The sequence below is a fragment of the Oncorhynchus nerka genome, linkage group LG15 (assembly GCF_034236695.1).
Source record: "Oncorhynchus nerka isolate Pitt River linkage group LG15, Oner_Uvic_2.0, whole genome shotgun sequence".
Lineage (NCBI taxonomy): Eukaryota > Metazoa > Chordata > Actinopteri > Salmoniformes > Salmonidae > Oncorhynchus > Oncorhynchus nerka.
In genome coordinates, this window is record NC_088410.1 from 62,294,125 (window position 1) to 62,438,303 (window position 144,179).

The 144,179-nt window shown below is 42.8% G+C and overlaps 7 protein-coding genes across 8 annotated transcripts; 5 read left to right on the forward strand and 2 right to left on the reverse strand.

Moving 5' to 3' along the window:
- The first annotated feature begins 2,314 nt into the window (after positions 1–2,314).
- Positions 2,315–5,759, forward strand: LOC115143077 (tubulin alpha chain-like). The gene is made up of 4 exons (XM_029683097.2): positions 2,315–2,454; positions 3,586–3,808; positions 4,091–4,239; positions 4,342–5,759. Exons 1-4 carry the CDS (start codon positions 2,452–2,454, stop codon positions 5,320–5,322), a joined length of 1,356 nt encoding a protein of 451 aa, XP_029538957.1. The 5' UTR covers positions 2,315–2,451; the 3' UTR covers positions 5,323–5,759.
- Positions 5,760–14,403: 8,644 nt separating this feature from the next.
- On the forward strand, positions 14,404–17,734 carry LOC115143078 (tubulin alpha-1C chain-like). Its single transcript, XM_029683099.1, has 4 exons — positions 14,404–14,520; positions 16,066–16,288; positions 16,376–16,524; positions 16,627–17,734. Exons 1-4 carry the CDS (start codon positions 14,518–14,520, stop codon positions 17,599–17,601), a joined length of 1,350 nt encoding a protein of 449 aa, XP_029538959.1. The 5' UTR covers positions 14,404–14,517; the 3' UTR covers positions 17,602–17,734.
- A 7,955-nt stretch (positions 17,735–25,689) lies between these two features.
- Positions 25,690–32,459, forward strand: LOC115143687 (plasticin-like). The gene is made up of 9 exons (XM_029684160.2): positions 25,690–26,384; positions 28,859–28,919; positions 29,736–29,831; positions 29,973–30,137; positions 30,303–30,428; positions 30,765–30,985; positions 31,073–31,122; positions 31,297–31,370; positions 31,527–32,459. Exons 1-9 carry the CDS (start codon positions 25,819–25,821, stop codon positions 31,623–31,625), a joined length of 1,458 nt encoding a protein of 485 aa, XP_029540020.1. The 5' UTR covers positions 25,690–25,818; the 3' UTR covers positions 31,626–32,459.
- An 11,149-nt stretch (positions 32,460–43,608) lies between these two features.
- Positions 43,609–72,707, forward strand: timeless (timeless circadian clock). The gene is given in 32 exon segments (XM_029683100.2): positions 43,609–43,766; positions 51,757–51,832; positions 51,999–52,136; positions 52,387–52,540; positions 53,389–53,503; positions 56,061–56,123; positions 56,266–56,367; positions 56,698–56,853; positions 57,099–57,232; positions 57,577–57,664; positions 57,846–58,022; positions 60,588–60,805; positions 60,985–61,088; positions 61,215–61,384; positions 61,656–61,781; positions 62,185–62,336; positions 62,596–62,693; positions 63,159–63,276; positions 63,495–63,696; positions 64,131–64,276; positions 64,391–64,476; positions 66,077–66,200; positions 66,387–66,469; positions 66,718–66,878; positions 67,024–67,104; positions 67,106–67,259; positions 67,456–67,524; positions 67,694–67,812; positions 68,048–68,294; positions 68,659–68,698; positions 68,783–68,847; positions 69,053–72,707. Coding segments are annotated over 30 exon segments (3,792 nt in total). The 5' UTR covers positions 43,609–43,766; positions 51,757–51,832; positions 51,999–52,039; the 3' UTR covers positions 69,196–72,707.
- A 1,355-nt stretch (positions 72,708–74,062) lies between these two features.
- LOC115143080 (transmembrane protein 198-like) lies at positions 74,063–101,213 on the forward strand. Its single transcript, XM_029683101.2, has 5 exons — positions 74,063–74,624; positions 94,370–94,628; positions 96,145–96,720; positions 97,223–97,371; positions 97,808–101,213. The coding sequence occupies exons 2-5, from the start codon at positions 94,487–94,489 to the stop codon at positions 97,955–97,957; spliced, it is 1,017 nt and encodes a 338-aa protein (XP_029538961.1). The 5' UTR covers positions 74,063–74,624; positions 94,370–94,486; the 3' UTR covers positions 97,958–101,213.
- mmp19 (matrix metallopeptidase 19) lies at positions 100,001–105,040 on the reverse strand. The gene is made up of 9 exons (XM_029683102.2): positions 104,490–105,040; positions 104,113–104,201; positions 103,667–103,797; positions 103,294–103,506; positions 102,682–102,927; positions 102,414–102,533; positions 101,985–102,149; positions 101,443–101,570; positions 100,001–101,215 (listed from the first exon to the last, which is right to left on the reverse strand). The coding sequence occupies exons 1-9, from the start codon at positions 104,583–104,585 to the stop codon at positions 100,985–100,987; spliced, it is 1,419 nt and encodes a 472-aa protein (XP_029538962.1). The 5' UTR covers positions 104,586–105,040; the 3' UTR covers positions 100,001–100,984.
- Positions 105,041–122,172: 17,132 nt separating this feature from the next.
- On the reverse strand, positions 122,173–133,569 carry mcrs1 (microspherule protein 1). 2 transcript variants are annotated; one of them, XM_029683103.2, is made up of 16 exons: positions 133,390–133,569; positions 132,679–132,787; positions 132,394–132,568; positions 131,990–132,128; positions 131,510–131,560; positions 131,209–131,373; positions 130,871–130,980; positions 130,498–130,606; positions 127,705–127,843; positions 124,961–125,036; positions 124,818–124,846; positions 124,537–124,629; positions 124,370–124,452; positions 124,107–124,194; positions 123,638–123,765; positions 122,173–123,402 (listed from the first exon to the last, which is right to left on the reverse strand). In XM_029683103.2, the coding sequence occupies exons 2-16, from the start codon at positions 132,686–132,688 to the stop codon at positions 123,316–123,318; spliced, it is 1,482 nt and encodes a 493-aa protein (XP_029538963.1). In that variant the 5' UTR covers positions 132,689–132,787; positions 133,390–133,569; the 3' UTR covers positions 122,173–123,315. The 2 variants fall into 2 exon arrangements, with proteins under 2 accessions (XP_029538963.1, XP_029538964.1); XM_029683104.2 differs by lacking the exon at positions 131,510–131,560.
- Between the last annotated feature and the right edge of the window lie 10,610 nt (positions 133,570–144,179).

A 144,179-nucleotide genomic window follows, 5' to 3' on the forward strand; every position in this document is an offset into this window, starting at 1 on the left:
GGGGCTTTGGTGACAAAACGGATGGCACTGTGATAAACTGCATGCAGTTTGCTGAGTAGAGTATTGGAAGATATTTTGTAAATGACATCGCCGAAGTCGAGGATCGGTTGGATAGTCAGTTTTATGAGGGTATGTTTGGCAGCGTGAGTGAAGGAGGCTTTGTTGCGAAATAGGAAGCCGATTCTAGATTTCATTTTGGATTTGAGATGTTTAATGTGAGTCTGGAAGGAGAGTTTACAGTCTAGCCAAACACCTAGATATTTGTAGTTGTCCACATATTCTACATCAGAACCGTCCAGAGTAGTGATGCTAGTCGGGCGGGCGGGTGCGGGCAGCAAAAGGTTGAAAAGCATGCATTTGGTTTTTACTAGCGTTTAAGGGCAGTTGGAGGCCACGGAAGGAGTGGTGTATGGCATTGAAGCTCGTTTGGAGGTTAGTTAACACAGTGTCAAAAGAGGGGCGAGATGTGTACAGAATGGTGTCGTCGGCGTCGTCTGCCACACACCCTGCAGAGCCCCACACACAAATCCATGTATAACAATCACTAACACACATTCATCATCATCATCACTTGTTTTTTTTTATATAGCCATGTGGTTTGACTTCTGGTCTATTTAGGCCTAAATGCATTTTCTCTTTGTTCAGCATTCAGACACATAATGGGGATATTGATTCAATTTCAACTTTTCCTGTCTTATTCTTCCATAGATTATCATCAAAGGCTTGTAGCGGCTATAGATTCATGGCATAGGTCTACTTGTGTTTCAGGAGTAAAATAAAATACTTGTCATTTGTTTCTTCATAACAGCATTCTTCCTGCCCATAAATAAGATGCACCTGCTAACATACACTAAGAACACAGTTAGACTATTTACTCATTCATGCTCAACATCTTGATGTGTTTTACAGGATTTCATCCATGTTTCGGCCAATCCTAAAGGGAAGAAAAGTATAAGTGGTCCATCTGTCTGGGATTGTTGAGTTGGGTTGCAAGTCAGGCAGACGGGCAGGGAGGGGCAGTCAGGAGAATCTGATGCAGCTGTCTCTTTCAAACACAGCCCATCTCTTACTTTATCCCCTTGCCCTCAGTCCGATATTAGTGAAATGATGAATGTGTGTGTGTGTGTGTGTGTTTTTGTGTGTTGAGGGGTATTCACAGGGAGAGGAAGCGAGGTGACAGACAGCTGGGCCAGGGAGAGGAGAGGGCAGACAGCTGAGGGGCCATGTGTTTGATGGTAACTAACCACAGTGACACATCAGTCACATGATTCACTGCAGAGGAGTGACGTCACTGCAGCAAAATCTTGAACAAAGAGGGGCGGAGGTCTGGCCAGGCAGACTAGGGAAGCGGGGGTTAGAAGAAGGAGGTTGGTGCAGCAAAGTCATACTCTAATTTAATACATGAATTAACTCCTTGTTAGAGTCTGGCCTCTGAAAATTTCTGTCAAGCATCTTCAACTTCTCATCTTTTTTAATTTTTTTAATTTTTTAATGGAATCCTATTTTGGTAACCTTTTTTCCACTTTATGTTAAATTGGCATGAAAGTCTTTTCATGCACTTGAATGAACATGCTGTCTTTTGTGAGATTTTATACTGGTTTGCATCCTCTCCATCTCAGTACATTTCATTTGTATTCGAATGGCATCAAATGACAGAGGCGATATGTCTAATGTGGTGCTAGATATTCTGCTCCACATTTTATAACAGGGCTGTATTGTTGGCACAGAATTTAGTTCAGCACCCGAAGCTTAAAGAGATTTGGGACTAAATGATTAATTGACTTACAAAATAGAGTGCATGTGGCGCAATGTGTGCGTGTGTGTGTCTTTGTTTTGAACGGGTTAGATTTTACCATTCAGCACCTTACTGAAGCCTGTCTTCATTTCTTTATTTTTTTACATGGGATATACAGTATCTCATGTAGACCTATGTGTAATGTCATCCAGCAAAAGGCACTCGATAAACGGTGTGTCCATTACTGCTATTTAGACCTTTGTAATGGCTTAAGAGACTACAAAACATATTTTACATAACATTTTATAACCCTCATAATGTTTTTCATGAAAGCAAAAATAATAATATTCACATAAACAAATCATTTTCAGTCACCATAGACTGGTCAACGCCAATTGTCACTTAATCACTCTCATTGAGCTAAATTCCATCTACAATGTTTATTAGGCCTACATATTTCATTTCGACTTCAAAATTATAATAATATAATAATAAAACTAAAAACAACGTAATTATCTGCAAACATGCTTTGTCTTTTGTCATCGAATCTGGGCTGTGGCTGTGTGTCGCTGTCTGGTTCATTGAATGAGAAAGCACCGCCTCCGCCTCCTCCCGCAGTGGCCAGCGCACTCTGAAGCTGTCTAGAGAAGTGTGCACTGTTCGTCTTTCCGGCGCCTCTATCCCAGCATCATACCTTTCCTCATAAAGCAATCAAAATGGTGAGCCGTTCATTTCATAAAAATAAAAATAAACATTTGTATTGTATCATTATTTTTTAAATATTTTTTTTTACAATTGGGTATACAATTTCTGAGATGTTTCATTTTGAGACAGTGATTAGGGTACATTTGCAATTACATTTTGATTATGGGTGGGTGGCTAGAAAGGATGCACGGGTCTTGTAGGTCGAGAATGTTCTATTATTCTTAAACGCGCGTTTAGTAGCAGCCTACATAGTTGGTGTTGATGTTCAGTTTAGTTGAAAAATGGTTTGTAGTGTTCAAACCCACGTTTTTATAGGAACATCCTAAATGGCATCTATTTTAAAACAAGTGTAGGCTAATTTAGAAACAGACACGCAAAATGTAATAGACTGCTCTGCCACACAAAGCAAGCCACTCCCTAAGGAAATTTGGGAATGGTGTGAATTCAGTCATACAAAAGCCCAACGCATGTGTTGGCCAAATCCAAACAGTTTGATTAAGCCTATGTGCAATATAATTATAATAGTCTGTTATGTGTAATTTATCAGATAAATATTCTGTTATTGAAAAATGAAATACATGTAAGGTAAATGTTTTATAGTGTAGCCTTTACTGAAATTCAGAATGTCCACATGAATTATTCATATTGCACTCAGTGAGGTAGGCTAGCATCTGCCACAACATTTAGCACATTGTACATTTATTTTTAGTCTTTCAGCATGTTTTTGTCTGTGCAGAATGGGACCAAATCTGACTTGGTATTTCAAAAATTATTTTTTTAATGATATCAGCAGTTATGACCCTTGTAACAGGTGCTAGGCTAGCATATTGAAAGTGACTCATGCAGACATCAAGGGCAGGTTTCCCTGACTCAGTTAAACCTAGTGCTGGATTACAAAGCATGGTCAATGGAGAATCTCCATTGAAATACCTTTTTAGTCCATGACTAAAGATGAATCTGTGTCCGGGAAACCGGCGCAAAAGCACACATCCAGACTCTAAAGGTCTCATTATGACTTTTTTTTAAATGGTCTGGTTGTAATTTACTATACATTTCTTGGAATGTGATTATGAGAAGTTAGGAAACTTGCCTCAATTACATTTATTTTTTAAATGAATTATACACTTTTGAATTTTTTGAACCAGCGTGAATGTATCTCAGTACACGTGGGTCAGGCTGGAGTCCAGATGGGCAATGCATGCTGGGAACTCTACTGTCTGGAGCACGGGATCCAGCCTGATGGTCAGATGCCCAGTGACAAGACCATTGGAGGAGGAGACGACTCCTTCAACACCTTCTTCAGTGAGACTGGAGCTGGCAAGCATGTCCCCAGGGCTGTGTTTGTGGATCTGGAGCCCACTGTCATTGGTAAGATCACTTTGTCTTGAAACAATAATGATTACACTGCGCAACACACTAAAAACAAATGAGTGCCAAATACATAATAGCATAACACAACAGATTAGATAAACTGGAACAACACTCACTCACGGCTGCACAAAAATAATTCATTTTATAATCAGCCGCCACCCCTACATTTTAATTATCACATAGAACCATCACCCTTCCCAAAGAACCCTTAAGGAACCTTCATTTTTTTGTGTGTATCATTCTTGACTTCTTCAGATAAAAGCACTTTCTTTGTTCCAGATGAGGTGCGCACAGGAACTTACCGCCAACTCTTCCATCCTGAGCAGTTGATCACTGGGAAGGAGGATGCAGCCAACAACTACGCCCGTGGTCATTACACCATCGGCAAAGAGATCATAGACATGGTTCTGGACAGGACTCGCAAACTGGTGAGAATCTCCAACAACCTCTAGTGATGCCTTATTGTACATCCTTTATATTTCTTGTCGTTGTCCAACCATAATGATCTGAACATCTCTCCTTCTCTCCAGGCTGACCAGTGCACTGGCCTCCAAGGCTTCCTGGTCTTCCACAGCTTTGGAGGTGGCACCGGTTCCGGTTTCACCTCCCTGTTAATGGAACGCCTGTCTGTTGACTATGGCAAGAAGTCCAAGCTTGAGTTCTCCATCTACCCAGCTCCCCAGGTATCCACAGCTGTTGTTGAGCCCTACAACGCCATCCTGACCACCCACACCACCCTGGAACATTCAGACTGTGCTTTTATGGTAGACAATGAGGCTATCTATGACATCTGCCGTAGGAACCTTGATATTGAGCGTCCGTCCTACACTAATCTTAACAGGTTGATTGGCCAGATTGTGTCCTCCATCACTGCTTCCCTCCGATTCGATGGTGCCCTCAATGTTGATCTGACAGAGTTCCAGACTAACTTGGTGCCCTATCCCCGTATCCACTTCCCTCTGGCCACCTATGCCCCAGTGATCTCAGCAGAGAGGGCTTACCATGAGCAACTCTCTGTGTCTGAGATCACCAATGCTTGCTTTGAGCCATGTAATCAGATGGTAAAATGTGACCCACGTCACGGCAAGTACATGGCCTGCTGTCTGCTGTATCGTGGTGACGTTGTGCCCAAAGACGTTAACGCTGCCATTGCCACCATCAAAACAAAACGCTCCATCCAGTTTGTAGACTGGTGCCCAACTGGTTTTAAGGTTGGTATCAACTACCAGCCCCCAACTGTGGTACCTGGTGGAGATCTGGCCAAGGTCCAGAGGGCAGTGTGCATGCTTAGCAACACCACTGCTATTGCAGAGGCCTGGGCCCGCCTTGATCACAAGTTTGACCTGATGTATGCCAAGCGTGCTTTCGTGCATTGGTACGTAGGTGAGGGTATGGAGGAGGGAGAGTTCTCTGAGGCCAGGGAAGACATGGCTGCCCTGGAGAAAGATTATGAGGAGGTGGGTGTCGACTCCATTGAGGGAGAGGGAGAGGAGGAGGGAGAGGAGTATTAAATACCCTGCCATGTGACCCAGAGCTGAGAATGACTGAATTGTTTCCACTACACTTTTTGAAAAAGGGTTCCAAAAGGGTTCTTCGACCGTCCCCATAGGATAACCCTTTTTGCTTCCAGGTGAATCATTTTTGGTTCCAGGTTAAAAAAACGTTTGAGTTCCAAAAGGGTTCAACCGTGAACCAAAAAGAGTTCTTCAAAGGGTTCTCTAACAGGGACAGCCAAAGAACCCTTTTAGGTTCTAGATATAACCTTTTTTTTCTAAGAGTGTATGATTCTGTCTTGAACAACCAATATAATGAAGTAGCAGGATGGTAAGGTGTAGTCTACAAGTCTTAAAATATGCTCACTCACAAAGGCTGATGTCCTTGCTTAATCTGTGCTTTTGTAGCGAGATCCCAATAAAATGATCATCAATAAAGAAGTTTGTTCTCTGTCTCTGTTATGACATCATGTAACAATGTTATAAGTCACATACAGATCAGTGACCACAGAGTAAATTGATATCAGTAGGTTTATATACCCAAGTAAAATACTTATTTTGCAAACATTACTTTTATCTAGACTAAGCATGTCTGTCTCTGTCTAAGCTCAGTTTTCATACTGATGAAACATTTGTAATGTTATATTCTTCAGCAGGCAATTTGACATATTGTTATCCTCAGCAGTTTGCTAATGTAATTGGGCTGGTAGATAGAGATTGATAGATAGACCACTAATATGTTTTCCGCGACGCGGATCCGGTGTTCTGCCTTACAAACAGGACAACGGAATGGATCGCATGCAGCGACCCAAGGAAACGACTCCGAAAAAGAGGGAAACGAGGCGGTGTTCTGGTCAGACTCCGAAAAAGGGCACATCGCGCACCACTCCCCAGCATTCTTCTTGCCAATGTCCAGTCTCTTGACAACAAGGTTGACGAAATCCGAGCAAGGGTAGCATTCCAGAGGGACATCAGAGACTGCAACGTTCTCTGCTTCACAGAAACATGGCTTACTGGGAAGACGCTATCGGATGCGGTGCAGCCAACGGGTTTCTCCACGCATCGCGCCGACAGAAACAAACATCTTTCTGGTAAGAAGAGTGGCGGGGGCGTATGCCTCATGACTAACGAGACATGGTGTGATGAAGGAAACATACAGGAACTCAAATCCTTCTGTTCACCTGATTTAGAATTCCTCACAATCAAATGTAGACCGCATTATCTTCCAAGAGAATTCTCCTCGATTATAATCACAGCCGTATATATCCCCCCCAAGCAGACACATCGATGGCTCTGAACGAACTTTATTTAACTCTTTGCAAACTGGAAACCATTTATCTGGAGGCTGCATTCATTGTAGCTGGGGATTTTAACAAAGCTAATCTGAAAACAAGACTCCCTAAATTTTACCAGCATATCGATTGCGCAACCAGGGGTGGTAAAACCTTGGATCATTGTTACTCTAACTTCCGCGACGCATATAAGGCCCTGCCCCGCCCCCCTTTCGGAAAAGCTGACCACGACTCCATTTTGCTGATCCCTGCCTACAGGCAGAAACTAAAACAAGAGGCTCCCACGCTGAGATCTGTCCAACGCTGGTCAGACCAAGCTGACTCCACACTCCAAGACTGCTTCCATCACGTGGACTGGGACATGTTTCGTATTGCGTCAGATGGAAATATTGACGAATACGCTGATTCGGTGTGCGAGTTCATTAGAACGTGCGTCGAAGATGTCGTTCCCATAGCAACGATAAAAACATTCCCAAACCAGAAACCGTGGATTGATGGCAGCATTCGCGTGAAACTGAAAGCGCGAACCACTGCTTTTAATCAGGGCAAGGTGTCTGGTAACATGTCCGAATATAAACAATGCAGCTATTCCCTCCGCAAGGCTATTAAACAAGCTAAGCGTCAGTACAGAGACAAAGTGGAATCTCAATTCAATGGCTCAGACACAAGAGGCATGTGGCAGGGTCTACAGTCAATCACGGACTACAAGAAGAAACCCAGCCCAGTCACGGACCAGGATGTCTTGCTCCCAGGCAGACTAAATAACTTTTTGCCCGCTTTGAGGACAATACAGTGCCACTGACACGGCCTGCAACGAAAACATGCGGTCTCTCCTTCACTGCAGCCGAGGTGAGTAAGACATTTAAACGTGTTAACCCTCGCAAGGCTGCAGGCCCAGACGGCATCCCCAGCCGCGCCCTCAGAGCATGCGCAGACCAGCTGGCCGGTGTGTTTACGGACATATTCAATCAATCCCTATACCAGTCTGCTGTTCCCACATGCTTCAAGAGGGCCACCATTGTTCCTGTTCCCAAGAAAGCTAAGGTAACTGAGCTAAACGACTACCGCCCGTAGCACTCACTTCCGTCATCATGAAGTGCTTTGAGAGACTAGTCAAGGACCATATCACCTCCACCCTACCTGACACCCTAGACCCACTCCAATTTGCTTACCGCCCAAATAGGTCCACAGACGATGCAATCTCAACCACACTGCACACTGCCCTAACCCACCTGGACAAGAGGAATACCTATGTGAGAATGCTGTTCATCGACTACAGCTCGGCATTCAATACCATAGTACCGTCCAAGCTCGTCATCAAGCTCGAGACCCTGGGTCTCGACCCCGCCCTGTGCAACTGGGTACTGGACTTCCTGACGGGCCGCCCCCAGGTGGTGAGGGTAGGCAACAACATCTCCTCCCCGCTGATCCTCAACACGGGGGCCCCACAAGGGTGCGTTCTGAGCCCTCTCCTGTACTCCCTGTTCACCCACGACTGCGTGGCCATGCACGCCTCCAACTCAATCATCAAGTTTGCGGACGACACAACAGTGGTAGGCTTGATTACCAACAACGACGAGACGGCCTACAGGGAGGAGGTGAGGGCCCTCGGAGTGTGGTGTCAGGAAAATAACCTCACACTCAACGTCAACAAAACTAAGGAGATGATTGTGGACTTCAGGAAACAGCAGAGGGAACACCCCTATCCACATCGATGGATCAGTAGTGGAGAGGGTAGCAAGTTTTAAGTTCCTCGGCATACACATCACAGACAAACTGAATTGGTCCACTCACACTGACAGCGTCGTGAAGAAGGCGCAGCAGCGCCTCTTCAACCTCAGGAGGCTGAAGAAATTCGGCTTGTCACCAAAAGCACTCACAAACTTCTACAGATGCACAATCGAGAGCATCCTGGCGGGCTGTATCACCGCCTGGTACGGCAACTGCTCCGCCCTCAACCGTAAGGCTCTCCAGAGGGTAGTGAGGTCTGCACAACGCATCACCGGGGCAAACTACCTGCCCTCCAGGACACCTACACCACCCGATGTTACAGGAAGGCCATAAAGATCATCAAGGACATCAACCACCCGAACCACTGCCTTTTCACCCCGCTATCATCCAGAAGGCGAGGTCAGTACAGGTGCATCAAAGCTGGGACCGAGAGACTGAAAAACAGCTTCTATCTCAAGGCCATCAGACTGTTAAACAGCCACCACTAACATTGAGTGGCTGCTGCCAACACACTGTCATTGACACTGACCCAACTCCAGCCACTTTAATAATGGGAATTGATGGGAAATGATGTAAATATATCACTAGCCACTTTAAACAATGCTACCTTATATAATGTTACTTACCCTACATTATTCATCTCATATGCATATGTATATACTGTACTCTAGATCATCGACTGCATTCTTATGTCACTAGCCACTTTAACTATGCCACTTTGTTTACTTTGTCTACATACTCATCTCATATGTATATACTGTACTCGATACCATCTACTGTATGCTGCTCTGTACCATCACTCATTCATATATCCTTATGTACATATTCCTTATCCCCTTACACTGTGTACAAGACAGTCGTTTTGGAATTGTTAGTTAGATTACTTGTTGGTTATCACTGCATTGTCGGAACTAGAAGCACAAGCATTTCGCTACACTCGCATTAACATCTGCTAACCATGTGTATGTGACAAATAAAATTAGATTTGATTGATTTGATTTGACTAATATTTGTACAGTGCCTTCAGAAAGTATTCAAACTGCTTTACTTTTTCCACATTTTGTTACGTTACAGCCTTGTTCTAAAATGGATTAAATAAATAAAAAATCTCAGTAATCTACACACAATACCCCATAATGACAAATCGAAAACTGGTTTTTAGAATTGTTGCAAATTTATTACAAATGTAAAAACAGACATACCTTATTTACAGACAGTTGAAGTCGGAGGTTTACATACGCTTAGGTTGGAGTCATTAAAACTTGTTTGTCAACCACTCCACAAATTTCTTGTTAACAAACTATAGTTTGGCAAGTATGTTAGGACATCTACTTTGTGCATGACACAAGTAATTTGTCCAACAATTGTTTACAGACAGATAATTTCACTTATAATTCACTGTATCACAATTCCAGTGGATCATAAGTTTACATTAGACTAAGTTGACTGTGCCTTTAAACAGCTTGGAAAATTCCAGAAAATGATGTCATGGCTTTAGAAGCTCCTGATAGGCTAATTGACATAATTTGAGTCAATTGGAGGTGTACCTGTGGATGTATTTCAATGCCTACCTTCAAACTCAGTGCCTCTTTGCTTGACATCATGGGAAAATCAAAGAAAATCAGCCAAGACCTCAGAAAGAAAATTGTAGACCTCCACAAGTCTGGTTCATCCTTGGGAGCAATTTCCAAATGCCTGAAGGTACCACGTTCATCTGTACAAACAATAGTACGCAAGTATAGACACTATGGGATCACACAGCCGTTTTTTGGAGAAATGTCCTCTGGTCTGATGAAACCAAAATGAAACTGTTTGTCCATGATGACCATTGTTATGTTTGGAGGAAAAAGGTGGAGGCTTGCAAGCCGAAGAACACCATCCCAACCATGAAGCACGGGGATGGCAGCATCATGTTGTGGGGGTGCTTTGCTGCAGGAGGGATTGGTGCACTTCACAAAATAGATGGCATCATGAGTAGGGACAATTATGTGGCTATATTGAAGCAACATCTCAAGACATCAGTCAGGAAGTTAAAGCTTGGTCACAAATGGGTCTTCCATATGGACATTGACCCCAAGCATACTTCCAAAGTTGTGGCAAAATGGCTTAAGGGCAACAAAGTCAAGGTACAACAAAGCCCTGACCTCAATCTTGTAGAAAATTTGTGGGCAGAACTGAAAAAGCACGTGCGAGCAGGGAGGCCTACAAACCTGACTCAGTGACACCAGCTCTGTCAGGAGGAATGGGCCAACATTCACCCAATTTATTGTGGGAAGCTTGTGGAAGGCTACCCGTAACGTTTGACCCAAGTTAAACAATTTAAAGGCAATGCTACCAAATACTAATTGAGTGTATGTAAAACTTCTGACCCACTAGGAATGTGATGAAAGAAATAAAAGCTGAAATAAATCATTCTCTCTACTATTATTCTGACATTTCATATTCTTAAAATAAAGTGGTTTTCTGCAGCATTTCTGCAGCATTGAAAGTCCCCAAAAACATAGTGGCCTCCATCATTCTTAAATGGAAGAAGTTTGGAACCACCAAGACTCTTCCAGTCAAACTGAGCATTTGGGGGAGAAGGGCCTTGGTCAGGGAGGTGACCAAGAACTCGATGATCACTCTGACAGAGCTCTTGAGTTCCTCTGTGGAGATGGGAGAACATTCCAGAAAGACAACCATCTCTGCAGCACTCCACCAATCAGGCCTTTATGGTAGTGGCCAGACGGAAGCCACTCCTCAGTAAAAAGCACCTGACACCCTGCTTGGAGTTTGCCAAAAGGCACCTAAAGACTCTTATACCATGAGAAACAAGATTCTCTGGTCTGATGAAACCAAGATTGAACTATTTGTCCTGAATGCCAAGCGTCACATCTGGAGGAAACCTGGCACCATCCCTATGGTGAAGCATGGTGGTGGCAGAATTATGCTGTGGGAATATTTTTCAGTGGCAGGGACTGGGAGACTAGTCAGGATCGAGGCAAAGACGAACGGAGCAAAGTACAGAGATCCTTGATGAAAACCTGCTCCAGAGCTCTCAGGACCTCAGACTGGGGCGAAGGTTAACCTTCCAACAGGACAACAACATTTGTTTTGTCATTTAGCAGATGCTCTTACCCAGAGCGACTTACAGGAGCAATTAGGGTTAAGTGCCTTACTCAAGGGCACATCAACCTTTTGGTTACTGGGCCAACACTCTTAACCTCTTACACTCTTAAGGCGCGGAAGGTAGCCTAGTGGTTCGAGCGTTGGACTAGTAACCCGAAAGTTTGAAAGATCAAATCCCTGAGCTGACAAGGTAAAAAAGCTGTTGTTCTTCCCCTGAACAATGCAGTTAACCCACTGTCCCTAGGCTGTCATTGAAAACAGACTTGCCTTGTTAAATAAAGATAAAAAAGACTAGGCTACCTGCTGTCCCATGACTCCAACATGTCATGGTGGGATCAGCCAATGGTCACCAGGTGGGATTAGCCAATGAAGTTGGAAGTCCCACCCAGTTGACTACATTAAAATGTTGGAAGCCCTCAATGGCACTGCCCATGCTAATATTTGGCCACTAGAGGCCTCTATCATTCTCTATGGGCTGCTGCAAGACTTTATAAAACATATCTATGACGAGATTCATATTCAAAAACTCTGGCTCCATCCTGTGGTTTGGTATGTGTCTAGTGTCTGCTGTTTCCTGAGTAAGCCTGCACTGTACCAGAAATACTCCACTGACAGATCACTGTCCATGCAATAGCAAGGTTATTATAGTAAACTGAAATGAAAAAATATATTTCATAAACTGAAATACAATAATTCACAAACCCGTTTGAAAAACTAAAACTATACTGAAACTATTATCCTTGACTTTAAAACTAACTCTAATAAAATGTAAAACATCATGAATTATGTTCAGAAATCCAATGGGGTTTTCAAATTGGGGTTTTCAAGCTAATGAATCTGGTGGGTAAATGCTGCCAGGAGATGGTGATGTTTGAAATAGGCTTAGTTTGTGCATCACTATTAGTCTCTCTTGAATACGGGAGAACAACATCCCCCTCTAAGTGAGGACTTCAAGTTCAAGGCCTACCGGGGGACTGCAGGCAATGTTTTCCAAAAGCAAGATCGTGGTCAATATTAATGGGTATACAATTTTTATCTGAACACAATCATGGTATCAATACTTGCTTCTATTTCACCAGAAGTATGTCCTTGAAGTTATAAGGATCATTTGCAGCCTGCAGTACCCCGGTCGGCCTTCAACTTGAGATACTCAATGAGAGGCAGCAGCAATAAGCTAGCCTGCAACGTCACGTCCTAGAGTAGCTCAAACTGTGCATGCAATGTTTCCGAAAACGCCTCCATGAAGCAAAATGGCGACACTGATCTTCAAATGCGCTAGGTGACGTCATCGATGGCTCCGTCTATTCTTTTTACAGTCTATGCTGTCTAGACAAACGGGTTGCTTGCCTAGTTTACAATGCTCCAAGGTCTGGGATATCCGAGACTACATCACTATCAGCCATCACTAGCGAACAGTGAAAGAATCGGCTAGTAGATAACTTGATTATTCTTACATGTCCTACTGAGGTGAAAAAGCATTGGATTGGTGTAAACATGGGTGAGTTACCTTTCACCATATTTTTTTTTACCAGTTTCAGAGCTATTCCTTTTAAATCCAAGTCATATTGAGAATGACTTTATAATGTAAAGGCCCAATCAGCATTTTTGGTAAAAAGCTGAGGGATGGAGCTGGGGAAATGTAACCGCTCTAAAATTCATAGAGAGCTATGGATTCAAAGACTGACCATCCATGATATCCAAAATTATAGTTTCACCCATGTTTTGAGGCTTTACAATATTTGTTTATATTTACTTTGTTTATAAACATTGGAGTAAAAAAGCTTATATGTTGGGTTGTGATGGGTATCGACAGTTGAACTAAACTAAGCTTATATTCTTCAAGAATCAATGGGTACATATCATGAATTTATAAGTCCAAAAATGTATGAAGCAATTGCTGATTGTACCTTTAAACCTAACAAAACCTATAACCCTTCACGCTATGTATTACTACCCCCAGGCTGCAAGAAGTGACATCCCAAAAAACACACAACAAACTATATAACACAAATCGCTCCTAGCCTGGCCCATGCATGCTTTCTGTCCATAACACTAAAACTAAATAATACAAAAACGAAATATAAATATTTGTATATAACTGAAACTAAATAAAAAGTAGCAAATCAGTGTAAAGGTTTTCCTCCTCTTCCTCTGCAGAGGTGTATAGCCAAGATGCGGCATGGTAAGTGCCCATGGTTTTTAATATGAAAAACTCAACATGAACACAAATACAAAACAATAAACGTGAACAAAACCTAAACAGTACCGTGTGGCAAACAAACACAGACACGGAAACAATCACCCACAAAACAACAGTGAAACCCAGGCTACCTAAGTATGATTCTCAATCAGAGACAACTAACGACACCTGCCTCTGATTGAGAACCATACTAAGCCGAACACAGAAAACCAACCTAGAAACACAAAACATAGAATGCCCACCCAACTCACGTCCCGACCAACTAAAACAAAACAAATAACACACAAACTAGGGTCAGAATAGTTGTAAAACCTTGCTGTGGGAATTTGCTTATCTTCACGGCATTGTACTTTGGTTGTAGGATCATGGCTGGAGAATATCCAGCTTTTGTCAGAATTTACTTTTCGTAGCAGGTTAAGAAGAGCTTAAGCAGCAGGTTAGGTGAATTAACATGGCATGTTAGGACAATTAGGTTAAGTTTAGGAAAAAGGTTAGGGTTAGCTAAAATGCAAAAAAAAGCAGAAAAACTTTTGAAGTAAATTTGACAAAAGATGGATCCATTTAGGCATGATATAGTTGGTCGTAGGTAACACTTTCACGCCATTTCCTTCTTTCGTGGTCCTCAAATGGTCCTCCTTCAAATGGTCCAATAGAACGAGCAAAAACGCCTATTCTTTTCCCCAGGTGGGCGGTAAATTTCAGTCTAAAGCCCGCCCAAATGTGGCGGACCGTCATAATCAGTAGCCTATATAAAGCCCCACCCTTACACATTACTGAAACTTCTCACATTAGACTCTTAAACGTCCGTCTGTGAGAGTTGGTCTTTAATCTACTGGTCCTTATTTTATCTTTACTGCTCTTATAAAACTCCTCATCTTAGACATGGTAAGTTTGAATATGAAAATGACGAGAATTGTGATATAGACATCTTTAAATGTGGTGTCATGATCGTGTAATAAAATTAGATTATGGTTTATCAACAAAACATGACACCATAATTAATACCTGTTGCCTATATCTTCTATTGTCTAACACTTTTATATTTTGTATGATTTTTATTTTTTTCCCACAGTGACAGACATTATTCGACACAAATAGTTAGGACTGCGCCACAGATTGAGGTCTTTGATTCCTTATGTAGGGCGGCATTTAGCCCTTTCCTCCTCTCCCCGCTCATTGACCATAGTAGGCTATTCTTGCTTTGTTGCATTGCGGAAAGTGGCATGCCTTTGTAGTGAACATGTGTCGTGGTCATATTCATAACTAGTCTACAATGCAAAAGCAGTAAAATAGAAAATGATCTGACACACCATCGAGATGACTTAATCGTGATTTATTGCAGATATTTTTTTATAGTCTGTTGCGGGTGGAAGTTCGAGGGGCAGGACCTTGTATAGAATAATAATCACATGTCTGGGTAGGCAGATGTCGTTACATTCTTGTCAATACCTGAATAAACCGAGAGTCAGACCACGTAGTCCTTTCTCATCTTGTGCAAATACAGGAAACTAGACGGGCTGCTCCAGCCTATATCGATCATGATAACCCGATTATATTGTATTCCTTTATACTCCAGAGGCATAGACATGTATTCTTTTATTTTAGACGACGCCGTTTCGTTGGAAAGGGGAGTTGCCCATTCAATGTCATAGCCTATTTGGCTCAATCTGAATCAATTTAGATAAACAAAAAAATATCAAGGTCGCTTAAAAAAAACAACTCCACTCTTCAGAGTAGGCTAGTGTCAATTGTGCCATATCAGGGATTTTTCTGCCGACCCATACATAGCTAATCCTTGCCATGCTGATTTTCAGTAACGTTACATCGAGGATTACCACAGTCAACAGCTATAATCACTCCCATTGTCATGAGCACCGAATGAGTGCCATAGCCAATAACACAGATGTAGCACGTAAAACCTGTCAATTATTTCTCATGGTTTGATTAGGCCACATTGATTCAAATATAAATCTTTAAAATGAGTCATTGACATGTAGTAGCCTAAATTATACACTAATAATAACCAAAACTTATTTTAATAATGGTCTGGAAGTGTATCCTTTAATTTCTGTCTAAATCTTATTATATTTAGAAGAGGCTAAACCCCTCAATAATTTAGAGCCATGAATAGACTTACTCTACTCCAAAATCTGCTGCCTGTAGTCATGTGCTTCTCTGCAGCACCAACACAGAGCAGGTCTGTCTCCCTCATAGCTGCATATAATCACTTACATACTGAGTCAGGTGACCAGGGTGTGCTTGATTTAGATCCAAAGCTATACATAACTTGAAAACATACAGGTACACAAGCCCATACAGCCAAAATGGCTTCGTCGTGAAAATGATTTTTTAAATAACTGGAACTCCTCTTTAGGAAAGACTACTAATATCTGAGCACTCAATTTTACGTGATTGTTCATTTTCCCACAGCGTGAGTGTATCTCGGTCCATGTGGGCCAGGCTGGAGTCCAGATCGGCAATGCATGCTGGGAGCTGTACTGTCTTGAGCATGGGATCCAACCAGATGGCAAGATGCCCAGTGACAAGACCATTGGAGGAGGTGATGACTCCTTTAACACCTTCTTCAGTGAGACTGGAGCTGGCAAGCACGTCCCCAGGGCTGTGTTTGTGGATCTGGAGCCCACTGTCATTGGTAAGATCACTGTCTTGAAGCAATGAGGTTCTGCCAACATTGGTATATCTCCTTAGTCTTGAGAAAAGCTAACTGATCTTTCTCCAGATGAGGTGCGATCTGGAATTTACCGCCAGCTCTTCCACCCTGAGCAGCTGATCACTGGGAAGGAGGATGCAGCCAACAACTACGCCCGTGGGCATTACACCATCGGCAAAGAGATCATCGACTTGGTTCTGGACAGGATCCGCAAACTGGTGAGAATCTCAAAGAACCTTTAGTGATGTCTTATTGTACATGGTACAACCTGCCTACTTTACTCAAGTAACAATACATTTGAAACATCTCCTCCTCTCCAGGCTGACCAGTGCACTGGCCTCCAGGGCTTCCTGGTCTTCCACAGCTTTGGAGGTGGCACCGGTTCTGGTTTCACTTCCCTGTTGATGGAACGCCTGTCTGTTGACTATGGCAAGAAGTCCAAGCTTGAGTTCTCCATCTACCCAGCTCCCCAGGTATCCACAGCTGTTGTTGAGCCCTACAACTCAATCCTGACCACCCACACCACCCTGGAGCATTCTGACTGTGCTTTCATGGTAGACAATGAGGCCATCTATGACATCTGCCGTAGGAACCTCGATATCGAGCGTCCTTCCTACACCAACCTGAACAGGTTGATCAGCCAGATTGTGTCCTCAATCACTGCTTCCCTCCGATTCGATGGTGCCCTCAATGTTGATCTGACAGAGTTCCAGACCAACTTGGTGCCCTATCCCCGTATCCACTTCCCCCTTGCCACCTATGCCCCAGTGATCTCAGCAGAGAAGGCTTACCATGAGCAGCTGACTGTTTCAGAGATCACAAATGCCTGTTTTGAGCCATGTAATCAGATGGTGAAATGTGACCCACGTCACGGCAAGTACATGGCCTGCTGTCTGCTGTACCGTGGTGACGTTGTGCCCAAAGATGTTAACGCTGCCATTGCCACCATCAAAACAAAACGCTCCATCCAGTTTGTAGACTGGTGCCCAACTGGTTTCAAGGTTGGTATCAACTACCAGCCCCCAACTGTGGTACCTGGTGGAGATCTGGCCAAGGTCCAGAGGGCAGTGTGCATGCTTAGCAACACCACTGCAGTGGCTGAGGCTTGGGCCCGCCTTGATCACAAGTTTGACCTGATGTATGCCAAGCGTGCATTCGTGCACTGGTACGTAGGTGAGGGTATGGAGGAGGGAGAGTTCTCTGAGGCCAGGGAAGACATGGCTGCTCTGGAGAAAGATTATGAGGAGGTGGGTGCAGATAGCGTGGAAGGAGAGGATGAGGGAGAAGAGTACTAAGAAGTATCAGGAAACTTCAGCCTGTCTCAACACATTCAACCATTCCTCATGGAACAATGTTTTTCTGTCCCTTTGTAACCTTGACTTTTAAATATTGCTCTATTTTCTTGCAATAAAAGTCAATTTCAATGTTTGTAAACTTGTTTGTGGTTCATTACCCTGCATACAAAATCAAATGATAACTTGGCATCCACATAAAATGAAGTAATGTCTCATAATACAGCACTCACTATGATTGCTCTGCTGTGTTGGATATCACAGCTTGCTCTGAATGAGGCTGAACATTGGGACTGTTTCATAAAATCTATGCAAATATAGTCGGAATAGAAGAACCAATGTGGGACAACAGTCTTTTGATCCCTCTTCAGCAAAATTACTCCTTTGTTCGTTCTTGATTGAGCATTTGACACATTCTGGTTTGATATAGAGGAAGTGTGTGTATGTCATTGATAATTGTGCGCTTAGGCTGTATGTATATATATATATATTAGCTACCTTTCCTCAGTAATTTGATGTCAGTAAGGGGCACTTTGGATGGTATCCACATACCCTTCAATTACAAATAGTTGTCCTCTGAATTATTGTTAGCGGTGTTAATATTAAAGACCTCTGACCTGTACTTCAGAGCTATAAAAGAGTAGCATCTTATTACATTAATACCGGTGTCATCAACTCCCTGTGTGAGTGAAGTGAACATGTTCAAAACAAGCTACAACAGCATTTCCTATTCTCTTCCTTTACGGGCAATTGACTGCTGAGGTGAAAGGCCTGAACTTTGAATATAAGGTCTTCAGTGGAGAGTGAAGGTTGCAGTGTCTACTGTATGCAAAATTATTTTGGAAACCTCTTGAGATTTGGAATATTTTAATTGTATTTTGGGGAAGTGGTCTGGGTCTGATTAAATAATCCTCTTAAGTATCATGCATTGACATGATGTATGGGCTGATATTTTCCTGGCCTTTGTTTGGCTCTGCTATAATGCCAGAGATGAGGACAGTGTACACCTACCCCCAAAACAACTTCCTACGGCTATGAGCCCAAAGTCTGAGACCACATTATTTTAACATTCCAGACAGCAGCTCAATTATGTATAAATATTGAGTAATCTGTGTATGACAAAATAATAGAATACAATGGCGTCTCCCTAGCATGGCATTTTCTTATGGATGGTTTACGGTACTGTTATAACACAAATACTTTATGAATTATACTTGAATTTATCATTTTTGTTCTAACTTGCAGATCATTAACTTAGAGCTTGACTGAGGTTAGATAAGCAGGAGGAAAACGATAACATACAGAGCATGTTGCCTCATGCCAAATCAAATGGTATTGGTCACATACACATGGTTAGCAGATGTTATGGCGAGTGTAGCGAAATGCTTGTGCTTCTAGTTCTGACTGCAGCAATATCAACAAGTAATCTAACAATTCCACAACTACCTAAGACACACAAATCTAAGTAAAGGGATGGAATAAGAATATTACATTTAAGTATATGGATGAGCAATGACCGAGCAGCATAGGCAAGATGCAATAGATGGTATAAAATACAGTATATACATATAGGATGAGTAATGCAAGATATGTAAACATCATTATTAAAGTAGCATTAAATAAGTGACTAGTGTTCCATTTATTAAAGTGGTCAATGATTTGAGTCTATGTCGGCGGCAGCCTCTGTGTTAGTGATGGCTGTTAACAGTCTGATGGCCTTAAGATGGAAGCTATTTTTCAGTCCTCGATCCCAGCTTAGATGCACTGACACTGACCTCGCCTTCTGGATGGTAAGCAGGGTGAACAGGCAGTGGCTCAGGTGTTTGTTGTCCTTGATCTTTTTGGCCTTCTTGTGACATCGGGTGCTGTTGGTGTCCTGGAGGGAAGGTAGTTTGCCACCGGTGATGCGTTGTGCAAACTGCACCAACATCTAGAGAGAAGTGCGGTTGTGGGTGTTGCAGATGCCGTACCATGCAGTGATACAGCCAGACAGGATGCTCTCAATTGTACATCTGTAAAAGTTTGTCCCATCGATGTGGATAGGGGGGTGCTCCCTCTGCTGTTTCCTGAAGTCCACGATCATTGGCCATGCAGTCATGGGTGAACAGGGAATACAGGAGGGGGATGAGCACACAAACTTGTGGGGCCCCAGTGTTGAGGTTAAGCGAAATGGAGATGTCTCCTTCCTTCACCACCTGGAGGCGGCCCGTCAGGAAGTCCAGGACCCTATCACACAGGGTGGGGTTGAGACCAAGGGCCTCAAACTTAATGATGAGCTTGGAGGGTATTATGGTGTTGAATACTGAGCTTTAGTCAATGAACAGCATTTTTACATAGGTACATTATTCCTCTTGTCTAGGTGACAGGTAAAGTGGAGGTGATATGATTAACTAGTCTCTCAAAGCACTTCATAATGACAGAAGTGAGTGCTACGGGGCGATAGTCATTCAGTTCAGTTTTGATTTTTTTAACCTTTATTTAACTAGGCAAGTCAGTTAAGAACAAATTCTTATTTTCAATGACGGCCTAGGAACAGTGGGTTAACTGCCTGTTCAGGGGCAGAACGACAGATTTGTACCTTGCCAGCTCGGGGATTTGAACTTGCAACCTTCCGGTTACTAGTCCAACGCTCTAACCACTAGGCTACCCTGCCGCCCCATTTCGGTAGCCTTTTTCTCAAATTTGCTTTGTTAAAATCCCCTAATGATATGTGGTTACCAGTTTCCAGTTTGAAGTGCTTTGAAAGACTAGTCAAGGATCATATCACCTAGACCCACTGCATTTTGCATACTGCCCCAATAGGTCCACAGACGATGCAATCGCCATCACATCTGGACAAGAGGAATACCCATGTAAGAATGCTGTTCATTGACTACAGCTCAGTGTTCAACACCATAGTACCCTCCAAGCTCATCATTAGTTTTGAGGCCCTGGCTCTCAGCCCCGCACTGTGCGATTGGGTCCTGGACTTCCTGACGGGCCGACCCCAGGTGGTGAAGGAAGGAAACAACATCTCCACTTCGCTGATCCTCAACACTGGGACCCCACAAGGGTGCACGCTCAGCCCCCTCCTGTACTCCCTGTTCACGCATGACTGCAGGGCCATGCACGCCTCCAACTCGATCATCAAGTTTGCAGATGACACAACAGTAGTAGGCTTGATCACCAACAACGACGAGACAGTCTATAGGGAGGAGGTGAGGGCAATCGGAGTGTGGTGTCAGAAAAACAACCTCTGACTCAACGTCAACAAAACAAAGGAGATGATCGTGGACTTCAGGAAACAGCAGAGGGAGCACCCCCCTATCCACATCGATGGGACAGCAGTGGAGAAGGTGGAAAGTTTTTAGTTCCCCTGCATACACATCACAGACAAACTGAAGTAGTCCACCCACACAGACAGTGTGGTGAAGAAGGCTGAAGAAATTTGGATATAGACGACTGTGACAATAACCACCGAGAATTCTCTTGGGACATAATATGGTCGGCATTTAATTGTGAGGAATTCTAGGTCAGGTGAACAATAGGACTTGAGTTCCTGTATGTTTTTACAATTTCACCATGAGTTGTTAATTATGAAACATAGACCTCCACCCTTCTTCTTTCCTGAGAGATGTTTATTCCTGTTGGCGCGACACACAAATAATCCCGGTGGCTGTACCGACTCCAACAGCATGTCCCCAGAGAGCCATGTTTCCGTGAAACAGAGTATGTTACAATCCCTACTTTCTCTCTGGAAAGCAACACTTGCCCTAATTTCTTCTACCTTATTGTCTAGAATCTGGACATTAGTGAGTAATATACTCGGAAGAGGTGGGTGGTGTGCGCGCCTCCGAAGTCTGACTAGAAGGCTGCTCCGTCTACCTCTTCTGTGGCGACATTGTGTTGGGTCAGCCTCTGGAATCAGTTGGAATGCCTTGGGTGGTTCGAACAAAGGATCCGCTTCGGGAAAGTCGTATTCCTGGTCGTAGTGCTGGTAAGTTGACATCGCTCTGATATCCTATAGTTCTTCCCAGCTGTATGTTATAATACTTAATATTTTCTGGGCTGACAATGTAAGAAATAATGCTGCCAAAGTTTCCTTGGGACTACAAGCGAGGTGACCCTCTCTGTCGGCACGATGTGTTTCATGCACATTTCACACGGTCATTACCTACCTGGTCTGACCTGTGTAGTCGGTGTTGATAGATGGTTAACTGCAGCTTTAGCCAAGTGAACAATTAAGCATGTCATGGTTGCTTTAATTACAAGCTGCTAGACTCACTCATGTCTTTGAAATGGATGCTGCTTGGTATGTCTGCTGGGAGGAAGCACTAATACAGGAAACATGATATCTGTACATCAGAAGGTGATTGGGTCCTAGATTTTACAGTGAGATAAGATAGCTTTGAGGTGTGTGTGTGCATGTGTGTGTGTGTGAAGGGAGGGGATAGAGACTCAGGTCATGGGGAACCTGATCAGTTGCCATTTGAGAATATTGGTCTTTATCGGGGAAAAAGGAACAGTGAAGAATTGCAGTGTGTAATCTTCCATCAAGGAAAGACAGAAGCAGGGAGAAAGAGAGAGGGAGCGAAAGACTAGGTTCTTTACTATAAGGCAGGTTGATTAGATTATGGTGCAAGGCCCATCACACAGGAAATGAATTACCAAGAAAGCCAGACATGGGTAGCAGCTGACCAAGTGCTGTACTGCTGCACTCATGCAGCCATACATAGAGAGAGAGAGAGAGGCAGAGAGACTTTGATGGATGAAATGTTTTAAAGAGATTGTTGAATAATTGGGAGAAAAAATGTAGTTGTGTCTTTGGATCTCAAAATGAATAGAAGAGGAATGGGAGGGAGCAAATCACAGAGCAGGAGGGAGAAGGAGAGGGGGAGGGAGGGAGAGATATACCTGGAGGTAGGGATGTACTGTAAAGAAAGGGAAAACCTCCCACAGTAGACAAGGTGCATGCTCTGCATTGCTTCAACATTAAAATGGATTGCTAGAATGTCTTTCACTTGCCCACCTATTGTCACGCCCTGACCCTATTGTCACGCCCTGACCTTAGATTCTCAGTTTTTCTATATATTTTGGTTAGGTCAGGGTGTGACTAGGGTGGGTACTCTAGTTGTTGTATGTCTACGCATCAGGTCTCCAGTGCGCATCCACAGTCCAGTACGTCCTGTGCCTCTTCCCTGCACTCGCCTTGAGGTGCGTGTCATCAGCCCAGTGCCACCTGTACCGGTCCCACACATCAGACCTCCAGTGCGCCACCACAGTCCAGAGCTTCCGGCGACGGTTCCCAGTCCGGAACCTCCGGCGACGGTTCCCAGTCCGGAACCTCCGGCGACGGTCCCCAGTCCGGGGCCTCTAGCGACGAGCTGCAGTCCAGAGCCTCCGGCGACGATCCACGGTCCGGTTCCACAAAAGCGGAGGGATCAGTGTAAGGAGGGGGGGCTGCGTCCAGAACCGGAGCCGCCACCCAGGGCAGATGCCCCCCTATAGGGTTTGTGGCCGGGAGTCCGCACCTTTGGGGGGGGAGTACTGTCACGCCCTGACCTTAGATTCTCTGTTTTTTAAATATTTTGGTTATATATATATTTTGTTATGTCTATGGTTTTTGTCATCTAGGGTTTTTGTATGTCTATGTTGGCCTGATATGGTTCCCAATCAGAGACAGCTGTTTATCGTTGTCTCTGATTGGGGATCATATTTAGGTAGCCATTTTCCCCATTGTTAGTTGTGGGATCTTGTCTATGTTTAGTTGCCTGTCAGCACTAGTTTATATAGCTTCACGTTTCGTTTGGTTGTTTGTTGTTTTTGTTCATTCATTAAAAAGAGAATGTGCGCATACCACGCTGCACCTTGGTCCGATCCTTATGACGAACGTGACACCTATGGACTAAAGGAGACCAGGACCTTACATGTTCTGTTAAGAGGCAAATTGGCTCTGGCAGTCAAAACAGCCAAATACTCCATCTAAACTTGAATCGACTCTCAATTGCGGTACGGTTCTAGAAACATAAAGCCTTCTATTTTCATACCACATTAAAATAATTTCACAAATGAAAAATATACCCTTGCTGTACACTGTTTTAACCGGCTTTACCACAGTTGCACCTGACAGTATTCTTCAGTACACCATTTGTGGCATCCGTGTTCCCTTTACACACAGGTGTTCAGAGACACAAATCGCTAATTAGTACAGGTCTTCCGTGTACATGCACACTAACCCACACAACCCAACATACAGAGCTGGCAACTAATTTGCCTCTGCAGTAGAATGCATTTAGGCTTCCTGGAACTTCACAGTGTACTTTTTTACAAGTTGCTTTGAGGCTATGCACTGCAGTACAATAACACTGAGCAACAACTGAGCAATAGGCACTGTAGTATACCATTTTCAATACAGTAAGAAGTTATTCTTTCACTTGTTATCAACATATTATGCTTCTGTATATTTTGAATATGACTAAATTGTTTGGAATGTCAATTTTGACTTATTTTCTTAGATTCCTTGTCACTAGGTTTTTGCTAATGACACCTTACTGGACACCTAGCATTCCTCCTAGTCACTTTCCAAATGCTTTGTTACCAGACCACTAATTCTCTGTCCTGCAGCAGCACACCCTGGACTCATGAGAAACACATGAAGAAGTCTATCGCCTTGGAAACCTGCTGCTTCTCCCTCAGATTCTCAAGGCTTACTCAGTCCAGAGCCTACCCATGTACTGCAAAGTAAGCGTTATGTATTTAATTAATTTTGTTACAATAAAAGTTAGACTGGTCAACCAATATACATTTTTTCTAAAAACCCTTTGTCTCTCCTGTCACGACTTCTGCCGAAGTTGGTCGGTTCGGCGGTCGAAGTTGGTTCGGGGGTCGAATTCACCGACCTTCTAGTCATCGCTGATCCACTTTTCATTTTCCATTGGTTTTGTCTTGTCACACCTGGTTCCTATTCCATCAATTACATGTTGTGTATTTAACCCTCTGTTCCCCCCCATGTCCTTGTTGGTAATTGGTTTCTTGTAGTGCTTGTGCAACGGTATGCTGGTGTTTACCGGGTTTTGTTTGACCCATTTATTGTATTGTTCTGTTGACGGTGGTTTGTGGATATTAAACGAAACCGTTGTAAATCAGTTTTCGCTCTCCTGCGCCTGACTTCTCTGCCGCCAGTACGCACCTCACTACAATACCCACAAAAAGATGAAAATACTACATTTACATTGTCATTGTGTCTGAGCTCAGAGGACATGACCAGATCTTAAATATAAGAACAACAAAGTGTTGATCTGAAATCTGCTGAGCAGGATTCAAACAGAGATCACTCTAAACCAGTCGGTCATGCAGGATTAAATTGCACAGTCATAGCCCTTGCCTGCCAGAATATCAATAAAGTATTCCATTACCGTGGAAATAAAGGAAAGAGAGAGAAAGAGGAAATTAATTCAGCTCTGCAATCTTAACCAAATGAGCGTTGTGATATAAAATCCTGATTAATAAAACAAATGTCTTTTTCTGGATTTATTTGCACAAAGTACTTTGTTGAACAACTTTCCAATGTCTTACATAATTGATGCTGATGATGTCACTTATGTACATCTACTGTACCATTACAGATAAATGAAGGATATTAACAGTGAAAGAGAAGACAGACGATAGAGTGACAAGGAGTGGGACAAAGCAAGAGGAGGAGATGATTTGAAGAAATAAAAGCAGGGAGCAGACACAGAATCCTACAAAGGATATATCAGCTGTCAAGGTGAGGAGGGGGAGGTGGGCTTGGCGATGGGGACATCTTTAGAGATGAAGGCATTAACGTGGGAAACAGTTTGGCCTCCTGCTATGGACAAAAGGGAGGGGCAGATGGAAGAGAGAGAGAGAAAACAAAGGGGGAAGAGGGCCTGCTACTGTGGGCTAGGGAGTGGCCTAAGACTCATGTATGTTGAGGAGTGATGGATAGAGGAAGGAGGCAGGGGCTCTGGAGACTAGGAGGGAGGGAAGTAGGGTGTGGCTGAGGAGGGGGTGTTTGCAGGGAGGCAGCGGGGGATGGGGGTGAGGCAGATGGGATGTCCAGCTCGTGTATATAAAAGCCACAGCACTCCTCAGTCAGACATCCTGTTGCTTCACTCCCTGCTCCCAGGCACCTTCGGCTCCACCAGACAGAGACAGTAAGGAGAGATAGATAGTTTGAAATAAATAGTTAGCAAAATTACAGGCCACCAAATATCAACCATGAGCCACCCTTCAATGAACCACCCTTCAGGACGCGCCTCCACCTCCTACCGTCGCACATTCGGGGGCCCCAACCCCATCTCGATGTCCTCCTATTCGCCTTCATACTCCCGCATGCCAATATCCAGCGGGCACTACATGCGCTCTATATCACCCGTGGTGCCCACTCGCTCCTCCAACTACCACCACCAGCAGCGCCAGCGCTCCAGCACCCAGCCACCCCGTCTCACCTACGAAAAGGTGGACTTCCAGCTGGCCGACGCGGTCAACGCCGAGTTCCTGGCCACCCGCAGCAACGAGAAGGTGGAGCTGCAGGACCTCAACGACCGCTTCGCCAGCTTCATCGACAAGGTGCACTACCTGGAGCAGCAGAACAGCGGGTTGCAGCAGGAGCTGAGCCAGTTCAAGGGTCAACAGCAGGAGGGACAGCCCAACCGGGCCACCGAGCTCTTCCAGGAGGAGCTGAGGGAGCTGAGGCGCCAGCTGGACCACGTGGGAAAGGAGAGGGACCAGTACCAGGTGGAGAGGGACAACCTGGCAGAAGACATGAACCTTATCAAACAGAGGTGGGTGACATGGATGAGAGAGTGGGAGGGAGGGGTGGGGTGTGAAGGATGTTTGGAGAGTGAGGGTTAAGGTAAGGGAGGGTTGTAGGATGCTTGGGTAGTGCATGGGTGCATGGGTGAGGCAGAAAAATTTTAGGAGCAAGAAGTAGGGTGGGGGGGCGGTTGTTTGGGAAGTTCATGAGGGATGTAGAGAGATTTTGGGAGGTATTGGTGTTTGAAAGGGGGGTGTAACGATTGAGAGTGTATTTCAGGAAGTTGGCAGACTAGCAGTTTTTTATACTCTGATGTTGATAGATACGTTCTGGGCAGTGAGGGGACAGGGTGTGTGTCTGTGTACAGTCTGTGACTTTCACACCACCACCACCACCCTCCCATCACCCCCACTAATCTTTAAACATACCCTTACACCACAATATTTATAGGCTGTATTTTAAACACTGATACAGGACCAGGGGTCTTTGGGTTCCAACCAAAAACTCCATACCAGCAGTGGTGGGCTGGCTGGGGTGTGGCACTTTGGAAGGATGAACACAAAAGCACCGCAGCATACTACCGCACTCTGTGCTTTACTGCAGTGTGTGTGTGTGTGTGTGTGTGTGTGTGTGTGTGTGTGTGTGTGTGTGTGTGTGTGTGTGTGTGTGTGTGTGTGTGTGTGTGTGTGTGTGTGTGTGTGTGTGTGTGTGTGTGTGTGTGTGTGTGTGTGTGTGTGTGCAAACACGCTAAATGTCATGGCATTGGGCAGGAAGGATCCAACATAAAAAAAGATGAAATGCTTCAGCATATCATAACCAAGCAATGAATGGGACACCAAGGAAAATAAGGCACTACAGTATTAGAACATTTCTACTTGACCATTTATATAGTATTTACAAACTTTCAATGGACATCTCAGCAACTGTTGAGGCAGATTATTTAATCAAATATGTTTTATTAAATCAAACAAATGCCATTAAACGGAAGATGAAACTTCCTGCATCCATGGAATGTAAATATAGACAATAACACATTTCATTTTAAATTACACTGCAGTTCCATCAGCCCTTTCAAACCGAACCACAATATTTTTCTTTCAAACTCAAACTTGAGAAGAGCCAGACAACCAGTTATGGGAAACAGTATTTTTCCCCATTTGAGTTACAATTTCTGTAGACACCCACTAACTACATGTAAACGCACAAACACTCCCCATGTCCCTTCCCTGCCCCAGCGAGGGGTAGAGAGATGACAGAAGAGGGAGGGGAATGAGAGAGGGAAGAGGCAGTAGAGGAGGAAGAGGGGGAGGTGTAGGTGGGGAGAAAAATAGCATCTGGAAAAATCAATGTGACTCAATGAGAGTGGCTCCATTAGGGGATGTTCAGTGTCCCCCTGTGATGATGGGACGGTGCCTGGGACCCCATTAGGAAAAAAGGACCCCTGTGACATGGCATGAATTAAAGATGAGGTGAGGCAGCAAGCCCCACACATGCAGTAACCCTCCCCCACACACACGCACACGTCAAGCAATCAAGTGACTGACCACAGGGACAGCCAATCCCCAGCGAGCCTGCTGTGATTCCATGTTAGATACAGAGTGGATATGGTGTGAACTGAATGATATCATTGGACTTATGATATAATTTTTGTTGACTCATCACAACAGTGGAAGAGACACTCCGTGTTCTATGACCCTGTCCTATGATGACTAATACAAAACCAAAAGATTTATCAAACTGTTTTAACCTATTTGAATATCTATTCAACCAGGCTTTATATTTTTACGCTTTATATCTGCTTATAAAACGTTAAGTATATTTGACATTTAGGAAAGGGAAGGCTTAGTCAGACCAGTCAGTATACTATTAGGCTTACGTAGTATAGACTTTGGTGGCAGAATGCCCAGAGCTGTCAGGCTTAAGACAGGGTGTGTCCAGATGACCTCCAAGAAGTGGTAATTAGCCAAATTTGTTTGATGTAGCAGCTGCTGACCCCATTGGATACGCTCCCAAATCCTTTTACAGGACAGTGAATTACCAAATTGATCCAGAGGCTTTTTGCCAGCTGATGCTTCTTTCTGAGGAGGAGACCTATGACACCCAGCCAGACATACTAGACCTGCATCCCAAATGGCACCCTATTCCCTATAAAGTGCACACCTTTTGACCAGAGCCCTATGTAGGGAATAACTTACGATTTGGGACAAACCCTCAGATAGCCCTTATGCAATTAGCACTGTGTTCCATCCTGTCCCAAGGCTTCAGCTTCCTTTATCCAGAGCTGGACGAAACCTAGACTATAACCCAAGTATTGTGAACGATATCAAATTAGTTCTAAAGTGCCATAAAGAGTTACATAGGGAATTTCCATTAATTGATGTATTCTAAGATGGAGGTCTGAGGTTCCATAAATAGATAATATGAATCTACAACAGGAATTTCCATAGGCCTATGCATGATTGTAATAAATATTTTCTCCTTGTATGTATTTTCTTCTTACAGACTGGATGAGGAGAATCAGAAGAGATCTGAGGCTGAGAGCAACCTGCTTGTCTTCCGCAAGGTTAACATACCCTAGACTCAAACCATCACAATGTACACCAAATCAATATATTGGGCAGCGAGTCAATAGTTGACGGTAAAAGTCTGATTGAAATTCTCAGCCTGGATAATCACATTTGGCTCGCCGGTTGTGATGTCAGAGCCCAACCCAAAGCTTCCCTTACCTCATAGCCCTGCATAACAGTGACATCTTCTGTTTGGCTGAGATAGAGCTGATTATTATGATTACATTACAACTCTGAGAATCGTGCAATCATGGGTTTTCACTACAGATGTAGGATCTTAATTTGAGCCAGCTTGCTACAGCAGAAAAATAATCCTGCGGAAACAGGAAATATGAATTATTATGTGAATTCTAATTAATGGACATTTTTGTAGGGGTCCATGCATTTTTCAAGTCTAAAATTTCAAAGTGGAAATTGCAAACTTCAGAAGCCTTTTAAATCTAAAATACACTACAAGTTTTAAATGTCCTGCATTGCAGGCAAGTTCCCCTGCAACAGGGTGGTCAAATTAAGATCCTACATCTGTAGGAACCAAATGGAAACAAACAGACCGAAACGGCAAGGGACTAATCTGAACTACTCTAATAAGAAATGCTTGTTTTCATTTTTTTAAATGTACGGTTTTAACAGTGTGCGCTAATGAATACAAACTAAGATACGTATGACAAAACACAATATTGATGGCATTGCATTGTTGATATAATACTGCATCCCACTCACTGTTAGAGTTATCTGATCAAGCCAAAAATATTTGTTTAACCTGTTTGGGGGTTGATGAAATACTTACTAATAACAGTTTGATCTGGAACCAGGATGTGGATGATGCCACTCTGTCTCGCCTGGAGCTGGAGAGGAAGATCGAGTCTCTGATGGATGAGATTGAGTTCCTCAAGAAGCTACATGATGAGGTAGATGCAGCTGCTGAAATGGTCGACCACAAATCATGGTCTTCATGATGATCCATGCATAATCATACCTTTTTGGATTCAACCTGCTATTTAGAGGCCTTTTTTCCCCAATTGACCTCTCACTTGCTCTTGTCTTCTCAGGAGATCCAGGAGGTGCAGGTGAGTTTCCAGACCCAGCAAATGAAGATGGAGGTGGACCAGACTGCCAGGCCTGACCTGACCGCTGCCCTCAAGGACATCAGGGCCCAGTACGAGAACATCGCCTCCAAGAACATGTATGAGTCTGAGGAGTGGTACAAGTCCAAGGTGAGAACAATGGACACACACACAAATTTGAACGACCTAATCACACACACACACACACACACACACACACACACACACACACACACACACACACACACACACACACACACACACAGAGAGAGTAACACCTGTTCTTATTTGTGTGTTTGTTCTATGCTCCTGCAGTTTGCTGACCTGACAGACTCTGCCAAGCGTAACACTGATGCTATGAGGCAGTCCAAGCAAGAGCAAAACGAGCACAGGAGGCAGATGCAGTCCCTCAGCTGTGAGATTGATGCACTGAAGAGCACGGTGAGGCCTCACAGAACTTGCCTATTTGTCTGTAATCAACCCCAATTTACACTGGCTGAGTGAGCAACAACAGTACAATGATCCCAGGCTTAACCCAAAATGACTGCCAGCCATGAATCACCCAAGTGTGTCAGGCATGTAAGTAGAGGATGATGCGAGTGAGCAAAATCCCTTATAATTTCCTCCCCCAATAATCTCCCCAAATCTTCCCCCAGTGATGGAATACAGTGTTTTATAAGTCCATATGGGCTGGGCATCCTGAAGATGCAATATAATCTATTAATAAAATCCCCCATTTCCTCCTGCCCTCACTGTATGTATGTGTGTATTTTTCAGAACGAGGCTCTGCTGAGGCAGATGCGTGAGATGGAGGACCAGTTTGGCGTGGAGGCCAATAACTACCAGGACAACGTGGTCCGCCACGAGGACGAGATCCACCACCTGAAGGACGAGATGGCCCGACACCTGAGGGAGTACCAGGACCTGCTCAACGTCAAGATGGCCCTGGACATAGAAATCGCCACTTACCGCAAGCTGCTGGAGGGAGAGGAGAGCAGGTGAGGAGGATAAGGGTTAGGACATCCTTACTCGCATCTGATTATGAACACATTCCTGAGCTAACCTATTGCTTCATTTCTCTTTAGGATTACTGTTCCCATGCATCCCTCCCAGTATGGCCGTAGTGGTGATAGGGGTGAGTTCCATCATATTACCAATAATACTAGTCTTTATCTCTCAATGTATTTCCCTCTCCATGCAAATACCTATATACTTGCCAGTATTATCTTTATATTTAACATATTCATAATCTATTAGATGTATATAAATGATCATGCACAGTATCTAAAACGGGCTTATCCCCTCATAGGCTATGACCATACCCCAGACACCCCTAGCAGGAAGCCTGTGGTGATTAAGACAGTGGAGACTCGTGATGGAGAGGTAAACATTCCAAATATTTCCTGGTATCAAGAAAATGTGTTCCATACTTTCTATCTCCACCTTGATATTCATTATACAGTGTAGTTTCACGAGAAAGCATTTGCAGGAAGTGGTGGGATTTGACTGAGGTTTGTTTCTCTTCTTCTCTTCCTCCAGGTGGTGAAGGAATCAAAGAAGGAGAAGGAGAGGAGTGAGAGGGATGGCAAACATGATACTAATGTCGGGGATCATGGCAGGGATGACCACGATGACTAGAATAGTTAGGTACCAATCACCTGTTCCAGATTCAGATGTAGCAATACAACACAAAAGAACAAAAAAAAAAGTTAAAAGCTACATACTCCATAATTGCTATTCACCTTTCACCCTTTAAGATCACATTTTTCTGTAGAGCAGAGAGCCTGTAGTATATATTTGTGCAATGTTAAAAGTTGACGAAATCTCATTTAGAGAGCAAACTTAGTCACAGGATGTGATCGTGGTGCTAGTTTCAATAACCGATCATTCCTCATTGAAGATAAAATACAAAACAAAGACAGCCATACATGAGCATACCCAGACACGATAGTCCTATTTTTCCACGATAGGCAAATTGAACCTTTTTATCGATACACCACTTGAGGCCTTGATTTACAGTTAAATTATATACTTTTTTTGTAGCTGAACTTATCATTCAATAAAATGGGTAAATGGAAAGTGGCAAAAACAAAGCAAAAGTTTTTTTTGTGATCCCTCCACAAAAAAAAAAACATCTCTGACATGGTACTCTCTCCAGTCGAAGGACATGATTTGATTTAGCTTTGAGAGACAGTGGACAACAATCAGTACAATTTAAAAAGGAGAGGGTCTTTGTATAGTGTCATGGAACTCTCAATGTAAAATATTCTGCCAGAGAGGGACCACCAATGGGATTGATTATAGACACATACAGAACAATCATAGGCCACAGTAGCAGCACCACATACCCTGCTCACATTCCACTCACCTCAAAATAGAAAGGAAATGTGCTATGTGATTATATGAGAATGTGTGTTTCTGACAGAAATAGAAAAGAAAAAGAAAATGCTAATAAAATAATCTGGGACAGAGCTATGGAGTTTATCTTTATTCATTTGTATTGTATACTCTCATACTACTACAAAATCCTGTATAAAATGGAGATAAGGTTGACAATTGCAATGAATGTGTATTTGCATAAGTGAAACATGTCAATCAACAACTATTATACAGCAGAAATTAGTTCATTTGATTTATTACGCAGTATTACTTCATAATAACTAAGAAATCTGATTTCCAGTGCTCTTTTGTGTGAAGTGTACTATTTTAAAATAGAAAATATAGATCAGTTAATAGTTAATCAACATGGAGACTGGCACCTTGTGGGACAAAATGCAGCCAAGCAACTTCCAGGGAGTAATGCAGAGGCTGGTCATTGGTCCCAATGGAAATCTCTTAATGTACTTATCTTTTAAACAGGGCAACTGGGACCAAAATACAACTAGAGACTGAAATAGTCACTGTTCCATTCATTACATACTCTAAACAGGTGCACCTGGTTGTTGTCACTTTTAAGGCTTGACATATGTAATCTGATATCATGTTTATGCAAATTATTTGAAAAATCTAATCTCACACGTTGACAATATACATTATTTTCTGCAAAACAAGAACATGCTGTATCATACCTTAGCAGCCACTGATGACACTAAAGTGCATGACCTACCGTTTAACAGCAGTGAAGGCTACGATTCACGAGCGCTGCATCGGCGGTGGTCACGCTGAACTTGAATGTGATTATTGGAAGAAACCAACAGCTGTGCAGTACAGTATTATGTAGAGCTATTTTACACAAAAAAATCTTACCGTCCTTATGATTTTACAGGAAGAAAATGTTTAGCTGGGACAAGTGGTGATTACAACATTTCAATTAGGCTACACCTGGTTTTTGACAGGTATGTTGATGATAATGATAATGTAGGCTATTGATAATCCAGTATATGGCCAGTTATTGCTCGATATGTAGAAACTGGCCACATTAGCGCTACTCCCCTATGGCCAGCTACAGTGACTAACTTGTTTGCTGCTTTTCATAAACTAAGAGAGATTTAAAAATATATATATATATACTTGGTCATGAATAAAACAGCATTAAAAATGTTATTTAAGACGAAGGGGTTTATTGGTTCTGTTTTTGCTATGAAAGAATGTAGGGTAATTCACCCATAAAATTATTAATTCATTCAAGGTTTATACAATAGAACATTCCGGCAGAAAAACAACAGTCCAAACCCCATGTCTCTACCATATATGGTTCAAAGGTTACCAACGATATACTCTGAGAATTTAGCACGTTTAGAGTGAATGGAATATTTTTAATGCATAGCAGGACAAGAAAATGGTCCAATTCACACACTTATCAAAAGAACATCCCTGGTCATCCTTACTGGCTCTGATCTGGCGGACTCACTAAACATAAAGCTTTGTTTGTAAATTATGTCTTAGTGTTGGAGTGTGCCCCTGGCTATCCGTAAATAAAAAAACAACTAAAAATGGTGCCAAATAATTTCATATATAAGGAATTGCTACTTAAGTATATTTTTAGCAATTACATATACTTTTGATACTTAAGTATAGTTAAAACCAAATACTTTTAGACTTTTACTCAAGCAGTATTTTACTGGGTGACTTATACTTTTACTGGAGTCATTTTTTATTACGGTATCTTTACTTTTACTCAAGTATAACAATTGGGGTACTTTTTACACCACTGCAAATATGTGCACAGAATTTGAGAGAAATAAGCTTTTGGAAAATTTCGTTGTATTTTATTTCAGCTCATGAAACATGGGACCAACACTTTACATGTTGGGTTTATATTTTTGTTCAGTGTAATTTGAGCAGTGGCGACCCGTCATTTGAGCCCCACATGTTTAGCTAAAAAAATCCATACAGTGGGGGAAGAAAGTATTTAGTCAGCCACCAATTGTGCAAGTTCTCCCACTTAAAAAGATGAGAGAGGCCTGTAATTTTCATCATAGGTACACTTCAACTATGACAGACAAAATGAGGGAAAAAAATCCAGAAAATCACATTGTAGGATTTTTAATTAATTAATTTGCAAATTATGGTGGAAAATAAGTATTTGGTCAATAACAAATGTTTATCTCAATACTTTGTTATATACCTCTTGTTGGCAATGCCAGAGGTCAAACGTTTTCTGTAAGTCTTCACAAGGTTTTCACACACTGTTGCTGGTATTTTGGCCCATTCCTCCATGCAGATCTCCTCTAGAACAGTGATGTTTTGGGGCTGTTGCTGGGCAACACGGACTTTCAACTCCCTCCAAAGATTTCCTATGGGGTTTGAGATCTGGAGACTGGCTAGGCCACTCCAGGACCTTGAAATGCTTCTCCTTCGTTGCCCGGGCAGTGTGTTTGGGATCATTGTCATGCTGAAAGACCCAGCCACGTTTCATCTTCAATGCCCTTGCTGATGGAAGGAGGTTTTCACTCAAAATCTCATGATACATGGCCCCATTCATTCTTTCCTTTACACGGATCAGTCGTCCTAGTCCCTTTGCAGAAAAACAGCCCCAAAGCATGATGTTTCCACCCCTATGCTTCACAGTAGGTATGGTGTTCTTTGGATGCAACTCAGCATTCTTTGTCCTCCAAACATGACGAGTTGAGTTTTTACCAAAAAGTTATATTTTGGTTTCATCTGACCATATGACATTTTCCCAATCTTCTTCTGGATCATCCAAATGCTCTCTAGCAAACTTCAGACGGGCCTGGACATGTACTGGCTTAAGCATGGGGACACGTCTGGCACTGCAGGATTTGAGTCCCTGGCGGCATAGTGTGTTACTGATGGTAGGCTTTGTTACTTTGGTCCCAGCTCTCTGCAGGTCATGCACTAGGTCCCCACGTGTGGTTCTGGGATTTTTGCTCACCGTTCTTGTGATCATTTTGACCCCACGGGGTGAGATCTTGCGTGGAGCCCCAGATCGAGGGAGATTATCAGTGGTCTTGTATATCTTCCATTTCCTAATAATTGCTCCCACAGTTGATTTCTTCAAACCAAGCTGCTTACCTATTGCAGATTCAGTCTTCCCAGCCTGGTGCAGGTCTACAATTTTGTATCTGGTGTCCTTTGACAGCTCTTTGGTCTTGGCCATAGTGGAGTTTGGAGTGTGACTGTTTTAGGTTGTGGACAGGTGTCTTTTATACTGATAACAAGTTAAAACAGGTGCCATTAATACAGGTAACGAGTGGAGGACAGAGGAGCCTCTTAAAGAAGACGTTACAGGTCTGTGAGAGCCAGAAATCTTGCTTGTTTGTAGGTAACCAAATACTTATTTTCCACCATAATTTGCAAATAAATTCATTAAAAATTCTACAATGTGATTTTCTAGATTTTTTTTCTCATTTTGTCTGTCATAGTTGAAGTGTACCTATGATGAAAATTACAGGCCACTCTCGTCTTTTTAAGTGGGAGAACTTGCACAATTGGTGGCTGACTAAAGACTTTTTTGCCCCACTGTATACATGTATATACAGTACCAGTCAAAAGTTTGGACACACCTACTCATTCAAGGGTTTTTCTTTATTTTTATTATTTTCTACATTGTAGAATAATAGTGAAGACATCAAAACTATGAAATAAAACACATGGAATCATGTTGTAACCAAAAAAGTGTTAAACAAATCAAAATATATTTTATATTTGAGATTCTTCAAAGTAGCCACCCTTTGTATGGATGACAGTTTTGCACACTCTTGGCATTCTCTCAACCAGCTTCATGAGGTAGTCACCTGGAATGCATTTCAATTAACAGGTGTGTCTTGTTAAAAAAAAACTCTTGAGTGTAGGGGGCAGTATTTTGATGTTTGGATGAAAAACGTACCCTATTTCTCAGGCCCAGAATCTAGAATATGCATATAATTGTCAGATTAGGATAGAAAAAACTGTCAAAATATTGTCTGGGAGTATAACAGAACTGATATTGCAGGCAAAAACCTGAGGAAAATCCAAAGAAGAAGTGCCTTCTATTTTGAAAGCACGGTCCAGTTGAAATATTATCAATTATTTATTGTAAAAACAACCTGAGGATTGATTATAAAAAACATTTGACATGTTTCTACGAACTTTACGGAAACTATTTGGAATTCTCGTCTGCCCCGTCGTGCCGGCTCGAGCCTGTGGATTTCTGAACATAACGCGCCAACCAAATGGAGGTATTTTAGATATAAAAATAATCTTTATGGAACAAAAGGAACATTTATTGTGTAACTGGGAGTCTCGTGAGTGCAAACATCCGAAGATCATCAAAGGTGCTTTTCTGACTTTCGTGACCAATCTACTTTGCTGCTAGCTGTTTGTAATGTTTTGTCTGCTGAGAGAGATGTCCTTAAATTAAACGCTTGGTTTGCTTTCGCTAAAAAGCTTTTTTTTAAATCTGACATGCAAGGTGGATTAACAACAAGCTACACTGTGTTTTGCCATATTGCACTTGTGATTTCATGAATATTAAATATTTTTAGTAATTTAGTTTGAATTTGGCGCTCTGCAATTCAGAAATGACAGTCCATCATTACTTTACTGAACATGAAGGTCAGTCAATACGGAAAATAAAGACATTTGAACGTTTCTTCAAGTGCAGTCGCAAAAATCATCAAGCGCTATGATGATACTGGCTCTCACAAGGGCCGCAACAGGAAAGGAAGAACCATAGTTACCTCTGCTGCAGAGGATAAGTTCATTAGCGTTACCAGCCTCAGAATTTGAAGCCCAAATAAATGCTTCACAGAGTTCAAGTAACAGACACAACTCAACATCAACTATTCAGAGGACACTGCATGAATCAGGCCTTCATGGTTAATTGCTGCAAAGAAACCACTACTAAAGGACACCAACAATAAGAAGAGGCTTGCTTGGGCCAAGAAACATGAGCAATGAACATTGGAACGGTAGAAATCTGTCCTTTGGTATGATGAGTCCAAATTTGACATTTTTGGTTCCAACTGCCGTGTCTTCGTGAGACGCAGAGTAGGTGAACGGATGATCTCCCACCGTTAAGCACGGAGGAGGAGGTGTGATGGTGTGGGGTGCTTTGCTCTGACACTGTCAGTGATTTATTTAGAGTTCAAGGCACACTTAACCAGCATGGCTACCACAGAATTCTGCAGTGATCCGCCTTAGTGGGACTATCATTTGTTTTTCAACAGGACAATGAACCAATACACCTCCGTGTAAGGGCTATTTGACTAAGGAGAGTGATGGAGTGCTGCATCAGTTGACCTGGCCTCCACAATCACCAGAACCTCAACCCAATTGAGATGGTTTGGGATGAGTTGGATCGCACAGTGAAGGAAAAGCAGCCAACAAGTGCTCAGCATATGTGGGAACTCCTTAAAAACTGTTGGAAAATAATTCATGCCAAGAGTGTGCAAATCTGTCATCAAGGCAAAGGGTGGCTACTTTGAAGAATGTAAAATATAAAATATATTTTGGTTTGTTTAACACTTTTTTTGGTTACTACATGATTCCATATGTGATATTTTATCATTTTGATGTCTTCACTATCATTATACAATGTGGAAAATAGTCAAATAAAGAAAAACCCTCTATATAGGGTCCCACAGTTGACAGCGCATGTCAGAGCAAAAACCAAGCCATATGATGTCAAAGGAATTGTCCGTAGAGCTCCGTGACAGGATTGTGTCGAGGTCCCCATGAACACAGTGGCCTCCATCATTCTTAAATGGAAGAAGATTGAAACGACCAAGACTCTTGCTAGAGCTGGCCGCCTGGCCAAACTGAGCAATCGGTGAAGAAGAACCTTGGTCAGGGAGGTGACCAAGAACCCAATGGTCACTCTGACAGAGCTCCAGCGTTCCTCTGTGGAGATGGGGGAACCTTCCATAAGGACAACCATCTCTGCAGAATTCCACCAATCAGTTCTTCATGGTAGAGTGGCTAGACAGAAGACACTTCTCAGTAAAAGGCACATGACAGCCCGCTTGGAGTTTGCCAAAAGGCACCTAAAGGACTCTCAGACCATGAGAAACAAGATTTTCTGGTCTGATGAAACCAAGATTTAACTATTTGGCCAGAATGCCAAGCGTTACGTCTGGAGGAAACCTGGCACCATTCCTCCGGTGAAGCATGGTGGTGGCAGCATCATGTTGTGGGGATGTTTTTCAGCGACAGGGACTGGGAGACTAGTCAGGATCAAGGGAAAGATGAACGGCGCAAAATACAGAGAGATCCTTGATGAAAACCTGCTCCAGAGTGCTTAGGACCTCAGACTGGGGCGAAGGTTCACCTTCCAACAGGACAACGTCCCTAAGCACACAGCCAAGACAACGCAGGAGTGGTTTCGGAACAAGTCTCTGAATGTCCATGAGTGGCCCAACCAGAGCCTGGACTTGAACTCGATCAAACATCTCTGGAGAGACCTGAAAATAGTTGTGCAGCGATGCTCCTGATCCAACCTGACAGAGCTTGAGTGGATCTGCAGAGAAGAATGGGAGAAACTCCCCAAATACAGTTGTGCCAAGCTTGTAGCGTTATAGCCAAGAAGACTTGAGGCTGTAATTGCTGCCAAAGAGGCTTCAACAAAGTACTGAGAAAAGGGTCTGAAGTCTTATGTAAATGTTATATTTCAGTTTATTTATTTTTTATAAATTTGAAAACATTTCAACAAACCTGTTTTTGCTTTGTCATTATAGGGTATGGTGTGTAGATTGATGAGGGGAAATAACAATTTAATCCATTTTAGAATAAGGCTGTAACGTAATAAAATGTGGAAAAAGTCAAGGGGTCTGAATACTTTCCGAATGCACTGTAAACATTGACTCGCAACTGCATGGGCATGAAAAGTTTGAATCCATTGGCCATGCTGTAAATAAAATAAAATGTTATTTGTCACATGCACCGTATACAACAGGTGTAGTAGACCTTACAGTGAAATGCTTACTTACAAGCCCTTAACCAACAATGCAGTTTTAAGAAAATACCTTAAAAAAGTAAGAGATAAAAGTAACAAATAATTAAAGAGCAGCAGTAACAGCTTCTACCCCAAGCCATAAGACTCCTGAACATCTAGTCAAATGGCTACCCAGACTATTTGCATTGCCCCCTCCCCTCTTTTACACCGCTGCTACTCTCTGTTGTTATCATCTATGCATAGTCACCTTACTAACTCTACCTACATGTACATATTACCTCAACTAACCGGTGAGCCCGCACTTTGACTTTGTACTGGTACCCCCCTGTATATAGTCTCGCTATTGTTATTTTACTGCTGCTCTTTAATTACTTGTTACTTTTATTTCTTATTCTTTACTCATATTTTTTTAAACTGCATTGTTGGTTAAGGGCTTGTAAGTAAGCATTTCACTCTTTTATTCGGCGCATGTGACTAACAACATTTGATTTGATTTGATATATTGTGCACTATTTGTTGTTTACAAATATACATAGGCCGTCACCCCGTGTCTTACCAGAGGCTGCTTTCTATCCTGCCGATAGAGTGCATAACACAGGCCCCGTGTCTTACCAGAGGCTGCTTTCTATCCTGCCGATAGAGTGCATAACACAGGCCCCGTGTCTTACCAGAGGCTGCTTTCTATCCTGCCGATAGAGTGCATAACACAGGCCCCGTGTCTTACCAGAGGCTGCTTTCTATCCTGCCGATAGAGTGCATAACACAGGCCCCGTGTCTTACCAGAGGCTGCTTTCTATCCTGCCGATAGAGTGCATAACACAGGCCCCGTGTCTTACCAGAGGCTGCTTTCTATCCTGCCGATAGAGTGCATAACACAGGCCCCGTGTCTTACCAGAGGCTGCTTTCTATCCTGCCGATAGAGTGTATAACACAGGCCCCGTGTCTTACCAGAGGCTGCTTTCTATCCTGCCGATAGAGTGCATAACACAGGCCCCGTGTCTTACCAGAGGCTGCTTTCTATCCTGCCGATAGAGTGCATAACACAGGCCCCGTGTCTTACCAGAGGCTGCTTTCTATCCTGCCGATAGAGTGCATAACACATGCCCCGTGTCTTACCAGAGGCTGCTTTCTATCCTGCCGATAGAGTGCATAACCCGCCAGCTGTATGTTATTATGTTGTTGTTCAGCCACAACTTGGACACGTGTCCAGCATGATTTCTGCCACCTTAAAACAATTGGAAACTTGGATCCGGGAAATCTCAGACTTCAGTTCAAGACAACTGGGAACGAGCTCCGACTGGGAAAATACATTTTGAACGGTCATCAAACTCGGAATTACAAACAGGGTACTCGGCCTCTTTCTAGAGCTCCGACCTGAAGACCACTGACGACCTTGTTTTTTTCGAGTTCCCAGATGTCTTGAAAGCACCTTTGATGCCAAAATGTTCCCACAAATATGTATTGTTTGCTGCTGCATAAATGAGCTAATTTGCTTTTCTTGACCAGGAGAGGATACTATACTGTATAATGTGGTTGGGTCTGTAACTATGTTTGCCAGTGACAGTCTCTTCTCATTGACATATTCATTTTCAACAAAAAGTTCAGTAATAGACCCATGTAATTCCAGTTGATATTGAGAGGGTTGTTTTTCTTTTGACGCCACCGTTATAGTGCAATTAATCTATTGTTTATTGTTGTGTTGTGTAGTGGCATTGCTGGCATGCATCTTTAAAAAAAATAGTTTAGTTTGTCCTTCCAAGATTGACCAGTGGAGACACCTCAGAGGAGGAAAGGGGGAGTACCATCCTCCGTAGTGAATTTCATAAAAATGCATATTGTAAAACATAAAAAAGTTATTATTTTTAGAAAAAACTATACTAAATATAATCACGTCACCAAATAACTGATTAGCATCAACAGCACTCTGTAGGGTAACACCATGGTATAGCCGGAGGACACCTATCTTCCGTCCTCGTCTGGGTACATTGACATCAACACAAACCTAGGAGGCTCCATAGACTTACACAGTAATTAGGGTAGCGCACAATTGGCCCAGCGGCGTTAGGGTTTTGCCGGGGTAGTTGACCCAGGCACAGAAACAAACCACTGGTTGACTTGAACTGGTACAGACAGACAGAAAACACAGGTATAAGTGGAGAAGATGGGCCACACCTGGAGGGGGTGGAGACAAGCACATGGACAGGTGAAACAGATCAGGGCGTGACAAAGTTGTAAACTTTCATAGGCTAGGTTGTAGCAACCTCATGATGGGTATTGGGAAAATGTGAGTATCATGTAGAGCCTAAACCTATCGCTGTTACATTGAACTGGGTAAATTGAATATGAATGAGAGTCCTCCAATATTCTGTAATAGAAATAAGGCCATGCTCAAAATCATCCTCTCTCATCTTAAACGGCACTGACGGCCACTGAGACCGACATGCTAAAATCGCCACTGAGTTTGAGTATCCCAGATTTACGTTTACTATGTTATGTCTAGTCTATGAGAAGAGGCTGAATCTTCATATTCTGATAGCAGAAGTTGCATGTAAGTGTCAAGTGTGGACAGCCTGAGCAGGCAGTAGTTATACAATGTAGCAAGCTACCAGGTTTTGATCATTGTGTGTGTTGGTCCCTTTAAGAACTAACCAATACTGTGAACATCCGTCTAGACAGTTCTTAGGAAATAGGAATCCAGTTTTTCGTGAATGCGAAACGGGACAGGACACGCCGTTGACGCTTAGGAGAACGGTGTGAGAGGGTGGCCGCTCACCGGAAATGGAGTCCCTAGAGAAAGCAAGAACAAGATGGTTGTCAGGAGAAGTGCTGTACTATCATAAGGAGATGTATACTTGGGAAATGGAGGAGGAATGGAGGGAAAAAGAGAGGGAGAGAGGGAAGAAACGGGTGAGCTTGAGTCAGATAAAAATTGTGGGAAAAAGTGAGATGGTTTGTTAAAGAAGAATGTTAGAAAGTGTAAGCAGAGGGAGCTGAAGACAGGAGGAGAAATGGACATGAATGAGGGTGAAATATCGGAGGTGGTAGGTGTGAAGTTATCAGAGACAGAGGTATGCACCAAGGGTCAGGAAAAAGATGAGTCTGTGGCAGTAGGAGTGAAGTTTATGGAAAAAGTGGACTCTTGCATTTTGGCTAATCCATTTGTTGTTTCACGGTGGGTGAAAAAAGAGTTGGGTAATGTGGAATCGGTGAGGGTAACCAGAAGTGGTCTGGTGATATTGTTTGTATTTCTGTTGGTCAGAGGGAGAAGGTGCTCGGAGTAAAACAAATGGGGGCAAGAAATGTGAATTGTTTCACTCACTCTCAAGGAAAGGGCACCAATGAAAGGAGGGATAACTGGGTAGCAGTAAATATAAAAGTTGACCGGTTGAGGGGAAAGATTCCCGCTGTATGTGATGCTCGTCGTTTGATGCAACGCAGACAGGGTGGGGAGAGTGAGGAAACAGAAGTCATTGTTTGTTCTTTTGAGTTTTGAAGTTGTCTTTGCCCGACAAAGTGAAGTTAGGATATATAAGATAAACTGTACGAGTGTATGTGCCGAATACATTACGATGTTACAGGTGTCAAGCTTATGGGCATGTGGCAGCAGTGTGTAGGAGTTCCCTCCAAGGTATGAGAAGTGTGCAGAAGGGCATGAGACAAAGGAATGTGTAGTATTGGGGAAAGTAGCGGATTGTGTTAATTGTAGGGGTGCCCATGGGGCTGGGGATCAGAAATGTCCTGTGCGAAAGAGGCAGATTGAGGTTTCCAGGGTTAGAGTAGTGCAGACGTTGTCATAGGTAGTGAAGAAAGTAGAGGAAGATGGGTTGGGGGGGAGTGGTAGAGATATACCAGTACAGGGGGATAGGCCAAAGAGTTATACGTTTCAGTAAGATTGGATTTTTGGCATTTATAGCAGAAGTTATCAACTGTACTGCAGGGATGGAACGGAAGTCGCAGAAAATGTAGGTTGTGGTGGCAGCAGAGAGGTATTTTGGTGTGCGAGACTTGACATCAGAAGAGTTACAGGGTGTGTTAAGTGGTGATGTCCCATCCTTTCAGGATGATGGCATGATGTAGGAATAAATACATTTAAGTAGTGGAGTAGGGTGGTATTCATTTCATTTTATATAATTTTGAAATTGTTAAATGGTAGGGTATTTATTGATTACATTTTTTATTTTCAAGCAAAGAATAAGGGAGTTGTACTCCAGTCTAGTAGGTGGCGGTAATGCAGCATATGGGATGCCAACCGACGTTAAACGTCATAGAAGAAGAAGAACATCCGTCTAGAATCGTCACGAATAGTTTAGGCGCTAAACTGGACAGTGCATATGGACTTTTCTTATTGTGAAAATGGCATTTTCATTACTTAGTTAATATCTATAGAAATATATTAATAACTGTAGTCAGAACACAAAGGTCCATTTTACCATCACCGCGGTCTGGTATGTATAGTTGCCAACTTTGTGTGATTGAATGATTGTGTAAACGAACATTAGTATTTTTTGCTAGCTTAGCTAACTGAGCAAACACCGCATCGGCAAACGATGGAATTGCTTGTTTAAAAAAAATCACTTATACATCATGTTATAATGTGTGCGTGTCATACCTGTTTAATCTTTCATAACAGTGGAGTGAAATGCGTTGATAACATTTGCTTCATTTAGCTAATGTTCCCTGGCCAACCACGCTGGTCAAGTCATACCTGTCCAGTTTATACAAACTTGTGTGCTTGTATCTTCCCGCCAGGAGTCGTTTACTAAGCACTGAATGTGTGTTGCATCCAGTTACAAGTACAACTGCTATTCTGTGATCATCCTACATTCAGAAGCGAAATCACCCCATATAGAACCAATCAGTCGATATAATCGACGCGTAATGAATCAGACAGTGGGGCGCTGCCTGACCCACTAGTTCAGAAGGTTCACATCAACGTTTCATATCGTAATTTCCGAGTAGGCTGTAATTATGTTTTTTTTTATTGTGCTGTAACTATCTTCTGATGTCCTTTCCCTTCGTCAAAAAGGTACTTAATGGAATTGTAAGTGTTTTTACCCCGGGATAGCCCGCTAAAATGACCCATAGTAGGGAATAACAGTGCAATTTTGAGTGCAATTCGATCTACAGTACATCTACATCTCGATTTGAAACGTTGATTTGAACCTTCTGACCAACTAGTGGGCCAGGCGGCGCCCCACTGTCTGATTCATATCGCTTGATTTCTGATGACAGTTGTCGATTATATTGACTGATTGGAATTGTATCGGGTGACTAAATGCTGTCCCTGTTTTTGCAGTTTTTTTACTAATACATTTTTTTGGTTAAGGTTTAAAATCAGATGCAAAATAAATAAGTAGGTGGGGTTTATCATAAATAAAGGTGAAATAAAAAAATTACTTTGTGGCTGTCTTAACTAGCTAGTGACGACACTGGTGTCAGCAGAAATAGTACTTCAATACATTGCAGCGTTATTATAATATTATTAAGTGTCTGAGATGATAATCATTAAGTCCCAAAAGTAAATATGTTGTTTGGAAAACAGACTGACACATTGTCAGCTGGTTGGCAAAATATATGCATTTGCGTTGGAGCCCTTATTTTTTTCTTTTGGAAAAGTTTTATTTGCACAATTCCTTTAAAAACAGCTCATACATTTTTTACATCATTTATACACATAAAAACGGCAACAAAGCATAAAACACAGCATTTGAAAGTTTACATTTAAATTTGTTAAAAGCACATGTTGTTAAAACCAATGACAACAACCATGAATAAGAGTACTTTCCTTGTAAAAACATCAAATCTGTAAAAGCCATTTAAAATGTGTACGAATGATTTAACAAAGATAAAACATTTTTAAGACATGAAAAACATGTGAAAAAGCCACTTTGTTAAAAAGCTGTCTTCGGTCGCTTGTACAGGAGCGGGGTGAGTCTTTATCAAGCTCACCTCATCCTGCTCTTCTGAATAGATCATCGTCCCGTCCTTCGGGGCCCAGAGGAGATCCCTCCCCTAGGCGCATCGCCCTAGGCGCCGCAGCGCTGTCAGGCCGTGGCCGCCGGGACCTAGGGTGTTGTGGGGGACCCTTCGCCTGGGGTCGAGGCCCCCTTCCTTCCGTGCCACCCCAGGGCTTCCGTGGCTACCATGGCCACTGCCTGGGGGGTGGTCTCTACGTTTTTTGCTACCAGCAGGTTACGGGAGGACCACAGTGCTTCCTTCAGGCACGTGAGGGTGGGCCAGAACTTGGTGAATGGGCCTTTGGCCCACCCCGTACAGCACGAGCTGAGGTGTTAGGTCCTCCCCTGCTGGCATACACGAGGTGATCAGGGGGCCTGCTTCCACAGGTCCCTGGCGGCTCTGCACTCCCAGAGCATGTGCCTCACCGACTCTTCTTGGCCGCAGCCTGGTCGGGGGCACGCGGATGTCCTCGCCATGCCCCGTGAGTGCATAACGGCCCTGACCGGGAGGATCTCGTGGGCGACCATCCAGGACAGGTCCCGATGCCGATTCAGGAGATCAGGATGGGCCACGTTGCGCCAGACCGTTGTGGGCTCACCTATAGTGAGCCCGCGCACTGGACACACTGGTTCCCGTTCCTGCACAAGAGAGAGAAGAGAGCGGTGTTTAGTTAAAACAGTGACTGCTTCATTTTCCAGTTTGAAATGTCTTAAAAATTTCTGGAGCTGGACGCTTCATATTCGTCGGCAAATTCACTAGCTCCAGGTCATCTATAAATCTTTTCTAGGTAAAGCCCCGCCTTATCTCAGCTCACTGATCACCATAGCAGCACCCGCCCGTAGCTCACGCTCCAGCAGGTATATTTCACTGGTCATCCCCAAAGTCAACTTCTCCTTTGGCCGCCTCTCCTTCCAGTTCTCTGCTGCCAATGACTGGAACGAATTGCAAAAATCACTGGAGTCTTTTATCTCCCTCACTAACTTTAAGCATCAGCTGTCAGAGCAGCTTACTGATCTTTGCAACTGTATCTGTTAATTGCCCACCCAACTACATCCCCATATTTATTTTTTTGCTCCTTTGCACCCCAGTATCTCTACTTGCTCATTCATCTTCTGCACATCTATCACTTCAGTGTTTAATTTCTAAATTGTAATTATTTCACCCTTATGGCTTATTTATTGCCTTACCTCACTAATCGTACTATATTTGCACACACTGTATATAGATTTTTCTATTGTGTTATTGACTGTACGTTTTGTTTGTGTAACTCTGTTGTTTGTGTCGCACTGCTTTGCTAGTTCTCAACTGGCCTACCTGGTTAAATAAAGGTGAAATAAAATACAAAAAGAGTATGGCACCTTTGTCTACTTTTCTGATATTCAAATCTGAAATCAGAACAGCAATGACTACTACCACACACACACACACACACCATCCACACCTTCAACCATAAGTTCATTCCTTTATCATACCAATCTATTCAACCTAACTAGGCTGGACAATAGAACGAGTCAAAATTTAGCCAAGGTTGAAAACTGCCAAAAGAACGTTGGCTGAGCTGGACAGTAGCGCGAGCCCATAGTAAATTAATGGAATCGAACGACAGGTGGGCAGGTCTCATTGCCAACAATAGCAAAGCAGGCATTGTGACGTAAAACAATAAGCTGGGAATAGAATGTTTGGAAGGCGAGTTGGTGCCACGATGCTCAATAGAACTAATAGGAGCTGGCAGGGTGAAAAATGCTCTAAAATAAGGCCTGTTTTGTCAGGATTACTTTAAAACTACGGCAAGCAGCTGGGACATATGGTAATATTATGGAACTGGGCTCTACAGCAGATGCAATGAACTAGTTTAAATCAGAAAAAAGCATTGTTAAAGATGTCATGTGTCCAGCCTAACTTAACCTCGTTTTATCCCTCTATCCATTAGGTCTTCCATCCCTGTGTTCATACTTTATTTCTCTATTTATTTATCTGTGCTATTTATCTATTTAGCTATTATCTATTTATCTATTCAAGTCATAGCTTTTAACAGCTTTATCATTTTGATTAACAAAATATAAGGGATAAATGCTTGGGATAGAAGTTGTTTAAATGTATTTTAAACTTCAACAATGCCTTGTCTACTGTACTCTATTATTACAGTTTGCATGTACTGTAGTAGTGTAAAAAGTGTGGTAGTGAGTAGTTCTTTGTGAAGAAATATGTGATCTAATTGCCCCACTATCCAAAGTAATCAGACAAATTATTTGACTATATTTAACTTCTTTGCTTAAGTAAAACATTTTTAAACTTCTTCCACTACCATAAAAATACTTGTAAAGAGTCAAAGCAAGTCCCACCAATTATTCTTAATGTCAAGTTACCATCTAGTTCCTTGTGTTGTATCAGGTTGGCACATCAGTAAGATTGCTGCAGATATAAGGGTTTGATAAGATGGTGGTAAAGTGATAAGAGGTCTATGTTGGGCTAAATGCAAGCGTTAGCATTTGTTCGTTTCTGCTTTAAGGAAAGTGTCGAATGACCACATTCTTGTAGCTAGACTAGAACTACAGCTCATATTTCTGAAGAGTTTAAAAACGGGGGGGGCTTTCATAGGCTGCTTAAATGTCTTGCTGCTCATTGAGCAAAACGTGTGAGTGCTTTCTGATCTGTGTGGATGGGCTGCTGTAGTTCTTATTTATTTTATTAATATTTTACTAGACAAGTCAGTTTAAGTACAAATTCTTATTTACAATGACGGCCTTCCCCGTCCAAACCCTCCCCTAACCCGGACGATGCTGGGCCAGTTGTGCACCGCCCTATGGGACTCTCGATCATGTCCGGTTGTGATATAGCCCGAGATCGAACCAGGGTCTGTAGTGACACTGCACTAAGATGCAGTGCCTCAGACTGTTGCTCCACTTGGGAGCCCGTAAGCATGTCTGTCAGAGAGTGGGGCTTTTCATGTTCTGATATGATGAGAGGATGTGATAGATAAGATGAGCTAACGTTCTGTTTGTTTAAACCTGCTTTATAGTCCTCATGATACTATGTATTTGTCATGTTTTGTTCATCAGTAACCAGGTGTGGTTTTTGTGTCAAATTTGGTTTTGAGCCTTTACGCAACTTCTGGAAAAGTAATGCACTGTGTGTAAAAGGGGAAAGAGTATACATTTTTTTTAGTAGTATACAGTGCATTTGGAAGGTATTCAGACCCCTTGACTTTTTCCACATTTTATCTTACAGCCTCATTCTAAAATTGATAAAATTGTTATTTTCCCTCATAATTCTACACACAATACCCTATAATGACAAAGCAAAAACATTGTTTTTGCAAATTTATTAAAAATACAAAATTGAAATCACATTTACATAGATATTCAAACCCTTTACTCGGTACTTTGTTGAAATCTCTTTGGCAGCAATTACAGCCTTGCATCTTCTTGGGTATGACGTTACAAGCTTGGCACAACTGTATTTGGGGAGTTTCTCCCATTCTTCTCTGCAGATCCTCTCAAGCTTTGTCAGGTTGGATGGGGAGTGTTGCTGAACAGCTATTTTCAGGTGTCTCCAGAGATGTTTGATCAAGTTCAAGTCTGGGCTCTGGCAGGGCCCCTCAAGGACATTCAAAGACTTGTCTTGAAGCCACTCCTGCGTTGTCTTGGCTGTATTCTTAGGGATGTTGTCCTGCTGGAAGGTTAACCTTTGCCCCAGTCTGAGGTCCAGAGTACTCTGGAGGAGGTTTTCATCAAGGATCTCTCAGTACTTTGCTCAGTTCATCTTTCCCTCAACACTGGTCCTCCAGTCCCTGCTGCTGAATACATCCCACAGCATGATGATGCCACCACCATGCTTCACAGTAGGGATGGTGCCAGGTTTCCTGCAGACGTGACACTTGGCATTCAGGCCAAAGAGTTAAATCTTGGGTTCATCAGACCAGATAATCTTGTTTCTCATGGTCTGAGAGTCCTTTAGGTGCCTTTTGGCAAACTCCAAGCGGGCTGTCATGTGCCTTTTACTGAGGAGTGGCTTCCTTCTGGCCACCCTACCATAAAGGCCTGATTGGTGGAGTGCTGCAAAGATGGTTGTCCTTCTGGAAGGTTCTCTCATCTCCACTGGAGCTCTGTCAGAGTGACCATCGGGTTTTTGTTCACCGCCCTGACCAAGGCCCTTCTCCCCCGATTGCTCAGTTTGGCCTGGGCGGCCAGCTCTTGGAAGTGTCTTGGTTTGTTCCAAACTTATTCCATTTAAGGATTATGGAGACCACTATGTACTTGGGGACCTTCAATGCTGCTGACATTTTTTTGGTACCCTTCCCAAGATCTTTGCCTTGATGAGGAAAAAAGGTAATTTAATCCATTTTTAGAACAAGGCTGTAACGTAATACTTTCCGAATGCAGTGTACATTTCGGTAATGTTGTGTTTTTAAGTTCACTTTTTGGGATACGTTATTACAGCTTTAGACAGCATGGACATGTATTCTACATTAAACCGAAACAATTTACCCTAAATCCACACTGTTTATGTTCCGAGAAGTGAGATTGTAGGCAAATGGAAACATTTTAAATATACATTGGTACTCAATGTATGAAAGAAGGTTCTTGGTTTGCTAGAATTACTTGAAGTGTGGAATTATAGGTTCACTCACACCTGAGAACATTTAGGCTATGTGAAGTAAACCGTTACTGCGTCTTGGAGATGATGGCCTTTGTTTACAGATTTGAGTTAGACCCAGATTCATTTTCCCATATTGATTTATATTTGAAATTGTGAGCCAAAATAGCCTATTACTGGGTTATAACATTGCAGTTATTAGTTGTTACATCGTAGATGGTGTTGACTCCAATACTTCCCACAGTGTCAAGTAGGCTGGATGTCCTTTGGGTAGTGGAACATTCTTGATACACACAGGAAACTGTTGAGTGTGACAAACCGGTGTGCGCCTACTACCATACCCCGTTCAAAGGCACGTAAATGTTGTCTTGCCCATTCACCCTCTGAATGGCACACATACACAATCCATGTCTCAAGGCTTGATAATCGTTCTTTAACTGGTCTCCCCTTCATCTACACTGATTTTTAAAGTGGATTTAACAAGTGACATCAATAAGGGATCTAAGCTTTCACCTGGTTTAACCTGGTCAGTCTATGCCATGGTAAAAGTAGTTGTTCTTAATGTTTTGTATACTCGGTGTACTGTATGAATGGACAAAGCCACCGATCACGTGACACCATTCATTCCTATGTAAAGACTCAATTGCGCATTGAAGCCAAATTAAGTACGTTAAGATGGCGTCTCACGGAGACATAACATGCCCAGTAAGTGACGTTGCAGGCTAGCTCGGTGCTGCCCCCTCTCATTGAGTAACTGAAGGTGAAGGCCACTTCTGACTGCCATTAGCAACTAAATTATCCTTAACTACTTCTGTGTGCGAATAAAAAAATAATAGGTTCAAGGACACACATCTGGTGTAAGAAGCAATAATTGGTACCATGATTGTCTTCGATTTAATTTACATGAAGATTGACCACAAATATTGCCATTTTTCCATTCATTATAATGGGGGATCCTGTTTAAATTTCCCGTAGCTTCAATGAGAGGGGTCAGTCATTCTCCGCTGGGTTGCCCCTCGTCTCACTGCTTTGTTAGTGCTTAGAGGAATAGAGGTTCTCACTGGCAGTCTCATAAGAGCTGGTCAATCGGGTTGATGTGGGTGTTCTATAGAATGTAGCAGTACTAGGTGTGTGAAGAAGCCTAGACGAGCTGATGGGAGTCTCATTTCAAGTGGAGTAGTCCTTCGTATGCCCGTGTAGCGGTAAAAACGTGGAACTGTGAGAACTTGTAGTCCTGTTCATGGTTCATTTCCATTTCCAGTTTGCCTACATAACCAGGTTAGCCAGAAGCTGAAAGAGAATCTCTCTTTTAAAATGGCCATAGCCCATCTCACAATTCAGAGGAGAGCAGGGATGCATGAGCTGTTCCGTGTACAAAACAAAAGGCTGCTTCTCATCCACTCCATTTCCTAAGGATGTTACTGTTCTGTTTACTTGAAGTCGCTGACCGGATGAGGTCAGATGGTTAATGTCACTAGGTCCTGTACTCTGGGCTAATCCTGGATCAGGTCGCTCTGCTGGAATTGTCCGTAAGTGTGATTTGACAGTATGCCTTTCAACTCAAGACTGTCCGCTTGGATCTTGTCACAGTAAAAGTGTGTGTTTTGAGAGGGAGCAATTGAGACACACGGCCAAGCAGCAAAGATGTCCTCTTGACATTCAATCTGCTCTTAGTTTCTCACATTGAAAAACATGCAGATTGCAATTCCAGACTTGTTGTTGCTCAATTATTAGTTAATAATATACCAAGAAAAGCACTAGTAGTTATGTTGATTATTCCTTGCGGCTGTGACTTTCTAATACCGTTTGAACTGAATTGTTTCTAGTGCGTAGACTGGTAAAGGCCATATAACAATGTCTGACTGTCTCTGTCTCCTACAGGTTTGAACGACCTATGAACTGACGTCTAAACACCTCGGTTCTGCTGTTGAAATCCAGGTGATCTTTTAGCCTACAGGTGAATTATTCAGTCTAGTTTTTTTGGGCATAATATATTCACTATAGTTATTTTTGTTTTGTGTTGTATACACCTTTTTAGTCTTCCCAGAACTATATATTATAAGACTTCTTCCTTCCCCACCTCATTACAAATATCTCTCTATTTCCTGATTGCTGTGTGTCAGGTTGAGCATCACGTCTTCCTCCCCTGCCAGGCAGGTGATGTATGGACTTGTACGTGATGAACTGTGAGCTTTTAGCAACGTGCAGTGCCCTCGGGTACCTGGAAGGAGACACCTACCACAAAGAACCTGACTGTCTAGGTGAACTGCTACACACACTGGCTAACAACACTTGCTGGGCTATAAACACAGTGCCTAAGGTAGTACTGTGTACTAGGACCCAGTCTTGACATGAATTACTGTGTTTAGGGAGGATTTACAGTATATTTACTGTCAAAGCAACTTAAATTACTTGTGATAATCTGACCTAGGCTGGACTGCACTCAATAAGTAATGTAATTAGTGTATAGGGCTATTATATGCACTCTGACCCTGTGTGTGTCCCCTGTAGAGAGTGTGAAGGACCTGATCCGGTACCTGCGGCATGAGGATGACACGCGGGACACCCGTCAGCAGCTGGGGGCGGGCCAAATCCTCCAGAACGACCTGCTGCCCATTATCACCCAGCACAGCCAGGACAAGTCCCTGTTTGACGCCTGCATCAGGTACACTACACACACCCTCAATACTGCATCGGGTACACTACACACAGCCTCAATACTGCATCGGGTACACTACACACACCCTCAATACTGCATCGGGTACACTACACACACCCTCCCTCCCTCAATACTGCATCGGGTACACTACACACACCCTCAATACTGCATCGGGTACACTACACACACCCTCAATACTGCATCGGGTACACTACACACACATCCTCAATACTGCGGCATGGTAGCCTAGTGGTTAGAGCGTTGGACTAGTAACCGGAAGGTTGCAAGTTCAAACCCCCGAGCTGATAAGGTACAAATCTGTCGTTCTGCCCCTGAACAGGCAGTTAACCCACTGTTCCTAGGCCGTCATTGAAAATAAGAATTTGTTCTTAACTGACTTGCCTAGTTAAATAAAGGTAAAATAAAAAAATATATAAAAAAATAAACTGCATCGGGTACATTACACACGTCCTCAATACTGCATCGGGTACATTACACACGTCCTCAATACTGCATCGGGTACATTACACACGTCCTCAATACTGCATCGGGTACATTACACACGTCCTCAATACTGCATCGGGTACATTACACACGTCCTCAATACTGCATCGGGTACATTACACACGTCCTCAATACTGCATCGGGTACATTACACACGTCCTCAATACTGCATCGGGTACACTACACACGTCCTCAATACTGCATCGGGTACATGAAGTTAAATAGCTAGAAAATATGTAATGTAGTTCGTCCCTGAACAGGTTGTTAGAAGCCTGGATGAATGTTTGATATTGGATCATGTTGTGTTTTGGTTGGAGTGTGGTTCTGATGCTGTCTCTGTTCCCTCACAGGCTTATGGTCAACCTTACCCAACCTGCACTGCTCTGCTTTGGGAAAGTCCCAGATGACCCCACTGTCAGACATCACTTCCTGGAAGTGGTATCCTATTTACAGGCCTATAAGGAGGTGGGCGTGTTTTTATTTTTTACATTTCACCTTTATTTAACTAGGCAAGTCAGTTAAGAACAAATTATTATTTACAATGACGGCCTACCAGGGAACAGTGCCTTGTTCAGGGGCAGAACGACAGATTTGTACCTTGTCAGCTCGGGGATTTGATCCAGAAACCTTTTGGTTACTGGCCCAACGCACTAACCACTAGACTACCTGATGCCCCAATGGGTGTGTCCCAAATGGCACCCTATAAGGGGGTGATATGGCCCAAAAATCATCTCTATTTTTAACCCTAACCCATTTATATATGTTTTTTTTTTCTTGTCAGCTGTTTGATATATATATATATCTCAATCTCAAACAAGTCACCTATACACTGCATTTCAAACAGTCAGGAATAATCTAAAGAATTCGGGCCTTGTAAAATTATACGTAGCCTAAATATAAGCCTTCAACCATAAGACCACTAATAATTTAATTATTTTAGAAAAACATTTTTTGCAATAGTTACTGATCTGGTTTTCAAATCTATGAAAATGTCCTTTTTGTTACAAATGTAACCAGACCCACGCACAATGCACATCCACTAATACTGACTAACTTCTGGTAGCAGACACTATAGAAAAATAACACAGGACTCTCAAACACAAGCCCCCTGCTAGTGAGTAGCCAGCTAATCTTTGGATTTAAAGTCTAGCCTTTTTGAATCTGTTTGCTTTCTAACAAGGTAGGTAGAACAGTTGAACTGTTATGAATACACCCTCCTGTCTGTCTCCAACTGTTTTAGAATACAGCCTGTTGACTTTGTTTACGTGTTGAAATGGCCTACCTGGATAAGAAAATGTTTATTTTTCAGAATGAGAATGTCTAAGCGAGTTCCTTTAAAAAAATACGTATTTCTATGCTCCTTGCACAGACGGCTATACTGAATTTAAATACAAACGTAACATGCAACAATATCCAAAGATTTTACTGTGTTACAGTTTTAATATAAGGAAATCAGTCCATTGAAATAAATTCATTAGGCCTTATTCTATGGATTTCACATGGCTGGGAATACAGATATGCATTTGTTGGTCACAGATATATATATTTTTTTAAGTAGGGGCGTGGATCAGAAAACCAGTCAGTATCTGCTGACCACCATTTGCATCATGCAATGCGACATCTCCTTCGCATAGAGCTGATCAGGCTGTTGATTGTGGCCTGTGGAATGTTGTCCCACTCCTCTTCAATGGCTGTACGAAGTTGCTGGAGATCGGGGTGGCAGGTAGCCTAGTGGTTAGGGCGTTGGGCCAGTAACCGAAAGGTTGCTAGATCAAATCCCCGAGCTGACAAGGTAAAAATCTGTCCTGCCCCTGAACAAGTTAACCCAATGTTCCTAGGCCATCTTTGTAAATAAGAATTTGTTCTTAACTGACTTACCTAGTTAAATTAAGGTAAAATAAAAGATTGGCTGGAACTCACTGTTGTGTACACGTCAATCCAGAGCATCCAAAACATGCTCAATGGGTGACATGTCTGGTGAGTGTGCAGGCCATGAAAGAACAGGGACATTTTCAGCTTTCAGGAATTGTGTACAGATCTTTGTGACATGGGGTTGTGCATTATCATGCTGAAACCTGAGGTCATGGCGGTGGATTAATGCACAACAATGCATTCAAATTGCCATCGATAAAATGCAATTGTGTTCATTGTCCGTAGTTTATGCCTGCCCATACCATAACCCCACCACCATGGGGTGTTCACAACGTTGACATCAGCAAACTGCTCGCCCACACAACGCCATACACGTGGCTTGTGGTTGTGAGGCCGGTTGGACGTTGGACAAATTCTCTAAAACGAAGTTCGAGGTGGCTTATTGGTTGGGAAATTAACATAAAAATCCTTGGCAACAGCTCTGCTGGACATTCCTGAGGTGAGCATACCAATTGCTTGCTCCCTCAAAACTTGAGACATCTGTGGCATTGTATTGTGTGACAAAACTGCACATTTTAAAGTGGCCTTTCATTGTCCCCAGCACAAGGTGCACCGGTGTAATGATCATGCTGTTTAATCAGCGTTTTGATATGCCACACCTGTCATGTAGATGGATTATCTTGGCAAAGGAGAAATGCTTATGTCAACGCTGCTGAGGATTATGTCTGTAATAAAGCCCTTTTGTGGTTGGCTGGGCCTGGCTCCCCAGTGGATAGGCCTGGCTGCCAAGGTGCTGCACCCCTGTCCCGTCATGTGAAATCCATAGATTAGCCTGCTCAAGTTATTTCAATTGATTGATTTCCTTATTTGAACTGTAACTCAGTAAAATCTTGCATGTTGCATTTGTTTTTGTTCAGTATAAGTGTGTGTGTGTGTGTGTGTGTGTGTGTGTGTGTAATCTCCCAGACCTACACCGTATTCCCTTTTATAGTGCACTACCTTTTACCAGAGCTCTATTGGGGCCATTTGGAACACATCCTCTGTGATGATCTATTTGAGCCCATTCTAAGGGGTAGAGGGAGGAATACGGAATGATTGTATGTAGCAGTATGATGTGTATGGTTGACTCATCTCCTTTCCCTTTCCTCAGGCTTTTGCCAATGAAAAGGTGTTTGGAGTTCTGAGTGAGACCCTGTACACCCTGCTGCAACTGGTGAGTGTTATACTTTCATACTACAACACCACAGAATGGAGTCCTCCACAAATAATCCTGGTCTTTTCCAAAAAATAAGAGTGCGAAAGAGTGGCTCTGTGTTAAATTATTCTCTCTCCCTTTATCTGTCTCTGTCGGTCAGGACTGGGAGCAGAGGCAGGAGGAAGACAACCTGCTGATTGAGAGGATTCTGCTGCTGGTCAGGAATGTACTGCATGTCCCCGCTGACCCCTACGAGGAGAAGGTCAGAGTTCACTGTGTCAGGTCGTGCTGTGACCCCATTCGGTACATTCCCAAGCAGCAGACCCTGCTGAGTTATAAAAAAATATATATATATATATTTTTTTGTTTGTTTTTTGCCTTGGTTCATCTGTCAATCTCTCATCGTATTGAACTCTCTTTTTCTCACGGTGTCTTTTCTGTTTTCCTACCTTTCACTACTCCCCATCCTTTAATTCTTTCTCTTGCATCTCTTCTCTCTCTCTTACCTCTTCTCTTCTTCCTCTCCCTATCTCCTCCCCATGTCCTATCCTCTTCTGCTTCCTCCCTCCTTTCTCCTCTGGTATGGCTGTAGAACGTGGATGATGATGCCAGTGTGCATGACAAGCTGCTGTGGGCCATCCACATGAGTGGTCTAGACGACCTGATCAAGTTCCTGGCCTCTGCACAGAGCGAGCAGCAGTGGAGCATGCATGTGCTGGAGGTCATCTCCCTCATGTTCAGAGACCAGGTGAGACCAGAGAGGGAGACACCTGGGCCCATATCCATAATGTATCGCAGAGTAGGGTTGCTGATCTAGGACTAGGTACCTGTCTGTGTAATCTTGTGCATTATGATCTAAAAGGCTTAGAATGAATCAAACATACCAGCTTCTGCTGCACCCAATATGGCTGCCGATACACAGCCCACAGAATATGACTTTTAATGAAAGGGTCCATTCTATTGATTCTGATTCTATGTTCTCCCTCCCTGCAGACGCCGGAACTCCTGGTGAGTGCGGGTCAGTCTCGTTCAGCTCAGGAGAAACAGAGAGATGCCCAGGAGCTGGAGGCACTACGACAAAAAGAGCAAGCGGAGAAACGCAGCCGCACCCTCCAGAGAGGAACCCGGTAACTACACTGATCTCGGCAGTTTTTCTCAGCGAGACATGCTCTTTAGAGGTAGATTAGATACCATCTGACCTCAGAGCAGTTGAAGAGAGTGTGATATGCTCTAGAGCACAGGAGGTTGGTGGTACCTTAATAGGGGCGGACAGGCTTGTGATAATGGCTGGAGCGGGGTAAGTGGAATGGAATCAAAATACATGGTTTCTATGTGATTGAAGCCATTCCATTTCCTCCATTCCAGCCATTATTATTAGCCTTCCTCCCCTCAGCAGCCTCCACTGCTCTGGAGAGATGCCAGGTAAAAAATCAAAATTAATAATTGTCTGATGCCTTTCCCTCTCTTTCAGACACTCTCGCTTTGGAGGCTCGTATGTGGTTCAGGGACTCAAGTCCATTGGCGAGAAAGATGTGATCTACCACCGAGGCCTTCACAACGTGAGTGCGAAATCCTAGAGCAGTGCCCCAAAATTGTATTGCCGGGGAGTTGGCATTTGAAGCAGGTTTCCTAGATAAAGGTCAAAGCTATTATAACGAATGGAAAAACCAACATTTGCATTTCCGAGCTGAAATGTCAAGTAGTTAAATCTGTCCTTTCTCGTTATCCTACCGGTCCTAGTTCAAGAACTACACCCACGATGAAGGCAAGGCGGTGAGACGTGTGCCCAAGCGGAAGCTGCACGCTCGAGACTCGGAGGGCAAGCGCCGCTCGGCCCTCAACGTGCGCCTCTTCCTGCGCGAGTTCTGCATGGACTTCCTGGAGAACTGCTATAATCGCCTCATGTACCTGGTCAAGGTGAGGAGAAGGGGTCACAACACGGCATGATGCCCAAAGAAATGACTATCACACTGGAGGGGGTGTACTGCCCAATATAGGGTGTGCGTCACAATAATCTGTCCTTCCTCCTGAAGTGTGTACTCGTTCATTACTCCTCATCATATTTAAAAGCATTGGATTGGTGTTGGCCTGGCCTAGAGCAGTTGTACTCAAAGTCTGGGTCAGTGGGGTTGCCAAGATTTAAAGCTGCAGTATGTAACTTTTTGGGCGACGGGACCAAATTTGCATATAAATGTGAGTTCTAGATGTTCTTCTTGTTGAAAGCAAGTTTGACGCGGTAGATCTGTTTTTATGTGCTCTACTTCTATGTTTCCCATTCGTAAATGTTTTTGCATCTTGCTTTCTGTTTAGTACACCAGCTTCCAACAGCTGAAAATAAAATCATTGAGGTTATTGAAAAGATATGGAGGAGCAATTTCTGCAATGTAATAATGCAATAACACAATGTAACTCCAAATCAATCACACTTCTGTGAAATCAATCTGTCCACTTAGGAAGCAACACTGATTGACAATAAATTTCACATGCTGTTGTGCAAATAGACAACAGGTTGAAATTATAGGCAATTAGCAAGACACCCCCAATAAAGGAGTGGTTCTGCAGGTGGGGACCACTTCTCAGTTCCTATGCTTCCTGGCTGATGTTTTGGTCCCTTTTGAATGCTGGCGGTGCTTTCACTCTAGTGGTAGCATGAGACGGAGTCTACAACCCACACAAGTGGCTCAGGTAGTGCAGCTCATCCAGGATGGCACATCAATGCGAGCTGTGGCAAGAAGGTTTGCTGTGTCTGTCAGCGTAGTGTCCAGAGCATGGAGGCGCTACCAGGAGACAGGCCAGTACATCAGGAGACGTGGAGGAGGCCGTAGGAGGGCAACAACCCAGCAGCAGGACCGCTACCTCCGCCTTTGTGCAAGGAGGAGCACTGCCAGAGCCCTGCAAAATGACCTCCAGCAGGCCACAAATGTGCATGTGTCTGCTCAAACGGTCAGAAACAGACTCCATGAGGGTGGTATGAGGGCCCGACGTCCACAGGTGGGGGTTGTGCTTACAGCCCAACACCGTGCAGGACGTTTGGCATTTGCCAGAGAACACCAAGATTGGCAAATTTGCCACTGGTGCCCTGTGCTCTTCACAGATGAAAGCAGGTTTACACTGAGCACGTGACAGAGTCTGGAGACGCCGTGGAGAACGTTCTGCTGCCTGCAACATCCTCCAGCATGACCGGTTTGGCGGTGGGTCCGTCATGGTGTGGGGTGGCATTTCTTTGGGGGGCCGCACAGCCCTCCATGTGCTCGCCAGAGGTAGCCTGACTGCCATTAGGTACCGAGATGAGATCCTCAGACCCCTTGTGAGACCATATGCTGGTGCGGTTGGCCCTGGGTTCCTCCTAATGCAAGACAATGCTTGACCTCATGTGGCTGGAGTGTCAGCAGTTCCTGCAAGAGAAAGGCATTGATGCTATGGACTGGCCCGTCCGTTCCCCAGACCTGAATCCAATTGAGCACATCTGGTACATCATGTCTCGCTCCATCCACCGACGCCACGTTACACCACAGACTGTCCAGGAGTTGGCGGATGCTGTAGTCCAGGTCTGGGAGGAGATCCCTCAGGAGACCATTGGCCACCTCATCAGGAGCATGCCCAGGCGTTGTAGGGAGGTCATACAGGCACGTGGAGGCCACACACACTACTGAGCCTAATTTTGACTTGTTTTAAGGACATTACATCAAAGTTGGATCAGCCTGTAGTGTGGGTTTCCACTTTAATTTTGAGTGTGACTCCAAATCCAGACCTCCATGGGTTGATAAATTTGATTTCCATTGATCATTTTTGTGTGATTTTGTTGTCAGCACATTCAACTATTTAAAGAAAAAAGTATTTAATAAGAATATTTCATTCATTCAGATCTAGGATGTGTTATTTTAGTGTTCCCTTTATTTTTTTGAGCAGTGTATATAAATGTAAATACATTTTTCCATTCAATTCTTGTTCAATTCCGTTCCCCCTTAAAAAGTTTGAATAAGACTGACGTAGAGGGAGTTCCCATATACCAGTCTGTCTGTCTGTCTTTTTTTTTATCCTTGAAAGGAAGTGAACAAGTGCATACTTTGGGAAGGAGAGATTATTGGTAGACAGGGACTCTGACTGTAATTCTGAAAGTAACCATATTTTCCTGGATGTTGCTGTGTAACATTGTGAATCCAGTTAAATCCAAGTTGAGTTACTGGGTTCCTGGCCCAGTCAAAAGCAACATTCTTTCTGCACAGCGAGAAGGTGTGTTTGGATGGTGAAATAGTGGAGTTAAAAAATAATAAAAAACTTTATCCCAGAAACTCAGCTACCACATTTTGATTGAATAAAGCCCTATGTTGCACAATATAACATTCTTCACACTTGTGGTTTGAGGCCTGTTTAGACACAGTGGTCACATTACAGACTCTCAGTCCTATCTATGCAAACAGATCTGAGCTCAGTACAGTTTGCTACATCACTCACAGCTGGTCTCTCTGTCTGCTTCCACAGGAGGGACTGATCAGGGAACAGGCGCAGCAGCACGACGAGACCTACTACCTATGGGCTCTCAGCTTCTTCATGGCCTTTAACCGCGGCAACGGTTTCCGTGCTGACCTGGTCTCCGAGACAATGTCCATCCGTGCCTTCCACTTCATTGAGCGCAACATCACCAATTACTACGAGATGATGCTCACCGACCGCAAGGAGGCCTCGTCCTGGTCCCGTAGGTGGGTGTGGAAAACAGGGTTATTTTTTTTAAGGGAGCCATGTTGGCACTAAAAGTTTTGAAGTCTAATTTGAATGTTATCGTGGACCGTATGGAGCCCACATGGAGGATGGCTTGTACATTTCTGTGTGTCTCTGGCTTTGAACGTGTAAGAAATACATTTTTACATGTTTCTTCCAGGATGCACCTGGCTCTGAAGGCGTATCAGGAGCTGCTGCTGACGGTGAACGAGATGGACCGCTCCCGAGACGAGGACATCAGACAGAGCGCGAACGTCATCAAGAGTGAGACGCTTCTCCGGTCTTCCGCTCTTCTCTCCACCTCTTGTCGTTTCCTCTTCTCTTCTCTTTGTTTCCTCTTTCATTATTTTTCTAAACGAAACATCTAAATCCTCTGTGTCTCCCTTCCAGGTAACATTTTCTACCTGATGGAGTACAGAGAGATCTTCTTGACCCTGCTGAGGAAGTTTGATGAGACAAAGCAGCCGCGCACATTCCTCAGGGACCTGGTGGAGTCCACCCACCTCTTCCTGCGCATGCTGGAGCGCTTCTGCAAGGGACGCAACAACCTGGTGGTGCAGGTGAGCCTCACTCTCTACTCACAGACAGATAGGGGCCACTAGAGGGGTGAAAGGAATAAGTGCAAGGTGATAGTTTGTCAAATAGTGAAGTTGCTGAACTTTCATTTGTCAAATATGTTTCTGAAAATGGATTATTGTTGACTTGAACATGCATCAAATGACAGCCCTACAGTTCGTTATTTACAAAAAGGGTATCTGGCTATATGTCGATTCAGTTCCACTTCATATGATTTATTTTCTGTTATCCAACTCTGCTTCCCTCCTTCTGCAGAGGAAGCGTGTGAAGCGTAAGAAGTCTAAGGGCCGGAAGAATCCGACTGCAGCAGAGACCACCCCCGAGGCACTGGAGGAGACGTGGGGGGCCGTGGCAGAGGAGCTGAGGGCCACTAACTTTCAGGTCACTGTTGGGGATCAGCCTTGGGGATCAGCCAGGGGACAGTTAACACCTGGAGCAGCTAGCTTGTCTTGTCTACTCACCACCAGACTCCATTCCATTTACTGAGGCAGATTGTTGCTTGGTGCTTTCATGGCTTCATGTTGTAGCATTACACTGTTAACAGACAGCTAGGGAGGAGTTCATGGGTGCATCTCAGTTGTCTAAAGTGGCTTCCTCTCCCTGTCTCGTTTCCTTCATAATATTCACTGGTGAAAGCAAATGCCATATGGCTTTCCCCTATTGTATGTGTAGATCAGTGCAGATGGAGGACAGGAGACAAGTAGAGGAAGATTGTTTAATCTATTGAGATGCAGCCCTAGTGTGTTGCTGAGTGCTAAATCTGGGTCTGTCTGTATGGCTGCAGTTGTCGGAGGCTCTGACAGAGGGCGCTGTGCCATTTGACGCTGCGTCTGAGACTCCCCTGGAGGAGCAGAGGACTGAGGCCATGGTGCGTGTCCAGGATACCCTGCTCAACAGACTGGGCCCTGAGGCTCTGGGCCTGCTACGAGCCGCGAGGTCAGTCACACACTCAATCTGACTCTGTTCTCATAGAGTTATTTTGGGAAAATCAGTTTTAGATGCATCCGCCATTGAACACTACAATATTATTTATTTTGGTAGTGCTTTTCTTAAACTCAAAGTGCCCTACATCCACGTGGGTCGATCCACCAATAGTCAAAACAGCATTTTGATCTGAGGCTACTTTTTGGGCCATTCACTTTACAATAACAAACATGGTGGTTGTCATAATTTTCTTTCTATATTTCTATCATAGGGAGGTGTGGCCAGAGGGAGATGTGTTTGGTTCAGCTGATGTGGAGCCAGAGGAGGAACTGGAGCTCCTCAAACAGATCCTCATTGCCAATCTGCCCAGTGAGTGTCTCTGTGGCACTGTTGTAGTACTCGAGTCCAGGACTCGACTCTGACTTGATTGACAATTGTCATGACAAGTAACTCGACTAGGACTCGACCAGTGGTGACTTTGTCAGAAAATCTCTCTTTTGTATAATTAAACATACTAGCTACAACAGCAAATGTTATATAGCTGTATTATGTAGTTAGCCTTACAAATGTGCAACAATGTAACAAAGTCTACCTTTAAAAATGGTTGGACTGCAGCTTTTAGTAATACCAAGTGACTCAAGTATAAAGGACTTGGACTCGAACACTAGGTACTTGGGACTCGACTTGGACTCGAGGTTTGGTGACTTGACTACATCACTGGTCTGGTAATTTATCAAATATGGGATCGATATGATTTAATCTGACGTGTATATTAGCAGATGCATTAATATCTACAAAAATAAAGTAGATTAAGAAACACTGTTTTGTTTTGAGGGCCACCTCCCCCTGAACCTGGGATGGAGGAGGAGGATGGAGAGTTGGAGGAGGAGGAAGAGCTGGAGTCTGTACGCGTGTCTGAGACGGAGTTCAACTTCCTGGACTTCATCAAGAGGTGAGGGACACAAATTCAGTGTTTACAGTACATGTGATCTCAGATTTGCATCACCGGGGCCTCCGTTTCAGTCTCCTGAATACGAAGAACTAGTGATAAAAACATTTATAAAACAGAACATGTTAAAACTGTAATGAATAAGCACCAGACACTCCATTTGCCCTGTGATAACACTGACCGTTTTAACTCTTCACTGCCCAATGTGCCCTGCATACCAGGTTTGCCAACCCCAACATCGTACGTCCCTACCTGCTCCTGCTCCGGTCTTACTCCCAGAACTCCCCCCACACCAACCACTGCATCACACGCATGCTGCACCGCCTGGCCGTCGACCTTAAGATGGACGCCCTGCTTTTCCAGCTTTCTGTCTTCTGCCTCTTCAACAAGATCCTAGGAGACCCTGCTGCCACTGCCTATAAGGTTAACCAGGGTCCCGTTCATTAGGGAACACCGTAGCAAAATGTTGCAAAATTAAAATAGTGTTTATTAGACAAGTTCAGCTAGTCCCTCTCTGTTTCGGTCTATTTTGTGCCTGATAAATGAACCTGAACCACCAAAACACTGGGGTAGATGGGTGCTACCCTGGGAGCTCTCTCGTGTAATCTCACACGTAGGGGAGGAATGATTGTGATGCCGTTTTGAAGTTGATTAATGAACCGATGAACTGAAAAGACGAGTGCATTTGTAAGCGAGCGGACCAGCTTCAGGCTAATGATGGTCTGAATCTTTACCGGAGATACTCACATGTAACTCAAATTACATATCAAGTCCCTTCGGATTTAAAATCCCGTAACCAAGGCACATGGAATCTAATACACTTACATGTTCCAATATTTTTCTCTTTCCCCCTACAGGAGCTGGTGACCTTTGCTAAGTTTGTGCTGAACCGTTTCTTTGCCCTGGCGGCTAAAAACAACAAGGCTTTTGTAGAGCTGCTCTTCTGGAAGAGTGTGGGAGCTGCCCGCGAGATGACAGAGGGCTACAGCAAGCCTGGAGAAGGGTGTGTGTGTGCGCCTGGGTGTCAATTAAATAAGTGTCTGTGTTCTCCTACACTTAATGCTTTTCAAGGTGTCCATTTTTTAAAAGTCATTTATTGTTCTCATGCTCGTCTCAGAGAGGGGTCTAATAAGAAAGCAAAATGGACGCCAGAGGAAGAGGATGAGCTGCGAACACTCTACGAGGAGCACCGCGACTCTGAAGGTAAACAAAGGACATCACTCCCCTCTGAATTTCCTGTACTTTTATCACCAATCCTTTCATCTATCTGGTGTTTTATGGCATAGTCATCCCATACATACAGTACCAGTCAAAGGTTTGGACACACTTACACATTCAAGGGTTTTTCTTTATTTTTACTATTTTCTACATAGTTTTGATTCTACAATGAAATAACGCATATGGAATCATGTAGTAACCAAAAAAGTGTTAAACAAACCAAAATATATTTGAGATTCAAAGTACTTTGCCTTTGTGACAGCTTTGAACACACTTTGCATTCTCTCAATCAGCTTCATGAGGTTGTCACCTGGAATGCTTTTTCAACCGTGTTGGTGTTCCCAATTACAAAATGCTTTTCCTTCACTCTGGTCCAACTCATCCCAAACCATCTCAATTGTGTTGAGGTCAGGTGATTTGTGGAGGCCAGGTCATCTGATGCAGCACTCCATCCCTCTCCTTCTTGGTCAAACAGCCCTTACACAGCCTGGAGGTGTGTTGGGTCATTGTCCTGTTTTAAAAACAAATGATAGTCCCACTAAGCGCAAACCAGATGTCGTATCGCTGCAGAATGCTGTGGTAGCCATGCTGGTTAAGTGTGTTTTGAATTCTAAATAAATCAGTGTCACCAGCAAAGCACCATCACACCACCTCCTCCATGCTTCACGGTGGGAACCACACATGCGGAGATCATCCGTTCACCTACTTTACCTTTCAAAAAGACATGACGGTTGGAAACACAAATCTAAAATTTGGACTCATCAGACTAAAGGACAGATTTCCACCGGTTTAAGGTCCATTGCTCATGTTTCTTGGCCCAAGCAAGTCTCTTCTTCTTATTAATGGTTGGCAGTGTTTTTTTTGTAGCAATTTGACCATGAAGGCCTGATTCACGCAGTCCCCTCTGAACAGTTGACGTTGAGATGTCTGTTACTTGAACTCTGAAGATTTTATTTGGGCTGCAATTTCTGAGTCTGGTAACTCTAATGAACTTATCCTGTGCAGCAGAGGTAACTCTGGGTCTTCTTTTCCTGTGGCAGTCCTCATGAGAGCCAGTTTCATCATAGTGCTTGATGGTTTTTTGCGACTGCACTTGAAGAAAGGTGTCTTTGTGATGATGGACTGTCATTTCTCTTTGCTTATTTGAGCTGTTCTTGCCATAATATGGACTTGGTCTCTTACTAAATATGGCCATCTTCTGTATACCACCCCTACCTTGTCACAACCCAACTGATTGGCTCAAATGCATTAAAAGAAATTCCATAAATTTTAACAAGGCACACCTGTTAATTGAAGCTGGTTGAGAGAATGCCAAGAGTGTGCAAAGCTGTCATCAAGTTAAATGGTGGCTACTTTGAAGAATCTCAAATATATTATATATTTTCATTTGTTTTAACACATATTTTTGTTTACTACATGATTCCATGTGTTATTTAATAGTTTTGATGTTTTCACTATTATTCTACGATGTAAAAAATAAAGAAAACCCCTGGAATGATTGTGTCTAAACTTTTGACTGGTAATGTATGTTCATGAATGCTTGTCCCATATTGTCTCTGAACCTTTGACTCCCGCTCTATCACAGTGCCTGACATTGTTGAGACTCTGCTGCCGTTGCTTAGCAACACCACCCGTACGCGTCGGCAGGTGGTGGCCCAGTTGGTGGCGATGGGACTGGTGGACAGTGTAAAAGAACTGAAGAAACAGAGGTTAGTCAGTGTCATTCAAGGGGACTTCATGTCTAGGCTACATCCTGTCACTTGATAGCTTTTACCATAGAGAACCTATTCCATATTAATGTCCGTAGATGTAACGTACTGTTTACTTGTCAGTGCTAGTTAGATTATGGAAAGGACACAGCCTGACCTATAGCTTCTGATTTGACATCCCTGAAGGAAAGGCACTCGTATTGTTCTGTGGACAGAGGAGCAGGAAGAAGAGCTACAGATGCTGTTTGAGGAGTTCAGAGACTCCGATGGTACGTTCTGAAGGCGCCCTTGATTCCCATGCTATACCATGTGACCATGGCGATAACGGTTGCCATATTTGTTTGTCTCCATGGTGATAATGGTTGCAGACCTGTGTTGGAAAGCTTTCAGAATTTGCTGTTTTGTGACCGTTCTATTGATTCCTTTGTGCCAGACAAGCTCAATAAAGCCCAGCTGAAGTATTTTGAATTCAGATGTCATTTGAACCCAGTTCTGAGTGGTTGTTACATTTCCGTAGATGTGCTGGGGAACATCCTGAAAAAGGTGACGGCTAAACGTTCCCGGGCCCGCACGGTGGAGAAGTTGCTCAGCATGGGCCTGGTCTCCGACCGACGGGAACTCCACAAGAAGAGACGGCGCAACCCTAACGCTCCAGGGAAGAGTGCCGCGATGGGAATGGTGACATTAATTTATTTAACCTTTTTTTTTTTTTTTGTCATTAATTGTAATACTGGGTGTCCAATATTCTAGAATAGGCTGGCGATCTAGAAATGTCATAAAACTAACACCACTATTATTAAAGTATTTGTGTGTAATCTGTTAGACTGAAGAAGAGTTCCTGGCTCATCTCCCTGGAGGTCTAACCGAAGAGCCCATGGACGAAGATGAGGAGGAGGAGGAGGAGGGGGGGGGAGGAGGAGGAAGAAGACGAAGAGGAGAGCGAGGGGGAGAGACAGGCTCCGGCAGCCAGAGGGAGGAAAAGCTGGATGGCAGAGAGGGAGAGCATGGTTGAGAAGAATGCCAGTCTGAGGACCATGGTGTACACTCTACGGCAGGAAGGTGAGAGCAGAGCATTCATGTTTACAGTACGTTTTCAATACAGACTACCCCTCCTGTGTGTCAGTATAGTACGATGTTCTTTTCATTTTAACATCACACAAGCTAATCAAAGAAGATTTAATATGGGAAAGGCCACATAACAGTTGGTGTTGGTCAACAGTTGATAAATGGTCCCTAAAGCTGTATTTCGTAACAGGTATGTCAGGACCCCTGTTGTGGCTACAGAACTGCCTGAACAGAACGGCAGATCACCGCGAGGAAGAAGGTGAGTGATAATCCACTTTGAAAAAATGTAACCTAAAAAATATTGGGGGAAACAACGCAGCATTGAGCATTTTGCATTTCTTTATCAATGTGAATTGCTGCATTCTTGAAGTGTGGTTGAGGAAATGTGTGATTTATTGTGGTAGTTAACGTTCTATTTTCGCCATCAGGCTTGTTTCAGCCCGTGCCAATTGTCCCTCTGACTGAGGAGAACGAGGATGCCATGGAGAAAAAGAGCTTTCAGAGGTTACTACGGAAAATAGGGGTCCGAGCACCAGCTGATGAACAGGTTGGCTCTAGGAGAGAACTGTTATTTCTATATTTTTTGTCCTACCCACATGATTAAAATTATAGGAATAATCCTCAATTTAATTACTTATATGCAAGATTTGGCTGATATGAGGCACTGAAACTTTGAGAAAGTTGCATTTATAAAAGGCAGTGAAGTGATGTTTTTCAACATGCTTTCCCATAGACTACTGTATAGGTAATACATTTCCTCTGTGTGTCTGGTGATCGATTAGGAGTCATTCTGGAGGATCCCAGCCCAGATGAGACCATCCCAGCTGAGGGGAGCGGCAGAGGTCCTTAGCCCCAGTCAGGATGCCCTAGCAGCGGGTGCAGAGGAGTCGGAACAGCCAACCCCAGGGAGCCCCGTCCAGGAACAGCAGCAGGGGGAGGCAGACTCTCACGAGCAGAGAGCCCAGGCCCTCCGAGCCCTGCTGCTGGCCCGCAAGATGAAACAGCCCTCTGCCTCAGCAGAACACACAGGTCAGCAGATTAGACATTGGTTGTCTGAAATGGCACCCTATTCACTATATAGTGCATTAGTTTTGACCAGAACCCTATGTGCCCTGGTTCAAAGAAGTGCGCTATATATTAGCTGTTATCTCCTACTCAGTTTATACCTCTTGTAACTGATTAACGGTGGAGGTCTGGTAGGATTGATCTGACATTGTTGCTTTGTTAACCGTGACTTTATTAAGAGACAAGGTAATATTTCCATCAAACTCTTTACACATTTCTAAGTTTAATACGGCTGCTATTTTGTCTTACTAAAAATGGGAAAATGAATAACTACTTTATATTCGGAAACACCCACTTATATCTACCATGACATTTTGTCTTTTCCCAGATTTCACACCTGTTGAGGATTCAGACAGTGCACCTCATAGGTGAGACACTTCTCCATTCTATTATGTAATAGCATATCTCTGCATGTTCTGTTCTGACTTTTCTCTTCTCCTTTACCATCACAGATCTTCAGAGAAGAAGACCTCCACCAAGAGAAGCCGAGTGGTGTTGGACAGTGATGAGGATGAAGGTACTGTGCTGTCGTCTAATCATAATCTAGTCATATTAGTTTTTTACCCATAAACTAGAAATGATAGCCTGGGTGCCAGTCTGTTTAGGCAATGACTGCTGTTTGTTAAAGAAGAAACGGACTGGCATCCAGGCTTAAAGATTATTTACTACGACATTTAAACATGGGGCTGTATTGCTAACACTGCCGTCTCCTCTTCTGACAGAGGACTCTCCTCTCACTATGGACCTGGGGGCAGACGGGGGCGCTGACTCAGACAGGGGCGCTGACTCAGACAGGGAGGCGCACTCCGCCCCTGCCAAGCGCAAACGACAGAGGGTCCTGATTGACGATGATGAAGATGATTAGAGGAGAAGTCTTCAGTTTGATTTAGATTTATTCTGTATAGCGCTTTTCCACGTATGTGCTTTACAGAGAAAGGGAAAAGCTCACCTCATCCACCAACAATGTGAGGCATCCATTTGGACCCAATTTGATTGAAGCATCATCATACACCATGCCTCTATGGGGTTGTGTGTAGACTGAGGATGGGGAACATGGACCCTCACTTACCAAATATTTCTCAGAGAAGGCGGTATACAAGTCTTCTCAGACAAAAGACCAGAGAGGGAGAGAACCCCAGGTTTTTAGGTAACATGGTGCGTTGATGACTCCTCCCCCTTTGCCTGTACTAACCAATTTGGAAAAGATTCTATTCCTGATTGACAGCTCACTGTTAATTCATTCTAAATATTTCCATGTGTTTGTTTAATCGTTGTTGTAAGGAGCGGATGGTAAGGCTATTGTATAATTAAGGTGGTTAAAACGACTGGTTGGTTGTGTGGTCTGGTCGCTTATTGTATCCACTGTTTTCACATGCTTATAAGAACACACCATGGTGTTTATTTTGTTTTTGGCAGTAATGATGTCTTGCAGTATGAGGAAGTGTAGGATGTTTTTTTTAAAATGTTTTTGTCGTTTATATTCTTCAATCTCTTTTTTGAGTATCCTTCAATGTTTTGTATTCATTTCAAAGGACCAGCCAAGCCAATATAGGGATTGTACGGTCAATGCCCAGGTTTTAGAATGTGTTACCTCAAACTAGGTTGTTCTATCCGTGTATGTGTCCCAAATGGCACCCTATTCCATTTGGGAAGCAAATTATATAAACTCAAGATTGTTTCAACTGCAGGTGTTCAGTAATCAGCAGATTACTAAACACCTGGGAAATATATCTGCTGTTTTTAAAAAGCTGTTTTCAGAAAGTAGTTTCTCATGTTAGAGTTCAGGGTAAAACCTGCATAAGTTGATGATTAAACAAACAAAAAAAGTAATGAAATGTGAGTGAAACGTTTGTTGCGTCGGCTCATCCACTCATGCTGATTTCACATACCAGCACTGTGCCCTTTTCACCACTAGGAGGCACATTTCATTGTTTTACTGTGTAGAGTAGATTCTGTCAACCACCAACTCAATTTCCTGGTGGATTTAATCGGGCAAAACAGGAAATATTTCAGTGGATGAAAGAACCAATGTTAAAAGTATTTCTCTCCTACTGAATAGATTTGGTGCATTTTTATTCATAATCCTTCAACATTTCAACCTCCCTAATCTTTACTGACTACCCCCTTGTTCATTATCTCAAATGAGCAAAATAACAATTCTGTACTGTTGGCTTAATTTGTCTGTCTTTTTACTGGTTCTACCTGTACTTGCTGTATCTCTATTTCCCTAGACCATGTTGCTGTTAGGAAGGGAAGAAAGTGGGTGGGTTCAGAGGGATCCCAGTCTTTACCGTCAGGGTCTGGTCTCCCACCTTTCCCAGCTGCGGTGGGGGTTGTCCCTCTGGTCCTTACATCTGGAGCATGTTAGCCACTTCCTGTCGCTAGCATCCGGTCAAGCCCCTATCCCACAGATCCAGAGCCGGGATGGGAGAGGCACAGGAGTGGTCTGGGCCTGTACAAACACTACGGTTGTGTGTCCTGTTATAAGAATGAGGACCCAGATATTAAATATAGACTTTTTTGGGGGGGCCAATGAGGGATGTAAATAACCAATAGAGTAGTATACTAGATCAAATTCATTGTTTATTTTGTTGTTACACTTTAGGGATGTCTATAGTATTCTCTCTGGAATGCAATCGGGTTTCTGCTCAGGTTATGGATGTGTCACTGCAACCTTAAAGGTCCTAAATGATGTCACCATTGCCTTTGATTCTAAGCAATGTTGTACCGCTATTTTTATTGACTTGGCCGACGGTTTGTTAATGTAGACCATTCTTGTGGGTCAGCTAAGGAGAATTTGTGTCTGAGGGGTCATTGGCCTGGTTTGCGAACTACCTCTTTCAAAGAGTGCACTGTGTAAAGTCAGGACATCTGCTTTCTCAGCCACTACCTGTCACCAAGGGAGTACCCCAAGGCTTGAGCCTAGGCCCCACGCTCTTCTCAATTTACATTAACAACAGCTCAGGCAGTAGGAAGCTCTCTCATCCATGTATATGTAGATGATAGTCTTATACTCAGCTGGTTCCTCTCCGGATTTTGTGTTAAACGCTCTACAATAAAGCTTTGTTTTTGTCCAACAAGCTTTCTCTGCCCTTAACCTTGTTTTGAACACCTCCAAAACAAAGGTGATGTGGTTCAGTAAGAAGAATGACCCCCTCCCCATCAGTGTGATAACTACCTCTTAGGGTTTAGAGCTTGAGGTAGTCACCTCATACAAGTACTTGGGAGCATGGCTAGATGGTGCACTGTCCTTCTCTCCGCACATATCCAAGCTGCAGGCTAAAGTTAAACCTAGACTTGGTTTCCTCTAACGCTCCCAAGTTGCGCAGCCGTCTAAGGCACTGCATCTCCGTGCAAGAGGCGTCACTACAGTCCCTGGTTCAAATCCAGGCTGTATCGCATCCGGCTGTGATTGGGAGTCCCATAAAGCGGCACACAATTAGCCCAGCGTCGTCTGGGTTTGGTCGGGGTAAATAAGAATTCATTCTTAACTGACTTGCCTAGTTAAATAATACATCTTAAAAATGTGCTCGCTCTTTCACCCTAGCTGCCAAACTAACCCTGATTCTGATGACCATGCTAGATTACAGAGACGTAATTTATAGATCGGCAGGTAAGGGTGCTCTCGAGCGGCTAGATGTTCTTTACCATTCGGCCATCAGATTTACCACCAATGATCCTTATAGGACACATCTCTGTAAACTGTCCATCTCTATACCTGACGCAAGACCCTCTAGTTACTACTTCTTTATAAAAAAAACCTTAAGCTTCACTCCCCTATATCTGCAATACCTACTGCAAGCAACCTTCATCCTCCACATACAACACCCGTTCTGCCAGTTACATTCTGTTAAAGATCCCTAAAGCACATACATTCCTGGGCCGCTCCTCTTTTCAGTTCGCTGCAGCTAGCGACTGGGGCGAGCTGCAAAGAAAACACTCAAACTGAACAGTTTTATCTCCATCTCTACATTCGGACTCAATCATGGACACTCTTAATTACACTTGTGGCTGATTTGCGTGATGTGTTGTGTCTACCTATTCGCACTTTGTTAGGCACAGACAACAATATTTGTACCATGTTGTTTCTACCGTGTGGTTGTCATGTTGTGTTGCTACCATGCTGTGTTGTCATGTGTTGCTGCCACCATGTAGTGTTATGTGTTGCTCCCATGCGGTGCTGGTGTCTTTAGGTCTCTCTTCATGTAGTGTTGCGGTGTCTCTCTTGTCGTGATGTGTGTTTTGTCATACATTTTTATTTTTAATTCCCAGCCCCCGTCCCCGCAGGAGGCCTTTTGCCTCTTGGCAGGCTGTCATTGTAAATAAAAATGTGTTCTTAATTGACTTGCCTAGTTAAATAAAGATTTATTAAAAGCTGTTAGCTGTTTTCTTTCTAGAAGTGTTCTGTTCCCTCATGAACTCATTTACTCTTCAAGTTGACTGAACTTCCCACCTCCCTGTGCAGTACAGAAAAGCTGTTGTTTTATAGGCCGTTCAAAGCCTTTGCACCTCCAGTCAAACAGAATGCCTTGTAAATATGAACATCAAATCCCCCTTCTTCTTGTGTACCCATATGTGTGCCATGTGTATAGGCTACAGTACAGAACACCAACTTACTGCTCCAACGTGTCGACCCACTATAGACTCTACGTCTGGCCATGCTGCCTGTCTGTAATGGCACTGAAACCCCAGGACTGTACAGAGCTTAGAGAGAAGAATGCAGAATGACATCGCTTCAAGTCAAACCCAGGTGAAGTAAATCCAGCCACAGATCTTTTATAAACATTGCAGAACAGAGAGATGAGGGTTTAATATTACAATGACCACACCTACACTACAATCAAATACTGTTCACCGAATGATACTGTACTTCAGCTTCTTGAGCAATACAGTGCGTCATTGTGTGCAGATGTCCTCTTGAGTTTGTTTTATTTAGGAAAATGTAGAAATGACACAAGGAAATGCGACGTTCTAGGTTTACTTATATTTGTCTTAAAATTGGTTGTGTATAAAGACAATTCAGTTTAAATTAGATTGCGTCCTTGAACACTGCTCCCCTAAAAACAAGATAAATATATACAAACAGAGGACATTTTGGAAAGCAAAAGTTGTAAAGGCTTTGTTTCAGTGGGTGACTGATTTATAATCAGTTGGTTTTCAGACAGATTAACCCCAGGTCACGAGAAAGGGGTTAAGGGTTAGAGTCCTCAATGTAATAAAGGTATTGGTGATAATGCTGCTATGGCTAGGTGTAGTAGGAGGGTGGTGGTGGTATAGTTTGCAACAGGGTTGAGGTTTGTCATGAAAAGTGATACATTATCTGTTGATTTTTGATGGTTGGGAGGTGGGGTATTTTGCCAATATCTCCTTCCATCCCCCCCATGTGCAAGCAGGATCCCCTGCCTGTTCTTAATTTATTGTCTTGTCGCTTACATTGTTTGTGTTCAAATCACCCAATTAGAAAATCGGCTCTATTGAAAACGTCTCTCTTACACACACACAAGTGCAGTAGGCCTACTGTAAATTATTACACATGTATTATATATTATAGCCTATCTATTATCTATAATCGTTTCCATATTTTCTATAATCTATTCTCAATTAGTATTATTATTATTGTTTTTATTGTAGAAGACAAACTCAATCCCTTCTAAGCCTAGCCTGCCTCCACCTCCCCCTTCGAGTCCCAAATTTGAATGCAACAGGCAATACCAGATGGTCTGTTGGCGTTGGCTATGATGTCAAGCGTTTTCAGCTGTTGGCTGGACGTTGGAGGGGAGAGAGAGACTCTCGTGGAGAAAAATACTATTTTAAAATAAAGTAGTTTAGAGCTCTAGAGAACTAGACCCCCTTGGGTATCGATATACAGTCCACGTCAGAGAGAGGGAAAGAGGAGGTGTGTAAAGGGAGAGACATTTGCCTCGCTGTAGCCAACTTTTTACAGACGTGACTAGCTCGCCAACTGACAAACAGCCTGTTAATACAATGCCATGGGATTATGAATAAACATGATCAACCAAGAGCTCAAGTTCACGCAAGATCGTCCGTTGAGAGTGTAAATAACGCCCGACCGATTTAATTTTGGACACCGTTTTTGAAGAAGACGAGAACGTGGCTGATTCCTTTTGAATAGCCGACTTTTGTTGTAAAAACAGTGAAGAAGGACTTTTTTGTGCTCACTGTATGTGCATAGGAACCTGTTTTTCCACCGCTGCTTCGATGTTCTGTTGTTTTCCGTTGTGTTCATGCCTGACAATTCCCACGGAAACAGACCCACATAGCCGCTCGCAGTAGGTAAGTGTTCTTTTGTACAGCATAAATTAATTATTGTAAATTACAGCCCATTATCCTTCCACCGCAGACAATACAATGTATCAACTTTAGGCTCCTTCAAACAGCAGGAGGAAGACCAATGTAACTGAATTCTACTGTGAAATGTAAGTGTAGTTCCTGTAGAAGAGCTTCTTCTGTTACATTGTATATTTTCCCTGCTGTTTGAAGAAGTCTGCTGTGAGATGCTCATAAACTTGTTTTAGTGACTGTACACCCTTCTTAACATGATTTTAATAATTAATTCCATAGAGTAAGTATAGGCTAAACTTGCAATTTTGTTTTATTCATTCAGTAATTTATCATATTATTTTGATGTCACTCTCCAGTAAATTAATGTCTGGGCTCTGTCTCAAGATAATTTCAGTAGAACCTATTGGGCTATCAGACAAGATAACAATGTAAACTACTTGGGCAGTTAGCCTTTGTATGGAGAAAAGCCTGAAATTGATTGCTTGTTATCTTAACAACTGTTATCATGATTCCTGATCTTATTGACCAGATAAGCATTGTTATGTATTTTCTCCTTGTTAGCTATAGTTACACCTTGCTTTTTTTGGGGGGGGGGAGTCCCTCCATGGCAGAGGAGTCACACAGCGTCTCTAGCTACACCCCCCTCTATGCTCTCTCCCACATCCCCCAGCCATCTACAAAAAAAATCCAGTCGACTAGCTCGGGCCAGATGGCTTTGCCTCAACCACTCTGGGAAAATGCAGAGATGGGGCCCTTCCCAGCTCTGGAGAGAGAGAGGCAGATCAAAGAGAGGAGGAAAGAGCAAATGTTGGGGTGTGTTACTTAACTCCTAGTCCTTGAAGGCCTGTAGTGTACTGTGGATGAGCTGTTTTTCCACTCTTACCTTTTAATTAGCGCTGAAGCACTCATCATCACTCTCTGGGTCCCCCAACCAGCATCCTTGCGCTTGACCTCAGGAGGGGCCCGTCTCTGCCTCAGCCACCAGGGATGTCCTAATTCTGTCTGGCTAGAAACTACTTTCATTTCCTGATTGTCTCATTTCACTCACCACCACTGATTTGAGAGTACGTAGGTGAGATGTATAGTGACTGGAAATCCATCCATGGTTTTCTCCAATAGCCATTTTCACACTGGCATTTTTATCCCAGGATATTTCCAGGGCGAACAGGTTGACAATATTTTCAACCTGCATGGCGTCAGCCCTGCTTTAGGACCAGGGTTGTAACAGGGTCAGAATGGAAAGGAGAGGTAAGAGGAGAGACACACTTGTCTGGCCTTATTGTAGCCCTGACTCTGAAGGCTAGGTTATTCATAATAGTCATTGGTCAGTCAGACCTTATTGTGGAAACTCTTCTACTGGTGGTGTCCAAGTGAAGTAAAAAAAGTCCTTTACTCTACTGTCCACTCCTCATCCCCATAATAGACCATCAGCTGTGGTAGCAAAGGTCAACCCTGCCGAGGCTCGTTTGTTCCGGCCAACAACATGAACCGTCAGAGAGTTGAAAGGTCTCAACGTTAGCTTAGCATCTCTTCATCTGTAGGAGGATGGAGGGGGGCGGGGAGAGGTCATGTTTAAATAAGACTGCTGTTGCAAAGCCAGGGAAAGTGGTATACCATCAGTGAGGGGGGTGGAGAGTGTAGCATCCGAGGCACGCTCCCTGTCCTGTTGATCTGTAACGCAGTTGGATATCCTGGCTTTTTCTTTTCTTTTTTTTTTACACCCCTTTTTCTCCCCAGTTTCGTTGTATCCAATTGTTTTTTAGTAGCTACTATCTTGTCTCATCGCTACAACTTCCGTACGGGCTCGGGAGAGACGAAGGTTGAAAGTCATGCGTCCTCCGATACACAACCCAACCAAGCCGCACTGCTTCATAACACAGCGCGCATCCAACCCGGAAGCCAGCCGCACCAATGTGTCAGAGGAAACACCATGCACCTGGCAACCTTGGTTAGCGCGCACTAACCCGGACGACGCTAGGTCAGTTGTGCGTTGCCCCACGGACCTCCCGGTCGTGGCCGGTTACGACAGAGCCTGCGCGCGAACCCAGAGTCTCTGATGGCACAGCTGGCGCTGCAGTACAGCGCCCTTAACCACTGCACCACCCGGGAGGCTATCCTGGCCCTTTTTGCGTGGTTGGCAGTTTTTATATTGTACTTTTACCCCTTTTTTGCCGCAATATCCAATTGGTAGTTACAGTCTTGTTTTATCACTGCAACTCCCCTACGGACTCGGGAGAGGCGAAGGTCGAGAGCCATGCGTCCTCAGAAACACAACCCAACCAAGCCGCACTGCTTCTTGACACACTGCTCGCTTAACCCGGAAGCCAGCCACACCGATGTGTCGGAGGAAACACCGTCTAGCTGGCGACCAAAGTCAGCTTGCTAAACCCTCCCCTAATCAGGACGACGCTGGACCAATTGTGTGCCGGCTCATGGTTCTCCTGGTCACGGCCGGCTGTGACATAGCCTGGGATCGAAACCGGGTCTGTAGTGACGCCACTGCGATCCACTGCTCCACTCAGGAGGACGTGCTGAGTTGGCAGGTTTGAGATAATGTAGAACTGAAAGTTTGTTGAAGTTGAACTTTCCATGGTCTGACAAGCCTGCTTGGTGTTCTCGGCATCAGGTTATTTCAGGCCTGTGATTGATAGATCCTCTACATTTTTTGTTTCTTATCATGTACAGGGACCTCTCTTCATAGACGTGTTCTGGGTCTGGATATCCCAGTGTTTTGTCCCCTGTAATGTTATTGCCATATCTATATCCGCATTGTAAAATTGGTTAAGGTAAAACTGGAAGTAATGACTGCACAGAGCAGACATCCTTGAATATGCAGACAAGGGCAGTCTCTCACATGATAATGTTTATCACCAGATGCATTTAATTGATTATAATGCCAAGTAACATTCTAAACTGTGTCTCAAGAATCCCAACACTCTCTTCTCCCTGGGGCGGCAGGGTAGCCTAGTGCTTAGCGCATTGGACTAGTAACCGAAAGGTTGCAAGTTTAAATCCCCAAGCTGACAAGGTACAAAGTCTGTTGTTCTGCCCCTGAACAGGCAGTTAACCCACTGTTCCTAGGCCGTCATTGAAAATAAGAATTTGTTCTTAACTGACTTGCCTAGTTAAATAAAATAATTGTGTCACAGACCTTCAAGTAGCTAGGTCACTGGACAAGAGCTCAGAAAAACAAGGCTAGCTCTGTTTAAAAGCGCAGGCCTTCATAGTACAGTAATATCCTGTCACTGTGCAATGACTTGATCCATGTCTCCATCCTCTGACCCCTTAACTAAAACCCAGATTAGCATTCCTACTCTGGCTGGCCACACGTCTCTGTCTCCTGCTGTTCTACCTCAGTACATCAGAAGTGTCTGGGATTACCCCTAATTCCTTTCACTTTAACCCCTTGCAATTCAGAGAGGGGACACAGTAGTACTGTAATGTGGATTTCAGCTACTTTATCGGCTTGGGTTCTGATAGAGAAAAGCCTTAGTGATACAGTATTCTTGTATTTTATCACACTGTATATGAAGTGTTGACTCCCAGTCACAGTAGGGGAGAGTGGGGTTTTTTAAGCAATTTTTACATTCAACATAAATGGAAATATATAGTAATCAATGGAAATATAGTGTTCTGGTCACACTTTATTTGGAGAGTCTGGGTTGTCTATCTGTAGATGGTCATTCTATCAACAAACTCTCTGTTGATAAGAAACTGCTTGCTAAGGATATGGTTAGGGTTTAGAATAAGGGTTAGGGTAAGGGTTAAGTTTAGGGTCAGGTTACGGCTAGGTTTAGGCTTAGTAGATAGTCTGTAGAGTATCTACAGATGAACTATCCAAATGAAGTGTTACCAGTATTCTTTCTAACAAAGATATCTACATATATTACAGGATGTTGTGTATCCCTGGAAATAATCACAATTCATGTAAACGTAACAGTTTTGAAAACAGCTTGTCTTTTGGCACAACTCACTCCGGGAACCTGGTAAGTTAAGCCACCTATACATTTCTTTACTGAATGAAATATTACTGCTACCTTTTTTGAAACAATGTCTATCTCTATTTCCCAAACACAATTCAACAAAATCACAATTGCTTTTTTATCTTTGAATAATTCTAAGCATCTTTTAACACAGGCTTAACACCTAACAAACACTTAGTACTTTTTAAAACACTTTTAACGTAGGCCCAGGCCCTGTTGTTACATCATACCATACTTGCCTTATGCCTGGGAAGAAAATACTTCAGTTTGCTCAACTTGTCATTAGCTCAACCATTGGCTCAACTTACCCCAAGGCAACCATTTTTTACTATATTAGCCCACACAGCTACAAGGATGCCTTTTCATGCTTAGGTTAAGGACCTCATATTGAAGCTTATCGAGACCCCAACAGATGTATAGAACAATCTTTAAATGATTTACTTTGGTTTAGATACAAGCATCATGAAACCTCTATAAATTCATTTGAGTTGGTGAAAATGGTTTTTTGGACCTAAATTGCTCCACTTTTTTCATGGTTTTTTTTTCATGTTTTTTTCACGAAATGATGACCTCTTACTAAAAATTGGTCAAATTATGAATTTTGTGTATGATTTCCTAGAAACAAGGGCGGCTCAACTCTCCCCTACAATGTGTTTGTCCTAATCATTTTTTTTAGCAGCAGCATAATCATCTAATACAACATAGTCATCAAATAGTGAATGAGTTACAGTCCTGATTTTCATCATATCCCATGGTTGTGAAGCATTGCTCTACAAGCCAAGGCAATTAATTTTTATTTTGCCTTTATTTAACTAGGAAAGTCAGTTAAGAACAAATTCTTATTTTCAATGATGGCCTAGAAACAGTGGGTTAACTGCCTTGTTCAGGGGCAGAACGACAGATTTTTACCTTGTCAGCTCGTTGATTTGATCTTGCAACCTTCTGGTTACTAGTCCAACGCTATAACCACTAGGCTACCTGCCTCCCCAGCCAAGGCAAGCCAAAGCCTGGTTTAGGCAATATACTGCCCTGGACAGTAGCCTATACTCTACTGTACTGGACTGTGTTGGTCCTGCACTGGCAGAGTGTATTTATACAATGACCACACTAGGATCTCCCACAAATGAGCCTCTACAGTTAAGAAAGACTCTATTTCCAGGCTATGTTGAACCTTGTTGGCAGAAGGAGATGCTTGTTGTGGGTTAGGCCGGGAGATGGACAGAGTCTTGTCCTGTAGCGTTAGCCTAGGAGGGGGGCGGTGGAGAAGTATTTGGGTTTGGAAGAGACCTGTTGTCTCATTAACCGAGCCGAGTACCTAAAAGAGGGGTAGCGCTGGTTTTTGGGGTCTTGGAGTTCCACTCACACCCATTCATAGACTCAAAGTATTGGGTGATGTTGTTTTCTTTTGGCTAAGAGGATGCCAGAGAACCTTTGTAGTGTACACAAAGGAGGGGTTATGGGAGATATTTTAGGATGGGAGAGACCATAAGGAGGTACAATTATACCCTGGCACCAGACAAACAGACGTTGGGTGGAATAGAAGAGCAGTTCTGCGCTGCTGTAAATGACAGAGCTGACCTGGAAGTGGCAGAGACCAGAGCTAGAAAGACGCTGTGTGGAATAGTGAACACTTCAAGGCCCATCACTCCCCCCCACTCCACGCTACAGTAGATAGAGTCTAGCTGTTACCGCAAGTAATATGTACACTGAGTGTACAAAACATAAGGAACACCTCCTCTTTTCATGAGATAGACTGTCCAGGTGAATCAAGGGGAAAGCTATGATCCTTATTGATGTTGCCTGTCAAATCCACTTCAATCAGTGTAAATGAAGGGGAGGAAACAGGTTAAAGAAGGATTTTTAAGCCTTGAGACAATTGAGATATGGATTGTGTATGTGTGCAAGACAAAATATTTAAGTGCCTTTGAGTGGGGTATGGTTGTATGTGCCAGGCACACTGGTTTGAGTGTGTCAAGAACTGCAACGCTGCTGTTTTTTTCATGCTCAACAGTTTCCCACGTGAATCAAGAATGGTCCCCCACCCAATAGACATCCAGCCAATTTGACACAACTGTGGGAGGTATTGGAGTCAACACTTTCAACACCTTGTAGAGTCCATGCCCCAACAAATTGAGGCTGTTCTGAGAGCAAAAGGAGTTGCAACTCAGTATCATTTTGATTAAACTCTCAACTCAGATACATTTATACAAGGACCATTCAACTGTTACTTACAGATAGTAGCTTATCTTAGCAGGCTAACATTTACAGTGCCGTTAGATTTGAATATTACCTCAGCAGAATGTTGTGGACTTGTCCAGACCCTTGACAGCTAAAGAGATGAGTTCCACGAATATATGCAATATTTGAGATAAACTATTACAGTTGAACATTCAAACCTGGGTATCCCGAGCAGTACACGGTCGCCAGGTGCACGTGTTTCCTCCGACGCATTGGTACGGCTGGCTTCCGGGTTAAGTGGGTATGGTGTCAAGAAGCAGTGCGACTTGGTTGGGTTGTGTTTTGGAGGACGAACGGCTCTCGACCTTCGCCTCTCCCAAGTCCGTACGGGAGTTGCAGCGATGAGACAAGACTGTAACTACCAATTGGATACCATGAAAAATGGGTAAAAAAAATGTTTTTGTAAAAACATTCAAACCTGACTGACCTCAACACTTAGGTGGATTTTTTTCCACTTGCTGTGGCTAGACATCCACTCAGTGGTTTTTGTGTTCATGGTGACTCCCTCGTACTCCGTCTAATCTGGCCTTGTAATGACTCTCTATATCGTTATATCTTAAATCCTTTCTAGTCTCGTAGCTATAAACTGTGTGACGTGTAGACCTAATTCTTATGTTGGATGTTTGCTCTCACAAAGACCCCACATCACTCTTTCACTTTAATGATAAGTACACTACATTTACTATCCAAATAATCAGATATTGTTATTATAGCCTATTTCACTTGTAGGCTATTTAACGACTGATTGGAAATATAATGGAGATGGAAGGAATATCTGGCTCTGAACTACATTCATATTGCCAGTCTGTAGAAAAAGGCTTCCCAGTTTGTATAAACATGGAATTCTTGATGCCCTTGGGTGGGGATAATTAGAATGTGTGGATTGGGGCTTGTATATTTGCGTGAGTGTGTGGGTGCGTGACGTGTGGGTCTGTTGATGCATATTTTGTGGGTGTGTGTGTATGTGTGTGTGCGCGTGCCTGTGCCTTGAATCTCCAAGTCTGTCTGGGTGTTAGTGGGAGTTGTGTTGGAACATGCGTGGAAGTAGGGGTGTGTCTACTTGTGTGTCCTCTTGTGTCATACACACGTGACTCTGCCTCTCGAAAAGGCCTCTCATTGTTTCTCTGTTACTCCACTTTACTGTACGCTTTTTCCCTTTTTTATAAGGAGCTCTCTACAATCAGAGTTGAAAGGCCTTCATTGTCTGGGCTTTTCTCAAAGACAAGCTTGGAGTGGAAGGGCTTGATGGAGAATAGGAACTCTCTCTGAGACTGTTAAACTATTTGAATATTTAAAGGGATATACAGTATGTTAGACTGTGTTAGACCATGTGTTAAACAGTGGGTTTCCTGGAAACTCATTCAGACATAATATAAAAGATGTGTACACCATCGGAGACAGTTTTCACAGGTACTGACTTGTCTGGCAAGTGAAGAAATGTATAGGCTACACAGGAGTTGGAAAGTAGATACATTTTAATTGATGTAGTTCTGTTCTTGTTTATTCATGTTCTGTATTAGGGCATGTTTGATGTTTTTGTTTGGACCCCAGGAAGAGTAGCTGCTGCTTTCACAACAGCTAATGGGGATCCTAATAAAATACCAAATGGTTTGGAGGGTTGTATAGTGATGTATGATCTTTTATGATGACTTTACAGAGGTTTGTTATTTTGGAACATCTGCACAAGTTTGAAAGGTCAGTGTGTATGGTCGTAGAGTGCATGTCAGTGTTAGGCCTAGTTGTAAACTTACTGCCCCTCAAATCACTTTCTATACATTCTCACTCTGTAATTACTACTTTCTGAAGGGTTTACAGCCTACATTCTCTCGCTCTCTCTCTCTCTCTCGCTCTCTCTCTCTCTCTCACTCTTTGGAGAGCACTGTAGGGTCCAGAAAACAGTGGGGACATTCATGGGGAGAGCTCTCGGCCAAGCCTGGCTGAATGAAGGCTGGAGACATGTAGGAAGGGCTGCCACGGTGCCAAAATCACTGCAAGGCCCCCCCTCTGCCTCATTTACTCTTGAGGAACAAAGTGTTGTTTGAGAGGCACTGGTCAGAGATTTAGGGAGAAGAGAGATAGAGACAGTCTGAGAGAGAGAACGATGGCGAGCTCTGGCTTTAACACCAACTTCAGGGAAAACATTTCTGAATGCGAGGATGTGAAAGGAGGTCTTTAGGACTAGTAGGTCATTCATTCCATTCTCGTTTCATGTTCAGATGAATCATTTCCTTCCTTAGTCAGCGTGGATGAGTAAAGGTTATCATAGATCTGTGGTTTACCATAGGGGTCAACTCATGATACATTTTTGGGGGAGAAAATTCACTTAACTTGTAACCTTGGTATTTATGTTCCTCCTCAATACAACATAGTATCCATTCTTTGCCTTATAAGAGATAAAAGCGAAGCAGTCTGTGGCTGTCTCTCAGTAGACCACTGTCAAACACTGTTTGATCTCATGTGGAGTGCATCTCATTTTCTTCTTGTTTTGGAGATGGAATAATGAACGAGTTGTCCCTTAATTTCCCGTCAAATGAGCTCCCAAATGGAACAGCCTGATTTAAAAAGCGGGATTTTCATGTTTTCATTCTCTGCCCAAAACAGCCATTCACTTGTCAGGACTGCCTCTAGCATTCCTCAAGATCGACAAGTTCAATTTAGCAACGACAACGTCTATTTTGTGCAGCAATTTGACTTTATAAGAACAAAATGGAAGAGGTCTTGGTGCATTATAGATCAACATGTCTTTCATTACTGGATTTGATTTGATTATAAATAATTAGTGACCAGGTTTCAACATGAAAGTAAAGGTTCAGACAGGTCAGTGATAGAGGTCGACCGATTATGATTTTTCAACGCCGATACTGATACCGATTATTGGAGGACCAAAAAAGCCGATACCGATTAATCGGACGATTTTATTTATTTATTTATTTATTTATTTGTAATAATGACAATTACAACAATACTGAATGAACACTTATTTTAACGTAATATAATACATCAATAAAATCAATTTAGCCTCAAATAAATAATGAAACATGTTCAATTTGGTTTAAATAATGCAAAAACAAAGTGTTGGAGAAGAAAGTAAAAGTGCAATATGTGCCATGTAAGAAAGCTAACGTTTAAGTTCCTTGCTCAGAACATGAGAACATATGAAAGCTAGTGGTTCCTTTTAACAGGAGTCTTCAATATTCCCAGGTAAGAAGTTTTAAGTTGTAGTTATTATAGGAATAATAGGACAATTTCTCTATACCATTTGTATTTCATTAACCTTTGGCTATTGGATGTTCTTATAGGCACTTTAGTGTAACAGTTTAGCCAGTGTAACAGTATAGCTTCCGTCCCTCTCCTCGCTCCTACCTGGGCTCGAACCAGGAACACAACGACAACAGCCACCCTCGAAGCAGCGTTACCCATGCAGAGCAAGGGGAACAACCACTCCAAGTCTCAGAGCGAGTGACGTTTGAAACGCTATTAGCGCGCACCCCGCTAACTAGCTAGTCATTTCCCATTGGTTACACCAGCCTCATCTCGGGAGTTGATAGGCTTGAAGTCATAAACAGTTGCTGGCAAATGCACGGAAGTGCTGTTTGAATGAATGCTTACGAGCCTGCTGGTGCCTACCATCGCTCAGTCAGACTGCTCTATCAAATCATAGACTTAGTTATCATATTATAACACACAGAAATACGAGCCTTAGGTCATTAAAATGGTCAAATACGGAAACTATCATCTCGAAAACAAGACGTTTATTCTTTCAGTGAAATATCGAACCGTTCCGTATTTTATCTAATGGGTGGCATCCATAAGTCTAAATATTCCTGTTACATTGCACAACCTTCAATGTTATGTCATAATTATGTAAAGTTCTGGCAAATTAGGCGGCCCAAACTGTTGCATATACACTGACTCTGCGTGCAATGAACGCAAGAGAAGTGACACAATTTCACCTGGTTAATATTGCCTGCTAACCTGGATTTCTTTTAGCTAAATATGCAGGTTTAAAAATATATACTTTTGTGTATTGATTTTAAGAAAGGCACCGCATCGATTATATGCAACACAGGACATGCTAGATAAACTAGTAATATCATCAACCATGTGTAGTTAACTTGTGATTATGATTGATTGACTGATTGTTTTTTATAAGATAAGTTTAATGCTAGCTAGCAACTTACCTTGGCTTACTGCATTCGCGTAACAGGCAGTCTCCTCGTGGCGTGCAATGAGAGGCAGGTGGTTAGAGCGTTGGACTAGTTAACTGTAAGGTTGCAAGATTAGAACCCCCCGAGCTGACAAGGTAAAAGTCTGATCTGCCCCTGAACAAGACAGTTAACCCACCGTTCCTAGGTCGTCATTGAAAATAAGAATGTGTTCTTAACTGACTTGCCTAGTTAAATAAAGATGAAATAAAGTTGTAAAAAAAAACAAATCGGGCAAATCGGCGTCCAAAAATACAGATTTCCGATTGTTATGAAAACTCAGCCATAATTAATCAGCCATTCTAGCGTCGTCCGGGTTAGGGAGGGCTTGGCCGGTAGGGATGTCCTTGTCTCATCGCGCACCAGCGACTCCTGTGGCGGGCCGGGTGCAGTGCGCGCTAACCAAGGTTGCCAGGTGCACAGTGTTTCCTCCGACACATTGGTGCGGCTGGCTTCCGGGTTGGATGCGCGCTGTGTTAAGAAGCAGTGCGGCTTGGTTGGGTTGTGTATCGGAGGACACATGACTTTCAATCTTCGTCTCTCCCGAGCCCGTACAGGAGTTGTAGCGATGAGACAAGATAGTAGCTACTAAAAACAATTGGATACCACGAAATTGGGAAGAAAGAGGGGTTGTTGTTTTTTTACAAAATGTTTAGATTTTAGTATGTGTGTGTATATATATATATATATATATATATATATATATATATATATATATATACAGTGGGGAAAACAAGTATTTGATACACTGCCGATTTTGCAGGTTTTCCAACTTACATAGCATGTAGAGGTCTGTCATTTTTATCATAGGTACACTTCAACTGTGAGAGACGGAATCTAAAACAAAAATCCAGAAAATCACATTGTATGATTTTTTAAAAAGTAATTCATTTGCATTTTATTACATGACATAAGTATTTGATCACCTACCATCCCGTAAGAATTCCGGCTCTCACAGACCTGTTAGTTTTTCTTTAAGAAGCCCTCCTGTTCTCCACTCATTACCTCTTTTAACTGCACCTGTTTGAACTCGTTACCTGTATAAAAGACACCTGTCCACACACTCAATCAAACAGACTCCAACCTCTCCACAATGGCCAAGACTTGAGAGCTGTGTAAGGACATCAGGGATAAAATTGTAGACCTGCACAAGGCTGGGGTGGGCTACAGGACAATAGGCAAGCAGCTTGGTGAGAAGGCAACAACTGTTGGCGCAATTATTAGAAAATGGAAGAAGTTCAAAATGACTGTCAATCACCCTCGGTCTGGGGCTCCATGCAAGATCTCACCTCGTGACGCATCAATGATCATGAGGATGGTGAGGGATCAGCCCAGAACTACACGGCAGGACCTGGTCAATGACCTGAAGAGAGCTGGGACCACAGTCTCAAAGAAAACCATTAGTAACACATTACGCCTTCATAGATTAAAATACTGCAGCGCATGCAAGGTCCCCCCTGCTCAAGCCAGCGAATGTCCAGGCCTGTCTAAAGTTTGCCAATGACCATCTGTATGATCCAGAGGAGGAATGGGAGAAGGTCATGTAGTCTGATGAGACAAAAATAGAGCTTTTTGGTCTAAACTCCACTCGCCGTGTTTGGAGGAAGACGAAGGATGAGTACAACCCCAAGAACACCATCCCAACCGTGAAGCATGGAGGTGGAAACATCATTCTTTGGGGATGCTTTTCTGCAAAGGGGACAGGAGGACTGCACCGTATTGAGGGGAGGATGGATGGGGCCATGTATCGCGAGATCTTGACCAACAACGTCCTTCCCTCAGTAAGAGCATTGAAGATGGGTCGTGGCTGGGTCTTCCAGCATGACAACGAATCAAAACACACAGCCAAGGCAACTAATGAGTGGCTCCGTAAGAAGAATCTCAAGGTCCTGGAGTGGCCTAGCCAGTCTCCAGACCTGAACCCAATAGAAAATCTTTGGAGGGAGCTGAAAGTCTGTATTGCCCAGCGACAGCCCCGAAACCTGAAGAATCTGGAGAAGGTCTGTATGGAGGAGTGGGACAAAATCCCTGCTGCAGTGTGTGCAAACCTGGTCAAGAACTACAGGAAATGTATAATCACTGTAATTGCAAACAAAGGTTTCTGTACCAAATATTAAGTTCTGCTTTTCTGATGTATCAAATACTAATGTCATACAGTAAAATGCAAATTAATTACTTAAAAATCAAACAATGTGATTTTCTGGATTTTTGTTTTAGATTCCGTCTCTCACAGTTGAAGTGTACTACCTATGATAAAAATTACAGACCTCTCCATGCTTTGTAAGTAGGAAAACCTGCAAAATCGGCAGTGTATCAAATACTTGTTCTCCCCACTGTATGTATATATACATACATATATACATTTTAGCCAAAGACTGCTATGCTAGCTTTCTAGTCTGTGTTTTATACATGTGCAATAAGCATAAAACACAATTATCTAAGTAATTGTCAACTCGTTCTCCTTCTGAGAATTAAGGTAGGCCACTTGATTTCAGCATCTGAAAATGGACAGGCATGCTGTTCAAACAGATGGAGACACACAGAAGGGTGAAATATAAAGATTGTAATATAAAGATTAGCTGGCTACTCACTAGCAGCGGGCTTGTGTTTCAGGGATTGTTTATGAGACCTGTGTTATTTTTCTATAGTGTCTGCTACCAGAAGTTAGTCAGTATTAGTGGATGTGCATTGTGCGTGGGTCTGGTTACATTTGTAATAAAAAGGACATTTTCATAGACGGACTTGAAAGCCAGATCAGGGATTATTGGTTGTGGCCTATGTATAATTTAACAAGCCCTGAATTCATGAGATTATTGCTGACTGTTTGAAATACAGTGAATTTGACCTTTAATTGTACAACAAAATGTATTTAGAGGAAAAATTATCAAAAATCTAGATGCTGTATACATCGGTAATCGGCCATAAATTAAATTTTTTTGAGGTAAGACTAAAATAAGTGCGCTTCAGTCAAAACATTGTACATTTAAAAGTCTTGACACTGGATGTCTTTGGCCCTACTATCAATCACTTTTTATGTATAAACCCACCTCAACCACTCCAGTAACCCTGCACATTGAATAAGGTACTGGCACTGACCTGTATATACTTGCATTCTCAAGTTTCTTTAACTCACATTGTAGTCCTTGTGTGGTTTTTATTTTAATTGTAATGTTTTATTCTATTTTCTATTGTTATCTATATTATTATTATCACTGCATTGTTGGCAAAGAGCTCTCAAGGTAATTATTTCACTGTACTGTTTTACGGCGAATAAACTTTGAAACTTGAAACTAGATTTAACTAGTCAGATAATCAGTGTTGGTGTTGACACTCCAGCCTCCAAACCCAACTCTGCTCTTCCTGCTCTGCTTCCTGCCCTCAGGGAAGGTTCACCTCCAAAACAGCCCTGCCACTGATCTCCACTTCCTCTTCTGGGCCACAGCTTCCTGCCAATGAGAGAGCAGAGTGGGGTTAGGGGTCAGAGGTTTGAGGTTAAAGTTTCCGGCCTTGTGGATGGAGGGTCAGGAAACCCAATAATCTAGTGTGGAAAACATATGCATGTATCTATGTTATTTGTTCTTATGGTTCGCTTTAGGAGGCAGCCATGGTCTTGACAATTTTCCAACCATGTCAACAAGTATGCATGAATCCACGCATGTTTCTCTAAGGCAACCACTGTTGGTACAAGATGGACGCCATGAAGTGTGTTGCTCCCATCATGTCCAGACTGTTCTCCAGTCTCCACTGCCAGTCTTTGGGCAGGACACGGTGGGTACGGTTTTTGGCATTAGTGGTCATGGAGGATTATGTTTATAGCTGCAGCTGTAAAGGGGGGTAGCTGTAGACCCACGGGCATCATGCCCAGTCAGGGGGAGACCATGGCACAGTCACACATACCCCCCTGTGCCAACCTGTGCCTCCAAACAGCTGGGCTCTAATGTTGAATTCTCAGCTGCCACCTGCCTTAAAGCTAGAGCACCTTGGAATCCCTGACCTTTCTCACACCCCAGCAACCCTCTGAGTTGTTAATTAAACACACCCAATTAGCTATGTGGGGAACCCAGGCATGTTCTCAGCTGTTGTGGCTTGAGCTAAACCCCGTCCCACCCTCTGTCCCTCCCTGGTGTTTGTCAGACAACATTCTAAAGTATTTCATACCAACATGCTCCGTCATCTAAGTGTGACTGTGAGGTTTACCACTAAAACATTTGCTTTTTGTTTATCTCTGTATACTTTTTTTAAAACTAGGCAAGTCAGTTAAGAACAAATTCTTATTTACAATGACGGCCTACCCCGGCCCACCCCTAACGACGCTGGGCCAATTGTGCACCGCCCTATGGGACTCCAAATCACAGTGGTTCCTTTTAACATGAGTCTTCAATATTCCCAGGTAAGAAGTTTTAGGTTGTAGTTATTATAGGAATTATAGGACTATTTCCCTCTATACCATTTGTATTTCATTAACCTTTGACTATTGGATGTTCTTATAGGAACTTTAGTATTGCCAGTGTAACAGTATAGCTTGAAGTCATAAACCGTGCAATACTTGACGCACAATGAAGAGCTGCTGGCAAAACGCATGAAAGTGCTGTTTGAATGAATGTTTACGCGCCTGCTTCTGCCTACCACCGCTCAGTCAGAGACTTAGATACTTGTATGCTTGTATGCTCAGTCAGATTATATGCAACGCAGGACACGCTAGATAATATCTAGTAATATCATAAACCATGTGTTGATTAGTGATTATGATTGATTGTTTTTTATAAGATAAGTTTAATGCTAGCTAGCAACTTACCTTGGCTTACTGCATTTGCGTAACAGGCAGTCTCCTTGTGGAGTGCAACGAGAGAGAGGCAGGTCGTTAATGCGTTGGACTAGTTAACTGTAAGGTTGCAAGATTGGATCCCCCCGTTCTGCCCCTGAACAAGGCAGTTAACCCACCGTTCCTAGGCCGTCATTGAAAATAAGAATGTGTTCTTAACTGACTTGCCTAGTTAAATAAAGATGATAAAGATCATTAAAAATTTAAATTTTTTATCGGTGTCCAAAAATACCGATTTCCGTTCGTTATGAAAACTTGAAATCGTCCCTAATTAATCGGCCATTCCGATTAATCGGTCGACCTCTAATTATAATGAGGTCATTCAATATATACTTCATCAAAATGTATCGAAGAGAGTATTTCTCAACTTCTGCGCCTTGGCCTCCAAGAGCTCCAAGACTAGACATGGAGCCACGTCACTTATCCTTATTTTGTGAGAATGGGTGATAATATCAGCATTCCGGACAGTTACCAGCTAGACCCCATCTACTCCCTTCATCCTTCAACCACCCACATGCTCAATGGCAAACACACACACACACACACACACACACACACACAAGTACACACACACCACCTCCTTTCCCTTGGTTGCCTCCATCTCTATGTTGTATGCCCCTCTCTCCCAGCATGCTTTGCTGTGTGTGCCAGTAGAGGTCACGGCTGGGGTCTCAGAGCCTTTGTGCCGCCCCATAATGGCTCTATTATCCCTGAGAGGCATGGACTCCAGGCCTCTCCAGGCCTCTCACACTGACCACCATTGTGACTCACACAGGGACAATTTGGGGACAGACACACGGACGTGGGAAAGAGTTGGTGTGTGTGTGAATACAAACGTGTGAGGGAATTTGTGTGTGTGAGTGTGTATGGTCAGATGCACAAGTCGTTTGTCTTGATGGATTACCCACAACAATCACTTTTTGTGACCAGTTATCTCCGTCTCCCCTTGCGTTTAGAACCGTCTCCTTACTGTAGTCCTTGTTTTGATCTAGCTGAGAACAGCTTTCCAAATGTTTGATTTGAGTTGAGTGGAGTCTAGTGGTTAGAGCGTTGGGCCGGTAACCTAAAGGTTGCTAGTTTGAATCCACGACCTTGACTAGGTGCAACATCTGTCAATCTGCCCTTGAGCAAGGCACTTAACCCTAATTGCTCCAGGGTCGCAGTAAATAATGGCTGGTCCCTTGCCGTGACCCCACTCTCTGAGGGTGTTTTGACCATTTTGGACCATAATCAGATATGGAGATGAAAATCTTTCATAGTTTACAAAAGTTCTATCTTTTGACTTGTGCGCAATCAGTGGTTGTTTGTTTTGGCTTTATATTTGACATTGTAATAGTACCATTTCATGGTATAGCATTTAAACCTTGACTAGGGCAGGTGTAAGGTAATGCCACGAAATCTATACGTATCGCCATAACTGAACATGATGAAAGAGAAGTCTATAATAACCTCAAGGTGAAATGCCCTCATGCTTCACAATATGGGCGATACTGCACAGCACATTATTTGCTGAACATATTCTCTGTATCATATTTCTGTCTCACTCTAAAGCGTTCATAATACTGTCCACACCCTCTCAGGAGTGCCACAGACACAGCAGACCAGTAGGACTGTGGAACTCTCAGCTGGCCAGATCATTTGTCTTTCCTTTTCCTCTGGCCTTTAGAAAACAAGTGAGACAGAACAGATAGGACTATCTGGCAGAGACCGAGAGGCAGACACGTGAATGCACCAAGAACTCTCCCTCCAGCTCTGGAAAAAGAGAAGGGACAAGAGAGCTGGGACCTCATTCTTTCCATGTCAAGTCATGGCCAGGTCATAATGTATAGCCATGTGTCTTGGAGACAGAGGGAGAAGGAAGGAGGAGTTTAAAAGTAGAAGGAACATTTGGGAGAATGGAGGGAGGAAGATAGTGACACAGAAGACAGATGAGGGGGGAGACTGAGAAGAGAGAGAGCAGATGAGGAGAGCAGGCAGCCAGCTGCGTGACTGTTTTTTGTCCTGAGCCTGAGAACGTGAGTTTGTTGTAATCGGATCGGAACTGGGGTGAGATCATAAAGAAGGCCAGGCAGCAGCCCCAGAGAGAGCGGCCCACCCTGAGCCATGAGACCCTACACCTCCTCCCCAATCCCCTGCAACAGGCAGGCTGAGAGGGGGGTTGGGGCTGCCTGATTAACCCCTCACTAGCACCACTCGATGTCCGTAGCCCCACTTTTAATTAAGTCATTTACTTTCACCCAGACATTTTTACTACATAGCCTAGTTTAAATGTATGACTCTGACACCTCAAGCCCAATTTAGGAGAGTTGTAGATAAACAATGAAAACAACGTCGACCCCATTAAACTTGAGTGGGTATTTGGTGCTGATATGATATCAGTGCTGAATATGCTCACAGAAAATGGGTCAAGTGTATGTTAAATTGGATGGTGTTAAATAGATGCCGAACTTGAGTGGACACTGGACATCTGCTGCTATGTAGATTAGAATTGTCATAATTACATACAGTAGATCAGACAAACACACAGCAATGCCGGTACTCTGCAAAAAGCTATTCTATAAGATGTGCCGATAGTCAGTACTGATGTATTTATTTTGGTAGTTTTGGTTTTAAAAAAATCAGCAAGGTACTACAGGAAGTCCCTGGAGTATTTGGCTGTTCATGTTTATGTGATTCAACCAGACTGTAGTCATGGCAACAGGGTGTATGTGTGGTGGTATACAGTACTGTGTGTTATCATGGGAGGCTAGCAGAGTGTCTGGCAGGCCCCAAATGCATAGTCACCAGGGAGAAGTCACAGTTGGCCGGCAGATTTCACACTTCTCCTGAAGCCTCGAAGAACAGCGGTCTGAAGCAGGGGTGGTGGGGGTGAGGAGGAGGGGGGTTCTGGAGTGCTCCACATGCAACATGTTAAACTTTTGAGTCATTCAGTATGAATGGAGTCCCGCTGCAACTAACCACTATATCATCTCTGTTTTGTGGGTAAGGTCATCTAAGACAGTGTTTGTAGGTTTACAAAAAAATTTTTTTTTATTGTATTTTTTTATTTTTATCTGTTATTTTACCAGGTAAGTTGACTGAGAACACATTCTCATTTGCAGCAACGACCTGGGGAATAGTTACAGGGGAGAGGAGGGGGATGAATGAGCCAATTGTAAACTGAAGTTACGTTGAGAGGTCTGCTCTGTTCTCTTTGCCGGTTCTCTTTCTCTAGTTCTAACAGAGAGTCCTAACAAAAAGTAACGGTCACTTTAACGCATTGTGATGCTCTGTGATGATCTACACTACATAACCAAAAGTATGTGGACACCTGCTTGTCAAACATCTCATTCCAAAATCATGGCCATTTGTATGGAGTTGGTCCCCCCTTTGCTGCTATAACAGCCTCCACTCTTCTGGGAAGGATTTCCACTAGATATTGGAACATTGCTGCGGGGACTTTCTTCCATTCAGCCACAAGAGCATTAGTGAGGTTGGGCACTGATGTTGGACGATTAGGCCTGGCTCACAGCCGGCATTCCATTTCATCCCAAAGGTGTTCTTCCGCACTGATCTTGACAAACCATATCTGTGTGGACATCACCTTGTGCGCAGGGGCATTGTCATTCTGAAACAGGAAAGGGCCTTCCCCAAACTGTTGCCACAAATTTGGAAGCACGGAATCATCTTGAATATCCTTGTATGCTGTAGCTTTAAGATTTCCCTTCACTGGAACTAAGGGCCCTAGCCCGAACCATGAAAAACAATCCCAGACCATTATTCCTCCACCAAACTTTACAGTTGGCATTATGCATTGGGACAGGTAGCGTTCTCCTGGCATCCATCAAACCCAGATTCGTCCGTCGGATTGCAAGATGGTGAAGCGTGATTCATCACTCCAGAGAACACGTTTCTATGCTCCAGAGTCCAATGGCGGCAAGCTTTACACCACTCCAGCCGACGCATCGTGATCTTAGGCTTGTGTGTAGCTGCTTGGCCATGGAAACCCATTTCATGAAGCTCCCGACAAACAGTTATTGTGCTGACGTTGCTTCCAGGAGCAGTTTGGAACTCAGTAGTGAGTGTTGCATCCGAGGACAGAAGATTTTTATGCGCTACGTTCTTCAGCACTAGGCGGTCCTTTTCTGTAAGTTTGTGTGGCCTACCACTTCACAGCTGAGCTGTTGTTGCTCCTAGAAGTTTCCACTTCACAATAACAGCACGTACAGTTGACCAGGGCAGCTCTATCAGGGCAGAAATTTGAAGAACTGACTTGTTGGAAAGGTGGCATCCTATGACGGTGCCATGTTGAAAGTCACTGAGCTCTTTAGTAAGCACATTCTACTGCCAATGTTTGTCTATGGAGATTGTGTGGCTGTGTGCTTGATTTTATACACCTGTCAGCAACGGGTGTGGCTGAAATAGCCGAATCCACTAATTTGAAGAGGTGCCCACATACTTTTGTATATATAGTGTATGATTTAATCCGAATTTTCTTTCATTTTACAGGCACACAAGCTGTTCTGATGGACTCCAGATAACAGCACCACTCTTCATCCTCCAGCCCCAACCTTTAACCCCCACCTCCTCCTCATCCTTGTCTGGTTGGTCTATTGGAGCCCCAGGATGACAGACCCTAATGGGTCTGTGGGAGAGGGCTTGGCCGAGGTGGATGCCTGCAGCCTGGAGATCGAGAGGCAGTATGAGGTCATCCCTGCCGTCATCTGCTCCATGTGCTGCCTGTTCGGCATCATCTACTGCTTCTTCGGTAAGGTCACCACGGGGTCAAGGCATACCTCAATAACGTCATGTCGAGTACACTTAAACTTCAATAACACGGGCTGCACATCCCACATGGCACACTATTCCCTATATATTGCACAACTTTTGACAAAGGACTCTGATCGAAAGTTGTGCACTATGTAGGGAATAGGGTGCCATATGGGACAGAACCAAAATGTCAGAGCATGGGAATGTGTATTCAGACGTATCATATGTCTGTTAATGTGTTATATAGAAAATGTACAACCAGGTTACCTTATACCAATGTTCCCCAAGGTACACTAGAAAATGACATGATGCGGGCTACCTGATACAGGGAACATGTACTTTCTATCCAGACATACTGTGTCATGTGTCTATTGTTCTGTATGCTTCGGTAAAGTCTTTAATACAGTCCCGCACTGACATGTCATCATTCCTCAATGCAAAACCTCCCATTTTGTCTTTCAAAATGTTACGTAACTGATTAGAGAGAAATGAAAGACATCTGGCCATTTGGTACCTAATGACAGCATTTCCCAGACTAATGTGATGGTGTAGTGTGTGTTAATCACACTGAGCAATCCCTCACACCCAGATGAGAACCATTACCCAGAGAGAGAGGGCTCCACCCTCAGCCAAGCAGCCGCCACAATCTATGGGTGGGCGTCATTTTTCTCACCAAATCCCCCATCATCACCCCAATTAGCCTCAACACCACCACCTCTCTTATTAGTTTTAATTGTAGGGTAATTTATACGGAATTACATTGCTTACAGTTGATATTCTGTCATTTATACAGTTGGGTAGTAGTTGCTGTGTCCTAGCCTCAGCAATTTAACTTGAACTTAATGCCCTAATTTATCACCTGCATATTTCCTTACCGTTAGTTATATTCCTCAAGCTGTTTAATCTTCCCCATTGAAGTGAATTAAAACCTTTAACTGCAGTGGGCTAATTCTTGGTCACACAGAGTGTTTCTTGGTAGTCTTAAACAAATCTACTTTGAAACAAAAGTATACACCTCACACACATGGTTATGGGGTGTCAGGTAGCCTAGTGATTAGAGCGTTGAGCCAGTAACCGAAAGGTTGCTGGCTCGAATCCTCGAGCTGATAAGGTAAAAATCTGTCGTTCTGCCCCTGAACAAGGCAGTTAACCTACTGTTCCCCGGTAGGCCGTCATTGTAAATAAGAATTTGTTCTTAACTGACATGCCTAATTAAAAAAATGGGCTTAAAAAAAGAAGAAACCTGTACCATGTCAGATATAGAGCTGAAGTGTATTCAATTTTAAGTTTACATCCCAATATTACACTGTTAATACATCACAGAAGACTGAAATATAAAGAAAACCGTTTGACATAGAAACACTGTTTTTTCAGTGTTTTTATTTACATAATGTTTATTAATTATGAAATGGCTACATATGTATTATTTTCTTTTCTTCCCCCTCTATTCACCTCTCTACCCTTCTCCTCTCTCCCTCACCATCCTCTCTCCACTCTCTCCTTTCCTCTCACAGGCTACCGCTGCTTCAAAGCTGTCATGTTCCTGTCGGGCCTGATGTTTGGCTCGGTCATCATCTTTCTGCTGTGCCACAAGGAGCGGGTGCTGGACACCCAGCTGAGCGTGGAGGCCTCGGCGGGTATTGGCCTGGGCATCGGCCTGCTGTGTGGCTTGGTCACCATGCTGGTGCGCTCAGTGGGCCTCTTCATGACAGGCCTCCTTCTGGGCCTGCTGCTCGCCCTCGCCGCCCTTCTGGTCACCCACCAGTTCTACACCCCCACCACCGTCTGGGTGCCCCTGGGGGCACTGCTGGGCACAGGCATGCTGTTCGCTGTGCTCACCCTGCAGTGGCAGAAGCTCTTCACCGTATTGTCTACGTCCGTGTTCGGGGCAGCCATCATGACGGTGTGCGCCGACTACTTTGTGGAGATGCTGGCGCTTGCCAGCCACGTGTACGAGTGCCTGAGACTTTCGCCGCCGCCGCCGCTCTGCTGGTACAGCTGGGTGATCCTGGGTATCTGGCCGACACTCAGCTTTATGGGGGTGCTGGTTCAGTGGAAGCTGACGGCTGAAGGCTTCTCACACACTGAGGGTAAGCATCATAGAATTCCATATAGAAGCTGATTTATAGGATCTCTGTGGAAAGAATGAGAGGTAGAGGACACCTTTTGTAGAGTATGATGCATCTGTATATCTCAATATGGAGTATGGGTTCTATTATGTTCTATTAACTGCTACAAGGGTTTCATGGTTTTAGAGAACATTCTTATGACTTTTTTTTTTTAAAACAGGGTTCATATTAGATTTTGGGTGATTAAGAATTTCTCGTGTGCTCTGCCGAATTACTAAGAAATGACTCAGTGAGTTAACACGTCCCTCTCTTTCTCCCGCTCTACCTCTCTCTCCTATCTCTATCTCTACCTCTCCCTTTCACTCTCTCTTTCTCCCTCTCTACCTCTCTCTCCTATCTCTCTCTACCTCTCCCTTTCCCTCTCTCCCTCTCTAATCTCTCTCTCTACCTCTCCCTTTCCCTCTCTCTTTCTCCCTCTCTACCTCTCTCTCCTTCTCCCTTTCCTCTCTCTTTCTCCTCTCAGTCATCATCAGCAGGAGGCAGAAGCGGGTCCAGTTGATGCGGATCAGGCAGAAAGATGCCAAGAAGCGGCAGCAGAGCGGTGGACAAGAGGGCACTTACCGTCGCAAGCCTACCCCCGTCAAACGCTACGCAGGAGACCTGCTAGCACCGGTCAGTCTCTCTCACACACACACACACACACACACACACACACACACACACACACACACACACACACACACATCATATGTTTTACTATCCTTGTGTGGACCTAAAATGTATTTCCATTCAAAATCCTATTTTTGCCGAACCCTAACCTTAACCCCTAACCTTAACCCCTCACCCTTACTCTAAACCTTATTCTAACCCTAATTCTAGCCCTAACTCCTAAGCCTAAAATAGCCTTAGTCTTCGTGGGGACCTGGGAAATGTCCCCACGAGGGAGAATGTTCATTGATTTACTATGCTTGTGGGATAGTAAAACACACACACACACACACTCTCTATTGTATTTTAATACCAATGTGTAGAATCTATTTCTAGGTTGATTCTGATCATGTTCCCTCTCTCCTCTCTCTCCCCCTCTCTCCTGTATTCCTTCTCTCAGAGTTACCTGCAGAGTCTGAGGGACAGACAGATGGGCACAGGCAACTCCCTCAGCAGCCTGGGCACTGCCAACCACACCATGATTGACTTTGACTACGAGACTGGCTCCACCGTGCCCCTCACCGCCACTACACCAGTCATCAGGGTCTGACGCACCGAGGGACAAGCAGGAGACCAACCACTTGTTTCTTGTCCCTCCTCCACAGTCCTCCTCCCCTACAGACTGTTATTTTAGGGCCTCAGCTCTTATTTAGGCAATGTTCGAGTCTATTGAATAGTGAATCTACCTTCCATTGAGCTGGAATAGGGCCTTGAATGCTGTCCAAGTGAAGATCATTACACCAATAGTTCCTAGCACAACTCCAGTGTAACTCTCAGCCTATCATTGTTGGACGTTTGGAATGGCCGACTTGAGAGTGATGGAATGGTTCCTCTGTCTGTGAGCTGTTCCCTAAGAGTTGTTGGGAGGGACGTTTGGCCTCTTGTTTGATGTGTGCTGTAACCACTCTGTGTCAATAGACTGTGCCTGTGTGGCCTCTCCCTGTGTTGTCTGCTCTGAGCGTGGGAGGTCCATGTGAAAAGTCGGAAGGCCACTGAAGAGGGAGGGAGAAAGAGCAGAAATAATCTCATCTGACTTCTTAGGTCATATACTTTTTTTGGTGCCATTATGATTGATTATATATGGGAAAAATCACTTGACTGATGAAAACAGACTCTTTTTGCTGTTCGGGAACCAATAATGGGGATGGAAATGGCTATGAATAGCACGAGAGCTACCTCCTCGAGTAATATCAACTTTTACAATTGGAGTTATCTGTGCTTTAATGACTTGAAATTAACCAGTGGCATGTAACTTCTGGTCACCTGACTTCCTCAAAGAATAGGAGAGCAGCTGTTGTTGAGGATGCACTGTGACTGGACAAAGACGAGGACAAGTCAAGACACATTTCTCTGATCTGTGTTTGTTGTCTGTGCGAGTGTGTGTGCGTTTGTAATGTTATGGTGTGTGTTGATGTTTACTTGTCCCTTTTTGTAGGTAAATGCCTGTATAGTTGGGTGTAGAAGATTCAGGTCCAGAGAGATACACGGCAGCCATTTTGTGCCTCAATACATTGAAGATTATTACATGGGCAACTGTTACAAGTGAAATGTACGTTTTCTTTCATAGGAATTACAGTGCCTTTTTTAGAGGTAGCAATACTGCAATACTATATATACAATGTTTCAAACCACACTCGTTATGTCATTTATTTTGGAGCAGTAGCTTGTTTCATGACAACTTATTGGCAGTTTTACCTGTGCAGTACCTGTATTCAGTAATTTATATGATTAATAACGTTGAAGGACTATGCTATGGTAAAATTAGAGTACACATTTGCCAAATTCTAGGTTACTAAAGAATTATCTGTGTTTTTTGAAAATGGTAATTTACTGTTTTAGAATTTTAGAGGGATAGTACTCTGACTATTCTGAATCTGTACAGAATTGTCAATAGGAAATGTAAAAGATAAACCATTAAATTAGTTTAAAAACAAAAGCTGTTTGAGTGATTCCTCTGAGGATAATAAATGGCTCTGTATATTTTCCTCATAGTCACCTAGCAACATCCGCTGCCAAATTCACCCTTAGAATCAGAGACACAGAGGGTCTCAAAGGCAAAAACAGGGGGGGGGGTCCTGCTCCCTGGTGGTTTAAGCAGTGGTGTTGCTGTGGCAGCTCCAAAACTTTATCAACCCTCAAGTGTCATGCATGAAAGCTGCAATTCGTCGGGGCATGGACTCAACAAGGTGTCAAGAAAGCGTTCCAAAGGGATGCTGGCCCATGTTAACTCCCAATGATTCCCACAGTTGTGTCAAGTTGGCTGGATGTCCTTTGGCTGGTGGACCATTCTTGATTCACACGGGAAATCCAGAAGCGTTGCAGTTCTTGACACAAACCGGTGCGCCTGGCACCTACTACCGTACCCCTTCTAAAGCTACTTTAATCATTCGTCTTGCCCATTCACCCTTTGAATGGCACACATACACAATCCATGTCTCATTTGTCTCAAGGCTTAAAAATCCTTCTTTTAGCTGTCTGGCATTTAACAAGTGACATCAATGGATCATAGCTTTCACCTGGTAAGTCTATGTCATGGAAAGAGCAGGTGTTCCTAATGCTTTTTATACTCTGTGTACATCATAAAGGAAACAAGGACTGTTGAAATGGTTTTATTGTTGACTGTCATTACTCATTTGTACAACTACATCTTGGATGAATTAACAGCTAAATAAAAATCACTGCACACATATATAAACATTTCCAAATGGTACTGTAGGCCTACACACTGTGAATTCCCTTTAGCTTGTAGGAGTCACATGACTATAAAAACATCAATACACATGATGAGGTTCAACAGAAACATCAGTACACAATTATAAGCCAGTTATAAAATGTAGACATCGTGATGTGAAAGCTGGTGTTGACCTTGGAAGTCTGATGCAACACCAATGATATTAGGCTTCTCTTTATGTGGGAAGGCCATACTCTAGCCCTATAAACACATGACATGGCGACAAAAAACTCACAAATACTTTTTCAGACCCGTCCACAAGCCAAAAGTCAAAAGAAAACGAAGTTTCAAAAGTGCTGGGTGAACACCATTGAAATCAGTACACATACTGAAAAGAGGGCAAACAACAACTGAATAATCCCATCCACATCTGTTGTGAGGGATAGGAAGGGCCCCCCTGGAAGGCACCCAGAGAGCATAACAAACAGCCTCTCCACACACTCCCTCAGAACTTAGTCTAACACGTTTGGGTTGAGGTCCTGCCTGCGTTACATGGAAACAGAGAACTAGTAGGCCATAACGATATGACACTCAATACTCAACCTTATATAAGCACGTATGTCTTACTTCAAATGGCTTTCCCACTACTTACGTTGATAAAGATTCTATCTCACGTTTCGAAGAATTCGTTTGACATAACATTTCAGTTTTATGTACCTTGACTGATAACATCTACTGGTACATGGAAATATGTTATTATATTGGTTTCACAGTGTGAACACAATGTTATCACAGAGTGGTTGTGGTTGTTGTTGTTGTGTGGTTCCCTGAACCGTTAATTGTGAACACATCTCACCAGCAACGTATTGAGGTTTATGGTGTCTGCTGCCCTCTAGTGTCTTGCTCCTAGCAGCGCATCCAGCGTTCACTCATGCTGAGCGGGTAGCCTTTGTCTACACTCAGTAGCCCGTTCACACGCCAGTACTTGTCTCCCTTGAAGAAGAAGATGTTTCCGTTGGTCCAGGTAAAGGCAGCATCAGGGTTGGAGGGCACCCCAGTGAAGAGATTAGAGAGGGGTTTAGGGTACACGTTGAGGTTACTGTGGCGCAGCTCATCCCACTGCCAGTACCCTGTACCCTGAGGAGAGGGACAACAGAGGACAAAGATGATTAGTACAAAGAGTATTTCATGCTGGGTATTTGGCATATTCATCATATTCAAGTGGGTAAACATGCTACTGCTTTTTTTTGTTAATCTACTATAACAACTTACTGAATCCATAATGCTCAGTTGTCATTTGTAACAATTTTGAGTTTACTGGTTAAAAAGTATTGATATAATTGTGCTGTCTTGTGTTGGGTTACCTTGAAAAAGACCAGCTTCTTATTCTTCTCTAAGTACAAAGCGGCATCAATATTCGGTGGGATGCGTTTGAGCTCTTTGGGGTACCCGTAGTCCAGGAGAAAACTGGTGTATCTCCACACTTTATCACCTGTGGTCAGAAACAGTTTTGGTGAGTCGGCTGAAATGAGGATAGATAAACAGTAACACATTCACACATTCTGGGCCGGATCACTGTCAATCAATCACTTGTCAAGTATTACACAGTTCATACTATCGGTCTATCTTTAAAATGGGGCGGCAGCGTAGCCTAGTGGTTAGAGCGTTGGACTAGTAATCGGAAGGTTGCGAGTTCAAACCCCCGAGCTGACAAGGTACAAATCTGTCGTTCTGCCCCTGAACAGGCAGTTAACCCACTGTTCCCAGGCCGTCATTGAAAATAAGAATATGTTCTTAACTGACTTGCCTGGTTAAATAAAGGTTAAATAAATAAAAAATCCTCTCACTTTACCTCATTTGTTTGTCAAAAACACAATACATTTTAAAATGAGAGAAAATATTACACCTTTAAAAAAGTATGTCTTGTTTGTTCTCTGAGAGTAAACGGCTGCGTTCAGGTTCCCAGGCAGTCCCGTCCACAGCCGGTCGATCTTCATGGGTGCATTGTGTCCCATGTCAGACACCGTCCACACATAATCACCACTGAAGGCAAATGTCTTCCTCCATGGACCTAATAAGGAGGAGCATGAAATAGAACACTGAAGGTCCAATCTCAACCTGTCAAATTCCATTGTCGTCTCAATTCCATGGCAGAGAGCAAAAATGTGGTTAGTTAAATCTATCAGAGTAAAAAATATTGCTACAATCTTGAATAGTGTAACGCTACAATTTGTGAGGCAGAAATAACAGCTTCCAAGGGAGACATGTACACTACAGTGAGCATCACCACTTTTGACTGTATATCGCTGGTCAGTATTGTGTGCAGACATCTTACCCAGCATGATGGCATCCAGCTTGGCAGTGCAGGGGTCTGGGATGTCTCCCTTAGCACCAGGGGGGCTGTATGTGGGGAGTGCCACCGTGGGCTCAATTGTAACACTTGTATCACGTTTACCTAAAACAGATTATTGGACAAAGGATTTGAGGGAGGATGAGAGCATTACCGGTGATGTGTAATATATAGCTTTCTGAGAAGGGTGTACTGTTTTTCAAGTGAAAAAGTCCAAAAACATTGGTACCAGACCAACCCAGGCTCTACTCACCATACATAGCCTGGATGCCTTTCACGTCATCAAAATGCAGACGGAAGTTGTTACGGTAACCGGTGTAGAGAGGGGCCATGAGAGCACTTCTGTACTGGGAGTGGCCCAAGCCCAAGGCGTGGCCTATCTCATGGGCAGCGATGATACGCAGGTTAATGCCATAGAACTTGCCCTCTGTCCAAAACTCATCCTCGTCAAAATGGACAATGCCTGACTCTGGGGGTTCAGCATGGGCCAGCACGTGACCTACGAAATAAATGTTTTTTCAATTTTAATTACGCCATATTTCAATGGCAATTAATAAGTATCAGCAGTGAAACATGGGGTACTTAACTACTGTATGTTTGGTGTGTGTGTGTGTGTGTGTGCATGTGTTAGGCTGAGATTCAAGCCGATCGCGCTTGTAGACAACCCAGCTTTTAAAGGCAACAATGTGACAGCGTTCGTGGAGATTGCATTTAAGGTAAACACTGCAGATGTCAGCTCAATTAGAATTCACCTTTAAAATGTCAAGCATGCTATAATGTGGATCTAGCGAAGATCAGCATTAATCCCGGTCCTAAAACTACAGTAACTCCAACCCAACTGTATCCGACCCATAGGCACACTCACCCCGTCCATCAAAAGGCACGGCACAAGTGGCATCTTTCGCATGGAATGAAATCCTGATGTCGGCTCGTCCATACTCAACCTCGCGGAAGCTCAGGGGAGCCACGTCGCTCCAGTACTTAAAGGCAGAGCGGATCGCCCTCTTTGTCTCACTCTTTGGCATGTCTGGAGTGTAGTTGTAGATTCGCCAGGTCAGGTTTCTCTTGCGCCAGTAACCTAAAGAAGAAGAAACATGCATTTACCATAAACACAGGTCTAGACGAGAAACCACATTGTGTAGGTGAAGATTATTCTTATTAAGTTTTATGTCCCAACCCACCATCTGGGAAACACTGGTTCATCCCACCCCCACATACAATATCCTCTCCACACTCACCCAGCACTCTGTATTTGAGGGTTTTCTGGTTGAAGGTGTCCTCTATGCCACAGCGAGGCTGTCTCATCATCTCTAGGGTGGCCTTGTCAATCACTCCATTGACAGGCAGGCCTGTCACTCTCTGGAAGACCCTGGGGAAAGGAAGGACTGAAATCTCCAATAGCAGATGCAGCATGTGCATACTGTAAAGGTAAGGCAAGGAAACATTTCCTGCCAATGGGAAATGTTATGCTAAAGAACTGCATTGATTGTGGTGCATGTGTCAATGTGACTTGCAAAAAGCTATAGAACAGAGCTGTGTTTGGATCTGAATTCGCAAAGGGACATTTAGAGTAAGTATGTTCAGATGTTTTGCTTGTTCAGGTTTGTTGGGGAAGAGGAATCACACATGTAAGTTGTTGGTGTGTTCATAGACTGTAGGTTGTGTTGCTGAGGATCTACTTTACCTGAGCGCCTCAATGATATCTTCTGTCTGGATGCCCTTGTTCTGAGGACCCAGCGGAGTGTGCAGATAGCCATACCTCTTCAGGTATGCCTGGTAACACAATAACCAGTGGGGATACAAGGGTTACTTTAGACGTTTCAAAGTGATCCTATTCACCTCTTACACTGTGCAGGACAACAGCCACACGAAAGCCATATGATAATATGATGGGTTACACATATGTCCCTTTTCATCACATATGCCTATACGGATGAGGCATTTCTGATCAAGTTTGTATTATGAGTGTGAACATCCACAATAATGCTGAGTATTCAGAAGTTGCAATGTAATTCAAAGAATGAAGATAGATAATACTTCAAAAAGCTGGAAAATTCCTACCGTTGCTTCAGTCGCCTCCATCCTCCTGTCCATCACTCCGGTCATTACGCACAGCACTAGCACCGTGAGCACCGTCAGCTGCAGAAGGTAACCCATCTCGCAAAACTTCTATGCTGGAAAAACTGCTTGTAACCGTTACGAAAAGCAAGCAAATATGAAGTCCGTAACACACTTTGCAGGACGCTCTTGTCTTAATTACTTGTAAAAAATATATATACTTATTAAACATTAGTTAGGAAAAAAATGTTTTTGTCGTTCATCGTTATCTGTTACTCTCCCAAAACTTTACTCTACTGGTTTTCTTCCGTGTGTTCTGGAGGCTTATAACTCAAGTGCTGAGTGAGTCAGCCCTGACCCACTGTGATGATCCATCTCTGAGGAATGAGCCTGGAGCAACGGGCGAAATGGTTTCACTTTGAAACAGTAAAATTCAGTGGTCGACCATTTTCCGAAGCTCTCCAACTCCCACACACCACGTGCCTCCTGCGTCTCATGAATAACACACATTGGCGGGAGACTTCAGCCTATTGGGCTATTTCCCACGGTAACTACGCGCTTCAAACGTCAATGCACGAGAGAAAAACGCAACGTTGCACATGGATTCCTGACACAGTCAGTGCTACCCGGAATCATTGGGATGTACCTACCGACAACCCCAAACTTAACCCCTACTCTTACCCTATCCTTAACCCTTGCAGTAGCCATTTTAAATGTCTACTTAAATGGGGTAAGGGAATCGCAAGGGTTCCTGTTAGCACTGGACCTTTTTCCCAACAGTGCTCACAAGTAGACACATTTTACCACGTCATTGGCACAAAGAAGTTGTAACACTGCACAATTGGTCGCTAAGCAAAGCTTTTCCATAATACAGTTTCCCAAGCCCAACCAACTGTGTCAGCCAGGTGTCAGTGTGTGGTGGTTAAAATATAACCTTGCAGTATGTGATGGTGGTGGCCTAGGCCTATCAAGCACAATCCAAGACTTTGAATATACAATAATGAATAGGGTGAATTCGGGAAAGAGTGGGACATTATATAAACTGTGACAGCTTAATCCTGACATGTTTATTTATTGGTCTGACAAGAGAACATCTAACCTATTATTACCCGTGCAGAGAAACCATATGATCAAAATCCCATCACTTTATTGGTGTGACATCATAGAGGAGGGCAGAGCAAGCTTCATCATAGAGGGGGGCAAAGCAAGCTTCATCATAGAGGGGGGCAAAGCAAGCTTCATCATAGAGGAGGGCAGAGCAAGCTTCATCATAGAGGGGGGCAAAGCAAGCTTCATCATAGAGGAGGGCAAAGCAAGCTTCATCATAGAGGGGGGCAAAGCAAGCTTCAAACAGGAAACTCACCCCGCAAAGCACACAGTAAGATCAGTGACATAGCTTTTTTTCTGTTTTGATGTAAAGGTTATAAAATTGTCATAAATAATGCACTGTGCCAAATTGTGATGTAATATCATGTTTAAAGGTGGTACAAATATAATTTCTCCACTATGTGGAAGCTAGGTGAATTGCAACAGCTACATTCAAAACAAGCTACATTCAAAACAAATACACTTGAGCCTTTTACTTTCAGTTTTGGTCCACCAGCTTCAAGCAGCTGTAAGAACTATATTTTTTGTTATTAAAAATATATTTCACAGTGATTTAGATCGTACAATGATTCCCTACACACTATTCAGTGATTTAGATCGTACAATGATTCCCTACACACTATTCAGTGATTTAGATCGTACAATGATTCCCTACACACTATTCAGTGATTTAGATCGTACAATGATTCCCTACACACTATTCAGTGATTTAGATCGTACAATGATTCCCTACACACTATTCAGTGATTTAGATCGTACAATGATTCCCTACACACTATTCAGTGATTGTTTTCTCACATAAAATGAAATTGATCGAACAGTGTAGAATTTTAGCAACATGAAATTAAAGAGCGATTTCTACATCCCTGGTTTCCACTAGATAATACGGCCAAATAGCTTTCCTATTTTGACAAAAGAAGCTGGCCCAGTGGGTGAAATTAATAGGCGAATATCACAGCCAATCACAACACTGGCGGGTAAGTAGTACTGTGAAACACGGCCTCCCTGGTGGTGCAGTGGTTAAGGGCGCTGTACTGCAGTTGTGCCATCAGAGACCCTGGGTTCGCGCCCAGGCTCTGTCGTAACCGGGATGTCCGTTGGGCGACGCACAATTGGCCTAGCGTCGTCCGGGTTAGGGAGGGCTTGGTCGGTAGGGATGTCTCATTGCTCACCAGCGACTCCTGTGGCGGGCCGTGCGCAGTGCCAAGGTTGCCAGGTGCACGGTGTTTCCTCCGACACATTGGTGCGGCTGGCTTCCGGGTTGGATGGTGCTGTGTTAAGAAGCAGTGCGGCTAGGGTTGGGTTGTGTATCGGAGGACGCATGACTTTCAACCTTCGTCTCTCCTGAGCCCGTACGGGAGTTGTAGCGATGAGACAAGATAGTAGCTACTACAACAATTGGACACTATGAAATTGGGGAGAAAAAGGGGTAAAATGGTTGGTAAAGCAACAACAAAAAATAAGACAATTACAACACTTAAAGGTGCTACATTCATTTTGTTGTTGAATTTTTACATTGTTCTCCCATCTCCACATGGCAGATATATTAATGTCCATATATCTGCAGTAATAGTTGAGTAATCTCTTGGAGTTTGCCAAAAGACACCTATAGGGACTATAGAGACTATCTTGTCTCTCAGATCATGAAAACAAGATTCTCTGGTCTGATTAAACCAAGCACTCTTTGGCCTGAATGCCAAGCATCATGTCTGGAGGAAACCAGGCACCGATCATCACCGGGCCAATACCATCCCTACGGTGAATCATGGTGGTGGAAGCATCATGCTGTGGGGATGTTTTTCAGTGGCAGGGACTGGGAGAGGAGTCAGGTTTGAGGGAAGGATGAACGGAGCAAAGTACAGAGAGGCCTTTGATGAAAACCTGGTCCAGAGTACTCAGGACCTTTCACCTTCCAACAGGACAATGAGCCTAAGCACACAGCCAAGACAATGCAGGTATGGCTTCGGGACAAGTCTCTGAATGTCCTTGAGTGGCCCAGCCAGAGCCCGGACATGAACCCGCTCGAACATCTCTGGAGAGACCTGAAAATAGCTGTGCAGCAACATTCCCCATCTAACCTGACAGAACTTGAGAGGATCTGCAGAGAAGAATGGGAGAAACTCCCCAAATACAGATGTGACAAGCTTGTAGCATCATACCCAAAAAGACTCAAGGCTGTAATCGCTGACAAAGGTGCTTCAACAAAGTACTGAGTAAAAGGTCTGAATACTTACGTAAAGTTGATTTCAAGTTTTTATTTTTAATACATTTGCAAAAATGTCTAAAAACCTGTTTTTGCTTTGTCATTATGGAGTATTATGTGTAGATTCGTGAGGGATTATTATTTATTTTTTTTGAATGAAAATGTGGAAAAAGTCAAAGGGTCTGAATATGTTCCGAATGCACTGTATGTTGAATAGATGTCGAAAGAGGTTACAGAAGACGAAAATGCAAAAAGTGCCCACTTATTACAAATTCACCCTCAATGTTATTTTGGCTCAATGTCATATTATGTCTTGAAGAGAAGTAGCCTATATGGGATAATATAATATAGATTTTTTAGACCACATTAAAGTGCTCCTTTCAAGTGGCTGTGCAAGCAAGACCGTATTCAAGTCTAATCATTTGACCTCTGCAAGGTTAGTACGTTTCCCATCAGCCATCATAACTGCTTATATTTTGTGTTAAGGTTTGATACATTTGTCAAATCAAATTGTATTGGTCACATGCACATGGTTAGCAAATGTTATTGCCAGTGTAGCGAAATGGTTGTGCTTCTAGTTCTGACAGTGCAGCAATATCTAACATGTAATCCAACAATTCCACAACAACTTCATAATACACACATCTAAGTAAAGGAATGGAATAAGAATATATACACATAAATATATGGATGAGCAACGACAGAGCGGCATAGGCAAGATGCAATAGATGGTATAAAAGACAGTATATGCATTACATATATACGTTTATGTTTGTACGGTCATGGTCAATGTTTTCCTGCATTGATTTTTACACAGTCCTGGGGTCCTGGTGGCTTAAAGAGACACTGGAGAAATGCTGAAGTGAAGTACACACCATAGTTTCACTGCACAGTTGTACATTCCTCAGCATGCAACAAGGTGCCAATAGATACTAATGACCAAACCACAGAACTGTCTCAGGGACAGAAATGCAGTGCCCTGTTTTGAAGCCAGAGTGTGAGAATACCATTAACGTGCTGCTGATATACAATAAGTGGAAAAGTAAAAACCGTAGTCTTAGTTAGTTTATCATTCTGAATTGACAGCTTTTGATATCTTTTTTTTTTTGTGTAGCTTTACATCCTCCTCCAACTTGTCAACATTATGAGGGCATGCTACAATAATGTTCAAAACCTCACACACCTTTCAAGGACGTACTCAGGTTGGCATTTCAGAAATCAGTTCTGCAGCTTAACAAAGAGATTCATTCACAATGTATTCGTTTGGTCCGCCTGCAGGCTTTCCAAGAAAAAGAGTCTGAACTTGAACTTGAACTCATTCTTCTTGAGTATGTGCTGTGTGCATGTACAGTAAGTACAATTTCAGCAACCAAATCATGATAACATTCCACAGCTGTTTGTAGGGAAACCTCAGTGGTTTATATCTTAGTCTTTGCTTCCTATTTTCTGATTATATGGTTGTTTAGCAACAAAAGCAACTTGTGCGCAACTATGGGGAAAAACAGACGGGGGTTGGCTTAGAATAGATTGTTGAAAACATATACTATATTTAGTCTCCAATGTTTATTGAAACCATAAAAACATTTGCACAATGAGCAATTGTTGTCTCTCAAAAACATTGTTATGTTATGTTTTGCCATATTAGCATAGAAGTGACAACAGTCAAAACACCTCAAAACAAGACATGGTATCAAGAACAAGCTAGAACTTGCTGAAATGAGCCATCTACGATTCCCCACATGGCAGCTTCTTGTCATTGTTGCCACTTATCCAGAATCACAACAAAACTTCTGCCCCATTGAGACGCGCACACCGCTTTCGTGACATTGTCAGCAAACCCGTCGATAGCCCTCTCCCTTCCTTTACACGTAACATCATCCAGTCACTGATGAAATCGTACCATCAGAAATATTCACCCATATCTTAATAACCTCCAGAGGTCTTGGGGTTGTGATTTTTGAAAGACTCTTTTCATCCTTTGAACGAACGCAGCCACATGCTGCAGAATTGTATCTGTTTGATGTTTCTGGGGGTTCTGTGTGGATGTCCATCCATCATATTATTAACCAGGGCTTGAATATGATTGAATAAGAAGGTTTGCTTTCTCAGGAACCAAATAAACTGTAACGGCCGTTGGTGGAAGAAGAGGAGGACCAAAGCGCAGCGTGGTATGTGTTCATGATGTAAATATTTAATGAATCAAACTGAACACTGAAATACAAAACAACAAAGTGAAAGACCAAAACGACAACGAAACAGTCCTGTCTGGTGAAGATACACAACAGAAAATAATCACCCACAACTCAAGGGTGAAAACAGGCTACCTAAGTATGGTTCTCAATCAGGGACAACGATTGACAGCTGCCTCTGATTGAGAACCATACCAGGCCAAACACAGAAATCCCAAATCATAGAAAAAATAACATAGACTGCCCACCCCAACTCACGTCCTGACCATACTAAAACAAAGACAAAACAAAGGAACTATGGTCACGTGACATAAACGTGACATAAACATATTTCATTTATTTTCCCCCACAAAGGTTGAAACAACATCGAAACTCACACAATGTATCTAGGCTTGGTACCTGAAATGCATCTTCTTGCTTCTCTTCCCCTTGTGTATGTGTGGTAGTTATAGCGATATTGTGATTATTATGTCAACACAAGGGTTTGTCAGAGCTGGCACACACTGGGTCTGATAGTACAACAGCTGTTCTCTGTCCTTTCACAGTCCAGGGCAGCGAGAGGGTGTGGAAGATAAAGACAAAGAGAAGCCATTTTCTGGATAGTGCAGCTGGTGTTGGCAGCAGGTTCCCTCAGCCTAACCGGCAGGTTCCCTCAGCCAAGCGCCGTAGGGTAGTTTGAGTAGTGGTAGCTGACTCCCACATCTATTTACTTAAGAAAACATCAAGCAGTTGCACAATAGCCTAATCAAATCTAATCAAATTTTATTGGTCACATAGACATGGTTAGCAGTTGTTAATGTGAGTGTAGCGAAACGCTTGTGCTTCTAGTTCCAACCTTGCAGTAATATCTAACAAGTAATCTAACAATTTCACAACAACTACCTTATACACACAAGTGTAAAGGAATGAATGAGAATATGTACATATAAATATATGGATGAGCGATGGCTGAACGGCATAGGCAAGATGTAGTCGATGGTATAGAGTACAGTATATACATATGAAATGAGTAATGTAGGGTATGTAAGCATTATATCCAGTTGTGGTCAGATTTCCCGAAAGGAGGGAGTGGGAGGGCTTTGTATGCGTCGCGGAAGTTAGAGTAGCAATGATCCAGAATTTTGCCAGCCCGGGTCACACATTCGATATGCTGATAAAATGTAGGGATTCTTGTTTTCAGATTAGCCTTGTTAAAATCCCTAGCTACAATATATGCAGCCTCAGGACAAGACAGAGGTGTGAAAACAATGCTTGTGGGGATGGGAAGTGGCATGCCAGTCTGCCTTATTGTCATGTGCCATGCTGTAATAGAAGACCAATGGTGCCAGTGGATTTATGGGGTGGCACAGGTATAATGGGTCTGGCTGGGATTGTGCAGTTGTCAGCCATCATTAAGGTCCACTCTAACACATACCTCTTTTAAATCACTGTCATCAGCTTTACAAGGTACAGACAGCATAGACACTCTGGGGGCAGAGAGGAGGCTTTGTGTGGTTTTGGCATGGTCCAGTCTTCACTGGGAATTGTTTTTGTGTGATGTGAATACGTGGTGTCATGCAAGCAGCACAGCTACTCCTTTCCATAAAAACTTTGAGTAATCTCATCCACCATCTGGCTCTCCCTAGCAATTGAGCCTGACAACGAGGTTAGATTCATGGTGAAGGTGTTTGATGGTGAATGTTTTGTCTGGAGCTTAGTTTGCAACAGCCATTGAAGTGTAAGAGTTAGAGGAATGGGGCCACAACCAGATTGCCCCAAATTATCCAGGTATAAAAAATGCAAAAAATAGCATGAGCAAAAATGTGCAGATTTCTGTTCAAGTGTTCTGTATCTGATAAATGACTGGAACGAATTGCAAAAAATCTCTGAAGCTGGAGACTCACATCTCCCTCACTAGCTTTAAGCACCATCTGTCAGAGCATTTTACAGATCACTGCACCTGTTCTCAGCCTATCTGTAAACAGCCCATCTATCTACCTACCTCATCCCCATACTGGTATTTATTTATTTATTTTGCTCCTTTGCACCCCAGTATCTCTACCTGCACATTCATCTTCTGCCGATCTACCATTCCAGTGTTTAATTGCTATATTGTACTTACTTCGCCACCATGGTCTATTTATTTCCTTAACTTACCTCATTTGCACTCACTGTATATAGACTTTTTGTTTTCTTTTGTTCTACTGTATTATTGACTGTATGTTTTGTTTATTCCATGTGTAACTCTGTGTTGTTGTATGTGTTGAATTGCTACGCTTTATCTTGGCCAGGTCGCAGTTGCAAATGAGAACTTGTTCTCAACTAGCCTACCTGGTTAAATAAAGGTGAAATAAATAAAATCAAAAATAATGATTTTGTTCTGCCAGCACAATTTCTGGGTAGTGCTTCACAGACTGTACCGCAGACTCTGCCAAAACCTCAAACCACATACTGCAAAGGTTTCCTTCTTAAGTCTGTACTGTCATATGCCTGAGCTAGTGTTTATTGTTCATGGGCGACTGACAATTTCCAGATATTATTGCTGGGGCTCAGCCTAAGACACTGGATGAAGTAAATATTTGACTTTGAATTAGATGCAATATTATCACAGTGGTATTCCTCAGGTGCCTTAGACTTTCTTTTGCTATATTTTCCTCAGTTTGATCTTTCCAGTCCTGTATCTTTATAAGTATAGGTTCTCTCTCACTGATTCATACCAGTGGTAATGTAAGTGTATCATGCCGTGTGACTAAACGTCCACAGCCTGGAAATCCCTGTACACTCCCTGAGAAAAGAAACTACATCGAATGACTTTTTCTCAGAACCTTAAGGTTCTGTTTACTTACAGTGCTTGTAAATTAAGGATTAGTAAGGCAATGTTTGTAGTATTCGCCTGCTCTCTCCGACTCATCCCAGGTCTAGTAAGCTTTGGGGAAGAGAAAGATTGAGCACAGGGTCACAGCTACAGATTCTGCATTGAACAGAATTCAGAGGGGTTGGGAAGACACATTTTGGTTGAATGCATTCAGTTGTGCAACTGGCTAGGTATCTCCTTTCTCTTCCCTTCCCTATATTATAGCAGTTTGAAGGGAATATGGATGTCTGCCAATGGGATTTTCCAGCAAAACATACTCCTTGAGTCTCTAAGGAATTCCAGAAGGACAGATACTTACCAAATGAAAATCCAAGTGAACCAGAAAGAATGTTGGACCTCTATTTGATATAGAGTACATGCAAAACAGTGTTACTAACTGATGATAAGCAATTTGTGAAGCAGAGGGTGAGATGGAATGTGGATCAGGTTGTAACATGATTGACTGGCCAATAGCCAGCCAGCCAGCCAGCCAGCCAGCCAGCCAGCCAGCCAGCCCAGCCCAGCCCAGCCCAGCCCAGCCCAGCCCAGCCCAGCCCAGCCCAGCCCAGCCCAGCCCAGCTACGCCTAGGGTATGGCAAAGTGGGGTGTGTTCCTCCAAGGAATTCTTTGGAAGTTGAAGCTCATTTACTGCATTTCTACACAATTAAAAAACTTTAAAAAGCTATTTGGAGAACAGCAAAAACAAACAAAAATGACCCAGCCCTTAATTATCGCCACAATATTAGGTTTGAAGGTCTGTAGAATGGCATATACTATGTCAACCACTACTCAACCTCACCATATGGTAAATTAACTCATTTAAATATGGAATGGCGCATACAGAGAAACGTGAAAAATATGCATAATAACCACTATCAAGTCACAACAAGGCTGACTTTAAATGCTGACATCCATAGGCGGTGCAGTAGGCTAATGTGATGAGTAAATCACATGGTCATAATTTAGGATAATAATATAACTCAATCACTGTTAGCAAAAAAAGAGAGTTCTGAACAATTCTTGCCTGAGTGTGTAACGAGATAGAGTAGGCCTAATCAGAGATGTTTCTTCTCCTTTCTTTGCATGGGAACAATGTGGCCTTTTGTAAACACATTTCATGCAATTCTAAGAAACTTTATATGACTGGAGACATAAGCAACATATTTTTTAATACAACACAAATTAGTAGCCTACTCTGCTGACACTGACAAACAGATCAGTACAAATGACCTTGTCTTGCATACAACCATCTAATCTAGGCCTATGAACTGACTAACCAAGCATGGTTACTTTCTGAAGTCAAAGAGTTAGACCGACAGTTTCAAGTAATACTGAAATTATTGTATTTCAGTTGGGGTTGAGATATTTTGACCACAGTGGAGGCTGGTGAGGGGAGGACAATGGAATGTCATCAAATACATGGAAACCACGTGTTTGATGTATTTGATACCATTCTACCTATTCCGCTCCAGCCATTACCACAAGCCCGTCCTCCCCAATTAAGGTGCCACCAACCTCCTGTCATTGACTAGATTATCAGGAAAGTTTTGGATGTATTTTCCCTTAAAAATTGACCAGAAACAACCCTAGAACCCATTGACCCGGATCTGCCCAATATGCAACACAAAGTTACGCCCTTGATTAGCAAAGGTATTAAAGTTACACAAGCTACTGTAGAAAAGTTAACTTAGAACAAACCAGGCTTCATTTGATCTATATCATGAACGTTATTATATGAGGTTTAAACAAATTGCCACTGAAAACATTGCTTCTTGCCTGTACCTCAGTGGTGGCTCATTGCAGTCAAGCAAAAAAACTCTTGAGATTTAAAGCTACAGCAATCATTTTTTTGTAACAGGCTGTAAAAACTCAATAAAACTAGTCTAAAAAATAAGGAAAGTGTCTGTAAATGTCTGCTGTTTCAAACACATTGCTTTGCTATTACATTTTTTTATTGTAAGAGTGTTGGCTCAACGAAACAATTCTGTTTACATGTGCAGTATATGTGTAGTCGAGGGTAATTTCGCGAAAAGTCTAGTAAGTGTGAAGACCCTCTTATTTGTGTCGGGTGGGTGGGAAGAATGTGCTCTGTCAGAAAATGTCAGTCTGGCATCTCGCCATGTCACTCAGACACATGCATGGTTCTGTCTGACTGGGTGCCCTATCTCTCTCCTCTCAGCCAACTCTCCCTAGATGTATCCTTTGTTTCCATTTATTATCACAGAGGTTGACTTTGGCTCTGACTTCATAACAGAAGAGCAAACTCAGAGATTATCTACAGATTCCCCAGGTGATGTTCTCCAATGTTCATTTATGTTGGAATGAGTACCTGGTTTTATGGTCTGGTCACACGCTGAGTTTGTTGTCTTGAACATCATAAACCTACTTTATTTCTCTCTGCTGTCTGCCCCCTCTCTCACTCCGTTTATCTTTCTTCATTCTTGTTCGATTCCTCACAACGTCTGTCTTTCTCTCTCTATTTCGCTCTCTCCACCCTGTTTCTCTCTCGGCCTCCTTCTTCCTCCCTCTCTCTTTTGCCAGCTGGAATAACCTTGTTGTTTCCAGGAAACTGTCTAGGCCAATTTACATCCTTGTAAAAACCAACGTCACCACATCTGTGCATCATTGAGTTCAGCGTGCAGAACAAACGTCTGGGGTGTCTCTTTACATCACAAATTAAACCAAACAAGTCAAAACAATTGTTAATAGATGATGCTGAGTTCATTCTATACTTGAAGAGGCTATTTAAACCAAACTCCTCAAATAGTCTCCAATCAATTCAATAGTTTCACAACATGTGGATACATTACTGCTTGTTGTGAGAGGCCAGTGACTATCCTTACAATATGTCTCATTATGTTAAGAGTAGGGTTGCAAGATCCCGGGAACTTTCAATAATTTCTGTCGTTTTTCAGAAATCCTGAATGGAAGCTACCGAATGTCATGCTTATTCCCTCCTGATTATAAATGATGGGAATTTATTGAAGGTTCCTGGTATTTTGCAACCCTAGTTATTACAAATTGATAATATGGTGAGCTTACAAAAGTCAGTGACCTGTAAAACAAACAAAACGTCACTTGTTCACGTTCAACTTTGGTTTCCTTCACTGCACTCTCTGACCAGTAAGTGTGGGAGTGTGGTTTAATAAGTTCTTGTTCATCGTATAAACTTGCAACAGTCTCCGTCCTCCCTCTGACTGTGCTTTGGTCATCCCTGTTAGCACACATATACAGGAAGTCATAATTCATTATGTCGCATTGTTTTCTTCCTATTAGTCATTTTGCATAATGAAAGGAAGCTCACCCGCAGCATATGCTGTTGTTTAATTCAAGCTGCACCACAAATCTGTACTGCGTTTTTGGCAAAGCACTGTTGTTAAAGTTTGGGATGTGCATATCACCAACTTACTAACTATTAGTCACTTGTGTGTTTGTATCTCAGTGGTGGCGAGACAGTGGTCTAGTTGAGATCTTAGACTTGACCTATATATTGTTGTTAGTCATCAAACGCCTGCCTGGTCATGGCAGTATGAGAGGAGGCCTGTGTGGTTGGACACATGGCTTAACTAGGATTGGAGCAGCCAAAGGGTGACCGCATGTGGATTTACTGGACGTGAATGCCATTAAGGTCAATGAACCGGTACAGATGAAGTCGGAGGTATACATACACTTAGGTTGGAGTCATTACAACTTGTTTTTCAACCACTCCACAAATTTCTTGTTAACAAACTATAGTTTTGGCAAGTCTGTTAGGACATCTACTTTGTGCATGACACAAGTCATTTTTCCAACAATTGTTTAGAGTCAGATTATTTCACTTATAATTCACTGTATCACAACTTCAGTAGGTCAGAAGTTTACATACACTAAGTTGACTGTGCACTTAAACAGCTTGGAAAATTCCAGAAAATGATGTCATGGCTTTAGAAGCTTCTGATAGGCTAATTGACATCATTGAGTCAATTGGAGGTGTACCTGTGGATGTATTTCAAGGCCATCCTTCAAACTCAGTGCCTCTTTGCTTGATATCATGGGAAAATCTAAAGAAATCAGCCAAGTCCTCAGAAAAACAATTGTAGACCTTCACAAGTCTGGTTCATTCTTGGGAGCAATTTCCAAATGCCTGAAGGTACCACGTTCATCTGTACAAACAATAGTACGCAAGTATAAACACCATGGGACCACGCAGCCGTTATACTGCTCAGGAAGGAGACGTGTTCTGTCTCCTAGAGATGAACATACTTTGGTGCGAAAAGTGCAAATCAATCTCAGAACAACAGCAAAGGACCTTGTGAAGTGCTGGAGGAAACAGGTACAAAAGTATCTATATCCACAGTAAAACGAGTCCTACATCGACATAACCTGAAAGGCCGCTCAGTGAGGAAGAATTCACTGCTCCAAAACTGCCATAAAAAAGACAGACCCTCATTTCCAACTGCACATGGGGACAAAGATTGTACTTTTTGGAGAAATGTCCTCAGGTCTGATGAAACAAAAATAGAACTGTTTGTCCATAATGACCATCGTTATGTTTGGAGGAAAAAGGGGGATACTTGCAAGCCGAAGAACACCATCCCAACCGTGAAGCACGGGGATGGCAGCATCATGTTGTGGGGGTGCTTTGCTGCAGGAGGAACTGGTGCACTTCACAAAATAGATGGCGTCATGAGGAAGGTAAAATTATGTGGATATATTGAAGCAACATCTCAAGACATCAGTCAGAAGTTAAAGCTTGGTCGCAAATGGCTCTTCCAAATGGACAATGACCCCAAGCATACTTCCAAAGTTGTGGCAAAATGGCTTAAGGACAACAAAGTCGAGGTATTGGAGTGGCCATCACAAAGCCCTGACTTCACTGCTATAGAAAATTTGTGGGCAGAACTGAAAAAGCATGTGCGAGCAAAGAGGCCTTCAAACCTGATTCTGTTACACCAGCTCTGTCAGGAGGAATGGGCCAAAATTCCCCCAACTTATTGTGGGAAGCTTGTGGAAGGCTACCCAAAACGTTGGGCCCATGTTAAACAATTTAAAGGCAACGCTACCAAATACTAATTAAGTGTATGTAAACTTCTGACTCACTGGGAATGTGATGAAAGAAATAAAAGCTGAAATAAATCATTCTCTCTTCTATTATTCTTTTTGGTTCCAACCACTGTGTCTTTGTGAGACGCAGAGTAGGTGAACGGATGGTCTCCGCATGTGTAGTTCCCACCGTGAAGCATGGAGGAGGAGGTCTGACGGTGATTTTCTGGTGACACTGTCAGAGATTTATTAATTCAAGGCACACTTAACCAGCATGGCTGCCACAGCATTCTGCAGCGATACACCATCCCATCTGGTTGGCGCTTAGTGGGACTATCATTTGTATTTCAAAAGGACAATGACCCATTGATCATCCTTGATGTTTCTTCAACTTGATTGGAGTCTACCTGTGGTAAATTCAATTGATTAGATTTGGAAAGGCACACACCTGTCTATATAAGGTTCCACAGTTGACAGTGCATGTCAGAGCAAAAATCAAGCCACGAGGTTGAATGAATTGTCTATAGAGCTCTGAGACAGGATTGTGTCGAGGCACAGATATGGGGAAGGGTACAAAAACAAATCTGCCACATTGAAGGACCCCAAGAACACAGTGAGATGCTCAAGCACTGAGATGCTGCGCCATTCGGGAGCCCAGGTGTGCCAAGCTTGTAGCGTCATACCCAAGAAGACTTGAGGCTGTAATCGCTGCAAAAAGTGCTTCAACAAAGTACTGAGTAAAGGGTCGGAATACTTATGTGATACTAAGGTGATTTCAGTTTTATATTTGTAATACATTTGCAAAAAATGTTACTTTTTTTTCTCCTTTGTCATTATGGGGTATTGTGTGTAGATTGAGGAATAACAACAATTTAATCCATTTTAGAATAAGCCTGTAATGTAACTAAATGTGGCAAAAGTCAAGGGGTCTGAATACTTTCTGAATTGTTTGTGTGTGTGTGTGTGTGTGTGTGTGTGTGCATAGTTGGCTACTAAATAAACTTTACAATGGCACTGACTTCAAAATACAATCGCAAGAAAAACTTAGTTTTGATACAGCCTACTGCTGAAAAGAGGAGATCTTTTCTTGATTTAGTAGCCTACTGTAACCTATAATATACAGTGGCTATAGAAAGTCTACACCCCTGTTGATTTCTTCACATTTTATTGTTACAAATTGGGATTAAAATGGATTTGTCATTTTTGTCAACAATCTACACAAAATACTCTGTGAAAGAGGAAGATTTTGTATTTTTTAATACATTTTTTGGTAGCAACTCCGGTGTAGATTTGGCTTTGTGTTGTAGGTTATTATCCTACTGAAAGGTGATTTCCCCTCCCAGTGGCTGGTGTAAAGCAGACTGAAGCAGGTTTTCCTCTAGGATTTTGCCTGTGCTTAGCTCCCTCCCGTTTGATTTTTTTATCCTAAAACCTGCCGTCTTTGTTGATGTCACCCATACAGTACCATGATGCAGCCACCACTATGCTTGAAAATAAGGAGGCAGTTACTTAGTGATGCGTTGTGTTGGATTTGCCCCAAACATAAGGCTTTGTATTCAGGCCAAAAATATATTCCTTTGCAGTCTTACTTTAGTGCCTTGTTGCATACATATGCATTTCCTGTATATTTTTGATTCTTTTCACTCTGTCATTTAGGTCATTGTAGAGTCACTACAATGTTGTTGATCCATCCTCCATTTTCTCCTCTCACAACCATTGAACTTTGTGGCTGTTTAAAATTCACCAATGGCCTCATGTTGACATCCATAAGCAGTTTCCTTCCTGTCCTGCAGCTCAGTTCAGGGCGACTGCATCTTTGATGTGTCTGTGTGGTTTAATACATCATCCACATCATAATTACTCATTTGACCATGCTTAAAAATATGTTCAATATCTGATTTGTTGTTGTTACCCATCTACTAATCACTGCTTTTCTTTGAGGCTTTCAAAAAGCTCCCTGGTCTTTGTAGTTGAATCTTTGTGAAATTCAATACTTGACTGAGGGATCTTACAGAGGTTGTATGTATGGAGGACAGAGGAAGGGGGTAGTCATTTAAAAATGTCAACCTCTATTATTTCACACAGTGAGTCCATATAACTTATGTGATATGTTAAACAAATGTTTACTCCTGAACTTATTTAGGCTTGCAACAACAAAAGGGTGGAATACTTTGACTCAAAACATTTCAGCTTTTAATTTAGAAAGTAGATGGCGATAGTATTGGTTTTAGTGACAGGCTAATATTACTCACAGGCTGCTGCAGGGCTGGCAGCATCTCCAGATATTGGCTACATAGGGTCAACTACCTCAGGACAAGTACCTCATCCCCAGAAATACCTTGGTTAAATGGTAAAGCAAAGCAAGCAGTAAATAAACCTAACAAACTGAATGCATTTTGTTAATCCAATTCCTGTGATGCTGATCAACTTATGAATATCCAAATATCTAAATTTGATCAGATATCATCATAGAAATGTAAAATGGGTATCTTTCGGTTTCAATAATAACCACCCTAATGAGCAAAATAATTACAAAAGCCTAGATGTTATTCTTGTTTGTAACATGACATGGGGGTAGGAATTGGGGCCCACTTCCCTACAGGCATAAAAGTATACAAAACACTGCCAATTATTTTTTCAAAAGACACAGAACTAGCCTGGTCCCAGAACGGTTTGAGCTTTTGCCTAATCCATTACTGTTATAACAGGGAATTCGATGAATGCCCCGAGTGTACAGGGTTAGCGTTGATTTAATTCGATTTGGAACCGGGTGACCCGTTCTGGCCGACGGCGAAATCGGCTCAACAAATGTGACGTTAGTTAAGCACATGGAGTAATGCGTAGGATTCTGTGTTTTCACATGCAAAAGTGATTGAGTTTGATAAAAATGCTTTATCTGCCTTCACAATGAAAACTGGTTTGAAAATATTTTAAGGGCGAGATGATGTATGTTTCTAAACGATGCATCATGACGCCTTGTTGAAAACATGACCGAGCTGCACAGATTACTGTTCGATTTGAGATAGGCACTCCTCCCTCACCGATTTTGCCCGTTCACTTCACGGGCCATAGCCAGGTGCACATAACCAAACTCCCTCATTGGCAAACAATTTTAGTTTGGCATGAGAATTCCACAAGAAATTGTCAAGGCAGAAACAGACTGGCACCCAGGCTAACACAGAACATGTTTGATTGAAGTTTAACAGAAAGTTCCACATTAAGGAGATAAAATAAGAGGGTTTATGGAAGTCATAAAACGATATGAACTGCAACGACAAGTGTTTCAACTCAGACGTTATGAGCATTTTAACAGATTAGTATATTCAATAGACCATATTTCACACTTCCAGAAAATCTGCATATATATATATATTTAAAAATAAAAAAATGGTACCCCTTTTTCTCCCCAATTTCGTGGTATCCAATTGTTTTAGTAGTTACTATCTTGTCTCATCGCTACAACTCCCATACGGGCTCGGGAGAGACGAAGGTTGAAAGTCATGCGTCCACCGATACACAACCCAACCAAGCCACACTGCTTCTTAACACAGCGCGCATCCAACCCGGAAGCCAGCCGTACCAATGTGTCGGAGGAAACACTCTGCGCCTGGAAACCTTGGTTAGCGCGCACTGCGCCCGGCCCACCACAGGAGTCGCTGGTGCGCGATGAGACAAGGACATCCCTACCGGCCAAGCCCTCACTAACCCAGACGACGCTAGGCCAATTGTGCTGTCGCCCCAAATGTCGGAGGAAACACTGTGCGCCTGGCAACCTTGGTTAGCGCGCACTGCGCCCGGCCCACCACAGGAGTCGCTGGTGTGCGATGAGACAAGGACATCCCTACCGGCCAAGCCCTCACTAAAACGGACTACGCTAGGCCAACCGGTCGCGGCCGGTTACGACAGAACCGAAAATCTGCATATCTGATCTTCTTTGATTTTGCAGCATATTAAACCGAAACGTTGGTGTCTCTGATACTGGCAATTAATAACCAACCTTCTTACAATGTTGCAAGAAAATATCACTGCTGTGATTTACTGTATGTAATCCGACAAGCACTACTCCAGCTAGTGGGACTCTTACATTTTGTTGATGCCACAAGTCAACACTTATTATAGGCCAAATTATGGAGTAGAATAGTTATTTTTTTCATTGACTGCTGGCAACTTTCAGATATGAATCATATCAAAGAGAATACTGTAGCACCCATTTACAGAGTAAGAATGAAGAGTTGAAAAAAAAAAAAAAACATTACTTATCCAACAGCTCCACCTTGTGGTAGAAAAAGAAACTACAGCTACAAGCAATTATTATGACACTCAGGAAATGGCTCAACTAATGACACATTTTAATCCAAGCGTTCATACAAAAAATCAAACAAACGGTCACATTGACTTTTACATGGCTTTGGCTTAAGTAGCACTAATACATACATACACAATATCACTGTTTATGACTGATTCCCTATCCTGGTCCTAAATGTATCTTTGCATGTACCAATTCAACCTAAACCTGTATGAACTAAAAGGAAACACAGTTTTAAAACAAATCCATTGTCTTAAAAGGCACTGTGGAACCTCCTGATATGAATCCCAATTTAAACTTTAAAACAAGACTAAACTGGTGTTACGGTCCTGTAGTTACAAGGAAAGTATCATTTAGGTTCTTTGAGATGAGATTCACCCTAAAATGTTCAGCAGCGGAAAGATATGTGATGTAGCCAAAGACCACAATCATTCTCAGAGTGTGTGTGTGTGTCGTGCTCTTACTCCACTGTATAACCATGACTAAAGGGGTTCCTGGTTACTTTCCTTCAAATCTGTGGTCCTTCATGTGGTCCTCGTCTACTAGGCTCCTGGGGGTGTCCATGAGGCTCCTGGTCGTGTCCATTGGCCACCATACGTTGCTCTGTATGAAGGAGCTGGCTGGGCAGTGGACACAGGCATGGGTCTTACCCTTAACTGCTTTTAGCAATGCTGGTGCACTGACACACTAGCATTGCTGGGAATTGGGTTGCTAAAAAACAGAACAGGCGGGGGGGAGCAAGACGTTTTAATTTTTTTATTATTACAAAAAAACACAAGGAAGGGATAACTGAAGTATTAGAACATGAAGGACAAACAATACAGCAACGAGACACTATCAAACATGTCTCAGTCTTTCCGCAACAGAGCAAGAAGTTAAATCAAATTCAATTTCAACTAACTCTGCCGGTGGTCTGGACGGTTGGGGAACTTGAGAAAAATTATATAAAAGTTATTATTTAACAGACTTTCCACACACTTTGATATTTTGTCTCAAATTCCCCTCGCTATAAGGACCAACCATCAAGACCACCGGCAGAGTAAGTTGAAATATAATTTTATTAACTTCTGGCCTGCGGACTGTTCAGTTTTTGCAACCCAACTCCCAGCAATGCTTGTGTGCCAATGCACCAGTGTTGCTAAAAGCAGCTATCTTGGCCTCTCTCTCTCTCACTGCTGATTCATCTTAGCTGCTTCTGCCTTGATGAGTGAGATCAGCTCCTGGTTAATCAGAAACACAAAACGAAGACCTGCAATCTGGAGAAACAAATGACTTGTTGTGACATTCATGTATTAGTAGCGGTGGTTGTTATAGATCAGGTATTGTGAAGTAAAAAGCATGACAGGCAGACAGAATTCAATCTCAAATATGTAGTTTGTTGTTTATAAAAACAATTAGGCCCCTTTAAAACGTTTCTTCATCTCACGCTTCTTGCACCAGCTACCGTATAATACATCCTGCCATTTAAATCTTCCAGAAGTTTCCACAAACCTCCACTACAGAGTTGTTGTTGAGTTTCCACTTGTTGCCCGACAGGACTGGTCTGCCGTCTATGTAGATGGGCCTGCGTCCCTCGTTGGCTATGAAGAAGTCCCCGTTGTTCTTCAGTTTAATTATCCCTGTACATTAGACAAACAGTTACAAACGGTTACAAACACACAATGAAAAACTAGATCAAGTCCTGATATGAGGCCATAATATTACTATATGATAGATGTTTATCGGAAAACAGTCATTTCAACAGGGTCTAATTTCACTATGGATAAGTGAGGACAGGGCAAGCACTGCCCTCTAGAGCCCAGATAATACAGGTTCTTCAGCATCAGACCCAGGGATAACAGATATGGTCTGCATCCAAAATGGCATCCTATTCCCTATTTAGTGCACTACCATAGGGTGCCATTTCAGTCACAGCCAATATTAAATTATGTCCATGTCATAGTGCTGATAAGGGAGTCACCTTGTTTCCTGGAGATCTTCCAGGCAGGTCCTTCCAGAGACAGATCCACATCTATTTGCTTGTCCTTGGTGGCTCTGCCCAGGGTGATCTAGAGGATGTCAGATTAGCGTCATAAAATATATAAAACATTTTCATATTTTCACATTTCATAAGCATACATTTCCATATAATGAACCTGCTCCACAATCATCTTACTATGGTCCTAATATAATTTGGTAATGTACTGTAAATTCAGTTAATTCAATCTGAAATGAGCTGCCCACCTCTCGTGACCTCATAAGGTAGCGAACCATTCGGCCTCTCAGAGCTGCCAGCGTCTGGTTGTCAAAGTCTGGAGAGTTCATACCTGAGAACACAACATAAACCCCCTGCAAGACTGGCTTCTTACACACAAATACACAGGCAGGCACACATTCTCACACACTCTCACCTGTGATGCTGTCCACCAGGACCTGCCAGCGTGGTAGCTCCTGCTCCAGCTGCCTTATCTCCTTCTTCTGATGGCGGTCAGATATCATCAGCTCTGAAAGTGGGGACAGAATGAGGAAGGGCAGCAGGAAAGAGAATGAGGAAGATGACAGACTTCTAAGCCAACCAACATGCATTAAGGAACATGCATTCAGGTGCTTTGAATTTGATCAATGAAGCACCTTCTTAGATATAACCTTGCACATTAATGACAGATAAAAGGAGTCTGTTTGAGTAACTCACCATGCTCCAGCACCTCATCTCTGCTCTCCCTGGGTAACAAGACAGAGAAACTGATTAGAATGATGAGGAGAGGAGGAGCTCTAAATTTTAACTCAGGGAAACTGGAAATGAATTGTGGTCAGAATGTTGACCGCTTCTCTTACTTTAGCTTAGCATCATCCACCAGCTGCTCAGCATCAGAGAAGTTGAGGACTTGGTCACCTTTAGGGAAAGGTTGGACTGCACAAGAGAATCAAACCATACAATAAGGCATCATATACAGGGGGACTGATGGGCACTGTCAACTCACTTAGTTTTAGTTTGCAACAGTGGAACAAATCAAATCAGTCACATGTGCCGAATACAACAGGTAGACCTTACAGTGAAATGCTTACTTAAAAGCCCTTAACTTTTTTAATAAATGTTTTAATCATTGTTGGTTAAGTAAAAAAAAAATAGAAAAACAGCAGCAGTAAAAGAACAAGCAAAGCTATATACAGGGGGTACCGGTATAGAGTCAATGTGCGGGGTCACCGGTTAGTTGAGGTAATTGAGGTAATATGTACATGTAAATAAAGAGTTAAAGTGACTATGCATAGAATATTAACAGAGAGTAGCAGCAGTGTAAAATAGGCGTCTGGGTAGCCCTTGATTAGCTGTTCAAAGGTCTTATGTCTTGGGGGTAGAAACCTTTTGGACCGAGACTGGGTGCTCCGGTACCGCGTGCCGTAGCAGAGAGAACAGTCTATGACTGGCTGGAGTCTTTTTAGGGCCTTCCTCTGACACCTCCTGATATGGAGTTCCTGGATGGCAGGAAGCTTGGCCCCAGTGATGTACCCTCTGTAGTGCCTTGCAGTTGGTGGCCGAGCAATTGCCATACCAGGCAGTGATGCAACCAGTCAGAATGCTCTCGTTGTGCAGCTGTAGAACCTTTTGAGGATCTGAGGAGCCATGCCAAATCTTCTGTCTCCCGAGGGGGAATAGGTTTTGTCGGGCCCTCTTCACGACTGTCTTAGTGTGTTTGGACCATGACAGTTTGTTGGTGATGTAGACACCAAGGAACTTGAAGCTCTCGTGTGCTCGGTCCTCCTTTTCCTGTAGTCCACAATCATGTCATTTGTCTTGATCACGTTGCGGGAGAGGTTGTCCTGGCACCACACGACCAGGTCTCTGACCTCCTCCCTATAGGCTGTCTCATCGTTATCGGTGATCAGGACTACCACTGCTGTGTCGTCTGCAAACTTGATGGTGTTGGAGTCATGCCTTGCCATGCAGTCATGAGTGAACAGGGAGTACAAGAGAGGACTGAGCACGCACCAATGAGGGGCCCCCATGTTGAGGATCAGCGTGGCGGATGTGTTGTACCCTACCCTTATCACTGGTGGACAGCTCATCAGGAAGTCCAGGATCCAGTCACAGAGGGAGGTGTTAAGTCCCAGGGTCCTTAGCTTAGTGATGAGCTTTGAGGGCACTATGGTGTTGGATCCTGAGCTGTAGTCAATGAATAGCATTCTCAAATAGGTATTCCTTTTGTCCAGATGGGAAAGAGCAGTGTGGAGTGCAATAGAGATTGCATCATATGTGGACCTGTTGGCGCGGTGTGCAAATTGGAGTGGGTCTAGGGGTTCTGGGATAATGGTGTTGATGTGAGCCATGACCAGTCGTTCAAAGCACTTCATGGCTACAGACGCGAGTGCGACGGGTCAGTAGTCATTTAGGCAGGTTACCTTAATGTTATTGGGCACAGGGACTATGGTGTTCTGCTTGAAACAGGTTGGTTGTACAGACTCAGATTCAGACAGGTTGAAAATGTCAGTGAAGACACTTGCCAGTTGGTCAGCGCATGCTCGGAGTACACGTCCTGGTAATCCATCTGGCCCTGCTGCCTTGTGAATGTTGATCTGTTTAAAGGTCTTACACACATTGGCTAAGGAAAGCGTGATCACACAATCGCCTGGAACGGCTGGTGCGCTCATGCATGTTTCAGTGTTACTTGTCTCAAAGCGAACATAGAAGTCATTTAGCTCGTCTGATAGGTTTGTGTCACTGGGCAGCGCGTGGCTGTGCTTCCCTTTGTAGTCTGTAATAGTTTGCAAGCCCTGCCACATCCGACGAGCGTCGGAGCCGGTGTAGTACGAGTTGATCTTAGTCATGTATTGAAGCTTTGCCTGTTTGATGGTTCGACGTAGCCTAGTGGTTAGAGCTTTGGACTAGTAACCGGAAGGTTGTAAGTTCAAACCCCCGAGCTGACAAGGTACAAATCTGTCGTTCTGCCCCTGAACAGGCAGTTAACCCACTGTTCCTAGGCAGTCATTGAAATAAGAATTTGTTCTTAACTGACTTGCCTAGTTAAATAAAGGTAAAATTAAAATAAATTTAAAAATAGCGGGAGTTCTTACTGGCTTCCGGGTTAGAGTCCCGCTCCTTAAAAGTGGCAGCTCTACCCTTTAGCTCAGTGCGGATGTTGCCTGTAATCCATGGCTTCTGGTTGGGGTATGCATGTACGGTCACTGTGGGGACAACGTCATCAATGCATTTATTGATGAAGCCAGTGACTGATGTGGTGACGCCTCAATGCCATCAGAAGAATCCAGGAACATATTCCAGTCTGTGCTAGCAAAACAGTCCTGTAGCTTAGCATCTGCTTCACCTGACCAGTTTCGTATTGACCGAGTCACTGGTGCTTCCTGCTTTTGTTTTTGCTTGTAAGCAGGAATCAGGAGGTAGTTCAACATTTAGAAATAATTCACTCCATGGATATCAAGTAATGGACTAACAGTGTAGCAGCATCCCAAATGGTACCCTATTCTGTATTAGTGCACTACTTTTGACCAGAGGCTATGGGAATAGGGTGGCATTTGGTACAAAGCATATGTAACGAACCAATAAGCCCGTTTGAGTTTCTCACCACTCTGGTCCTCCAGCAGGTAGTACTGTTTGAGCAGCTGCCAGTGCACCAGCAGGCTCTTGGGTGTGCGGGAGGGGTAGAACACACTGGGGTGCTTACTCAGCAGCTCCTGGAACACCTCCAGCTTGGGCTGACTGCTCTGTTCATCAGAAAACACAAACATATTTAAACAAACCCGCACTCACTTCTTCAAACTGACACGCATATAGTGCCATCAATCCCATGTAAACATATGCAGCAAGAAAAGTATTTCACCAATGGGCAGGTCATTACTTTTTCCAGCATCACTCCACTTATTTTATGGCAGAACCATATATACATGTTACACATATATATATATATATTATAAACACATGTTTATAATCAATCTATATACACACACACACACACGTATACACAGTCAGTCCACACCATCTGTATTTGGACAATGAAGCTAACATTTGAAATTAGGTTCTACAGTGAGCTCCCATAGTATTGGGATAGTTACATTTTTTGTTGTAGTGCCTCAGTACTCCAGCATTTTGGATTTGAAATTATATATTGACTATGAGGTTAAAGTGCAGACTGTCAGCTTTAATGAGGGTATTTACATCCATATCGGGTGAACCGTTTAGAAATTACAGCACTTTTTGTACCTAGTCCCTTCATTTTAGGACAAATTCACTTGTGTATTAAAGTAATCAAAAGTTGAGTATTCGGTCCCATATTCCTAGCAAGCAATGATTACATCAAGCTTGTGATTCTACAAACACGTTTGATATATTTCCTGTTTGTTTTGATTGTGTTTCAGATTATTTTGTGCCCAATAGAAATGAACTGTAAATAATGTATTGTCATTTGAGTCACTTTTTGTTGTTGTAAATAAGAATATAACATGTTTCTAAACACTTCTACATTAATGTGGATGCTAAAATGACTACGAATAGTCCTGAATGAATCGTGGATGATGGGTGAAAAAGTTATATGCACAAATACCAAACTTCCCCCAAAAATGCCAACCTCCCTGTTATTGTATTGGTGAGAGGCTAGCATGTCTTGGGGGTATGATATTTGTGCAGCTGTAACTTTCTCACTCATTATTATTCACGATTCATTCAGGACTTACATGCTAAGAATATGGGACCAAATACTAAACTTTTGACTACTTTAATGCACCCACCCGTAGCATGCACTCCAGCAGGTATATTTCACTGGTCATCCCTAAAGCTAATTCCACCTTTCCTTCCAGTTCTCTGCTGCTAATGACTGGAACTGCAAAAATCGCTGAAGCTCACTAACTTCAAGCACCAGCTGTCAGAGCAGCTCACAGATCATTGCACCTGTACATAGCCCATCTGTAAATAGCCCATTTAACTACCTAATCCCCATACTGTATTTATTTATTTTGCTCCTTTGCACCCCAGTATCTCTACTTGCACATTCATCTTTTGCACATCTATCACTCCAGTGTTTAATTGCTATATCGTAATTACCTCGCTACTATGGCCTATTTTATTGCCTTACCTCCCTTATCTTACCTCATTTGCACACACAGCATATATACTTTTTTTCTACTGTATTATTAACTGTATGTTTGTTTATTCCATGTGTAACTCTGTGTTGTTGTATGTGTCGAACTGATTTGCTTTATCTTGGCCAGGTCGCAGTTGTAAATGAGAACTTGAGAACTCTCAACTAGCCTACCTGGTTAAATAAAAAAATGCGCATAAGTGAACTTGTCCCAATACTTTTAGTTCCTTAAAATAGGGGGACTATGTAAATACAGCTCACCCGATATGGATGAAAATACCCTCAAACTAAAGCTGACAGTCTGCACTTTAACCCCATAGTCATTGTATCATTTCAAATTCAAAGTACTGGAGTACAGAGCCAAAACAGAAAATGTGTCACTGGCCCAATACTTTTGGAACTCACTGTATACTCCAGCATAGTGGATATGAAATGATGTATTTCATACAAGACGACAGTACCAGAATGTCACGTTTTATTTGAGGGTGTATCTGTTTTACCGTTTAGAAATGAAAGCACTTTATGCATCCCTTCCCCATTTGAAGAAGTCATATGTATTTGGACAAATTCACTTAATGTGTATTAAAGTAGTCAAATGTTTAGTATTTGGTCCCATACTCCTAGCACGCAATGACTAAGTCAAGCTTGGGACTCGTTGGATGCATTTGCAGTTTGTTTTGGTTATGTTTTGCCCAATAATAACGTAATGGTGAATGATGACTGGAGTAATAAACGTGTTCAGAAATATCTATTCTTACTTAAAAGTGACTCCAAAATGACACGACACTATTCCGTTCCTCTTGGGTAAAACATAGTCATTGTGGTGTAGTCATTGTGTGCAAGGAATATGGAACCAAATACTAAACTTTTGACTTCTTTAATACACTAGAAGTGAATTCGTACAAATACTTATGAATTCTTCAAACATGGCATATGTATGAAAATATCCAGAATTTTTTAAATAATATTTTTTTATTGCCTAATATGAAAAATGCTATATCAAATTCAAAATGCTGGAGTATAAAGCCAACTTAAAAATGTTTGCTTCACTGTCCAAATACATACTGTGTGGACTGTATATGGTTCTGGTTTTTGATGTTTATTCAACGATCTCTGAACTGTGTGTATGATTAAAAAGGTTGAGATGCAATAGAGAGCTCAATAACTCTATATTTGAGCATTGCTTTGTGACTGACTCCATATTTCGAGAACAAGAACTGAGCCATCTTCACCTGATGTGACTTCATATTTCAAACACCATAGAAACCCCTCAGCCTCACTCACTGATGCAATCTTGGCCAGTAGAGCCTCCTCAGCCTGACCGAAGAGAGCTTTGCTCTGGATTGCAGCAATGGCCTCCGGATGAAGCTGCCTCATCGCCTGCCATGCCAACCTATAACACAGAGACAGGGGTAGAACATTGTCACACATTAGAGAGATTTTATTTGCCTTTACTTGACCAGTCAAATCAACAATATTTGGTTGTCTATTAGAATAACAGTATTGAGGTTAATTAATAAGGGGGAACAACAAATTTGACAGTGGTGGTCAAATGTGCTGGACGGAACGAGAAAGACAAAGAGAGGAAGGAAAAGGATAGGAGGAAGTGGATAGTAGGAGATGGCCAGGGGTGTGTGGGTTGTGGTGGAGCTCTTACTTGGAGATAACGGGGTCATAGAGCAGAGAGTACCAGCGCTCCTGGATCTCCCTCAGGGTGAAACGACAGCTGAATTTCACTCCCAGATGAACAGAGGTCAGATCTGTCGTCTAACAGAGCACACACACACAATACAGACAGGCAGTTGTGCATTACCACATCATACATCCATAGAAAGATTATATGGATACATCATAAACACATTGAAAATTCATATTTTCCATTAATCAAGGTCAATGTTTACATAGTATATTACGCTGCCAAATTCCAATGGTTTATAGCACTGATGCTTCAGTTATATATCAATAGCCTCTCTCTACTGTCTTTAGGCCTATTACCTGTAGCACAGCGTTGATGAGCAGCAGGTCATCAGTGGGTTTCCAGCGGCCCAGGTCTTTAGTGATCTGGAGGGGCTGCTTGCTCTTCTTCACCCTCTTGGCGATGGGCGGGGGGGTGATCACCATAGTGAGGGGCGGCGTGAGGGCCGTGCTGGACTTGGACATCTGACATAGGGGATCATAGAAATGGGGAACCAATGAGGCATCTCCTTTGCCTTTTTCAGCATTTACATTAGTAGGGATTTGATCAATGGTCAGACACCCTTAGTAGTTAGAGTCTAGAGACAAATAATGAACTGACCATATAAACAGCACAATAGTCTGCAGGTTGCAGTTTGTCATGAGTCTTGTCCTGAAGGCAGAAATCAGCAATTTTTCCTTAGACAGTCCAGCTGCAAAGTCAAAATTGGCTATATTGTAAAAACTCATGAAAATAAAAAAAACATAGCTTTTTGGTCTAAATGTAAGTTTAGGCATTAGGGATAGCAGTACGGTTAGGGTTAAAATCCTATTTTACGACTGTGGCTGTGCCAGCTAGTGACCACTCTGCAGAGCTGCCTCCAGAACAAGACTCATGAGAAACTGCAACCAGCAGAGTATTGTGCTGTTTATATGGTATATAATTGTTATGGTAAGTTCTGAAAAATGCTAACCTGCTAATAGTCTAGCCATTTAATCAAGAGTAATTCAACAACTACCGGTATCTCCCTCTCTACCTTTCTCAATATGAGCTACCCATAAAAACACCACCCTCTCTTTGGATTCAATTCCACCTTCATACCTTCTTCTTCTCATTGGATGAGGGTTCGCTCCCAGAGCAGCGGATTGGCTCGATGACAGGTGGGCCCTTGACCCTGCTGGATGACTTGGCCAGGCTGCTCTCCACCAGTTCATCATCAAATTTCTTCCTTTTAATTGACCTAGGAGGAGAGGAACAGGTTAGATATCATATAGCAATCAAAGCTGCAACAGAGAGAACCCCTGAGCTTCCTTTCAGGCAGGCCTACTTCAAATTCAGAGGGTAGGTGATGCAGAATGAATGCTGTCCAATGGTCAGAAGTGTAAGGCAGTTATTTTTAATCACTGAACTGTACAAGTTGTTAGATGTTCATATTTCAGGTTAAAACTGATGGAAAGATTGAAGCTAAAAAAGTGCCCGCAGAGACAAATGGGTAACGTTCAAACCTTGAAGAGCTCCTGCGATTGGGCACAACACCACCACCCCCAACAAATGCCTGTGTTGCTGTTCTTTTGATATCTTTCATCCCTGTCGACTCCTCGTCCTCTGAACGGCTCTGTGTCCCAGCTGCTCCCATCGGTGCCCCAACCACAGATGCAGCTGTAGCACCTGCCTGCATATCTATCCCCACAGAGACAAATCTCAATGTTAGACACTATGGATTATGATGACAACATAAATGGCAACAACTTGCAACAAAAAGCAGATAGACAACCAAGAGATTTGCATACCTTTTTCCATGATGTTGTTCACAGTCCAGAGATTTCGAATAAACGTTGAATAAAATAATGTTGCTACATTCGGCAGGTGTCACTCAGACAACGTATCTCAGGTGGCAATCTGAGACGAGAAAGGAAGGTATTAGTCAGAGATGGGCGGTAAATGGGAAACATGTACTCAACTAGCAAATATCGACATTTACTGAGGTATGTACATCCAAAAAAGATCCCGGTTATCACAAACCCTGCTTCCATGAATAGATCGGAAGTCTACAACAGGTAGAGGTGCCGAATAGGCATTTTTTTCGGTTGCATGTAACTTTTTATTTACACATTTTTTGGAAGTACATTCCGGCCGTGAAGGCAGTACATTACGATAGTTGCTCATTAAAACTCTATATTTTGTGCGTAACGAATGCATTTTGCCATTATTAAGCTTGAAATGCTGGTGAATGGCTGCTTCTTGGGGCTGAAATGAGATTCGCCATATCAACGTCTCCGTCCTGTAAGGCCAGATTCAGGTTCAAATGAAACTTGAGATGGTGAATGTGAGTTTGAATCGGGGGTTCCTGGGAATAGATACTTATGAAAGGTGTGTTATGTATGCTATTGCTAGCTAGTTTGATGTCGATACAGCAGTAACGTTAATGGTCTTCAAAGCTAGGAACATTTCACATCATGGTTATCTAATGAAGCAGCCTCTTCGCTTATTCCTCTACTTACCTCGTCTCAGGCTGGTTTATCAGCCAACTAGAGTCTATTCAGGTACGTTGAACTTCGAATAAATCAACACAATTGCTGTATGTTTCTGTTATATTCGAAATTAGCTAGCTAGTTACATTCATGCTAACAATAACAGAACGAAACACATTTCCGGTACGCACAGGAAATGTCGTTGGCCGTCTTCTTCATAATGTTCTCGTAACGTGCATTGTCGCCACCAACAGGACTGGCTCATTTACATCAAACTATCCATTATATTGACCAGATACTCAAGTGGTCGCTCTAACAATGGAAATAAATGTCTTCAAAAATGGATGACAGTCCAAACACGTTATCCACTTTCCCTCGGGGCAATCCCCGTCGAAACCGGATGCAGATCGATTGCCATTTTAAGTGGAGGTCCAATTCACCAAAGGTATCCCCTCGGCCCTCAATTTAGCTCAGAGAGAGTGAAGAACTTTGGTCGCTTGTGAGGTTGATATGACCCACGATTTAATGCAAACTGTAGTCACATGTCAAACTCTGGTGACCGTGAAGTGTAAAATGTAATCAACAAGGCTGCATTTTCGGCAAGTCAGAAAAAAGTATGAAGCTAGCTTATATATATATATACATACACACACACACACATTGATTTTAGCGTTGGCAAATCGGCTTAGTCTCGTGAGGAGCCTAAAAAATGGTGCAGATCTCGGTTCCTTATCGTTTACGTTCACTGCTCCTACGTCTTTGACTCATCCTACTACAGTTTATACTTTTATATAATCTTTGTTGTTTTATCTTTGTCTATAGTTTCTCTTAATGCCAGGGGTTACGAAACAATGTGAAGCGCAAGGCCTTATTTTTATTTGCTAAACCATTTCGAACAGATTTTTGCTTTTTTCAAGAGTCTCACTCAATTTCGGCTGATGCCAACTTCTGGAGGTCACAGTGGGGCAACGATATTTGGCTTTCCCATGGATCTGAACGCTCCGCTGGTGTCACTACAATGAAAAATACCTTTGGTGGTAATATTCTACATTTACATTACATTTACATTTAAGTCATTTAGCAGACGCTCTTATCCAGAGCGACTTACAAATTGGTGCTTTCACCTTATGACATCCAGTGGAACAGCCACTTTACAATAGTGCATCTAGGTCTTTTAAGGGGGGGGGGGGAGAAGGATTACTTTATCCTATCCTAGGTATTCCTTAAAGAGGTGGGGTTTCAGGTGTCTCCGGAAGGTGGTGATTGACTCCGCTGTCCTGGCGTCGTGAGGGAGTTTGTTCCACCATTGGGGGGCCAGAGCAGCGAACAGTTTTGACTGGGCTGAGCGGGAACTGTACTTCCTCAGTGGTAGGGAGGCGAGCAGGCCAGAGGTGGATGAACGCAGTGCCCTTGTTTGGGTGTAGGGCCTGATCAGAGCCTGGAGGTACTGAGGTGCCGTTCCCCTCACAGCTCCGTAGGCAAGCACCATGGTCTTGTAGCGGATGCGAGCTTCAACTGGAAGCCAGTGGAGAGAGCGGAGGAGCGGGGTGACGTGAGAGAACTTGGGAAGGTTGAACACCAGACGGGCTGCGGCGTTCTGGATGAGTTGTAGGGGTTTAATGGCACAGGCAGGGAGCCCAGCCAACAGCGAGTTGCAGTAATCCAGACGGGAGATGACAAGTGCCTGGATTAGGACCTGCGCCGCTTCCTGTGTGAGGCAGGGTCGTACTCTGCGGATGTTGTAGAGTATGAACCTACAGGAACGGGCCACCGCCTTGATGTTATTTGAGAACGACAGGGTGTTGTCCAGGATCACGCCAAGGTTCTTAGCGCTCTGGGACGAGGACACAATGGAGTTGTCAACCGTGATGGCGAGATCATGGAACGGGCAGTCCTTCCCGGGAGGAAGAGCAGCTCCGTCTTGCCGAGGTTCAGCTTGAGGTGATGATCCGTCATCCACACTGATATGTCTGCCAGACATGCAGAGATGCGATTCGCCACCTGGTCGTCAGAAGGGGGAAAGGAGAAGATTAATTGTGTGTCGTCTGCATAGCAATGATAGGAGAGACCATGTGAGGTTATGACAGAGCCAAGTGACTTGGTGTATAGCGAGAATAGGAGAGGGCCTAGAACAGAGCCCTGGGGGACACCAGTGGTGAGAGCACGTGGTGAGGAGACGGATTCTCGCCACGCCACCTGGTAGGAGCGACCTGTCAGGTAGGACGCAATCCAAGCGTGGGCCGCGCCGGAGATGCCCAACTCGGAGAGGGTGGAGAGGAGGATCTGATGGTTCACAGTATCGAAGGCAGCCGATAGGTCTAGAAGGATGAGAGCAGAGGAGAGAGAGTTAGCTTTAGCAGTGCGGAGCGCCTCCGTGATACAGAGAAGAGCAGTCTCAGTTGAATGACTAGTCTTGAAACCTGACTGATTTGGATCAAGAAGGTCATTCTGAGAGAGATAGCGGGAGAGCTGGGCAAGGACGGCACGTTCAAGAGTTTTGGAGAGAAAAGAAAGAAGGGATACTGGTCTGTAGTTGTTGACATCGGAGGGATCGAGTGTAGGTTTTTTCAGAAGGGGTGCAACTCTCGCTCTCTTGAAGACGGGAGGGACGTAGCCAGCGGTCAGGGATGAGTTGATGAGCGAGGTGAGGTAAGGGAGAAGGTCACCGGAGATGGTCTGGAGAAGAGAGGAGGGGATAGGGTCAAGCGGGCAGGTTGTTGGGCGGCCGGCCGTCACAAGACGCGAGATGTCATCTGGAGAGAGAGGGGAGAAAGAGGTCAGAGCACAGGGTAGGGCAGTGTGAGCAGAACCAGCGGTGTCGTTTGACTTAGCAAACGAGGATCGGATGTCGTCGACCTTCTTTTCAAAATGGTTGACGAAGTCATCTGCAGAGAGGGAGGAGGGGGGGGGAGGGGGAGGAGGATTCAAGAGGGAGGAGAAGGTGGCAAAGAGCTTCCTAGGGTTAGAGGCAGATGCTTGGAATTTAGAGTGGTAGAAAGTGGCTTTAGCAGCAGAGACAGAGGAGGAAAATGTAGAGAGGAGGGAGTGAAAGGATGCCAGGTCCGCAGGGAGGCGAGTTTTCCTCCATTTCCGCTCGGCTGCCCGGAGCCCTGTTCTGTGAGCTCGGAATGTGACCCCTTTGGTTACTTTGTTTGTCTTGTGATCAGTTACAATGACATTATGCTCATTACTGTAAACTTCTACTGGTACAACACCAAACATGAGAATGATGAGTTGCTTGAATCTATAGAGAAACATATACTTCATTGGTCATCTAAATTTCCCAATTCGTTATTATTGATAGGAGGGGACTTTAACATTACAATAGATAATTAAATTGATAGATGGCCCCCAGGTAGGCCAACCAATCAGAATTTGGGTTTAATACATTTTATGGAAAAGTTTGATCTTACTGATATATGGAGAGAGAGGTTTCCGGCCGACAGATCATTCACTTGGAGTAACAAAACAGGTTCCAGACAATCCAGAATAGATTTTTGGTTTATATCCAAATGTATTGATAGTGAGTGTGTTACTACAAATATTTGTACTACTCCCCTCAGACCATAGGGCTATTTATATTGATATCAAAATATTTACCCCTGATACTAACCTTGGTAGAGCATCCTACTGGAAGCTAAATAGCTCATTATTAAATAATGATATAGTTAAATTTGAGGTTAAACATCTGCTCTCACACTTTTGGGAAAGGGCTTGTGAAGAAAAATCTTATTGCAAGAACTGGGAGCTCTTTAAAATTGAGGTGTCCAAATACTTTAGAAAATATGGTAGTAATCTTGCTAAGACCAGAAGAGCTGAGGAGGAAAAGGTGATCATTAAGATAACTTCCCTTTCTCAGAGGTCCCCAGCCGACCTCTCGGGGGAGGAGAAGATGGATCTAATTAAGTTACAAAATAAACTGGATAATATATATAAATTAAAAGCAGAAGGAACCTTTATTAGATCTAGGAAAAAATGGATTGAGGAGGGAGAACAGAATTCATCCTATTTCTTTAGACTTGAGAAATTTCACTCTAAAAATAACACTATCCATAAGTTAAACATTGATGGTGTTATTACAGATGACCAACAATTCATCGCTAAATACGGTAGCAATTTTTACAGAAAATTGTATAGCTCTACGTATTGTCAGGAATCCACAGATATGTTTTTTAACTCACTGAATAATGTTCACTCTATCAGGGATATAGAATCTAAACAGTGTGATGAACCCATCAAAGTTGAGGAGATTATAGAGTCCATCAAACATCTAAAGAACAATTCATCACCAGGTGTTGATGGAATTACATCAGAATTTTACAAATGATTTTCTGAACAAGTAGCTCCCTTCCTATTTGAAGTCTTTTTTTAGAGAGTATTAAAAACAATGTTCTCCCTCCTACAATGAGTCAGGGGTTAATAACACTGATACCTAAGCCTAAAAAAGAAGTGCTGCTCATCGATAACTGGCGTCTAATTTGTCTTCATAAAAATGACTATAAGATATTAGCCTTACTACTTGCAAAAGTAATTAAAGAAGTCCTGGATGCAATCATTGATGAAACACAGTCTGGCTTCACGAGGAACAGACATATTTCTAACAATGCCAGACTAGTATTAGACATACTTGACTACTCAGACCTAATAACTGAGGATAGCTTCATATTATTTTTTTAGATATTTATAAAGCATTTGACACAGTAGAGCATCAGTTTCTCTTCCACTCCTTTGAGAGACTTGACTTTGGGGATTTTTTCTGTAAGGCTATTAAGACTCTCTATGCAAATGGTAACAGCTCTATCAAATTGAAATATGGCACCTCACCTAGATTTGAGTTAAAGAGAGGAATTAGGCAAGGTTATCCTATCTCTCTGTACCTGTTTTTATTAATCACCCAACTTCTTGCAAATTCTTTAAATAATAGTCCTGTACAAGGTATTTCCATAGCTGGTAAAGAAATTATTATAAGCCCGCTGGCTGATGATACTACACTTTTTCTGAAAGACACTAACCAAAATTCCCATATCGATCAATGTGATACAATCCTTTTCCAGAGCGTCTGGTCTATATCTTAACATTAATAAATGTGAACTCATAGCTGTCAAATATTGTGTGACACCTTCATATTATGGTATTCCAGTAAAGAAGAACTTACATATTTAGGCATAACCATTACAAAGGAACAGAAGTCTAGAGGCTTACTAAATTTTAACCCTCTTATTTAAAAAAAACCAGAAGAAGCTAAATCAATGGCTACAGAGGGACTTAACTTTAAAAGGTAGAGTCCTAATAACCAAGGCCGAAGGTATCTCTAGACTAACATATGGTTCTCTATCTTTATATCTTGACAGTAAAATAAGCAAGGAGATAGACCAGATGCATTTCAACTTTCTTTAGAGAAACCGTACCCATTAAATTAGGAAAACTATTGTAAGGAACACTTATGAGAATGGTGGACTGAATTTTCTAGACTTTACTACTTTAAATAATACTTTTAAGATCAATTGGATAAAACAATTTCTAAGAAGACCCACTTCTATCTGGAATTTTATTCCTCATCATGTCTTCTCTACTTTTGGTGGCCTTAATTCCATGTTGTTTTGCAATTATAATATTGACAAAGTTCCAGTGAAACTTTCTGCTTTTCATTGGCAGGTTTTCTTGTCATGGTCCTTAATTTATAAACACAATTTTTCTCCACACAGATATTATATATGGAATAATCGGGATATATTGTATAAAAATACTTATTGGCAACTGGTAAATGCAGAGGGTCTTTTACTCAGTTATAAAGAATTCTTATCACTTTACAAGGTCCCCGTAACACCTAAAGATTTGTCAATTGTTTTAGATGCCATTCCCTCAGGTGTTGCTATGTTATTCAGGAACGTGTCAAGACCTGACCCTCAGAGCCTACCTTCTATTGACCCTGTTGACTCATCAGTAGGAAAGATTTGTTTCTCTTTTGGTCCATTCAACAACAGAGCGATACGAACCTTGTTTCAGCAGGATGTTGTATCTATACCTTATGTCATGCCTTATTGGAATGGATTTATTGATAATATCTGTTGGAAAAAAGTTTGGATGTTGCCACAAACATACCTACTTGTTAACAAAATGAAGGAAGTTTCCTTTAAAATTATTCATAAATATTATCCTGCCAACCACCTATATGAAGAAGTTTAAGGAAAACAGCAACTCAAATTGCTCCTTTTGTAATGACCACCCAGAAACATTGTTGCATCTTTTTTGGCATTGTATGCATGAAAGAAAACTGTGGCAAGACATCAGTAGGTTTATAATTGAACACATTTATGAAGATTTTACACTATTGTGGAGAGATGTACTGTTTGGATTCTTTACATACAATAGAAATTAGCTGAAACATTTGTATGTAATTCATTTCATTATTCTTTTGGCCAAATTTCATATTCACAAATGTAAATTTACAAACAGAAAACCACATATTTGTACCCTACAAAAATAAATTGAATTGTATTTTAAGACGGTTGAATGCTCTACTAACAAAAAAGCTGTTAGAATTGTAAGTATATGTGCAGTATGCCCCTTAAGGTCCTTGTGTAATTGTAATGTGATATTGTACCCCCTAGCTCGATTGTCCATGGTTTGTAATCTATGTATGCTTATGTTCCCTCATGTGCTTTATGTATGGATTTATTGTTAATAATAATATAAAAAAATATATATATATATATATATATATATATATAAAAAAGAGACTAGGGAGGAAGGAATGATTTTTAAATGGACTGCCCTTACCCGGAAATTCGTCACTCGTTTATCCGTTTTCAGCCACCGGTAGCTTGTCGTTGCTTTATATGTGCTCAATTATGATTGTATGTCTACTTATATTAACTATATAATTATTAATATACGCCTAATGTATGATAGCTAGCAAATTAATTTGCTAACTAACGTTAGCCTGCCTAGCTACTTCTAAAGAAGGAAAATGTTATAGCACTCGTCACAACCTAACATGGTGATCAGACCGCACACGCCATCGCGCGCATGTTGATTTTGTCCACCCACACCAGACGCGATCAGGACACGCAGGTTGAAATATCAAAACAAACTCCGAACCAACAGGTCAAAAAGCATTAAACATTCTTCTTCTTTGGACTTTATATGGCGGTTGGCATCAACTTTAAGGTGCACTACCAACTGGACTGGAGTGTGGACGTCAGTTTGTCTCAATCACCCATGTGGGTATATGCTCCTAAAAAACAATGAGGAGATGGGAGCGGCGGAACTTGCAGCGTGTCAAGCGTCGTGAGCAGTGTGGGTTCAATGATTAAATAACATGTATGTATACATTTGTTTTTGCACCCACACTGCTCGCGCATGTCAGTGTGCGTTTGCATAGCCAGGCGCTAAAGTAGAACTTGATTCTATTTGTGACGCTTGATGCGCTGCAAGTCCCACCTCTCCCATCACCTCATTGGATTTTAGGAGCATATACCCATGTGGGTGATTGAAAGATGAACTAAGGTCCACAGTCCAGTTGGTAGTGGTAATGCACCTTAAAGTTATTTGCCAACCTCCATATCAAGTCCGAAGAAGTCTGAAGGAGGAGCGATTACGAGAAACTAACTCAGTTGACCCTTTTATCTGTGAATTACTTGTTGGATTAGAGGATCTTGTACATTTCAGGTAAAATAGCAACCCAGTGTTTAATATCCCAGGACAAATTAGCTAGCAACAGCAAGCTAGCTAGCTAAATTGCCAGAAATGTTTATTGCTTTTCAGTCTGTCCCCAAATTAATATAGTTGGTTCAGAGTTCGTTTTGATATTTCAACCTGTGTTCCCTGATTGCGTCTGGTGTGGGTGGACAAAATCAGCATGGCGCATGCGGACCCAAGCGAGTTTGTTGACCAAATTTGACACTTTGGAAAAAACGCCACCTGCTGGAGACAATAGATTTTTGGCCCAGTAATACCTCTCGATTCACCGCTTCCTCTCTGTTTACATAAGTGGTTGGCTCCAAAATGTTTGCACTTTATTTCAATGTGATTCTCTGTGATAAAAATACATGCTATGTGGTTCGAGTAGCTATGTGAACTCATAGGATATGTGCAATTAATGATGACTGGTGGTTTAGTCAAAACACCCTTTTTTCCCCAGATATACTCCTAATATCTCTGGTTTTACCTATAGAAATATAATTTTATGGTTTACCACAGAGGTTCTAAACTCAGAGGCCCAACATCGTGAAACTTCCAGGAATGCTTGCGAAGGAGACTCTGTAGACCAGAGTTCGGGGTTTGAGAAGGCAATGAGAGAAATAAAAAATTCTTCCTTAGTTGTTCATTTTCTCAAAATCTAAAGGCACAACCTAGATTTGACCCAGTCTTAAGTAGCTGAACATGTTATTATTCCAACTGCGTGAACGTGACAAACTGATACGTTGACATTATCATCAAAAACAACTTTACATCAAAGGGAAGCCTTTGATTAGATGGCCTGCACATGTGAAGTTCGGCGCGAGATTAGACCTTTAGACCTGAAGATGTGTTTCTAGGCATGAGTTAGCCAAGGGTGCCGTGATATCGCGAAGCAGTTTCTACATATCTTCATACTGAACCATCTTTGATTTTACCAACAGATTCAAAAAGGACTATTTATTTTATAGAACTTTATTCAAAAAAATTAGGATGGACAATCACACTAATGAATTGGGCAACTCTGAAAAAGCGAAATCAATCATCAAAATCAATCGTTTTTGCTACCAATTTCAGCTTTTGCTGTTAACTTTCCACCTATACAATCATATACCACTGATGTACCCCACCTCCACATCCCCTTCAACACACCCTGCTATGTGTTGTCTGTTTACCAGACAACAGACAATATACAAACTATACCTCTGAGTCAGTATAGCCACCTACAGGCACAGACACACTGCTTACAGTCAGTCACCTGTTAAAGTCCAGCACAGACACCTAAGGCCCCCACCTCTGCTGCTGCCTCTGCCAGGCAGAGGGGGAAAAGAAGAGAGAAAAAAGAGCCTCTGAATCATTAACCATTTTGGAAACATTTCAGCTCTGACTGAATTTATATTATTGAACTATTACCTCCAATAGACCAACAGCCACTGGCTATAGATGTTTTTGTTCTGGCATTTCAATCCACCAAAACCACAACCACCCCTTTAGGCAGTCTTCAATATTAATTATAGGCCTATTCATGTATAATACATGAAAATGCACCATATGTTTACAGCTGTGTTAGTAATGCATTGTTCTGTTCATAACCAGAACATTTTGGAGAGTTAAGCGAGTTTAATCGCAGGTAAAGTGTGTTTGGTATTTTATTCAGAAAGAGATGCATACCCATCACAAGAACACATTACTTGAGTAGACCTCTTACTGCAGTGTACCCTTTAACACAACTTCTAATCTAGAGGGTTGATTCCTGTCAGTCAACCTTTGTTCCTGTGTGATTGGGGTCTTTTTGGACAGTCAGGGGTTTTGTAAAAAAAACTCACTTTTATCAGTCATCCACAGGGCAGCCAAAGATTAGATAGGAGGATGAGGGTTTTGTAGAATGTATGTGGGGGTAGAGCGGTTATGTGATGCATACTGTTGACTTGCAAACTTAGCACTAATGTACAGGAAGGTAGCACAATGAATGTCCCCACAGACACGTCTCACAGGAAGAGCAATACCCAGCAGCGGCATTCCCAGAATCACCTGCCTTCATGTCTAAATATTATCCCATCAGTTTGAACCACAGACAAGCTACAACCAGAATGCCTGACAGGAAAATATGCCCCAAGCTAGCGTGACTTTCACATTTCTAGGAAAACAGAAGACCATGCATACATGTATGACATTCTTTTAATGGCGAACAATTACAAAATGATTTTGTAACCTTTTTATCATGTGTTATGCCAACAGAGAAAAAAGCATTTTGAAGCACCACATCATACAAGTCACGTCAGGTTCTAGATGTAGAAAAAGGCTAACACACAAATTCATTTTTTGACGTAAGTGATACAGACAACTCACAGAGGATACATAGTTTTGTACAACTGAGTATGACTTCATATAAGATAAGAAGACTTAAAAAGACAAAAAGTGTTTGTAAACAGAGTAACCCAGGTGGGAGGATATGAAGCACCATGTTAGTCCCACCAGCTGCCATTTTTCACTAAGACTCTAATGAACATTATATAAGCACCATATGAGCACCATTCTGATAGAAACATCACAGTTTTGTCCAAACTAATAATAATTCAATAACACTCTTCTAAAGGCAGTACACGGCATATTTATAAGCATTTTATAGCATCTTCATCAGCAATGCGTAAACATTTTAATAAATGCAACTGAAGTTTGGTTTGGCTTGGCCTCTGCCAATCTATGATTTAAATTAGAGAGGAATAAGTTGCTTTCTGTTTGTCTAAGCTAAGGAATGAGTTAGAACTATTCTGGTTATGAACAGAACAATGCATTACCAACACAGCTGTAAACATAAGTTGCATGTTCTAGTATAATACAGTACCAGTCAAAAGTTTGGACACACCTACTCCATTCAAGGTTTTTTCTTTATTTTTGTACTATTTTCTAAATTGTAGAATAATAGTGAAGACATAAAAACAATGAAATTACACACATGGAATCATGTAGTAACCAAAAAAGTGTTAATCAAATCAAAATTTATTTTATATTTGAGATTCTTCAAAGTAGCCACATTTTTGCCTCGATGACAGCTTTGCACACTCTTAGCATTCTCTCAATCAGCTTCACCTTGAATGCTTTGCCAATAGTCTTGAAGAAGTTCCCACATATGCTGAGCA

Bases quoted from the DNA above. Each gene is read 5' to 3' on its own strand.
- LOC115143078 (XM_029683099.1), top strand. The intron at 16,289-16,375 runs GTAAGATCACTG...ATCTTTCTCCAG, and splicing joins TCTGGAGCCCACTGTCATTG to ATGAGGTGCGATCTGGAATT. The intron at 16,525-16,626 runs GTGAGAATCTCA...CCTCCTCTCCAG, and splicing joins TGGACAGGATCCGCAAACTG to GCTGACCAGTGCACTGGCCT.
- mcrs1 (XM_029683103.2), bottom strand. The intron at 124,847-124,960 runs GTAAGAGAAGCG...CTTGTTACCCAG, and splicing joins GTGGATGATGCTAAGCTAAA to GGAGAGCAGAGATGAGGTGC. The intron at 123,403-123,637 runs GTTTGTGGAAAC...TTGTTTCTCCAG, and splicing joins ACAACAACTCTGTAGTGGAG to ATTGCAGGTCTTCGTTTTGT.
- LOC115143080 (XM_029683101.2), top strand. From the start codon at position 94,487: ATGACAGACCCTAATGGGTCTGTGGGAGAGGGCTTGGCCGAGGTGGAT. The intron at 96,721-97,222 runs GTAAGCATCATA...TTCTCCTCTCAG, and splicing joins AGGCTTCTCACACACTGAGG to TCATCATCAGCAGGAGGCAG. The intron at 97,372-97,807 runs GTCAGTCTCTCT...TCCTTCTCTCAG, and splicing joins CAGGAGACCTGCTAGCACCG to AGTTACCTGCAGAGTCTGAG.
- LOC115143687 (XM_029684160.2), top strand. From the start codon at position 25,819: ATGAGCCACCCTTCAATGAACCACCCTTCAGGACGCGCCTCCACCTCC. The intron at 28,920-29,735 runs GTTAACATACCC...ATCTGGAACCAG, and splicing joins ACCTGCTTGTCTTCCGCAAG to GATGTGGATGATGCCACTCT. The intron at 31,123-31,296 runs GTGAGTTCCATC...ATCCCCTCATAG, and splicing joins TGGCCGTAGTGGTGATAGGG to GCTATGACCATACCCCAGAC.
- LOC115143077 (XM_029683097.2), top strand. The intron at 3,809-4,090 runs GTAAGATCACTT...TCTTTGTTCCAG, and splicing joins TCTGGAGCCCACTGTCATTG to ATGAGGTGCGCACAGGAACT. The intron at 4,240-4,341 runs GTGAGAATCTCC...CCTTCTCTCCAG, and splicing joins TGGACAGGACTCGCAAACTG to GCTGACCAGTGCACTGGCCT.
- mmp19 (XM_029683102.2), bottom strand. From the start codon at position 104,585: ATGGGTTACCTTCTGCAGCTGACGGTGCTCACGGTGCTAGTGCTGTGC. The intron at 104,202-104,489 runs GTAGGAATTTTC...TTGTGTTACCAG, and splicing joins TGGAGGCGACTGAAGCAACG to GCATACCTGAAGAGGTATGG. The intron at 103,798-104,112 runs GTAAAGTAGATC...TCCTTTCCCCAG, and splicing joins GATATCATTGAGGCGCTCAG to GGTCTTCCAGAGAGTGACAG.